Consider the following 121,896-nt stretch of genomic DNA (forward strand, 5'->3'; position numbering starts at 1 on the left):
AACGTATTAGGATGAACATCTATTTTGACACATTCATTCAGAGTGGTTACGGGGTTCATTTAGCGTGGTTGTCAGGTTAAAACAGAAACAACTCAAAAGGTTAACAGTTTAAGCATTCATTCCAAGGTTAGGGCTACGGTTTGGGGAAGGCTTAAAACCGAATAGTTAAGACCCGCCAGGTATCATCAGTATTCACAGTATTCTCAAGGTTTGATACAGCATTGTGAACCATTGGAGCGCAGTGGGATAAGCACTGTGCTCTGGCTCTGAGCCTGGTGAGTTGGTGCCTAGTGCTGGGTGATCTTTTGATGTGTTTTCTTTCTGTGTGTGAGCGCCGAGGAAGGCATATGTCAACCTTCTCAGGACCTTTTCAAATGTCCGAATCCGGCCTGATGTGACTATTACCGCTGGTGGTGGTAACCATAGCAACTGCCGCTGACTAGGGAGTGGAGGGTAGGTCAGGGGTTGAGTATTGTTCATTGGAAAATGAAATTCCCTTGCCTATCTCACACACACACACACACACACACACACACACACACACACACACACACACACACACACACACACACACACACACACACACACACACACACACACACACACACACACACACACACACACACACACACACAGAATATCCTCTCCTCACCCAGCTGAGATGGCAACTCTGAAGATTGGCGTCCAGCAGAAGCAGGAGAGACTTGTTCTTCCTTCCTTCCCCCGGCTTGCTGAGTGATTCTTTGCTTCTCTGACCCAGGCCTGAATCACTGCTTCGGCCCCTCTAAGTGGGAGTGCATGGGCCTTTCCAATCTGGACTGGCCAGAATCTTCCTGAGGCTGGGGGTCGTTGCTGTCACCAATGCCTCCTGGGACTACCTGGGAACTGTACTAAGTGGACTCTCCTGGTTAAAAATTATAATAATGAAAATGCCTGATTCACACTACTATGCTTACCCTGAACCACACTGTGCTGGCGCTGATATTTTATTTTCACATTGTCCTTCTCCGAGCAGTTTCAGCAAGTGTGGTGGTGATGTAACCAGGCCAGTAGTATGAAAAGGGCAGGACCTATAAGACGTCATTCAGGACTGAGCCTGCCAAAGTAAATGATAGCTATGTTTTCTGAAATGTTATAATTCAGTCAATATGTCAATGTCTGAAGTGGGTGCTTCCTGTCATCTTTACAACAACGAAAAACCCAACCGAACACCCACAGGTGGTCGCTTAACTTACCATCACCATGGCAACTGATCAGTGGAAATTGGAGGAGTTGAGTAGCGTTGGTCGGTGTGGAGAAGAAAAGGCCCTTTCACTTAGGTAGTGTATTGCCTGTCTTCCTGCATAGCCAGTGTTGTGTGTAGGCGGTTGGTTTCCTACTTAGCTAAGTGTTTTAGGGCCCTCTTTGACTCATCATTGAGGCACACAGTATCAGTGGTGTGTCTCTGTATGTATGGGAGGAAGCCACCACTGCCCAGGTGGTCATGTAGCCCTCTGGGCTGGTCCACACACAGACCAGGGTTTGGAGTGGGATGTGGGGGTGAACTGGGCACTGAGGCCAGCCATCTGCCTGTCAGGACTGCTCCATTACAGACCCCTAACACACACACACACACACACACACACACACACACACACACACACACACACACACACACACACACACACACACACACACACACACAGATGAGAACACGCATGAACACACACTCTCTGGCTCCAGTGTTCCCTTCCCCACCACAGATGGACAGTGTCAGTCATTAAAGGGAGCTACAGTATGTTAGTCACTCACGCCTGGGTCACAGTGATACATTAGTGTGAGACCAAATGAAATCACATTTTAATAAGTAAAATAAGTAACAATAACTAATAAATAGTATTAGCAGCGTATGTGATGAGTCAAAAAATGGTCAATGCATGTAATCCGGGAAGTCTATGACAGCCTATGACTTGGGTGGCTGGAGTCTTTGACAATTTTTAGGGCTTTCCTCTGACACCATCTGTTAAAGAGGTCCTGGATGACAGGGAGCTCGGCCCCAGTGATGTATTAGATAGTACGCACTACCCTCTGTAGTTCCTTGCGGTCGGATGCCAAGCAGTTTCTATACCTAGCGGTGATGCAGCCTGTCAAGATGCTCTCAATGGTGGAGCTGTAGAACATTTTGAGGATCTGAACGCCCATGCCAAATCTTTTCAGCCTCCTGAGGGGGAAGAGGCATTGTCGTGCAATCTTCACGACTGTGTTGGTGTGCGTGGACCATAATAGATCCTTAGTGATGTGGACACCAAGGAACTTGAAGCTCTCGACCTGCTCCACTACAGCCTCGACGATGTGAATGGGAGCATGCTCGGCCCTCCTTTTCCTGTAGTCCATGACCAGCTGTTTTGTCTTGCTGACGTTGAGGGAGAGGTTATTGTCTCTGACATCCTCCATATAGGCTGTCTCATCGTTGTTGGGGATCAGGCCTACCACTGTTATGTCGTCTACGGAGAGCGTGATCAAACAGTCGTCCAGAACAGCTGGTGCTCTCATGGTCCAGTGTTGCTTGTCTCGAAGTGAGTATAGAAGGCATTTAGCTCATCTGGTAGGCTCACGTCACTGGGCAGGTCGAGGCTCGCTTTCCCTTTGTAATCCGTGTAAGTTAGCAAACTGCCACATCCGAACAGCGTCAGAGCCGGCGTAGTAGGATTCAATCTTCGTCCTGTATCGACGCTTTGCCTGTATGATGGCTCATCGGAGGTCTGTTAGGTGAGAATGATCTGTTAATTGAATGATTAGAATATTCCGCCCTGAAACATATAATTGTATGGAAGTGATTAGAACGTATTAAATCATAATCAATAAATGTGTAGTCCTAGTCAGAATTAGGGTAAAGACAATATGTCTTTATGGTATTATAAACACAGACTGTCTGAGCTTGGTGCCGACCTGACTACAGATTAGGAGAGAACAGGGAGTACGTGTCAAGAACAAGGTCACTAATCTCTGGCGGCTGGGTAGCAGGACATGTGTGTGCGTCTGTTTGAATGCATGTGTGTGTGTGCGTATGGTTGTGTGAATGTGTGGGCGTGAGAAGTCAGTATAAAATGAATTGTTTTGTATTCCTGACTTTAGAACGTTCCGTGAATAAACCTTTTTGACTATTTCAACTGGGCCTCCGTCTGTTTCATTCGACCAGGATGTTACAAATCCTGGTTTGCAGACTGAGTAACATAATTAAATTGGGTTATGTACCTTGAGAACAAAATTCTCTTATCAAGGTCGTAGTGGGATTTCTTATAAGCATCTGGATTAGTGTCCCGCTCCGTGAAAGCGGCAACTATTGCCTTTTGCTCAGTGCGGATGTTACCTGTAATCCATGGCTTCCGGTTGGGATATGTACATACGGTCACTGACGTCGTCGTAGATGCACTTATTAATGAAGTCGGTGACTGATGTGGTAAACTCCTCAAAGCCATCGGATGAATTCCGGAACATATTCCAGTTTGTGCTAGCGAAACAGTCCTGTAGTTTAACATCCACTTCATCGGACCACTTCCATATTGACTGAGTCACTGGTACTTCCTGTTTGAGTTTTTGCTTGAAAGCAGGAATCAGGAGGATAGAGATATGGTCAGATTTGCCAAATGGATGGTAAGGGAGGGCTTTGTATGTGTTTCTGTGTGTGTAAAGGTGATCTAGAGTTGTTTTCTCTAGTTGCACAGGTGACATGCTGGTAGGTAAGATGTTAAGTTTCCCTGCACACTCTAGGGCCTACAGTATATCACGACAGTGTATCCTCATCTCACAGCCTATAGGCTACTACACTGCTACTGACAATAGAGGACAGTCAGCTCCTGTTTGATTGACAGGGTCTGTTTGAATAAAGCCTAAGGGGCAAAGTGAACATTTCAAAAAGTGATATTTACACAGAACACAAAAAATAAGAGACTGAATGTATGTTACATGTCTTGCCCACTCGCTATTTTCCCTTGCACTTTGTCCTCCCTCTGTCTCGCTCTCTTTCCATCTCCCTTTTTTCCTTCTCTTCCCTCGCATTGTATTTCTGTCAGTCTGTCTTTCCACCGGTGGTGATGGTGGCCCAGCCCTACCACATTAATCCTGTGGGAAGTGGAGTCTAGGCTCTTGTGGGATGGCTGGGAGTGGATTTGTAACAGAAACACCAGTAAGCCTCTCTTCTCCCTGTCTTAATGGCAGATTAGAGTGTTGGTCAGAGTTAAGATGACACACTGCATGGGGGGGCAGGCATCTTAACAGGCAGGTACAGGGTGGAGCAGCACAGAGCCCAGAGTGGACAATGTCCAGTTTTATGTTTAACCTTTATTTAACTAGGCAAGTCAGTTAAGATCAAATTCTTATTTACAATGACAGCCTACCCCGGCCAAACCTGGACAACGCTGGGCCAATTTTGCGACGCCCTATGGGACGGCCGGGTGTGATACAGCCTGGATTCGAACCAGGGACTGTAGTGACGCCTCTTGCACTGAGATGCAGTGCCTTAGACCTCTGCGCCAGTCGGGAGCCCTTAAAGGAGAGAGGAGGCGATACAGGAGAAGTACTGTAACAGCCATAACGTAATCAGTGTTAAATGTAGCATTTTACTGTAGAATTTTACTGTATTTTACTGTATACTGTATAAGCTGTTCAAAAATTAACCATGTTGTTGAACATTTTTAACTGGTGGAAGTTAAAGTAGTACTGTAGCCTTCAAGGCAATTAAATGTAATGAGAGTAATACATGTAAGAGCTGTAGCCTCTGTAGTATCAACAGCACAGTGTCCTTCTTTCTCTCCCTCTTCCTCTCCCTCTCTTTCCTTCTCTCTCTTAGGTTTTTATGTGACCACGTTTTCAAAAAAACTCTGTTAAATATCTGTTCTGAATTAATATTAATATTCATAGATGTCTGCAGAAACAATAGGGTGTCAGCTATGACATGACACCTTGAGTTTAAATAAAATGTTGGTTATTGAACTACAGTAAGTGAAGTGGATTTACACCCGGTAACAGAATTGCGGTAATGGAATTTCATCATGGGTCCCTAATCTGTACTACACAGAAATACATTATTATAGATATGAATGTCATTCTCTTTATGGTGATGTATCCTAAATAGGTACACAAAGGTAGAAATATGCAATATCCTCCTTTTCATAAATGGGTATTATTCCACACACTAGCTATTATTTTAATGAGCTTCGCCACCAAACAAGACCCAATTTGGTTGGTCCTGACCAGACCAAATCTGAAACAATCATAGACATCTATGTTTCACAAGTTTGGACATCAAAGCACAGCACAGTAGAGCTCAGTAGGTTACAGTAGAGCTCAGTAGGTTACAGTAGAGCACAGTAGAGCTCAGTAGGTTACAGTAGAGCTCAGTAGGTTACAGTAGAGCACAGTAGAGCTCAGTAGGTTACAGTAGGTTACAGTAGAGCACAGTAGAGCTCAGTAGGTTACAGTAGAGCACAGTAGAGCTCAGTAGGTTACAGTAGAGCACAGTAGAGCTCAGTAAGTTACAGTAGAGTACAGTAGCTCAGTAGGTTACAGTAGAGTACAGTAGAGCTCAGTAGGTTACAGTAGGTTACAGTAGAGCTCAGTAGGTTACAGTAGAGTACAGTAGAGCTCAGTAGGTTACAGTAGAGTACAGTAGAGCTCAGTAGGTTACAGTAGAGTACAGTAGAGCTCAGTAGGTTACAGTAGAGTACAGTAGAGTACAGTAGGTTACAGTAGCTCAGTAGGTTACAGTAGAGCTCAGTAGGTTACAGTAGAGTACAGTAGAGCTCAGTAGGTTACAGTAGAGTACAGTAGAGCTCAGTAGGTTACAGTAGAGTACAGTAGAGCTCAGTAGGTTACAGTAGAGCTCAGTAGGCTACAGTAGGTTACAGTAGAGCTCAGTAGGTCACAGTAGAGTACAGTAGAGCTCAGTTGGTTATAGTAGAGTACAGTAGAGCTCAGTAGGTTACAGTAGAGTACAGTAGAGTACAGTATGTTACAGTAGAGTACAGTAGAGCTCAGTAGGTTCCAGTAGAGTACAGTAGAGCTCAGTAGGTTACAGTAGAGTACAGTAGAGCTCAGTAGGTTACAGTAGAGTACAGTAGAGTACAGTAGGTTACAGTAGAGCTCAGTAGGTTACAGTAGAGTACAGTAGAGCTCAGTAGGTTACAGTAGAGCTCAGTAGGTTACAGTAGAGCTCAGTAGGTTACAGTAGAGTACAGTAGAGCTCAGTAGGTTACAGTAGAGCTCAGTAGGTTACAGTAGAGTACAGTAGAGCTCAGTAGGTTACAGTAGGTTACAGTAGAGCTCAGTAGGTTACAGTAGAGTACAGTAGAGCTCAGTAGGTTACAGTAGAGTACAATAGAGCTCAGTAGGTTACAGTAGAGCTCAGTAGGTTACAGTAGAGCTCAGTAGGTTACAGTAGAGTACAGTAGAGCTCAGTAGAATACAGTAGAGCTCAGTAGGTTACAGTAGAGTACAGTAGGTTACAGTAGAGTACAGTAGAGCTCAGTAGGTTACAGTAGAGTACAGTAGGTTACAGTAGAGTACAGTAGAGCTCAGTAGGTTACAGTAGAGTACAGTAGAGCTCAGTAGGTTACAGTAGAGTACAGTAGGTTACAGTAGAGTACAGTAGAGCTCAGTAGGTTACAGTAGAGTACAGTAGGTTACAGTAGAGTACAGTAGAGCTCAGTAGGTTACAGTAGAGTACAGTAGAGCTCAGTACAGTACATTACGTCTATGTTTGGGTCAAATGAAGGCCGGGCCATCTGTGGACGTTGAAATCAAGGCTAGGGTGGACTGACAAAATTTCAACTACTTTTCAACTTCCATGGATATCCGGTGTCGATCAGATCTCAGTGGGTGTGGATTCTGGTTACAGTAAATGGAAAGAGAGGTAGCTCCTGGGTAGGTGTCAGTAAGAGCCAGGGGAGGTGACATTAACTGAAGAGAAGAGAGAGAGCAAGAGCGAGAGGTTGTCCAGACTGTTTTAACACTCTCGCTTTGACCTCCAGACAACAGAAAAAGAAAGAAAACAGTTATGAACTGAACATAACAGTATGCCGGTGGAAGAGAGGACAGTAGCAGGTCACCCAACGGTGGTTTGTGAATACTATGAATTCCCCTTGTAGCCAATTCAATTGCAGAAATTTCGTTACCAATTTTCTGAAATTCTGTTACTGATTTGGTTCCTCTTGTCCTCTCTCCCTCTCCCTCTCTCTCTCTCTGTCTCTCTCTCTTTCTCTCACTCTTTCTCTCACTCTTACCAATGTGGTTCATCTTGTCCTCTCTCTCCCTCTCCCTCTCTGTCTGTCTCTCTTTCTCTCTCTGTTACCGATTTGGTTCCATTTGTCCTCTCTCTCCCTCTCCCTCGCTCTCTCGCTCTTACTAATTTGGTTCCTCTTGTCCTCTCTCTCGCTCTCTCTCTTGCTCTCTCTCTCTCTCTTACCAATTTGGTTACTCTTGTCCTCTCTCTCTCTCTCTGTGTTACCAATTTGGTTACTCTTGACCCCCCCCCCCCTCTCTCTCTGTCACACACACTCCCACATTTGCATCCCTTTTCAGACTACGGGGCAGGGGACATTTTCTGGTATATGTTTTCTAAGACCCCTTTTCCGTCTGTTTGACAAGAAAGCAACGCCTTTGCTTATTCCAAATGTATATATGCCTTCATTTCACAAAAATATAGACTCCTTGCTTTCATTTGACACTCAACTTGACATGCTCATGGAAATGGAAATTAATTCATTCCTTGTCACGCCAAACACATGTTGCCATGATGAAGGATAGAAAATAGAGTTGGCTGCAGCACACACCAAATGGAATCAGGCTAGTGTGAAGAGAACCTGTGCTCACATCACATCCAATGACCTACATGGAACACATTCCTTGTAGCTCGCGACATAATGGGTCCCAATGGGATCCAGTGGGCCCTGAGTGAGTCTACATGTCTGTCTGTGTCCAAAATAGTAGCCTATTCCCAAACACACTACTTTTGTTCAGAGCTCTGTTGCTTCACCAGCACCTGACGGGGCTCTCGCCAAAATAAGCGCATAGGGTGCAATTTGGGACACAGCCATGGAGTAAGAGGCAACCACCGTATGTATCACATGATGTGAGTAGTGTCATATATGTAGGGCACTGGGCATCTCTCCACCCATCATGTGTAGACTGACTTGTCTGTAAAGGTGTACAGTATGCCGTTTGACTGCTGATGCTCTTCCCCAGTGAACCTGTCTCCTGATGCGTGGGCCAGTCACATCTTCCTACATAGAGAGACTAGAGGAAGATCTGGACATAGCTGAACTGAACACAGACAGATGCATGTACACACACACACACCCATACAGAGAGACACACGCAAGCATGCACAGTGCACAGATACGCAACAAATACTCACGTGCACAAACACAAGACACGCATGCATGCACACACTAACAGATACACAGAGACGCACAAACAGGCACACACTCAATCACAATGCAGACCTTTTCACGCTATCTGGACAGCCTATTAGTGGGGACAAAAGCATGTTTCCCTATTCAGTTAAAAAAGACCGGTGGATTTGCACAAATCCTGCCCAATTTAGACATTTCAAACAAAGCTTTCCTCTCTTTTCTCTCGCTCCCTCTTTTCTCTCTTCCTCTTGTCCTCTCTCTCTCTCTCTCTCTCTCTCTGTCTCTCTGTCTCTCTGTCTCGCTGTCTCTCTGTCTCTCTGTCTCTCTGTCTTTCTGTCTCTCTGTCACACACACATTCAGACATTTGCATCTTCTTTCAGGCAATGGGGGTTCTCATCCACAAAAACCAGAGCTGGGAGAAAAGGGGATTTGAGAGAGGGAGGCAGAGAAACAGAACCAGAGGGATGGGGGAGAGGGGGAGGCGGGGGAGAGGGGGAGGCAGAGAAACAGAACCAGAGGGATGGGGGAGAGGGGGAGGCGGGGGAGAGGGGGAGGCAGAGGGGCGCGTTGCGCTGGTGGGGGGGGGATTCTTCCCTAGAAGCTTAAGGCTGTTCTGTTTGAAAAAGCTTTGATCCCACTCTGCAGCCACACACCCAAGGGTTAACACAGCCACACAGTCTCTGCTGCTATATTAAGGACCTCTCTCTCTCTCTCAACTTAAATTAGCAATTCAGATGGAGGCTATTTGGCGATGCTCGCCGGCTTCCTCCCCTCTGCTTTCCAGGCAGTTTGACAATATTTTTGTTAAGCCCCATTTCCCCCTTACACAACTGTAGCGGAGGGGATGGAGAGGGAAGGAGGGGGGGGGTGCAGTGGTGTGCAAGGGGGTGTGGGAAGGTCAAACAGGAGATAGAATGGCCTCTCAGCAGCTAGCTAATTCTTGGACGAAGCTCATCGGAATGAATAAGGACCTGATCTGTTTATTTATTTGTGTATAACAAAGCAGCGTGGCTTTCTCGCATCTATTTGGTTTCTGCCACCTGGAACAAGATGGAAAAAAATGCTATCCAGACAGTTTTGTTGTGAGAAATAGGATTGAGAAAATAATTGGGCCAAATAGGGCCAGCTACGTAGGTAAGTAAGGGGAAATACAGCTATAATATATTATACCGTAAAGTGTAAACAGTGACAAACACAGTCCTATTATTTCCAGTAGAGTAGAGCATCTGTATTATCCCCCGGGGACAATTAGCTTAAAAATACAGCACTTACAAACAGCATTTAGACATAAATAGTCAAATACAATATTGCACAGTACCTCTTGAAACAAAATGGCACTACTACTGATGCATTTCATAGGACTCTTACGTATTGTAGCCAACACCTCATATAATGTAGGCATGATGCCACCAAGATTGTGTGAACTATGTCAACACCATCAACTTTGCAATGACTTTCCTCCTGCAGCATGGTGGTGTGAGATTAATTTGCCTTATGTAGACTTTGGTCAGTTCCCATTTACTAACCAATTACACTTCATATTTCCTCAGGTGATTGGGTCAGGAAGAGAGGATGATGGTGATGGTAGTCAGCTAGGATTTTTTATGGATTCATCTTCAGTACCAGATCAGGCTTAATTAACATTGAGATTAAAGGTACTTCCAGGAGAAGAGCAAACTTAAACCTACGCACGCACGCACACACGCACACTTCCATCCAGACGACTGGACCGGCCCAGATTAAATATCCATTATTTCCTCTCTTCCTTCTATCTGCCGTACTCCCTCTCTCGCTCTGCCTTGTGAGATCTGTGAATATGACAACAACGGCTAATGAGCCTGGTGCTGTAATATCTCCCTCCATGTGTGGCCTCAGCCTGGCCCTCATATCAAACCCAGCGAGAGAGAAGATCTGTGCTCCGGTCATTGAGAACAGCCCATCTCATTTAAGTATAATTGGATTCTCTGTTTACACAATGGTATCCTAAACACATAGAGGAACTGAAATACCACACACACACACACACACACACACACACACACACACACACACACACACACACACACACACACACACACACACACACACACACACACACACACACACACACACACACACTCCATCCCTCACTCTCTCTGTCAATCATGTCCAACTGATTAGTAGCATTTGTTCGTCTAAATGTATTGTATCAACTCCTTGCCAAAATATAATGGTGCTCCTTTCATGCATGGTGGTGGGGACAGTCTGTAGCACATCGCTAAGTCAGCTCCCTGGCTATTAAATAAGTCCTTTTCATTAAACAAGCTTTTCATTAAACATTAATTCATTCGCTCATCCTCATTTGCATTTTTTCATCATAAAAGCATTGATTAAACATTCATTTGTTCACTTGTTCTCATTTGCATCTGTTCATATGTATTCTTAGAAGAGTTCAGATTTGAATAGGACAAAATGGAGAGAGGGTGAGGGGGAGAGAGAGGGGAGAGGAGTGAGGGAGAGAGGGAGAGAAGCAGGAGGGAGAGAGAGGGGGAGGGGGAGAGAGAGGGGAGAGGAGTGAGGGGGAGAGGGAGAGAAGCAGGAGGGAGAGAGAGGGGGAGGGAGAGAGAGAGGGGAGAGGAGAGAGGGGGAGACGGAGAGAAGCAGGAGGGAGAGAGAGGGGGAGGGAGAGAGAGAGATGGGGGAGAGGTGAGACAGAGAGAAGAAGAATAAATAAATAATAGGATAGTTATTATGATAGACTATAGAGGATAGTTATTATGATAGACTATAAAGTATAGTTATTATGATAGACTATAGAGTATAGTTATTATGATAGACTATAGAGGATAGTTATTATGATAGAATATAGAGGATAGTTATTATGATAGACTACAGAGGATAGTTATTAATATAGACTACAGAGGATAGTTATTATGATAGACTATAGAGGATAGTTATTATGATAGACTATAGAGGATAGTTATTATGATAGACTATAGAGGGTAGTTATTATGATAGACTATAGAGGATAGTTATTATGATAGACTATAGAGGGTAGTTATTACGATAGACTATAGAGGATAGTTATTACGATAGACTATAAAGTATAGTTATTATGATAGACTATAGAGGATAGTTATTAATATAGACTACAGAGGATAGTTATTATGATAGACTATAGAGGATAGTTATTATGATAGACTATAGAGGATAGTTATTATGATAGACTATAGAGGATAGTTATTATGATAGACTATAGAGGATAGTTATTATGATAGACTATAGAGGATAGTTATTAATATAGACTACAGAGGATAGTTATTATGATAGACTATAGAGGATAGTTATTATGATAGACTATAGATGATAGTTATTATGATAGACTATAGAGGATAGTTATTATGATAGACTGTAGAGGATAGTTATTATGATAGACTATAGGGGATAGTTATTATTATAGACTACAGAGGATAGTTATTATGATAGACTATCGAGGATAGTTATTATGATAGACTATAGAGGGTAGTTATTATGATAGACTATGGAGGATAGTTATTACGATAGACTATAAAGTATAGTTATTATGATAGACTATAGAGGATAGTTATTAATATAGACTACAGAGGATAGTTATTATGATAGACTATAGAGGATAGTTATTATGATAGACTATAGATGATAGTTATTATGATAGACTATAGAGGATAGTTATTATGATAGACTGTAGAGGATAGTTATTATGATAGACTATAGGGGATAGTTATTATTATATTCTACAGAGGATAGTTATTATGATAGACTATCGAGGATAGTTATTATGATAGACTATAGAGGGTAGTTATTATGATAGACTATAGAGGATAGTTATTACGATAGACTATAAAGTATAGTTATTATGATAGACTATAGAGGATAGTTATTAATATAGACTATAGAGGGTAGTTATTATGATAGACTATAGAGGATAGTTATTACGATAGACTATAAAGTATAGTTATTATGATAGACTATAGAGGATAGTTATTAATATAGACTACAGAGGATAGTTATTATGATAGACTATAGAGGATAGTTATTATGATAGACTATAGAGGGTAGTTATTATGATAGACTATAGAGGATAGTTATTACGATAGACTATAAAGTATAGTTATTATGATAGACTATAGAGGATAGTTATTAATATAGACTACAGAGGATAGTTATTATGATAGACTATAGAGGATAGTTATTATGATAGACTATAGATGATAGTTATTATGATAGACTATAGAGGATAGTTATTATGATAGACTGTAGAGGATAGTTATTATGATAGACTATAGGGGATAGTTATTATTATATTCTACAGAGGATAGTTATTATGATAGACTATCGAGGATAGTTATTATGATAGACTATAGAGGGTAGTTATTATGATAGACTATAGAGGATAGTTATTACGATAGACTATAAAGTATAGTTATTATGATAGACTATAGAGGATAGTTATTAATATAGACTATAGAGGGTAGTTATTATGATAGACTATAGAGGATAGTTATTACGATAGACTATAAAGTATAGTTATTATGATAGACTATAGAGGATAGTTATTAATATAGACTACAGAGGATAGTTATTATGATAGACTATAGAGGATAGTTATTACGATAGACTATAAAGTATAGTTATTATGATAGACTATAGAGGATAGTTATTAATATAGACTACAGAGGATAGTTATTATGATAGACTATAGAGGATAGTTATTAATATAGACTACAGAGGATAGTTATTATGATAGACTATAGAGGATAGTTATTACGATAGACTATAAAGTATAGTTATTATGATAGACTATAGAGGATAGTTATTAATATAGACTACAGAGGATAGTTATTATGATAGACTATAGAGGATAGTTATTAATATAGACTACAGAGGATAGTTATTATGATAGACTATAAAGTATAGTTATTATGATAGACTATAGAGGATAGTTATTAATATAGACTATAGAGGATAGTTATTACGATAGACTATAAAGTATAGTTATTATGATAGACTATAGAGGATAGTTATTAATATAGACTATAGAGGATAGTTATTATGATAGTGTCACGATCGTGTGGAGGAGAGACGGACCAAGGCGCAGCGGGATATGAATACATCTTCTTTTATTAGAACGACGAAGATGAAACACGAAACGAAACACTTATACAAACTATACAAAACAACAAACGACCGTGAAGCTATAAACGTAGTGCACACACACAGGCTACAAACGTTCAACATAGACAATTACCCACAAACACTAAAAAGCCTATGTCTACCTTAAATATGGCTCCCAATCAGAGACAACAATAACCAGCTGTCTCTGATTGAGAACCAAATCAGGCAACCATAGACTTTCCTAAACACCTACACTCAACCATAGACATACCTAGACACATACACTCAACACAAACCCATACACTACAACCAACACCCCCTATACCATATAATCACCCAAAACACACACATACCCCATGTCACACCCTGACCTAACTAAAATAATAAAGAAAACAAATAATACTAAGGCCAGGGCGTGACAGTACCCCCCCCAAAAGGTGCGGACTCCGGCCGCAAAACCTGACATATAAAGGGAGGGTCCGGGGTGGGCCCTAATATGGCGGCGGCTCGGGTGCGGGACGTGGCCCCCACTCCAGCATTGTCAATATCCGCTTCGGTGTCTCTGGTAGATCCTGGCTGACTGGCGGATTCAGCCGATCCCGGCTGACTGGCGACTCTGGCTGCTCATGGCTGGCGGGCGACTCTGGCTGCCCATGGCTGGCGGGCGACTCTGGCTGCCCATGGCTGGCGGGCGACTCTGGCTGCCCATGGCTGGCGGGCGACTCTGGCTGCCCATGGCTGGCGGGCGACTCTGGCTACCCATGGCTGGCGGGCGACTCTGGCTGCCCATGGCTGGCGGGCGACTCTGGCTGCCCATGGCTGGCGGGCGACTCTGGCTGCCCATGGCTGGCGGGCGACTCTGGACGCCCATGGCTGGCTGACGGCTCTGGACGCCCATGGCTGGCTGACGGCTCTGGACGCCCATGGCTGGCTGACGGCTCTGGACGCTCATGGCAGGCTGACGGCTCTGGACGCTCATGGCAGGCTGACGGCTCTGGACGCTCATGGCAGGCTGGCGGCTCTGGACGCTCATGGCAGGCTGGCGGCTCTGGACGCTCATGGCTGGCTGGCGGCTCTGGACGCTCATGGCTGGCTGGCGGCTCTGGACGCTCATGGCTGGCTGGCGGCTCTGGACGCTCATGGCTGGCTGGCGGCTCTGGCTGCCCATGGCTGGCGGGCGACTCTGGCTGCCCATGGCTGGCGGGCGACTCTGGCTGCCCATGGCTGGCGGGCGACTCTGGCTGCCCATGGCTGGCGGGCGACTCTGGCTGCCCATGGCTGGCGGGCGACTCTGGCTGCCCATGGCTGGCGGGCGACTCTGGCTACCCATGGCTGGCGGGCGACTCTGGCTGCCCATGGCTGGCGGGCGACTCTGGCTGCCCATGGCTGGCGGGCGACTCTGGCTGCCCATGGCTGGCGGGCGACTCTGGACGCCCATGGCTGGCTGACGGCTCTGGACGCCCATGGCTGGCTGACGGCTCTGGACGCCCATGGCTGGCTGACGGCTCTGGACGCTCATGGCAGGCTGACGGCTCTGGACGCTCATGGCAGGCTGACGGCTCTGGACGCTCATGGCAGGCTGGCGGCTCTGGACGCTCATGGCAGGCTGGCGGCTCTGGACGCTCATGGCTGGCTGGCGGCTCTGGACGCTCATGGCTGGCTGGCGGCTCTGGACGCTCATGGCTGGCTGGCGGCTCTGGACGCTCATGGCTGGCTGGCGGCTCTGGACGCTCATGGCTGGCTGGCGGCTCTGGACGCTCATGGCTGGCTGGCGGCTCTGGACGCTCATGGCTGGCTGGCGGCTCTGGACGCTCATGGCTCGCTGGCGGCTCTGGCAGATCCTGTCTGGTTGGCGGTTCTGGCAGATCCTGTCTGGTTGGCGGCTCTGGCAGATCCTGTCTGGTTGGCGGCTCTGGCAGATCCTGTCTGGTTGGCGGCTCTGGCAGATCCTGTCTGGTTGGCGGCTCTGGCAGATCCTGTCTGGTTGGCGGCTCTGGCAGATCCTGTCTGGTTGGCGGCTCTGGCAGATCCTGTCTGGTTGGCGGCTCTGGCAGATCCTGTCTGGTTGGCGGCTCTGGCAGATCCTGTCTGGTTGGCGGCTCTGGCAGATCCTGTCTGGTTGGCGGCTCTGGCAGATCCTGTCTGGTTGGCGGCTCTGGCAGATCCTGTCTGGTTGGCGGCTCTGGCAGATCCTGTCTGGTTGGCGGCTCTGGCAGATCCTGTCTGGTTGGCGGCTCTGGCAGATCCTGTCTGACGAATGGCTCTAGCAGCTCCTGACTGACGAACGGCTCTGACGGCTCGGGACAGACGGGCGGCTCTAATGGCTCGGGACAGACGGATGGCTCAGACGGCACTGGGCAGACGGATGGCTCAGACGGCGCTGGGGAGACGGATGGCTCAGACGGCGCTGGGGAGACGGATGGCTCAGATGGCGCTGGGGAGACGGATGGCTCAGATGGCGCTGGGGAGACGGATGGCTCAGATGGCGCTGGGGTGACGGATGGCTCAGATGGCACTGGGGAGACGGATGGCTCAGATGGCACTGGGGAGACGGATGGCTCAGATGGCACTGGGGAGACAGATGGCTCTGGCCGGATGAGGCGCACTGTAGGCCTGGTGCGTGGTGCCGGAACTGGTGGTACCGGGCTGGAGACACGCATCTCAAGGCTAGTGCGGGGAGAAGGAACAGGGCATACTGGACCCTGGATACGCACATTAGGCCTAGTGCGTGGTGCCGGCACTGGTGGTACCGGGCTGGGGACACGCACTTCAAGGCTAGTGCGGGGAGCAGCAACAGGATGCACAGGACTCTGGAGACGCACAGGAGACTTGGTGCGTGGCGTAGGCACCGGTGGTAATGGGCGGGAGACACGCACCATTGGACGAGGAGGAGGAGGAGGAACAGGGCTCTGGAGACACACTGGAAGCCTGGTGCGTGGTGTAGGCACTGGTGGAACTGGACTGGGGCGGGGAGGTGGCGCCGGAAATACCGGACCGTGCAGGCGTACTGACTCCCTTGAGCACCGAGCCTGCCCAACCTTACCTGGTTGAATGGTCCCCGTCGCCCGCCCAGTGCGGGGAGGTGGAAAAACCCGCACCGGGCTATGTAGGCGAACCGGGGACACCATGCGTAAGGCTGGTGCCATGTAAGCCGGCCCGAGGAGACGCACTGGAGACCAGACGCGTTGAGCCGGCTTCATGGCACCTGGCTCAATGCCCAATCTAGCCCTACCAGTGCGGGGAGGTGGAATAACCCGCACCGGGCTATGAACACGTACAGGAGACACCGTGCGCTCTACTGCGTAACACGGTGTCCGCCCGTACTCCCGCTCTCCACGGTTAGCCTGGGAAGTGGGCGCAGGTCTCCTACCTGCCCTCGGCCCACTATCTCTAAGCCCCCCCCCAATAAATTTTTGGGTTGTACTTGCGGGCTTCCAGCCTTGCCTCCGTGCTGCCTCCTCATATCGCCTCCTCTCGGCTTTCGCTGCCTCCAGCTCTTCACGAGGGAGGCGATATTCTCCCGGTTGTGCCCAAGGTCCTTTTCCATCCAAAATCTCCTCCCATGTCCATGAATCCTTTGTTCCTTGCTCCTGTTGCCACTGATCACGCTGCTTGATCCTTGTTTGGTGGGTAATTCTGTCACGATCGTGTGGAGAAGAGACGGACCAAGGCGCAGCGGGATATGAATACATCTTCTTTTATTAGAACGACGAAGATGAAACACGAAACGAAACACTTATACAAACTATACAAAACAACAAACGACCGTGAAGCTATAAACGTAGTGCACACACACAGGCTACAAACGTTCAACATAGACAATTACCCACAAACACCTAAAGCCTATGTCTACCTTAAATATGGCTCCCAATCAGAGACAACAATAACCAGCTGTCTCTGATTGAGAACCAAATCAGGCAACCATAGACTTTCCTAAACACCTACACTCAACCATAGACATACCTAGACACATACACTCAACACAAACCCATACACTACAACCAACACCCCCTATACCATATAATCACCCAAAACACACACATACCCCATGTCACACCCTGACCTAACTAAAATAATAAAGAAAACAAATAATACTAAGGCCAGGGCGTGACAGATAGACTATAGAGGATAGTTATTATGATAGACTATAGAGGATAGTTATTAATATAGACTACAGAGGATAGTTATTATGATAGACTACTAAAATAATAAAGAAAACAAATAATACTAAGGCCAGGGCGTGACAGATAGACTATAGAGGATAGTTATTATGATAGACTATAGAGGATAGTTATTATGATAGACTATAGAGGATAGTTATTACGATAGACTATAAAGTATAGTTATTATGATAGACTATAGAGGATAGTTATTATGATAGAATATAGAGGATATTTATTATGATAGACTATAGAGGATAGTTATTATGATAGACTATAGAGGATAGTTATTATGATAGAATATAGAGGATATTTATTATGATAGACTATAGAGGATAGTTATTATGATAGAATATAGAGGATATTTATTATGATAGACTATAAAGTATAGTTATTATGATAGACTATAGAGGATAGTTATTATGATAGACTATAGAGGATATCTATTATGATAGACTATAGAGGATATTTATTATGATAGACTATAGAGGATAGTAATTATTCCATTTCAGCAGAATGACCAGAAAATGAAAGTAGAAATTAAATTGCATGTTTCTCCACATCATTATGTAGACCCACTCACCATGAAAAGAATAGCATGTTGCACAATACTGTACCACAGTATTTCCCTTTGGATACCAGAGCATTTAACTGTAAATCTTTTGATACTTGATTAACTAAAGAAATATACAGGGAAAACAAAATAAACAAGGAACCTCGTGATATTTAAGATAAATAAAGCAATATGATGACAATAACGATTATATTATTCATTATACCAACATTAACTTTAAATCTGTTTCATTGGCCCTCTGTATGACTGTGCTATTTTATATACACTCATATAGAACTCAATGAAGAAAATAACAGGTTTGGTCTTCAGCAGAGCTCAGAGGTATGACTCCCTCTATGTGTGTATGAGTAAGTGTGTGTGCGCATCTGTGTGTGATGAATTGAATACTGATGGAGCGGTCGTCTCTAACCCTGGGAGTGTTACTTTCTTTTTCCTCCCCTCTCCCTGGGAGTGTAACGTTCTTTTCCCTCCCCTCTTCAGACACCATCAGGGGACACATCAATCTCTTTGACCGGGGAGAGAGGGATGACAGAGAGGGTGGGAAGAAGAGAGAGAGGTAGAGGAAGAGAGGGAAAGAGGGAGCAATGACAGCATAAATATCCCTCTGAAACCACAGTGGACATGGAGCAGGTATGACCACGGGTTCTTCACACATGACCGCAGCTTGAACGCACAAAGAGGCGTCAGTAAGGCTTAGTCGCAGAAGCCTGAGCCATCATAGCCACTGTCAATACAGTCGGTGTGGCATCCTCACACTCACATTCGGGCATGCAAGCAGACACGGATATGTACATCAATATTCAGCGAGTATGGTGCATTTGGTTTGGCTGAAGGTGTGTATGTTCAAGTGCATGTGTATACATGTTAGTCATACATACAATCATGACCTCCAACTGCAATGAAGCCCCCCATCCATCATGGAGAAACACTTATTTTTATAGCCACTGGTCAGTTCCCATTCAAATAGGCCAGAACAGTCATACAGGCAGGGTTGTTCCACCTCCAAAAGCACAAGGAAGAGGATTTCAACACTTACCATCTCAGATTGTTCTGAAATTGTTTCTGTTGTTAGAAACAGATAGGATTCCTGCAACATTACTTTGTTGAAATATAATTGAAGCTAATTGATTGCACCCAAATTGACAATTTTGATTTATAGGATTCATATAATATTCTAGGAAAATAGCACTTTTTCTAACAGTGAGTTAGACGTGAGGGATCCAAAGAAACTGTCAAAAGCCACCCACGAATCACCCAGACCTACGCCAATCCCACCCCTGATACAAATATATAGTATAGAAAAAGTTAGCATTTCAAACAGTGGCCAGGTAAACAAACCAAAAGCATGGGTTGCTGTCATACCTGGTCCATAGACTGCTTACAGGGTAAGGAAACCAATGTACTTTTGTAATTTGGGTAAACTATCCCTTTAACAATGTGGGGGGGGATTCTTTAAAAAAAACACCTAATAGCAGGAACAACACCATCATAGTAGTCAGAAACAGGTAATATCAGGATGCAGGATGGGACATTAACCAAACAATTTCAATGACTAAATGCTCTGAACAGGGGGGACATCACCAAATTCAATGATAATACATTACACAGGATAATTAAACAATACTCCGAGCCGCAGCTCAATTCTACTTGTCAAACATAGAGAACTGATACAATATACTCATTGTTTTTTTTACCAGGATTCCTCATGTCTTACTCATAGAGAAAGGTTTGCTCCATATCCAATGTTAGGTACTTTAAATACTGAATATTATATGAATCCTATTTAAAATGGCCAATTTGGGTGCAATAAATTAGCTTAATTTCTCAGAGATCAAATTATACTGTATTATCTTATCTCTTTCTAACTACAGAAATGATTTCAGAACAATCTTGTGAAATGACATGAACCAACCCTGCACATAATAACCACTGAACACACAATTTCAGCCACATAAACACACACCTCACACACACAGACTCCATACACTCTCCCAGCCAAGCAAACACACAACCCACAAAAGCTATGCTTTCTTTTAGACCTGCAGGTTCCAGAGCGCTAGAGAGGCCTGGAGGGGTCAAGGATCTGTAGAATATGGCGCAGACAGATATGGCAGCTCTACTTCTAGCTCCTAAGCAACTTTGTAGTATTTCGTTTTTTTCTGTGTGTTATTTCTTACATTATTAGCCTAGAATGTTTGTGTGTTATTACATACAGCTGGAAATAACTTTTGGATATCAGAGCGGCGGTAACTCACCAGCATTACGACCAGGAATACGGCTTTCCGGAATTGGATAGTTTGTTCGTACCCCCCAGGGCAATTTAACTTAATCCAGATGCTGCTCCAAAACACTGCCAGCGGAGAAGAGGTATTCGGAGTGGACTTCTAGTCTGTCTTAGGAGGTGTGCACACCATCCACCACTTCCGAGTATATTACTCGCTAATGTTCAGTCTCCCGATAATAAAGTAGATGAGCTCAGGGCGAGGATCTCCTTCCAGAGAGACATCATGGATTGAAACATACTCTGTTTCACGGAAGCGTGACTCTCTCGGGATATACTGTCCCCGTCCATACAGCCAGCTGGGTTCTCAGGACATTGCGCAGACAGGAATAAAGAACTCTCCGGGGAGAAAAAAAGGCGGGGGTGTATGTGTTACGATTAACTACTCATGGTGTAATTGTGATAACATACAGAAACTCAAGTCCTTTTGTTCACCCGACCTAGAATACCTAAACATCAAATATCGACCATATTACCTCCCAAGAGAATTCTCTTCGGTTATAGTCACAGCTGTGTATATTCCCCTCAAGCCGATACCACGACGTCCCTCAAAGAACTACACTGGACTTTATTCAAACTGGAAACCACATATCCTGAGCCCACATTTATTATAGCTGGGGATTTTAACAAAGCAAATTTGAGGTAAAACTTCGGTAGTGTTTTCCAACACATTGACTGTAGTACTCGCACTGGAAAAATCGGAAATCCAATCGGAATCCATGCTTCAAGACTGTTTTGATCACGCGGACTGGGATATGTTCCGGGTAGCCTCTGAGAATAACATAGACGAATACACAGATACGGTGGCTGAGTTCATCAGGAAGTGTATAGGAGATATTGTACCCACTGTGACTATTAAAACCTACCCAAACCAGAAACTGTGGATAGATGGCAGCATTGGCGCAAAACTGAAAGCACAAACCACCACATTTAACCATGGCAAGGTGACTGGGAATATGGCCAAATACAAACAGTGTAGTTATTCCCTCCGTAAGGCAATCAAACAGGCAAAACGACAGTACAGAGACAAAGTCACAATTCAATGGCTCAGCCATGACACGTATGTGGCAGAGTCTACAGACAATCACAGACTACAAAAGGAAAACCAACCACGTTGCGGACATGACGTCTTTATTCCAAAGAAGCTAAACACCTTCTTCGCCCACTTTGAGAATAACACAGTGCCACCAACGCGGCTCCCTACCAAGGACTGTGGGCTCTCCTTTTCCGTGGCCGACGTGAGTAAGACATTTAAGTGTGTTAACCCTCACAAGGCTGCCAGCCCAGACAACATTCCTTGCCACATCCTCAGAGTATGCGCAGACCAGCTGACTGGTGTATTTACAGATATATTCAATCTCTCCCTATCCCAGTCTGCTGTCCCCACTTGCTTGAAGATGTCCACCATTGTTCCTGTACCCAAGAAAGCAAAGGTAACTGAACTAAATGTCTATCACCCCGTAGCACTCACTTCTGTCATCATGAAGTGCTTTGAGAGAATAGTTAAGGATCATATCACCTCTACCTTACCTGACACCCTAGACCCACTTCAATTTGCTTACCGCCCCAATAGATCCACAGACAATGCAATCGCCATCGCACTGCACACTCCCCTATCTCATCTTGACAAGAGGAATACCTATGTAGAATGCTGTTTATTGACTATAGCTCAGCATTCAACACCATAGTACCCTCCAAGCTCATCATTAAGCTCGGGGCACTGGGTCTGAACCCCGCCCTGTGCAACTGGGTCCTGGACTTCCTGACAGGCTGCCCCCAGGTGGTCAAGGTAGGAAACACCACCTCCACTTCGCTGATCCTCAACACAAGGGCCCCACAAGGGTGCGTGCTCAGCCCCATCCTGTACTACCTGTTCACCCATGACTGCATAGCCACGCACACCTCCAACTCAATCATCAAGTTTGCAGACAACACAACAGTAGTAGGCCTGATTACCAACAATGACGAGACGGTATACAATGACAGTATACAATGACAATGACGAGACAGTATATCAATAAAACAAAGGAGCTGATCGTGGACTTCAGGAGACAGCAGACGGAGCACGCCCCCATCCACATCGACGGTACCGCAGTGGAGAAGGTGGAAAGCTTCAAGTTACTCTGCGTACACATCACTGACGATCTGAAATGGTCCACCCACACAGACAGTGTGGTGAAGAAGGCGCAACAGTGCCTCTTCAACCTCAGGAGGCTGAAGAAATTTGGCTTGGCCTCTAAAATTGAGAGCATCCTGTTGGGCTGTATCCCCACCTGGTACTGCAACTGCACTGCCCGCAACCGCAGGGCTCTCCAAAGGGTCGTGCGGTCTGCCCAGTGCATCACCAGGGCCAAACTACCTGCCCTCCAGGACACCTACAGCACCGGATGTCACAGGAAGGCCAAAAAGATTATCAAGGACATTACCGCACGAGCCACGGCCTGTTCAACCCGTTATCATCCAGAAGGCTAGGTCAGTACAGGTGCATCAAAGCTGGGACCGAGAGACTGTAAAACATATTCTATCTCAAGGCCACCAGACTGTTAAATAGCCATCACTAGCCGGCTACCACCCAGTTACGCAACCCTACACCTTAGAGGCTGCTGCCCTATATATATAGACATGGAATCACTGGCCACTTTAGTAATGGAACACTAGTCATTTTAATAATATTTAAATAATGTTTACATACTGCTTTACTCATCTCATATGTATATACTGTATTCTATTCTACTGTATTTTTGTCTAATATATCTAATATTTATGTATTTCTTAATTCCCTTCTTTTACTTTTAGATTTGTGTGTATTGTATCCCTACACCCGCAAGAACATCTGCTAAGTCTGTGTATGTGACCAATAACATTTGATTTGATCGAGTGCCCAAATCCCATAGTGGAGGAAGTGGTCCCATGAGGTCACAGGATTGGTGCCCTAGTACCACAGCAGGCCAGAATACAGGACATGAGGGCCAGCAGGGCCAGCTCGCTGCTCAGTACTCATTACACACATGCACACACACACACACTCACGGAAACACACACAGACACACACAGACACGCGCACACACACACACACTACCCACTACCCACAGTAAGCTAGACAACGAGCTACAGCTAGAGCAGCTGCAGCATATTACTCGGAATTCTGCTCTGTGGGATGTTATTAAAGATTACAGGATATAATCACAGCGGTATCATGCAGGATGCCAGGATCAGCAGCCACTACATCATCATGTACAGAATTTTGGACTTGGCCGCCGTGGAATATTAGTGCTGTCGCTACCGTCCTGTCCCGTCTGTGTTGAAACAGACACAGCTAAGAGATAAGAGTACTAGGAAAAGGGTTATAGGATTTAACTGGATTGGATATGGAAATGCAGTGGCTGGAGAAGCGTGTATACACACACATACACACACACATTCTCGCGCACTCATACACACACACACACACACACACACACACACAATATGTTAGCTGAGAGCCAAAGGAGACCAATCCCTCCCACACCACCAACACGCCGAGCAGTAGTCTCTGTCCCTTAGTCCAATAACATCACATCATACAATCTCCCTTCCCAGAATCGTGAACAGAACATCCTTCAACAACCGTCCGTCCCATATAAAACTAAGAACTCGTAATGAAAACGTGCCAGTGGGAGCATCTCTACCTCTATATGAGCTCAGTGACTGGTTATCAGGGCTATCATTATCTGAGCATGGCCATCGGCAGCTGCTCTGACTGCAGAGAGAGAGAGAGAGAGAGAGAGAGAGAGAGAGAGAGAGAGAGAGAGAGAGAGAGAGAGAGAGAGAGAGAGAGAGAGAGAGAGAGAGAGAGAGAGAGAGAGAGAGAGAGAGAGAGAGAGAGAGAGCGGAGGGAGCGGAGAGAGAGAGCGGAGGGAGCGGAGAGGTGCCCACTGGAATACTGATCAGGCTCATAATGGTACTCTCACTCAGCATCCTCCCCTGTGACTGTAGGTAAACTGACAAACAGGGTCATTTCCATGTAAAAGGACCCATGAGCACCAACAGGTGAAGTTCATAGGAGCATATCAAATTGGGTGTCAAATGAAAGTCAAGAGTAAAATAAATAATTATTATTCAGGCATATATACATTTTTCAAACATTTTTCGTCCTAAAAATGTGGAATAAGCTAAGACTTTGATTTCTGGTCAAACAAATGGAAAAGGGGTCTTAGACAACATCTACCAGAAAAGTCTTAAAAGGTATCAGAAATACATCAAAACACAATAATGTTGAAGTAGAGACCCCTGCCAACTGATATCAACACATATACTGAACAAAAATATAAATGCAACATGCAACCATTTCAAAGATTTTACTGAGTTACAGTTCATATGAGGAAATCAGTCTATTGAAATAAATTAATTAGGCCCTAATCTATGGATTTCACATGACAGGGAATACAGATATGCAACTGTTGGTCACAGATACCTTAAAAAAAATGGGTCTCACAAAGGGCCTCAGGATCTCGTCAAGGTATTTCTGTGCATTCAAATTGGCATCGATAAAATGCAATTGTGTTTGATGTGCATAGCTTATGCCTACCCACACCATAACCTCACCGCCACCATTGTTCACTCTTTCACAACATTGACATCAGCAAACCGCTCGCCCACACAACGACATACAAGTGAAGTGGACTGCGGGTGTGAGGCAAGTTGGACGTACTGCCAAATTCTCTATGGTAACATTTAACATTTCATTCTCTGGTGGACATTCCTGCAGTCAGCATGCCAATTGCACGCTCCTTCAAATCTTGAGACATATGTGGCATTGTGTTGTGTGACAAAACTACACATTTTAGAGTGGCCTTTTATTGTCCCCAGCAAAATGTGCACCTGCGTAATAATCATGCTGTTTAATCAGCTTATTGATGTGCCACACATAAAACATGGGACCGACACTTTACATGTAACATTTAAAGTGTTGGTCCCATGTTTCATGAGCTGAAATAAAACATCCCAGAAATGTTCCATTCGCACAAAAAGTGTATTTCTCTCAAATTTTGTGCACAAATTTGTTTATATCCCTGTTATTGAGCATTTCTCCTTTGCCAAGATAATCCATCCACCTGACAGGTGTGGTATATCAAGAAGCCATTACCAAAAACTTACATACACTACCATTCAAATGTTTGGGGTCACTTAGAAATGTCCTTGTTTTTGAAAGAAAAGCAAAAAATGTTGTCCATTAAAATAACATCAAATTGATTAGAAATACAGTGTAGACATGGTTAATGTTGTAAATTACTATTGTAGCTGGAAACTGCTGATTTTTAGAGTGTCTAGTTTGAGAAACAGACACCTCACAAGTCCTCAACTGGCAGCTTCATTAAATAGTACCTGCAAAACACCAGTCTCAACGTCAACAGTGAAGAGGCGACTCCAGGATGCTGGCCTTCTAGGCAGAGTTTCTCTGTCCAGTGTCTGTGTTCTTTTGCCCATCTTAATCTTTTCTTTTTATTGGCCTGTCTGAAATATGGCTTTTTCTTTGCAAGTCTACCTAGAAGGCCAGGATCCCGGAGTCGCCTCTTCACTGTTGACGTTGAGACTGGTGTTTTGCAGGTACTATTTAATGAAGCTGCCTGTTGAGAACTTGTGAGGCGTCTGTTTCTCAAACTAGACACTCTAATGTACTTGACCTCTTGCTCAGTTGTGCACCGGGGCCTCCCACTCCTCTTTCTATTCTGGTTAGAGCCAGTTTGCGCTGTTCTGTGGAGGGAGTAGTACACAGCGTTGTACGAGATCTTCAGCATCTTGGCAATTTCTCGCATGGAATAGCCTTCATTTCTCAGAACAAGAATAGACTGACGAGTTTCAGAAGAAAGTTATTTGTTTCTGGCCATTTTGAGCCTGTAATTGAACCCACAAATACTGATGCTCCAGATACTCAACTAGTCTAAAGAAGGCCCGTTTTATTGCTTCTTTAATCAGAACAACATTTTTCAGCTGTGCTAACACAATTGCAAAAGTGTTATCTAATGATCAATTAGCCTTTTAAAATTATAAACTTGGATTAGCTAACACAATGTGCCATTGGAACACAGGAGTGATGGTTGCACGCCTATGTAGATATTCCATAAAAAATCATCCGTTTCCAGCTGCAATATTCATTTACAACATTAATAATGTCTACACTGTATTTCTGATCAATGTGATGGTGATTAAAGGACAAAAAATTGGCTTTTCTTTCAAAAACAAGGAAATTCCTAAGTGACCCCAAACTTTTGAACGGTAGTGTATTTTTAAGATATTTTCTCATTTCTCACCCTCATAAGGGAGGATAATGAAAGTTCACAGAAGTAACAAGTAATGATAGACCTACCAATCAGTTATAGTGTTTTAACTAATATAACGTTTGTTTATGAGTTATTAAGTGATTCAAACGTGTAATTCTGTTACCAAATCGATTGAATTGTCTACAATGAGAAACCATAGTAGTCATAAACCACAGTTGGGTCACCTGCTACTGTCCTCCCTTCCACTGGGATACAGTTATGTTGAGCTCATAAGTCATATTTTTCTCTTTCTGTCATCTGGTGGTGAAAGCAAAACTGTGAAAACAGTATGGACAACCGCTCTCTCTCACTCTCCCTCTTTCTCTCTCTGCCGCTCTCTCACTCTCACTCTCACTCAATTCAATTATATTTAAGGGCTTTATTTGCATGGGAAACGTATGTTTACATTGCCAAAGCAAGTGAAATAGATAAACAAAAGTGAAATAAACAATAAAAAATGAACAGTAAACATTACACTTCCAGAAGTTCCAAAATAATAAAGACATTTAAAATGTCATATTATGTTTATATACAGTGTTGTAATGATGTGAAAATAGTTAAAGTACGAAAGGGAAAATAAAAAAACAAATATAGGTTGTGTTTACAATGGCGTATTTTCACTGGTTGCCCTTTTCTAGTGGCAACAGGTCACAAATCTTACTGCTGTGATTGCACACTGTGGTATTTCCCCCAATCGACATGGGAGTTCATCAACATACGATTTGTTTTCGAATTCTTTGTGGGTCTATGTAATCTGAGGGAAATATGTGTCTCTAATATGGTCATACAATGGGCAGGAGGTTAGGAAGTGCAGCTCAGTTTCCACCTAATTCTGTGGGCAGTGTGCACATAGCTTGTCTTCTCTTGAGAGCCAGGTCTGCCTACGGCGGCCTTTCTCAATAGCAAGGCTATGCTCACTGAGTCTGTACATAGTCAAAGATTTCCTTAATTTTGGGTCAGTCACAGTGGTATACTCTGTTTAAGGCCAAATAACATTCTAGTTTGCTCTGTTTTTTGGTAAATTCTTTCCAATGTGTCAAGTAATTCTATTTTTGTTTTCCCATGATTTGGTTGGGTCTAATTGTATTGCTGTCCTGGGGCTCTGTGGGGTCTGTTTGTGTTTGTGAACAGAGCCCCAGAACCAGCTTGCTTAGGGGCTCTTCTTTAATTTATTTATCTGTAGGTGATGGCTTTGTTATGGAAGGTTTGGCAATTGCTTCCTTTTAGGTGGTTGTAGAATTGAATGGCTCTTTTCTGGATTTTTAAAATTAGTGGGTATAGGCCTAATTCTGTTCTGCATGCATTATTTGGTGTTTTACGCTGTACACTGAGAATATTCTTTGCAGAATTCTGCATACAGAGTCTCAATTTGGTGTTTGTCCCATTTTCTGAATTCTTGGTTGGTGAGCGGACCCCTGATCTCTCAACCATAAAGGGCAATGGGTTCTATAACTGATTAAAGTATTTTAGCCAGATCCTAATTGGTATGTCGAATTTTATGTTCCTTTTGATGGCATAGAAAACCTTTCTTGCCTTGTCTCTCAGATCGTTCAAAGCTTTGTGGAAGTTACCTGTGGCGGGGATGTTTAGGCCGAGGTATGTATAGTTTTTTGTGTGCTCTAGCAGTGGTTCCCAAACTTTTTATAGTCCTGTACCCCTTCAAACATTCAACCTCCAGCTGCATACCCCCTCTAGCACCAGGGTCAGTACACTCTAAATGTTGTTTTTGCCATCATTGTAAGCCTGCCACACACACTATACAATACATTTATTAAACATAAGAATGAGGCTCGTGGGAAGTGACAAAGAGCTCTTATAGGGCCAGGGCACAAATAATAATATAATATTAATCAATAGTTTTGCTCTTTATTTAACCATCTTACATACAAAACCTTATTTGTTCATCGAAAATTCTGAATAACTCACCACAGGTTAATGAGAAGGGTGTGCTTGAAAGGATGCACATAACTCTGCAATGTTGGGTTGTATTGGAGAGAGTCTCAGTCTTAAATCATTTCCCACACACAGTCTGTGTCTGTATTTAGTTTTCATGCTAGTGAGGGCCGAGAATCCACTCTCACATAGGTACGTGATTGCAAAGGGCATCAGTGTCTTAACAGAGCGATTTGCCAAGGCAGGATACTCTGAGCGCAGCCCAATCGAGAAATCTGGCAGTGGCTTCTGATTAAATAACATTTTCACAGAACCGCTTGATGCAATTTCGATGAGGCTCTCTTGTTCAGATATCGGTAAGTGGACTGAAGCAGGGCATGAAAGGGATAACGAATCCAGTTGTTTGTGTCATCCGTTTCGGGAAAGTACCTGCGTAATTGCGCACCCAACTCACTCAGGTGCTTCGCTATATCACATTTGACATTGTCCGTAAGCTTGAGCTCATTTGCACCCAACAAAATCATACAATGATGGAACAACCTGTGTGTTGTCCTTGTTAGTGCAGACAGAGAAGAGCTCCAACATAGCCTCAATTTTGTCCCGCACATTGAATATAGTTGCATAGAGTCCCTGTAATCCTAGATTCAGATCAGCAAGAGCCTCTCGGTGGATGCTGCAGTATACCCAAGTGCCGTCGGGAGCAACTGCTTGTACGCGCGTTACCACTCCACTATATCTCCCTGTCATGGCTTTTGCGCCATCAGTACAGAGTCCAACACATCTTCACCATCAAAGTCCATTTGATGTCACAAAGCTGTCCAGGACTTTTAAAATATCCTCGCCTGTTGTCCTGGTTTCCAGTGGTTTGCAGAAGAGAATGTCTTCCTTAATTGGCGCCCCATAAATGTAACAGACATATACCAGGAGCTGTGCCAGGCCCGCCACGTCTGTTGACTCATTCAGCTGTAACGCATATAATTCACTGGCTTGTATGTGAAGCAGTAATTGTTTCAAAACATCTCCTGCCATGTCACTGATGCATCGTGAAACCATGTTGTTTGATGAAGTCTTTTTGGCCTTTTCCTCCAGCATTGTCCCAGCCATATCTGAGGCAGCAGGAAGAATTAAGTCCTCCACAATAGTATGGGGCTTGCCTGTCCTAGCCACTCGGTAGCTCACCATATAAGATGCTTCTAGCCCCTTCTTATTAATGGTATCTGTTGCTTTTATAAATGTCTTACTACTCGAAAGTCGTCTTAATTCTCGCTCAAAAAACTCCTGTGGCTTATTTTTCAAATTGGCATGTTTTGTTTCTAAATGTCTGCGCAAGAGTAAAGGTTTCATCGAGTTGTGAGATAGTACTTTTGCACATATAACACACTGTGGATGAGGAAAGGCACTACTCCCAATATAAGTGAACCCCAAATCAATGTAGTTCTCATCATATTTGCGCCTCTTCGATGATCCAACATCCCTGTCTGTTGTTCGGTGTTTTCCCGGGTAAGGGGGCAGTAGCTCTTCGGCTGCATCAGATTCACAACTGTCAGTGTCCATGCTAGCTGGGCTAACAACAAATGTAGAATTACTGATGCTAGCATTGGATGTGCAGGTGTAGTACTGCTGGTAGTAGAGCTGGTATGTGTCTCTGCTTACTTTTTTGAACCATTTATGAATTTTTGAGCAAATGGAATGAGCATCAGCTACGTTTGGCTAGAGAGTAACGGTTAATGTGATTGGATGTTAATTATTCGACTAGGCTACCTGTATTTGACATTGTGTTGTTATTTCGCTGAACACTCGATGGTTTACTTTTATTTTTGGCAGTGTAACGAGGCTACTCAGGCGAGTAGCCTCCCAACCAACACCAGACATCCATGGATGTTGAAAAGCAGCTGGCCGGACCAAATCTGAACCAATTAAAGTAATCTATGTTTCACATGTTTGGACAGCACAGTACAGTAGAGTAGTAGAGTTCAGTACAGTACAGTACACTAGAGTACAGTATAATGTACTGTAATGTACTGAACATATCTACTTTACTCTACGGTACTGAACTCTACTTTGCTGTGATGTCCAAACTTGTGGAACATAGACGTCTATGATCCTTTCAGATATGGTCTGGCCCGGACCAATTAACTTTGGTCTTGTTTGGGGGCGGAGCTCATTATAAAAATAGCCAGTGTATAGAATAATACCCAAATTTGCAAAAGAAGGATATTGCATATTTATACCTTTGTGTAGATATTCAGGATACATCACCATGAAAATAATCATATTAATATCCATAATTACACATTTCTATGACCCATGATGTAATTCCGTTACCATAATTCCATTACCGGATGTAAATCCACTTCACCTATTTTAGTTCAACAACGAAAACATTGAGTTTTAAACCCAAGGTGTCATGTCATAGCTGACACCCCATTGTTACTGTAGACATCTTTGAATCTTAATTCGGAGCAGATATTTAACAGAGTTTTGGGAAAACGTGGTCGCATAAAAAAACGGAGAGATGTTACCGTAATTCTTTCACCAAACTTTGCATCTGCACAGTTCTTCCAGTAAATGTGTTTTTGTGGAATTGTTTGTGTAAATTGTTCAAAGTAGTCCTTGTGTATAGAGTTGTATGGCTTGTTAAACTTTGAAATCAATGGTTTGTGTTTGGCATACAATTTAAAGTGAAAAAATCTGAGTCTTAGCATAATGCTGTTTTGTGGAATTGCCCACAGTCAACCTAGTTTTGTTAGCTAGTTTACTCCTAAAATAAGCAATAATAAGCAATGATTATAAGCAATAAGCAATAATCCAATAATAATCCAAACAAAACATTGTCTACAGAGAAAAGTTCTTGCCTTAGAAATAACCTTCAACACTGTGTCCTTAGACGTCAATGGTCTAGTCCACAAAATGACACATTTAATAATCAATAACACTTACAAGTGTTTGAGAAAGTTTTCACTTAAAAATTAGGCTTTCTTAAAGTGTGAACCGTTTCCTAGTCACAAACATTTCTGACCACACACGCACACAGGTCTATACACATCTCAAGAAACCATGGAACCTCTTGTGTGTGTGTGCGTGCACGCGTGCATGTTGGGAAAACAGCAGGACTAAGAGAGAGAGCGAATGCGGGAGAGAGAGAAAGAGAGAGAGTCACAGCAGGAAAGAGAGATGGAGAGAGCATCCAGAGAGCATCCACAGTTCTTCTAGCCTGGATTCACATTCAGCAAGCTTTTTGCTGGGTTACGTAACTGGTTGCGTCTGACTCAAGCTCGGAAATGTCTAATTAGATTTCTCTTTTCCACTCGGAGCAAGGTCATTCCTTTAGTCATTTCCTAACAACCTTCAACTCAAATCATGGCAGGAGGGCTGAAGCAGCGTGTGTGAGGAGGAGGTCAGTAATAATTTGTATAGGTTGTAAGCCACATGTTTTCTATGACCTGCTCGCTTTGAACACTCCTGTACACCAGAAGACTGTTAGACCTTTGAGCTAAAGCGTAGGTTTTCGGGTCTTAGGCAAGTTATTTTTTTTTATCACACGATTAACCACCTTCATACATTTCGTCATCCTAGGCTAGCTACTTCGGAATAAACTATAAGCCTACAGTGCCTTCAGAAAGTATTCATACCACTTGACTTATTCCACATTTTATTGTGTTACAGTCTGAATTTAAAATAGATTAAATATTATTTATTTTTACCCATCTACACATAATACCCCAGAATGACAAAGTGAATGTTGTTGTTGAAATTTTACATAAGTATTCACATCCCTGAGTCAATACATGTTCGAATCACCTTTGGCAGCAATTACAGCGTTGAGTCGTTCTGGGTAAGCCTCTAAGAGCTTTGCACACCTGGATTGTACAATATTTGCACATTATTCTTTAAAAAAAATTTCAAGCTCTATCAAGTTGTTGATCGTTGCTAGAAAGCCATTTTCAACTCTTGCCGATTTAAATCAAAACTGTAACTAGGCCACTCAGGAACATTCAATATCATCTTGGTAAGCAACTCCAGTGTATATTTGGCCTTGTGTTTGAGATTATTGTCTTGCTGAAAGCTGAATTTGTCTCCCAGTTTCTGGTGGAAAGAAAACGGAATCAGGTTTTCCTTTAGGATTTTGCCTGTGCTTAGCTCTAATCTGTTTCTTTTCGTCCTAAAACAAACCTCCCTAAATCTTGCCGATGACAAGCATACCCATAACATGATGCAGCCACCACCATGCTTGAAAATATGAAGAGTGGTACTCAGTGACGTGTTGTGTTGAATTTGCCCCAAACATAACGTGTTGTATTCAGGAGATAAAGTTAATTTCTTTGCCACATTTTTTGCAGTTTTACTTTAGTGCCTTATGCACAGGATGCATGTTTTGTCATATTTGTATTCTGTAAAGGCTTCCTTCTTTTCTGTCATTTAGGTTACTATTGTGGAGTAACTACAATGTTGTTGATCCATCCTCAGTTTTCTCCTATCACAGCCATTAAACTAACTTTTTTAAAGTCACCATTGGCCTCATGGTGAAATCCCCTGAGTGGTTTCCTTCCTCTCTGGCAACTGAGTTAGGAAGGAAGCCTGTATCTTTGTAGTGACTGAGTGTATTGATACACCATCCAAAGTGTAATTAATAAGTTCACCATGCTCAAACGGATATTCAATGTCTGCTTTAAAAACAAAACAATCTACCGATAGCTGCCCTTCTTTGCGAAGCATTGGAGAACCTCCCTGGTCTTTGTGGTTGAATCTGTGTTTGAAATTCACTGCTCGACATAGGGAACTTACAGATAATTGTATGTGTGGGGTACAGAGATGAGGTAGGCAATCAAAAAACATGTTCAACACTATTATTGCACACAGAGCAACGTATGTGACTTGTTAAAGCACATCTCCTGAAGTTATTTAAGCTTGCCATAAAGGGGTTGAATACTTATTGACTCAAAACATTTCAGCTTTTCATTTTTAATGAATTTGCAAAAATCTCTAAAAACATAACTCCACTTTGAAATGATTGGGTATTGTGAGAAGGCCAATGACCCCGAAAAAGAATCATCATTTAATCAATTTTAAATTCAGGCTGTAACACATAAAAGTCAAGGGGAGGGGTGTGAATACTTTCTGAAGTTACCTCTATTCTTTTTTTTGCCTCGATGCACCACCACCACCAATACAAATATACTTACTGCTTCACCATCGACAGTAACAGACACATATTGTCATAAATTATGTATGAGAATTAGAAATATTTCTTTCCTGATGACGTGGGCACCTGTCTTATACAAAACATAGTCGGTACTATATGATAATTACACTCTCCAACGTGCATTTCAATTTCAAAGTGAATACATTCCCTCCTCCACAGAGTCACTTGATCAAACATGTTGGATGTGGCCACGGATCAGTGACCACGCTGCCATGCTGATGCCATGCTGTAGTCAGACTCCTGGGGGAGAACTGGGCTTCCCTCCCCATCACTTCATCACAGCCATTGATTGAATGTGAACTTGGACCATCTGGTCACCGTTAATTGCACACATGCTGTACAGTATGCAGCTAGCCAATCGGGTGGTTTGGGCAGTGAGAACTAAGAAGATAGATAAGAGACAAGTGGGGGAGCAAGAGCAAAACAAATGCCGTTTTCTGACTGTCTTTCTTCAGTTCATGATCTTGGGTTGGATGGGCGATGGTCTGTCCTTAGCCACTCAAACGGTTAATGGGTTTTCAGTGATTTGCCCTCAAATCACAGCCTGGAATCCAAGATGAACAGGGATATTATTCCATTTGGATTTCAGGCTAAACATATCCAACACACACCAAAAAAAGCTACTTCTAATTCAAACTGAGAAGTAGAAGTTTTAGCAGACACGTACAGTACCTCTAGATTTTTGCTTCTTGTTCAATTTCAACTGAAAGCGCCTTATTTCCTGAAACCTACATCTTTATTCACAGGGTTCAGTTTGGAGGATGCAGCGATGGAGGAGGATTTGAGAGTTTGTGAATAATAATAAGTGGCTAAAGGGGAGATTTAGCCAAACCACATTAATCTCGCTGGGCTGGCTAGGCTGTGTGTGTGACATCGCTTTCCCTCTCTCGCTCTCTGTCTCTTTCCTCTCTCGCTCTTCAATCTCTATCCTCTCTCACTCGTAATTTCTGTCCTCTTTAGCGCCCTGTCTATTTTCCTCCTATTTTCCTCTCTCTGTCTATTTGCCTCCTCTTTTCCCCTCTGTCTGTCTCTTGCCTCCTCTTTTCCCCTCTGTCTGTCTCTTGCCTCCTCTTTTCCCCTCTGTCTGTCTCTTGCCTCCTCTTTCCCCTCTTTGTCTCTTTCCTCCTCTTTGTCTCTTCCCTCCTCTTTTCCCCTCAGTCTGTTTCTTTCCTCCTCTTTCCCCCTCTTTGTCTCTCTCCTCCTCTGTTTCCGCCCGGAGAAGCTCCTCATGGAAACAGCAGGCCTGCCCCCTCTGACTTTAATATGACATGGTTGACATGAAAGGAACACAGGGCAACAGAGAGTACAGCGAGAAACAGAAACAGAGAACATTTGCCCAGTCATCTCGCAGCCTTGATAGGTGTCATGTCATGTTGGTGAGAGCATGATGTAGCCGCTCTGACATCCATAGTGGCTGAGGCGAACTGAAACCACAACAAAAATGTGTTACTACTCTAGTGCATTCTCCTCTCTCTTGGTGCGTCACTGAAAGCACACCAACACAACAGTAACACATTAGGGCATTATTATGGCCATTTGCCACAGTAGAGAAAAGATGCAAGGTCGGGTCCTCCAGAGAAACAATTAGCCGTGGAACTTCAGAGGAGAACAATCGTTGATTAGCATCTGTTTACGGCACACAGGCAGACAGGATTGGAGGAGAGGAGAGCAGGGAGCTGTAGGGCTTGTCACACTAGCTGCAGCCTATGGATTTGCTTCCATAATGAAGCAATGCAGAATTGTTTAACGCACCCCTCCTTCTAATCGACGCGCACACACCTCCTTTTTTCCCTTCACTGCAATAACCTCATTTGGACCATTGGACTAATTGCAGACTCAGTTTGCATACCATAGTCCCAACCTGCCATATGCTCTCTACCCCCGACAGTAAGTCAAGTGTCACAACGTGAACTGTCAGATGTAGCTGCTGGGCCAAAACTAAGATCACCCCCCCCCCCCCCCCCCTATTTTAACACTCGTATCTGTTAAACTGTTCACCTCATCTGCCTCCTGCAGAGAGCTCTAACACTAACAGTCTAGTTATGATTTGTGGTATATGAAGGACTAGTAGTAACTAGGCTGTACACAGTATACTGCATTATCAATACTATCACTACCACTAGTGATAACAGAAAACACAATTGTCCTCCTCGCCCTGCAGAAACCTATAACCCCAAACGTCTATTGTCTATCTGAAGGTGTAACAGTATTATCATCGCCACTACCATCATTACTATCCGATGGACCACTGATAACCACAACAGCACCAGACAATAATGTAAGCTGAAGAATATGAGTCACAGGGCTGTACGTCTCTTTTGTATAGGAGGATATACAGCATGAATAGCTAGAATCTTTTTGAGCGCCATACATGAAGCGAGCCATTGAACACTCTTTGGTTCGACATAGCTGCTGTAGCACCATTTCTTGTTACAGTGTAGTGTACGTTATGAAAATGATACGAATAAAGAAAGGGGCTTTTCATGAACTGTATGTGGAGTCTAAAGTAGAGTACAGTAATTAGGGCCATAGGCCCCTGGGCAAAGTCTAAGTCACCCAGATTTTAGAGAGGGCATGGGGAGAGAGTCCTGTATTTGGTGTTCCATATCAAAGAGCGTTTCAAGCATTTTGTTTGAGGGAGAGGCACGAGACACATTTTTCAATCCTCTATATTCAATATTCTCTTTTGATTGGAAACGTCTGGGGTCTCCCTGCCCAGAACAAAGACTGTGGTTCTCCACTGCTCCGCACGGTATTTGATTCGTTCCAACTCCTTGAGGCAATCTTCCAGCTCGTTTTAGTAAGAGCAATGGGTATAGTAACCGTGGTGATTCTCACAGAAAAATGGTTCAGACAGCAATTCCCAAACACTCAACCCCAGGTACACACTCTCCATGCTCCCTTTAATGCGTAGCGTAGAACTAGAAGAAAATTTGACATAGAACAGAAGCCTTACGAGAGACATGGGGCTCGTGTCCCGAAGCTACCTCTCTCTGGGCGCCTTGCCTGACTCCGAGGCCTGTGTGTTAAGCATGGCAGAACTGTCTCTCGCTGGAGCAAAATGCTCCACATCAGATCAGACACATCTAATTGTCCCCCTTGGGTAAGGCTATTCATTATATCAGCTAGTGTTGTGGCCTCCTCCACCACGTCCAGTCAAGGAGGGTTAGAGATACAGACAAGATGCCAGACAGACCAGGCATGCACACACACAAACACACACACACACACACACACACACACAGTTGGTGGTGCCTCAGTAAACCACCACTGAACACTAACCCTCCAACCACCAACACACGGCCCCTTATGAGAAAAGACTGGCAAATCTAGGAGGCATTCTTCACATCCTTCTGATGAGAGAGTTCTCCCATTTAGCCTGGCATATACTCTAAGTAGCTGGCTAACTGCAAGCAATGATGTTCTTATGCTAAATGGGAAAACACTTGTATACTGTAAAAAGTGCTTCCCCAACTTAAATGACCAAAGAGCACCACATAATCTGCAATAAAAAACCTTTCAAAGAAAGAGAGTCAGTGGTAAAGGAAGTCATTTGGAAGTGAATTGGTTGTGTATATTTGGACTGCTTATGATTAGCTTACATTGGCTTTGTGTGAGTGTGTGTATGTATGTGTGTGTCTGTGTGTACGTGCTCCAGCTCTCGGGGCTCAATCCCTTTGTAAGAGCACAATAAACACATCAGCCTGCCTTGCCCTTAGAGAAATAACTCCCTTCCAAAACGTGTGTCTTTATTCCAGCTCTACAATAGACCCCGACGGGATTAACTATTGTGTGTTGCTGTCTAGGGATGGAACAGCACAGGAAGCACAACTCTGCATAAACAGAAACAACACCTGGTGTCAGGTGGCAGAAATGCCACCTTGACTTGGCAAGATGCCCACCGAGGAGCAGTGATACACCACAGCAGGAGGAGGATAATCAACCGCAGGAGGAAGATAATCAACCGCAGGACTCCAGACGATTACAGAGACCCTCTGGAGATAACGGAGACAAACAGCCGGAGGAAGAGAAATAGAAATGTTACCGTAGAACAACAAGCGGATGAGTGAGAGGATGTTGTTTGTAATGTGTCCAAATGATGCCCAGCCGCCAGTAGACTGCTGTCCTGTCGCGCTGAGGCAGGGGGCGTTAGAAAAGGGCACAGTGAGGATACCGCATCCAGCGGTCCCACACCGGCAGAATAAATGTGACACATTACAACCAACTGACAAACGAGTGTAACATCAGCCAGTGACAGTGTCATAACACCATGTTGACGGTCGGAGCCTGCGAGAAGAGGACCCTGTGAACCAGGCTATGCCGGTCACGTCTATCCAGGGGACGGCGTCCAGTCGTCCCATGCCAGACAGCATCTCTGAGGCAGTCTGTCACACATATACACATTGGGGGTTTAGGGGCCTCTGTCTGAGCAAGGGACGGGAGAGTGGAAGATAGGGGAGGCCACAGGATAGAGACACACTGAGTCACTCTCCTCCAGCCTCCAAACACAGAGAGAGTGAGATAAAGAGAGAGAGAGGGGGGGGGGGGGATTATGGAACAGAGAGTCACTCATCCCCATGCTACGTCCTCATACCATCACATCATGCCCACTTCCTTGTACTGACCGTACTGTAATCATCACCCCTCCCCTTCCGCTGCAGACGCCACCCACTGCAATAAGCACTAGCCAGCTACACACGCACACGCACACTTATAGCACTAGTAGAGAGGAGTAGCTCCTATATATCAGACTAGTAGAAGCAGCTTAACTATAATGGAGAGAGCAGCCAGAAGCTTTAGCATAACACTCATCCACAGTTACAGATGTAGGATCTTAATTTGAGCCAGTTTGCTACAGCACGAAAATAATCCTGCGGCAATAGGAATTATTATATGGATTATGATTAATGGACATTTTTTGTAGGGGTTGATACATTTTTCGTTAGGGCAAATCAAGTCTGACATTTAAAATGGAAATGACAAACTTTAGAAGCTTTTAAAAACCTAGGATACATTACATGTTTGCATTTCCTGGTCTGCAGGAAAATTCTTATTAACAAAGAAATGTGTGATAAATTAGGATCCTACATATGTATAGGATATGGGATATAATGCTGCTCAGATGAAGAGCAGTCTTTCAATAAATCTCAAATGTGGTTAAAATCATTTGCAAATCTAGTATTTTTAGATTGTGTGTCACACCACGTACTGTATGCTCTCTGAATCCCCTTGGAGTAGGTTTTACAGGATGTTTTACAGGTTGTTTTACAGTTTGTAAACACCCTTGGTGTAGGCCACAGTTTTACAGGTTGTAGACACCCTCGGTGTAGGCCACAGTTTTACAGGTTGTAGACACCCTTGGTGTAGGCCACAGTTTTACAGGTTGTAGACACCCTTGGTGTAGGCCACAGTTTTACAGGTTGTAGACACCCTCGGTGTAGGCCACAGTTTTACAGGTTGTAGACACCCTTGGTGTAGGCCACAGTTTTACAGGTTGTAGACACCCTTGGTGTAGGCCACAGTTTTACAGGTTGTAGACACCCTCGGTGTAGGTTTTACAGGTTGTTTTACAGGTTGTAGACACCCTTGGTGTAGGCCACAGTTTTACAGGTTGTAGACACCCTCGGTGTAGGTTTTACAGGTTGTTTTACAGATTGTAGACACCCTCGGTGTAGGCCACAGTTTTACAGGTTGTAGACACCCTCGGTGTTGGACACATTTTACAGGGTCTTGATTTAGTACGAAAAAAATTGATGAGCGATTAACCGAAATGTATGTCTTTCTTCTGTTTTTTTTAAACAATTCATTGACAGAAGTCGGTTCAATAATTTGAATTCCATGTTGTTCTATTTATTTTCCAGTGAGCTCAATGCCACACATTGCACAGTTCTCTAGAGATAAATCAGGTCCAGTCTGAACTGTGCGATGTTGTAGTTTCCAACAGGCCAATATTCTACCTAGTTTAGTGCAGAAAACGTGGTAATTAACTACAATGACCATAATCTATTGTGCGCCTGCTTGTCCGTCTGTGTTTCTTTTATGCCTGCTACGTTCGTTTAGTGTGGGGAAGACACTGAGAGAGAGAGAGAGAGAGAGAGAGAGAGAGAGAGAGAGAGAGAGAGAGAGAGAGAGAGAGGGAAGAGATAGAAGAATGCTCGATCGAGAGGTATAGAGAGCAGAACAGTTGCTTTGTGAGGTATGTCATGATCTAAGTGATTGATAGTTGGTATTCAGCAGTCATAAAAGTATGCCTTTGTTTACTTCAGCATAGGCAGCACCTCTATGGAGATGAGATGATGACTTGGAATGAAATAATAAAGTCATCAAATAGAACAAATGTAATATACACAACAACTGAAATATTTTATTAAAGTAAAGTCAATACATTATGGTTAATAATTGATAAGCAGTACTGGGCAGTCACTACAATCATGGGACTTTTATATTTAAAAGTGTTGTTACAGCATTCAACCCGCATAATGCATAGTGCATTTAAAATTTCAAACCGTGATTATCTTTTAATAGTCAAACCGAAACCGAACCAACCTCAAAGAGCACGAATGGCTCAGCAATAACAAAAAATGAAAACAATTGAAAGCCATTTGTTGAGTATTAGATTTTGTTTGGCCATGTGTGGAGCAGCCTGCATGTGAGGACAACTGTCGGTGCCAGAAATGTCAAAAGCCGTGTGCTGCAGCAGAGTAAAAAATTATAAAACACTTTGAAATCTAACGTGCCTGGAGTATATAGTAGTGACTGTCTGATGCTGCTACGCAGGCTTATCCAACACAGATAAAAAGGCTTTCACAAGCAATTACTAAATTAGTAGAGAAATGTATTTCAACCCAGTGAACTAACACAGAAACACACTGAACTACTAATCTGGGAGCAGAAGGGCTAAAATACCCCTGGAATTGAAAGTTGAATGGCTTAATTGATGTCAGGGCCCTCAAGTGTATACGAATGAGGAAGCGCAGCTCTGGAGGAATTACTGTTCAAATGGAGGATGTCAGTCAGAAAAGCAAACCTAAAGATTGCCTCGTAGTGTGTGGTGGCTTCATGCACACCTGGGTTCTAATCACTGGCAGGCTTATCATTAGGCAGAAGAGGCAATGGCCTCAGGCCTCACCTCATCAAGGGGCCTCATGAGCTGGGCATAAAAATATATATTGAAATATATATATATAAAAAAAATCTTTCAATAATTTCCCGCTTGAGCCCCCCCCATGCTTTGCTAGAGGCATACATTTTTTTATAAAGAAATCTCCATCAAAATCTGTCTGCTTAAACTAGAGATATGTTATCTCTATTTTGCATGGGCTGTGTCTCAATCGTCCGCATCCTCCGATGTCGGCTTTTCACATCTGTGGCGGAGAGTGGCAGAGCTACAGTGGTGTTTGTCAGACCAGGAGACATCTCAAAAATCTGTCTTCTCTTGCAAACGTCTGTAGCGTCCGAATGGTTTGGCCTACAAATGAATATGACCCATCTATGGAAAGATGAGACTCTTGCGAACACGATGGTGGTATCCATTTTGCGACGTGTCTGAAGGTAACCCAGTACCGGGCCGAAGTGAATAGGGCTTTTCAATGCCAAAGATATACTGGTAATTTGTTTTCTATTTTTTATTTTGAGCTTTCTTATATTTCTCAGATATAGGACAAACACTTCAGAACATACTTCTTATTTATTAACATTTTTACTATTTGTTTTTCCATGTATGAATCTGTTATTCAATGCGTTGGGCTAATAGCAGTAAGGCCAAACTCAATGTTTCATCAAATATATATTTTTTCTACAGGGGTCCTAAAATTCAAAATCAAATATCTAAATGTTCCTTCGTGTGACCATATTAAAACAATTCCATATGTTAGCTTAGTAGTAGTCTCACGTTGCCATATCTCCAAATCACGTAGCCTCCCTTGGAGGTCTGGAGAATTCTGTATTGCAAAACGGTTTGAATGGTCCGGCTGAGATTTCGATTGGATGTTACATTTCAAGAACCCTCTCCCTACATGCCCGTTGGTGCTACGTGTTATGTTCGTCACTGTTTTCAGACCGGGAAGGACCCATTTTGCAGAGTTGTTCCGAATGCTACTTTGCAACATTAATCAGCAAATGTCCCAGCCATCCTCACCATAGACTGTAAAAACAATCGTCATTTACTGTTGCACCTATGACACTAATCTAGTGACCACTATTGGAGCTCTGCTCAAGCAAGGCATTTGATTGGTTTGACATGTAGTGAGGCGTCAGTGATTTACACCGGGTCTCCACTTCTATTTAGCAATTTTTCTGCCATGAACTTCCACAGGCTGACCCGTATTAGAGAAGCCTGGTTCTTGACGAGGCTAGCTTAGTAGCCCTTAGACTCTAGGCGGACACATTACACATTTATTTTGTAAAAAGAAAGGTGCTGCTGACAATACTGCCATCGTCGTTGAGGCAGAAGCGATGTACGTGTAGCACATGTATCTGATGCTGTCTGGCAATAAAGAGTATGGCATGTCATACAAGTTTTGGGCCAGACAGCATCAGGTGCATGAGCTACATGTAGTAAGACAGAGGGTTGCTGTTTCGCTCGCTCTGATGCTTTCTCCGGTGAGATCGTTTCAGCCACTTGCGAATTGAAGGAAAATTGGCGGGTGCACATTGCACTGTTCGGATGCTGGAATAATTTTGGATGAACATGCAGAGAGGTAGCCTACTTTTTGAAGTGATTTGTTTGACAAGCTGATGAAAATGTCATGCTTGGTTGTATTCATGGCACATTAAAATGTAATACATTTTTACTATAAAACCCACATAGGAGGGGCGGGGAGGGCCTCAGACAGGCCTCAGCCTGGGGCCTCCAAATAACTAAGTCCGTCCCTGGTTCTAATATACTTTGAGCGTTGCGCTAGCCTGCCTGGTGTGCCATATGGGTGGAGCTAGCCGTTTTGGGACTGCTCTATTGGTACATTAAGCCAGGCAAGCGCAGTCAACCATAGAGAAATGATTTTGAATAGTATTTGAAACCAAGTGTGCCTACATGTAGAATAGAGTAACTTTGATGTGATATGCCGACGGCGCTCTCTGGGCTACTGTCTGTCTGAGCTTACATTGGCAACCATTCATAATGTATTACAGAGCTTGACGCAGAAGAAGGTTATTGTAGGCATTTGTATCATGTCCCTCATTTGGCTTGCTTTACTGTACAAGCTCTGAGTGGGGGCAGGGCGAGGGTGAAACAAGAGTGTCTGCTTGTACCAGATTGTCTAGTCCTAGAAACTTCTCAAAAGCCCATTCGAGTGTACCGTCACGTTACCACACCTAGAGAGCGTCGAACAGATGTCTCTTTTTATTACCCGATGTGTGGCAGAATGCTGTGAACGAGTATAAAGGTTAGTGCTATGTTCTGGCTATTTTGGCCATCTTTGTCTTACGAGGTTCTAAAAGGTAGCAAATTGAGAATACTGTATGTTCTTAATTGACCAACCTGAATAAATAAAGGTTAAATCAATACAAGGGAAAAAGAAAGGAACTCTGTTCCATCACCTGAAAGATGCAAGGATATACATAAATTGCAAAAGAAATACACATATCTGTAGAAAACCACACACTATTCTGCCGGTGTTCAAACGCCACATTTCCCATAGTAAGAAACCATGTTTGAAACCACTTATGGTGGTCTCTGTGAAACGAAAAACACGAACCCCCCTCACTTTCCATCCTCCAGACCCCCCACCCCACGGACGTCCCCCTACATTAAATCCTCCGGACCCCCCAACCCCTGGACGCCCCATCACTTTCATCCTCCAGATCCTCCCACCCCCTGGACGCCCCATCACTTTCCATCCTCCAGATCCTCCCAGCCCCTGGACGCCCCATCACTTTCCATCCTCCCAGCCCCTGGACGCCCCATCACTTTCCATCCTCCCAGCCCCTGGACGCCCCATCACTTTCCATCCTCCCAGCCCCTGGACGCCCCATCACTTTCCATCCTCCCAGCCCCTGGACGCCCCATCACTTTCCATCCTCCCAGCCCCTGGACACCCCATCACTTTCCATCCTCCAGATCCTCCCAGCCCCTGGACACCCCATCACTTTCCATCCTCCAGATCCTCCCAGCCCCTGGACGCCCCATCACTTTCCATCCTCCAGATCCTCCCAGCCCCTGGACACCCCATCACTTTCCATCCTCCCAGCCCCTGGGCAAAGTAACAATAATATCCAGAAGGCCCCAAGGGGGGAATCTTTTTTTCTTCCTTGTCACTATGCATGAACTGAGGGCCTGAGTGCGTCAACAACCGTCTCAGACACGAGGAGGAGGAGAGAGAGAGAGAGAGAGAAAAGTACATCCCTTTAAAACCTCCATGCACCAAAAAAGGAGGAAACCTTAATTAGAAAAGGATGAGAAGCTCGCTGGGGCATGGAGTACTCTTTGATTCACTCCAGATACATATCAATTAAGGTATTTTTAGACTCCAAGTTGCACGCTCCTGAACGTGACGCTCTCTCTCTCTGTCGAGTTCGCTAATTGACTGTGTGCCGATTCATTCTCGTAAATAAATGGTCGTGTGTTTCGCGGTTGAGAAGGAGTATAAACAACAGCAGGAGGTCATGGCAGAAACATTGAAAAGCTACAGGGGAAAACTGCGCTCTTTGAAGTCTTTGCGTCTTCCGTTGTGTTCCAGGTTGTCTTTATTGCAGTCGCAGAAGCAGATACCATCTTCTATATCATATTAATGTGGCTGCCAAGATATTGAACACTTCTCTAGGCGTTGTGAGATCTGACATTTTGGGCGGCACGACAGCGATGAAGACAACCTAGAATGTGTCCTTTAATTTGGTGTGTCATTAATAACCTTGTCATATAGCATCCAGGTGTCCCCATAGGAGTCCATAGACGCAGTCCAGTCTCAGAAAGCATGACAATCTCAAGTACACACCTGATGTCTCCCCTGAATTCTCTGTCCTGTCAGGGCATTGATCAACAACCCAACAGGACACTGCTGCAGTGCTGCTTATAAAATATACAGACAGATCTGCTCATCGGTGTGAAAGGTCTTTGTTGAAAATTCATTATAACCACACAACCTTGCTCCAGGGACCGTACACACAGACACAAATAGACCATAGTCCTTTTTATTCCCGTTGCGTGCTTTTCTCACCTGGCTGGCTGGCGAGTCCCCGGGGTAGGTGACAGAGGTCAGGGGAAGCGTGATGAGGGTTCTGGGGCTGACATACACACACACGCACACACACTCACACAGAGGAGAGGGGCCCGAGGGCAAACCACCCCACCACCATTATCATCATCATCACATCTTCTTCTGAAGGTACCCAGGGGTGGTAACCATAGTGACAAACAGAATAAGGGGGCAACTTACTCACTAGTTAGAGTGTGGTGCAGACAGTGTCACTCTTACACTATGCCTTGTACAGGTCTCTGTAGCAATACATTTGTTAAGGCAGTGTAAAATAACTAACTTCTTTACATGCGTGTTCAGTCTCAGTTCATTGTGGATAAACATCAGGATTGCGTTCAGTAGGGCACACCGTAGCATAACATTTTGTATACGAAACGCGAAAAGATGTGTTCTTATTGGACAGCTCAGGTAGTAACCTAGTTTGTCGGAGGGCTCGTTGATCATCGGTTATCACTGGTCATCAGTCACAATGTCATCTAGAAACACAGATATGACTCAGCTCTCAGCCGGCTAAATGTGAAACGCCTCTAAGGAAGTGCGTGTCCATGTGTGCTTATGATGACTCCATACCGCAGGCTGGAGTGTGTGTGCTGGGCTTAGCCAACATGTCTCAGCCATGTGTGCCCAGTGCACATGGGCAACAATTCCACCTTGCATTGGGTGTGTGTATGTAGTGTGAGTCCATATTGTCCACGTCAATATTGTATGTAGAAATGATGTGAGTGTGTGTGCATACAGTATGTGTGTGTGTGAGTACACACCATCACACCTCAACGAGCCGTGATCACACAAACACACACTTCCTGCCTGCCCTGTCAGAGAGAGCAGCAAATCTCAGGCGACAGAAGGGCCACGGAATGAAATAAACCCATGAAACATTGAGGAGAAAGGCTCCCTGGAGAAGAGAAGGAAGTTCTTCATATATATACTAGATCTCCAGGTCTTATCAAATGTGACATGTCAGCCTCTGCTATTTCAATGGCTGGTCCATTCTACACGCCTGGCCTAATCATACATTAATGGGGCTGGAACGGGGCTGGGCTGTGGCTGGGGATGCATCACTGGGGACTTATAAGGAGGGGTAAAGGCATGGCTCAATTGATTTCAAGTGGCTGCCAACGTCTTATCAGCCTGTGGCTAAGCGGACCACTAAACACCCTCCGTCAGAAGGCTATTGTTGCTGAGGCATGAAGATATCGCTGAAGTATAAATCGCACTACGACAGTTTATTGTGATGCTTTTTCTTACCGCAGAACCACATCAAATGTGCAGTGAATTCTAAAATTGGAGGGGGCAAAAAAGAAGCGTATCAATAACAGTCAAAATACGGTTGGGAGGGGGGGACATCTGGAACATAAATTGCAAATCCTCATTTTATTCGGTGGTCTCAAAGGGTATCCGCGTAACATCAAAGAACATCCCCCACAAATCAAAGCAAGCCAAACACTCAAAGGATTCTCCTCCTCCAATCACAAAAGGCCTCACTGAGGGGATTCTCTTCTCTCTTTTTCTGCACTCACAGATGAGCTCATATACTCCCGGACCCAGAGAGAAGGAGAGAGGGGGGGCAGGGAGGGCGAGGGGGGATGGGAGAAAGATGGAGAGGGGAGGAAGAGAGAGAGAGAGGTGGGGTAGAAAGAGATGCAGAGGGTGGGAGAGAGGAAGGAGGTAGGAGAGAGGTAGTGAGAGGAGGGGGAGAGATGGAGAAATGGAGAGCAAGAGATGGAGAGAGAGACAGATGGAAAGAGAAGGAGCAAGGAAGAGAGAGAGAGGGGGGCAGAGAGAGATGGAGAAAGGGAGGGAAAGAGATAGAGTGATAGGAAAAGAGATGGAGAGTGGGATGGGACAAATAGGGAGGAGGAGAGAGACGGAGATGGAGAGAGGGTTAGCACCTCTAGGCTTGAGATGAGCATTTAACCTCCTTTAAAGGATGGATCAGCATTCTCAACTAATGAGACCTGACATTGGTATTTGAAAACCCCAACAGCAGCCAACACACACTCACATCCTCATCCTCCCACACTGACACAAAAAGAATCTAAAAATGCTGTCAAGATGAGAATGATTACAAGTGTTGGGAGAATGCTGTTGAAGGCAGCCCTCCCCTGCTGTCAATATTAGAAAACACTCTCAGTCATAACAGACAACTAGCCACAGTAAGGTTTTCTTAAGGGGAAGTTATTCAAGAAAAATGTTATCAAATACTGAGAGTAGCCAGTGGAGGACCTCAGATGAAAACAGAGCCCCAAAGTAAAGAGGATTGTAGCCTTACGGCAGTGCATTTACAGATAATCCTCGGGATGAGAGAGAGAGAGAGAGAGAGAGAGAGAGAGAGAGAGAGAGAGAGAGAGAGAGAGAGAGAGAGAGAAACCTCAGAATTCTGTGCACCACAGAACAGAGTGAAGGAAAAAAGACCATCAGAGACGCTTATCTGTGAAAGGGTCAGAGGAATAAAGAGGTTTTAACCTAATTTCTGACATCAACCACAACTCTCACTGGGCCCGTCCACAGAGAGAAAGAGAACTGGGGTGGGGGAAATTAATCCAGTTTTTCACATAAAAACAGCAGCAGCAGCTGTATGTAATAAATCCATGTTGGTCAAGGCTGCACATCCAAAGCTATAGCCTACAATGACAATAGAGCAGGGTTTCTCCCCCCATTATTTTTCACTACAGGTACAGTAGGCTATACACAAAATGGGTCTGGGTGAGCCCTGTAAGAAGGTAGATGTCACACAACTAGATTATTGGGGTTCAATTCCCACAAAAATGTAGGCACAGATGTAGGATCATAATTTGATCACCCTGTTGCAGGATAACTTTCCTGCAATGCAAAACATTTCAGACTCGATACTCCCTTCCGGAAAATGTTTCAATCGCTACAAAAATTGAAATGAATTATAATCCACATAATAATTCACATTTCTTGTTCCTGCAGAATTATCTTCATGCTGTAGCAAACTGTCTCAAATTAAGATCCTAGATCTGTATACTACAGCCGTCACCTCAAATTGAATCCAAGGCTACAGTGCCCTCTGCTGGGCCCAAAATGCCATCTCCACACTCCAGCACTGAATGATGATGATGATGGTTTGCAGGTTTGGGTTGGATGGCACCTGCCTGTATCTGCTGGGTCTTTGATACCTGCTGATGTAAAAAGTCAAGTAAGTAAGTAAGTAGCCTTGGCTTGGATGATGTAAAAAGGGCTTTATAAATATATTTGATTGATTAATACTGGGATATGTTTCAGAGGGAGCAACATTCTGACTGTGGCAGATGTGATATGTACGGACTTATCTCTATATGACAGAGAAGCATGTCTGTTAAACAGATTCTTATTAGAGGCTACGTTAAGAACTAGTGAAGGTGATCTTGTAATAGACATCTTGAGGTTTGGATGCAAAAAGACCCTTTAAAATATATGTAAACAGACCATCAATTACCATAAATATATGTTTTCTTGGTAAGCTGTGAGTGCTATTATATGATACAATATCCGGTTCTTGTTGCTTTTACAACTTGTCTCGGTCCTATCATCAACTGATTTCAGCCAGTGGATTGACTGCATTGTTCGAATGGAATGTTGGCATATTGGCAGTTAATTCGATTTGTTTTTTGAATCATTCCTCTAAAACTGGCTGGCAAGCTAGCTAACAAACATACAGTGCAGATAAATTATTAAAATTCATTGTTTTACACAATATTTTATCACAGAAGTTGCAAACCATGGTTGACAACTCCCTGACCAAAATTACTGACCTTTTATCCCATCATAAGAAGGTTCATGTCCATTCTAGTACTGGAATTCCTATAGTCTGAGTCGATAAGGAATTTCCCTCGGCCACAAATTGGGGAAAACAAACATTCTTTCCCAGTCACCCCCATTGTCAGAGCCAACTTCGGCGTAGATTTTTTATTATACAGATACAACAAAACACACCGTATAGCTGCTTTGTTGTTCAATGTACATGTAACGTTAACCAGATAAAAAAAATACAGACCTATGGATCACAATGCTCCCACATAGGGAAATAGAGCCTTCTGAAGAGCCCTGTGGCTTCAGGCTATTTGGCATGGGAGAGTGGGAAATGTGGGGACCCGGTGTCCAAGTAGGCTACACGTAGCTGTGTGTGGAAAACATTTCATCACTGGTAAGACATTTAACTTGTTTAGTATAGTCCATTTTGTTTGTGTTATTGGTCTTGCCTAGCGTAATGTTCTGGTCGGTAGCTAGTTAGCACCCACTCACCTGGCTGCTAGCACCGTCATGAAAAGGGGCATGAGGGAAGCCTTACAATATTACGTTTTTTAAAGTAGTGAGAACGCTCTGGAGCAGGCAATGTTGAAAAGTAATCTTTACACAAGTTGTACATTCATTAAATGTAGTTTTGTAATTGACTAAAACAAGGAGACAACAGGAAATTGTGTTTGTTTCACAGCAAAAACCTTTTCAATGGGGTAACCACAAGTTGTTTTCCTATTCGTTCTATCTAATACCGATTGGGGACTATATCAGCAGAGCTTGAAGATTAAATTGACTTTTTATGAATATTCAAGAAAATAAATACATTTTTTCGAAATAGAACTTCATTAATTTGCCATTATCATGACAGCAAACAGGGCAATTCTGTATGAAAATATAAGAAAACAATTGTATTATACGATAGTTAATACCTTAAGACCTAAAGGTCTTGACTTTTTCCAAATGTTGTTACGTTACAGACGTTTTCTAAAAATGATGATTAAATAAATAAAAGGGAGGGCTTTCTGGGTGGGAAACAACCCATGGATGGGAAACAACCCATGGATGAGTTTCCGTGTGGGTCCTGCTTTTTGTTACAAATCCATAGGCTTATCAACACTAAAGATAACAATCATATCATTAACGTAACATTCCTTTTAGAAAAACAACGGCAACGCTAGCTATTCTCTCTTGGAATTGGAAAGGACTAAATTGTCCTATCAAACATTCCAGCTGTCTTGATATCCTAGCATGAAACCATATTGACACAGCAATGCTCCAAGAAACACACCCGCTACAAAAGGACGCACATAGAACAGAGAACCATTTGTACAAACTGGCTGTTTTTTCATCATATAAGAAACTCAAAATCACCATCTTGGGTAAAAGCGAATAATAAAAAGGCAGAATCACTTTCCTTAACTGTAGCCATAATGGAAATAAAATTGCCTTTATTCATATGTATGCTCCAAATACATATGATCCTACGTTTTTTTGGTTCACTGAACAGCATATTGTCAGAATTAACTGAATTCTAACTGGTTGTTGGGACAGACATGAAAACCATTTCGGACATGCAGGACAAATCTAATAAGACAAACTACAATCCGCACGCGACCAAAGGCTCTACAACATATATGTCAGAGTCAAGGCCCGCGGGCCACATCCGGCCCGCGAGAAGGTTTTTTACGGCCCCTGGGATGATCTTGATTTATTATTAGAACCGGCCCGCAGACCGCAGCAAGCCGGCAGCCCGCAGATCTTTTACACGCACCAATACTACATTTCCCACAATGCAACGGTGACGCACCGAGCAGTAGGCTGCTGTGTAAATGAGATGGAGCTGCCTTGGGAAAAACTCGTGGGTTTGACAACCGACGGAGCACCTGCGATGTGTGGACACAGGAGCGGACTGGTGGCGAAGATACGGGAAAAGATGCAAGAGGAAAACGCGACAGGTGAGCTGACAGCTTATCATTGTATCATACACCAGGAAGCGTTGTGCGGTAAAGCCTTGAAAATGGAGCATGTAATGAGCATCATCACGCGCACAGTTAACTTTATCAGAGCCAAAGGTTTGAATCACCGCCAGTTCAAGGCATTTCTGACGGAGTTAGAAACGGAGCATGGTGATTTGCCTTATCACACAGAGGTGCGATGGCTAAGCCAGGGAAAGGTGCTTCAAAGATGTTTCGAGCTTCGTGAGGAGATTTGTCTGTTCTTGGACAGCAAAGGGAAAGACACAACACAACTCCGAGACGAAATGTTTCTGTGTGAAATGGCTTTTCTGTGTGACATTACGAGTCATCTGAATGCAATGAACTTGCAGCTGCAGGGTCGGGATCATGTCATCTCTGATATGTACAGTACAGTGAAGGCATTTAAAACCAAACTGACTCTGTGGGAGACGCAGATGCGGAAAGAAAATTTGAGCCACTTTCCCAGCTGCCAGACCATGAAAGAGAAGCTCTCTACCAGTGCGTTCCCGAGCGCACAGTTGGCTGATAAAATAGGTATGCTTGCCGCTGACTTTCGACGCCGATTTGCTGACTTTGAAGCACAAAAAAGCAGATGTCTGATTACAACCTCATTGATGCCTGGTGAGCACATACTCCAAAAGCAAGAGAGTACACTTTCTACTCAAATAGGCATAAAACATTCTCTCGAAATGTAATTTATATTATCTACACCTGTATCTTCTACAATTAAGAAAATAGAAACATATGAGCTCGTCTGATCACCACGCTTACTACTGCCAACTGCACATTTCAGATTCCCCTAAAAAGAGTCACTACAAAATCCTACATTCTGGGATCAATTTGAAATTAAACTAAATGAATTAATGATGATCAATAGAAGTGTAGTCGATGACCCCAGGATTCTATGGAATGCTGTAAAAATAATGCAACTGCATTAGCATACGGGTTGAATAAATCCCAATTAAAAGAAGGTGTCAGAATGTAAAATGTTAACTGCATTAGAGCGTTCTCAACAAACAATCTTTTCAGAGCAGGTAGCTACAGCGCATTCGGAAAGATTCAGACCCCTTGACTTTTTCCACATTTTGTTACATTACAGCCTTATTTTAAATCCCTCAATCTACACACAATACCCCATAAAGACAAAGCAAAAAAAGGTTATATTTTGTGCACATTTAAAAAAAATAAAAACCTGAAATATTACATTTACATAAGTATTCAGACCCTTTACTCAGCACTTTGTTGAAGCACCTTTGGAAGCGATTACAGCCTTGAGTCTTCTTGGGTATGACGCTACAAGCTTGGCCCACCTGTATTGGGGGAGTTTCTCCCATTCTTCTGTGCAGATCCTCGCAAGCTATCAGGTTGGATGGGGAGCGTTGCTGCAAAGCTATTTTCAGGTTTCGATCGGGTTCAAGAGCGGGCTCAAAGACTCCAGCATTGTCTTGGCTGTGTGCTTAGGGTCATTGTCCTGTTGGAAGATGAACCTTCACCCCAGTCTGAGGTCCTGAGCGCTCTGGAGCAGGTTTCCATCAAGGATCACTCTGTACTTTGCTCCCTTCATCATTCCCTCTATTCTGACAAGTCTCCCAGTCCCGGCCGCCTAATAACATCCCCACAGCACAATGCTGCTACCACCATGCTTCACCGTAGGGATGGTGCCAGGTTTCCTCCAGACGTGATGCTTGGCATTCAGATCAAAGAGTTCAATATTGGTTTCATCAGACCAGAGAATCTTGTTTCTCATGATCAGTCCTTTAGGTGGCTTTTGGCAAACTCCAAGCAGGCTGTCATGTGCCTTTTACTGAAGAGGGGCTTCCGTCTGGCAACTCTACCATAAAGGCCTGATTGGTGGAGTGCTGCAGAGATGGTTGTCCTTCTGGAAGGTTCTCCCATCCCCACAGAGGAACTCTGGAACTCTGTCAGAGTGACCATTGGATTCTTGGTTACCTCCCTGACCAAGGCCATTCTCCTCCGATTGCTCAGCTTGGCAGCCAGCTCTAGAGTGTTGGTGGTTCCAAACTTCTTTCATTTAAGAATGTTGGAGGCCACTGTGTTCTTGGGGACCTTCAATGCGGCAGACAGTTTTTGGTAACCTTCCCCAGATCTGTGCCTCGACACAATCCTGTCTCGGAGCTCTATGGACAATTCCATCGACCTCATGGCTTGGTTTTTGCTCTGACATGCACTGTCAACTGTGGGACCTTATATAGACAGGTGTGTGCCTTTTCAATCAATTGAATATACCACAAGTGGACTCCAATCAAGTTGTTGAAATATCTTAAGGATGATCAATGGAAACAGGATGCAGCTGAGCTCAATTTCAAGTCTCATAGCAAAGGGGTTGAACACTTATGTAAATAAGGTATTTCTGTTTTCTGAAAACCTTTTTTCGCTTTGTCATTATGGGGTATTTTGTGTAGATTGATGAGGAACTAATTAATTGAATCCATTTTAGAATAAGGCTGTAACTAAACCATTGTTGAAAAAGTCAAGGGGTCTGAATACTTTCAGAATGCACTGTATATACAGTACCAGTCAAAAGTTTGGACACACCAACTCATTCAAGAGTATTTCATAATTTTACTGTTTTCTACATTGTAGAATAATAGTGAAGACATCAAAACTATGAAATAACACATATGGAATCATGTAGTAACAAATTATTTTGATGACTCTATCAGTGATTTATTTACAATTCAAGGCACACTTAACCAGCATGGCTACCACAGCATTCTGCATTAATACGCCATCCTATCTGGTTTGCGCTTAGTGGGACTATCATATGTTTTTCAACAGGACAATGACCCAAAACACACCTTCAGTCTGTGTAAGGGCTATTTGATCAAGAAGGAGAGTGATGGAGTGCTGCATCAGATGACCTGGTCTCCACAATCACCCGACCTCAACCCAGTTGAGATGGTTTGGGATGAGTTGGACCGCAGAGTGAAGGAAAAGCATCCAACAAGTGCTCAACATATGTGGGAACTTCTTCAAGACTGTTGGAAATGCATTCCAGGTGCATGAAGCTGGTTGAGAAAATGCCAAGAGTGTGCAAAGCTGTCATAAAGGCAAAGGGTGGCTACTTTGAAGAGTCTAAATTATAAAATATATTTTGATTACTACATGATTCCATATGTGTTGTTTCATAGTTTTGATGTCTTCACTATTATTCTACAATGTAGAAAATAATAAAAATATAGAAAAACCCTTGAAAGGTAGGTGTCCAAACTTTTGACTGGTACTGCATCTGTGACCAATAGATGAATAGACCAATAGACCAATAGATGACCAACAGATGAATATCTGTAATCCTAGTCATGTGTAATCCATTGTAGCCTAATGAATTGATTGAAATTGACTGATTTACTTATATGAATTGTAACTCAGAAATCTTTGTTGCATGCTGCGTTTATATTCTTGTTCCGTGTAGGCGGTCTTGCATCCCTGTGTACTGTAAAAGCGGCAGCTGGGCTGGTAAAAGCATAACAGTTGTAAAAGGTTTCAACTTCAGAAAATGAGAATCGATCTGGATACAGTACAGGAAGACACTACTGTTTCTATGAACGATGTGTCTAGACCGGCCACTCCCCAGTAAACGCATCTTCAAAACTCTTTTTTTAATTGTTATATTCCTTTAGCCCATTATTGACATTGGCTATTATTTGCAGGTTTGATTGTTACATAGCGCAGCTGTAGGGTTGAGAGTATTTACAAAAAAAATTAACATTTTGAAGGACAGATGGAAAATATATTTTTTTCTTCCATTGGTCAAAGCAAGAAAGAAACATCAAAGCCCGACAAAGGTTCAAAAGAGAACATGGACAGAACATAACATACTGGTTGGGAGGTGGACGAAGAGGGATTGTCTGATTCCTAGCCTAAAGCTTCCTGTGTATACAGGGATAACAACGTCCCTCCTTTCAGGGGGCGACTGTTCCAGAGTCTGTTTACAGGAGGAACAGACAGGAGGAGAGTTTAGTCTCGGTCAGACAGGAGCTCAGAGCGCCGTCACTCCCAGCATCCCTGCAGACAGCTCCTTCCCCCCCATGAGGTCCTGCAGGGTGGGGGTTATGGGTGTTGCATCTCTTTGCGGGGCCTGCAGGAGATCCTCCACAACCACGCACCCGGGCTTGGAGCGATGCCGCTTGAACGCCTGCTTCTCTGCCCTGCTCCTGGGCGGGGGCAGGCCGTCACAGAGGCGAGTGCAGGAGGTGGCGGCAAGGCCGCATAAGGAGGGCTCGTCCGACTGGGAGGAGCTCTCTGAACTGCCCCCGGAAGGGGGGTCCATGAAGGCGTGGTGGCTGAGACGCCCCATGCGGGGTGTAGGGTCTGTGGTGCCACCAGGGGAGCCGCCGTTACATACGGGTGCTCCGTGAGCAAGCAGAGGAGCGCAGAGTACAGTGCATTTCAAGGTTTCCACGGTCTTCATCTTACTCCGTTTCTTCTGCAGAGGGAGAAGGGTTGGGGACAGAGGGCGGAAAGATTGAGGAGCGGAAGATTTGACTTGTCGAGGTTGGTGATGAGAGATCATGTTCATAAGACAGTTATACTCTGAGAGTATGAGAGAGAGACGTTCCTTGAGATAGGGACACTATTCCATCCATACCTTTTTATTAGCTGGTAGAAAACTCAGTGGTTCAACAGAGCGCGGTGACTCTGGACCTGCGAGCACAAGGAGGAAACCAAGTAAATAACTTTTTGTTTTTTTACTGTTGAAACAATATTATCAATCAGCAAAACAAAAACTATCATAAATATAAATGACAAAGATCAAGATCCAAAGTGAAGTTATATTTATATTCATCAGCAACAAAGAAATCACAAGGGAGTACACTACACATAACATAGTCATAGGTAAACTTGCCTTCAGTGGTGGGTAACTGGAAGGAGCCCGAGTGCAGGAGAGGATATGACATTCCTCTCTTCAAGCTCATGTCTTCATATTCCCAGAAACGCCTGAGAGGAACAGATGTGTTCGTTCGATTAGGACAAGACTTAAACACAATATCCGGATGACACAATGTGCGTCTCAACAATATTGTGCAGGCGAGTGTGTGGTGTCCCTTGGATGGGATAACTCCCATTCAAGGGTACCTTTGTAAGGACTTCATAACACGTTCGTAAGCAGTACATAAGCACAACCAATGGTGTTCCACCCCTAGTGTAGATACCTCTCTGGGCAGCAGTAGCTATAGCTCTTGGGTATAGGAGGCTCTGGGTCTGTGGAGGGAGGCTCAATGGCAGACATGCGACTGTGCTGGACACACAGCAGCAACCCCAGGAACAAACACAACACCAGGCACAGCAGGAGGTAACTCTGCCTTTCAGACACCTACAACATAGGCAGAGCAAAACTAACACACAGTGCAGCCATGTGGTGTGGGTTGGTAAAGACTTATACAAAGAAAGATATATACAATTCATTCACTGCTGCATTCCAGGTTTGGGACCAATTCCATGTCAATTCAGGAGGCCAAACTTCCTTGTTCAAAAGCAATGAATAGGACTTGTTTACTTACCGAATTGACTGACATGAAATTGACCCCAACCCTGCTGCATTCAATAGGCTAGGTAGGTATGCAGTATCTACCTGGCTCTGCAGCTGACTGACTCCGACAGACAGGTTGAGAACCAGCTGTGTGATGTCCTCCAGCTGGCCCTGCAACGACTGGATGGACTCCGTCTGTCTCTGGTCCTATAGGGATCCAGGAAACTAATGAGCTGGCCAATCACAAACACTCCCACAAGCCACATTCCCATACATTGCCAATCACAGCTTGATTTTTGATTGATTAACATCCAACCAGAGCCTTTCACACGACAGCCTTGACATTCTCATTATTCAAAAGGCCAAAACGGTGCGAGATTCCATCTTAAGATGGGCTACGTAGTATGTAACACTCTACACAAACACATTGAAGGTGGCCCTCCACTCCCCACCTGCTCCTCTGCTATCCTGGATGTGTTCTGCAGTTTGATGATGGTTTTGTTGAAAGCCCTCTGCATCTCTTCCATCTGCCTTCGGTACCTTCAATTCAAAGACAAACATCACCATCTAAACCTTCAACGGACTGACTGTGTTCAAATGGAATTGAAAGCACTGGTCATTTCAACAGCATTTCACTGTTTGACATTGGACATTTTAACGAAGGCTGACTGGATGATGTACAATGCTTACCTCTGACTGAGCTGCTCCAGGTAGCGTCCGCTCAGCGACATGTTCATCTCCAGGGCCTTGATGCGGTTGTTGAGCCTCATGAACACAGACTCCTTCTGGCTGGTGGAGCCGTGCATCGGGTTCCCGTTCGCCTGTTCCATGGGTTTGTGGAGCTCTGCGTAGAAGTCTGAGGAGGAAGGAGAGGGGGAGGGTGGGGGAAGCAGCAGCTGCCCGTTGCCATAGGGCGACGAGGTGAAGAGGATGTCCTCCCCAAGCTCTGCTTCCCCCTTGGTTTCCGTTGCGACAGCCTGGCCACGTGAGGGGGGTTCTGTCATAACCACGACGGGGACAGAGCGGGACTCCCCAGGAGTAGTGTTGCCACTGCCAGCAGCACTCTCTGGTTCAGCTGTGGGGGCGGGAGGCTGCTGCTGCTCTGTGGGGGTGGAGACAGTGGGGAGGGGATGGGGATCGGCCACATGTGGGGGGTGGATGACCGGGATGTCTTGTTTGGCAGGCTGGACGTCCAGACAGGGCCTCTCTACAGGGGCTCTCCAACTCTGCTCTAGTGGGCCACTGGGGCTGGAGGTGGTGACAGTGGGAAAAGGCTGCCTGTTCTCCTCCTGCTGCACCTCCCGGTTCTTCTCTGCCCCAGTGGCGGGCTGCTTCTGCCCGGGCAGGTCTCTCGAGGAGGCCTGGTGTGGAGGCTCCACGGTAGGGGTGGGCCTAGTGGCAGAGCTGGCGGTGTCGGTGGAACTGGGTCTGGGCAGGGTGGAGGTCTGGCTGGGCTCCAGGTGGGGCAGCTCAGTGCTGGGCTCTCTCTCTCCCACTGCCTCCGTCTCAACCCATGGAAGGTGTGGTGGGGCTTCAGTGGGACTTGCTCCCCTCTCCCCGAGGGCAGAGCTGGCTTCTCTCTCCTGAGGCTGTTCCCCAAGAGTGTGGGGCTGCTGTGGGGTCTGAGTGGCCGTGGGGGAGATGGTGAGCTGCTGTGACGGGGTGGTGGTGGTTCCTGGGTCTGGGGGTGCCTCTGGCTCCCTCTCCTGGCTGGTGCAGGTCCTTTGAACGGAACACTGGTGGAGGAGGTACTCCTGGAAGGAGGCGGAGCAGGAGCAAGAATAGGAGGAAGACAGGCCACAGTAGTCTTGCTGTCGGAGGCCAGGGCAATGGTGCACCTCTCTGTCCCTCCCTTCCTCTTCCGTCTCCTCCTCTTCCTCCTCCTCCAGCATGGTAACTATGAACTGGACCTCCTCCTCCTCTATAGGAGTCACAACCGTCTCCTCCCCAGTTAGATTCTCTAGTTTGGGTTCCTCTGTGACAGGGGGTTCTGGAGTAGGGGGCTCTGGTGTGGGATCCTCTGTGGTAGTGACAGGGTGTTCTGGTACCTCAGACTGTTCCACGCCTACAGTGTCAGGCCTGGAACAGAGAGACGGGGACATGAGCTACTACAGCGGCAAAATAACATTATTATGCACATCCAAGCACAGTACATGCTAGGCAGAAACTCGACGGAGTCTTACTAATGATAAAGTTACCTCAAATTTATCCTGGTAAATGTCATTGCTTCAAAAAAAATAAAAAAAAACGTTTTAAATGACAAGATGTGTGAGATCATTGTAAATGTAGATAAAGTAAAAGACTAGGCTAAGAAGTGAATGGTTGGCTGGTACTTACACAGGGCTGACGGTGGAGGTGGTGTCGGGGTCAGATGATTTACTGGCAGTCATGTTCACTGCCTGGCCTGAGAAGTTCCCTTCCCCTGGTCCTCCTCCCAGCACGTTGACTTTAATGTTGTTCACCATGTTCAGAATGACATCTGGAACAACAGGGCAGCCCGTTAGTGAATACTTATCCCAGTCACTGAATCCATCTCCACATTGGCTTCGCAAAAGGATAGCGACTCAAGTATGACACAGCACATTCTTTCAATATTGATATGCAGTTTGATACCATATTTGTGTGACTGGTGTAACAGAATATTTAGCTGGCTGTACGTGTTGGTAACTCACCCTTGGCTGATCCTATGAGGTCATTTGACGCCTCGTCCTCTACAGGAACATATCCAGGATAATCTGAGGGTCACACAGCAGAGCGATAACACTACACTTACCAACATCAGTCACCCAAACAGTTCAAAGGTGAGAGGTAACATGTACATATAAAACCTGCAGTAGAGTAGCTTCAGGACTTCAGACGTAAACATTATATTACATCAGGTCTCCTCATGAAAGTGAAAATGTTGTTGTGTACATGTAACAACATATAAAATGACCATTGGTCAATGTGTCATATCTTATACAGCATTCACTGTCCTGGTGATTGTGATTTGACAGGTATTCAAGGTACTGTAGAAGAGGCTCTCCTCTCACCGAGGTGGTCATCCTGGTCGCCATCCTGGTCTTCCGGTCTGTCCAGGGGGTCAGCGATCTCCTCGTACTCCTCCACCATACTCGTTCCAAACACCCTTTAACAGAGCGGAGAGAAACCGCTCTAAGCCATCTCACATAGTTGTGTTTTTGAATGAGATTGAGGATTGCCAAAGAATGGCCTACATTGACTGGTGGCCATATTGGTGAAGAGCTGTTATACCTTCTAGGAGCCACTAGAGGGAAGACAAAGATACGCCAGTAGCCCAGTAATAACACACCAAGTAGGTCGAATAATAGTTAAGGTTATTATAAGAATCCTAAAGGAAAAGGTTTCAACTAGGATATCTACTATCCAACTGGGACTTGAAAATACTACAAATCCCACAGTAGTTACTATGACTGTGATATGTGGTTGTCTCACCTAGCTACTTTAAGATGAATGCACTAACTGTAAGTCGTTCTGAATAAAATGTAGTCATTATCAAGGCTGTATGCGTGGTTGAGTCTTTGGTCCCTTACAATAATGACCCCCTATGGTCCCTAGTGATTGGTTTTGGTACGTTATTTTCCAGTTTCCTTAAAAAAAAAGAAGATATAAACTGACTAACAGAAATGGAATAATGTGTCCCTGAACAAAGGGGGGGGTCAAAATAAAAACTAACAGTCAGTATCTGGTGTGGCCACCAGCTGCATTAAGTACTGCAGTGCATCTCCTCATGGACTGGATCAGATTTGCCAGTTCTTGCTGTGAGATGTTACCCCACTCTTCCACCAAGGCGCTTCCACCAATTAATGAACATACACCTGTGGAACGGTCGTTAAGACACTAACAGCTTACAGACGGTAGGCAATTAAGGTCACAGTTATGAAAACTTAGAACACTAAAGAGGCTTTTCTCCTGACTCTGAAAAACACCAAAAGAAAGTTTCCCAGGGTCCCTGCTCATCTGCGTGAACGTGCATTAGGCATGCTGCAAGGAGTCATGAGGACTGCAGATGTGGCCAGGGCAATAAATTGCAATGTCCGTACTGTGAGACGCCTAAGACAGCGCTACAGGGAGACAGGACGGGCAGCTGATTGTCCTCACAGTGGTAGACCTTGTGTAACAAGCTACCTTGCTACCTTGTGTAGCAAGTTCCCCGGACATTTCTGGGGAGAATGGCCCTAGCCCTCACCCTCCGATCCAACAGGTCCCAGACGTGCTCAATGGGATTGAGATCCAGGCTCTTCGCTGGCCTTGGCAGAACACTGACATTCCTGTCTTCCAGGAAATCACTCACAGAATGAGCAGTATGGCTGGTGGCATTGTCATGCTGGAGGGTCATGTCCACCTCCAAATCGATCCCGCACCAGAGTACAGGCCTCGGTGTAACGTTCATTCCTTCGACGATAAACGCGAATCCGACCATCACCCCTGGTGACTCGTCAGTGAAGAGCATTTTTTGCCAGTCCTGTCTGGTCCAGCGACGGTGGGTTTGTGCCCATAGGCAATGTTGGCAACGTTGAGGACCTGCCTTACAACAGGCCTACAAGCCCTCAGTCCAGCATATTGTGGACAGTCTGAGCACTGATGGAGGGATTGTGCGTTCCTGGTGTAACTCGGGCAGTTGTTGTTGCCATCCTGTACCTGTCCCGAAGGTGTGATGTTCGGATGTACCGATCCTATGCAGGTATTGTTGACTAGCAGTCCCAGATGCAACAGTCCCCTCGGCTCAGCCTTACCAACTGGTTTAGGAGGGGCGACTAGGGACACATTTTTACCACTCCTACTCTATTACATAACCCCCCCACACACACTATCTTCAGTTTGCTGGTAATCCATTGGCAAACATTACTGTACAATACCTGTGGATTCGGTAAATTTATGCTTTTTACAGCTCGCTATATGTTTTCTTTATATTATCTGCAATTTTCCCAATTACCTTCTAAAATGTTCCATTAATTCAGTGTTTTTCTATTCATTGCCTACCTTACGAGACTGAGAGGGCAGAAGTGTTCAGATCCATGGTGAGAGACCAGCTCCACCTGCGATGAAACACAGACATCATTTATATCCAGGAAACAGGCATCAGCGCATGGTGGGATTTGGCCGGTTGCCAAATTCTCATTGAAATCGTGGGACAAATAGAAATCGTGGGACAAATAGAAGTACGTTGTTAACGTTGATGCTTTTCTGGGTGACCAGCGACAAGCTAGCACACTTTGAAGCTGTGATCAAGCATCCTTGCCCTAAAGAATGGGTTTCTCTACAGTAAAAATGATATGGAATTCTCATGAGTGACATGACTAGATGAATGATAATAATTACAAATATATTTTGATTGGCTTGGTCCAGATTGTATAGATTCTGTGCTACCTGGCCTGCAGTAAGCTAGGGCTGATCAGTTAGCAAGCATCTCCTACTGTTAGCATTGTGACTAAACACCAAAGCCCTTCCATTCCCTCCACTCCTATCTACATGCTCCTCCACAGACCGACCACCTCTAAGAGAGAAATGGGCTAACCTTTATGTACTTGGTGAACATCTGAAGCAGGAGAAACAAGAGAAGAGAAACAAATAATTACAAGAAGAAACATGCACACATGCATTTAAAACAGGACCGAGTGTATGAACGCTGGTTCCTGCTCTAGTCCTGAGACTGTGAGATAATGTAAGATAATGTCTAGATGCTTTTTATAGTGGAGATCAAGTTTATAAATTGCCTGGCTGGGCCGATGAGACAGTGGATTGCGCAGTCAGATGGAACAGATTAAGAAGGCATTTTAACGTCATAGATTTGGCCGGTGGTAACTTGTGGAATAGACACCGGCTGGAAAGCCGCTGTATAATTGTAAACTATTACTCTAGAATGAAAGGACCAGCATACATACACAGGCCTGCAGGATTTGAGTAAAGTGGGGGATACTCTAGTATTGATTATCTTTTCTTTTAATTTAAATAAGAAGTCCCATTCAGAGTACCTCTTTCCCCACCAAAAACCTGAAAGAGTAGAGTGGGAGTAGAGAAGGAACAGGAGGACGCCATACACACCTTGACATATTTGGTATACAGATGCTCATCCAGAGGGAAACTCTGAACAGTGCGCTCGTCCCGAGCATGAAAAGTTCCCCGCTTCACCCACTTGTTGGTTGGGTACCTGACGGAGCATCATCCAACATCATTCAACCTACTGATCTATCCTTAGTGCAGTAGTAGTGACTGTTTCTGTTTGTAGCATTTAGGATGTTCAGTATCAAAATGACAGATTAAAAGATATCAAAACGAGACATTCCTATTGGGGTCGTGTTCATTAGGCACCAAAAATAAGAAAACTGACAAATACAGGGAGAATATCTGATAATAAAAAAAAAACAGCACTCATTTTCGTTTCTAAACGGTTTAAAATGTAATTGTTTTGTTGTTGAAACGGAGGAGAGGAGCCTCCGGTAGCGTGGTAAAAAAAATGGAGGAACATATTCTGCTGTTCTATCGCTTGTGCAATGATGTCCGAGGGGGGGGAAGTGTTGGTTATATAGCAGTAACTTCTTTGTTGTTGTAATATCCCAAACGGACGTGGCAGTTTCACCAATTTAAGGACACCAGCTTTAATGAACATGATGCAGGTCAAACCTGTCACTGATGGAGACCAGGAAGTCTTTGGGTGTGGAAGAGAAGAGCTCAAAGTTAGCGATGTCCAACTGCTTCACCTGGATGGGATCACACAGCTCGATGATGAACCTGAAGAAGAAAGAAAGAAAGAAAGAAAGAAAGAAAAAAAGAAAGAAAGAAAGAAGAAAAAAAAAAGAGAGAAAAGATGAAAAAAAGAGAGAGAGAAAGAATGAGAGAACGAAAAGAGAGAAATAAAGAGAGAGAGAGGATGTTGAGGGATGAGGATACAGTAGGTGGTGAGTGGAGTAGTGGATGTTGTTCTACCTGTGGTTATACAGGGAAAAAGCAACAGGGAGGTTTTACAGGAAGTATAAGGATAAGGACAGAAAACATTTTTGAGAGACAGAAACACATGAACTCTTAAGAGCAGCAACACACAGGGATCTAGACACTCACCAGATCTTGTTGCTGCAGGGATTTAACATGTAATGATCCATGCTCTCCATTAATATGGCTGAAGTGCTCTGAGAAACAAAGATCCTTCCATCAAAATCTGCAAAGCTAGACATAAAAATCTATATATTAGATAGGTTTGGAGGGTGACAGTTTGAAATAGATACCTTAGCCTCTGGGTTAGAACCCAGGATCTTTGCCCCACACTCCACCGATGCATAGTTGTTGAAGTTCTTCTGCACCTTCTTTACAGCGTGGGAGCCGCCGTTGGTGGAGGTATGAGTGGCCTGAGCTATGAAGAGAGATAGACTTTTAAATCAAAACCAGTAATTGATTTGAGTGACTGAGACGGGCCAGGAACACCATCTATCTTACTCTTCTCTGTCTCCACCTCCATCATTTTCTTCTTCCACTCGTCAAAGGTGGGGTTGTCCTCCGGATCCTTGGTTGCCACGCTGGGATCTGTCTCTGTGGCGATGTGTGAGATCAAACCCTAAGAATAGCAGTCAACAGACAAGCATCAGACCTGGGTCAAATACATACTGTCTGTGTGTCAAATACTTTAATTTGAGTTCGGGATGATTCAACTCGGAGGTTGTTACTTTTGGAACTATCAGCATCAGAAAACGTTATTGCCGTGCAACAAAATGTTGGTGTTTCTCTACCGGTTCTTTGAGCATGTGGGAGGCGTTGGCCACCTGAGCCAGCCCCACTGAGGCCTGACCTGCCTGGGCCGGAGGGGGGTCTATGTCAGTTTTGGTGCCCTTTCCCAGGGCATTGGATGTGTTCTCCAGGACAACAGGAAGACTACAAAGGGGGACAATAGAAAGAGAGCCTACATTCAAAAAATGAGTTCGAACCTGAGCACCACTTAACCTGCTGATTTAAGCCTAGCCATTAGCTCTCTGGGTTCAGTCCTCTAGTAAGGCTACTAACCACAGGAGCACCTCCGTTACACTGACCTGGTGAGGGTGCCGTCAAAGGGGTTGGTTTCTCCAGCTTCACAGTCGGCTATGGCCAGATCAGCATCACTGGATTCTGACAAAGGGACATCAGACACAATTTCCTCTGGTACACTAGAGGATGAGCTAGGGGTGCTGGAGGGGTCTTCGGGGATGGGGTTGAGGTTGAGGTTGAGGGCAGGGGCAGATGGTGGAGGGGAGAGGTCAGAGGCGGGGGTTGGATTCTGCTCTTGGGTGACAACGGCCTCTGGAGGTGGCTGCTCAGCCTCTGGCCAGACCTCTGGCCGTGCTGCCTCTTGCTCCTTCTCTGCTACAGAATCCTCCAGGTCCAACGTCTGGGAAACATCATCACGGCACTAAAACACCGAACTTAGTATTGATGGCCCACGACAACCACCCACCAGCCTGAGCCATACGTGCTGTATAACCTTTAACGCTAAAAAGATTTCAGGAACAATCAAAATGTCTGATCAATAGGTCACTAAAGAGAGAGAGAGAGACGTCTGCTTCACATCTAGTAAGCAAGCCAGGGTGGAGTAGTTTTTCAGGCCTAGTCGTTAGGATTCATCATTGCAGTACCGTGTGGAGCAGTAGGTTGTAACAGCTAAATGGGGGATCTAAATAAACCAAACGAATACCTTGACATGCTCCTTGTCCTCCACCTCTGTGCCTGGAGTCTCCGCCTCCTCCCCTGCTAGGCCCTGCTGCTGTGTCTCCACCTCCTCTCCCTCTGGCAGCACATCCTCTTCAGATAGGTACTGGGCATACTGGGACCCCCAGCCCTCCTCTACCTGAACAACACCCTAACAGACGGGACAGGAAGGAAACTTTCGTTGCTGTTTGATCCAACATTAAAAGAAACGTGTGTCAACAGAAAAGTTGCTTATATTAGTTATGTAGAAAGAAAATTAAAACATCTTATGGTCCAACAGGTGGTGCAGGTTATGTACCCTGTGATGGGACTTGTCGCCTGGGTCTTCCTCTCCACTGCTGTCCTGAGCAGCTGCAGGCATGCTCTGAGCCTCTGGGGGATGCTCTGCGCAGCCAACATATTTAGTTGGGTGCCTGGGGAAAACACAGGAGAAGACATCAGTGTTATTGTTTTGGGCAAGGGGAGTAGAGTTAGGAGAGACGAGAGTAATGGGAAAAGTGGAATTGGAATTTCAGCTTACTTCCCGAATCGACTTCATTTAGATTAAATTGACCCCCGAATCCTGTTAAGATGTGGCAATATCCTGTAACCTAGCGTCACTATGTTTACTATACCAACAAGGACAAGCCGTAATCAGAAGGAAAACAACTTGATTTCAAAGAATCCATGAATGAGTCATGAGCAATCAGAGGGGGCTGCTTCCCAGCAGTCAGAGCTGAGAGAGGTGATATGGGAACGACCAGGTGGCTGACACTACGAGAGAGACACATTTGATCTTATCACTGTGGGGGGCTGGCCAGGCTGGAGGTCAAAGTCAAAACCTAAAGCCATGTGGCTGCACAGAGAAAATGAAAACTGCATGCCGTCTGTTGACAGTCTGACGGTGTGACAGGGAAATGGACAAGTCAATGTCACAGCTGTCCTGTTCATCCTGGCATGGGACAACAGAGATCTGCGGTCAGTCATAACAAGGCTTTAAATAGTTCCACTAACAACAATGTCTAATTCCTACTAGGGACAAAGGTCCTTGTCTTGAGCTCCAGTGTCAAAATACTTCAACACAAACTTGGCCTTGTCAACAGCAAGTCTATTGTCTAGTAGTGAGGTTTATAGGGTAAGTTATCTACTCTGCTTGGCCACTGGAGTCTGGTAAGACACAAATACTGTAAGCTGTACAGTGTTTGTTTACCTTTTAATTCATAGCCAACAGTCTTAATGTCACCCCTGAGAAGCCATGCTGATTTTAAGGCACTAGACAATGAATAAGTATCAGAGTGTGTGGCCATTTTAACAACAGAATGAATTGTGGAAGGACATGTACTCCCGAGCATCTGCTGACCAACTGGCAAGTGTCTTCACTGACATTTTCAACCTGTCCCTGGCCGAGTCTGTAATACCAACATGTTTCATGCAGACCACCATAGTCTCTGTGTCCAAGAACACTAAGGTAACCTGCCTAAATGACTACCGACCCATAGGACTCACGTCTGTAGCCATGAAGTGCTTTGAAAAGCTGGTCATGGCTAACATCAACACCATCATCCTAGAAACCCTAGACGCACTCCAATTTGCATACCACCCCAACAGATCCACAGATGATGCAATCTCTATTGCACTCCACACTGCCCTTTCCCATCTGGACAAAAGGAACACCTACGTGAGAATGCTGTTCATTGACTACAACTCAGCGTACAACACCATAATGCCCTCAAAGCTCATCAATAAGCTACGCTGGGAATAAACACCTCCCTCTGCAACTGGATCCTAGACTTACTGATGGGCCGCCCCCAGGTGGTAAGGGTAGGTAACAACACATCCGCCACGCTAATCCTGAACACAGGGGCCCCTAAGGGGTGCATGCTTTGTCCTCTCCTGTACTCCCTGTTCACCCATGACCGCATTGCCAAGCACGACTCCAACACCATCATTAAGTTTGCCGACCACACAACGGTGGTAGGCCTGATCACCGACAAAGATGAGACAGCCTATAAGGAGATCAGAGACCTGGCAGTGTGGTGCCATGACAATAACCTCTTCCTCAACGTGATCAAGATAGAGGATATGATCGTGGACTACAGGAGAAAGAGGGCCGAGCATGCCCCCATTCTCATCGATGGAGCTGTAGTGGAGCAGGTTGAGAGCTTCAAGTTCCTTGGTGTCCACATCACCAACAAACTATCATGGTCCAAACACACCAAGACAGTCGTGAAGAGGGCACGACAAAGCCTATTCCCCCTCAGGAGACTGAAAAGATTTGGCATGGGTCCTCAGATCCTTAAAAAGTTATACAGCTGCACCATCGAGAGCATCCTGACTGGCTGAGTCACCGCCTGGTATGGCAACTGCTCGGACTGCGACCGCAAGGCGCTACAGAAGGCTACAGAACCCCCCCCCCACCACACACTTTTTTCTACGCTGCTGCTACTCGCTGTTTATTATCTATGCATAGTCACTTTACCACTACCTACATGTACATATTACCTCAATTACCTCGACTAACCTGTTCCCCCACACATTGACTCGGTTCCGGCACCCCCAGTATATAGCCTTGTTATTGTTATTTTGTTGCTCTTTTATAAAAAAAAATGTACATTCATTTATTTAGTAAATATTGTATTATCTTAAACTGCATTGTTGGTTAAGGGCTTGTAAGTAAGCATTTCACGGTAAGGTTTACACCTGTTGTATTCGGCGCATGTGACAAATAGATTTTGATTTAGGCAGTAGAAAGAAACTAGACAGTAAAGCAAAAGTAGGCCTACTTGCCAAATATAGTAAAATGTCATCAAAACCATTAGCCAAGACTACATCCCTACACGTCTGAGGAATTTCAATGATGAGTCAAGTTCAAATAAGCTAAACTATTATCTGTCACATCACCTATGCTTCACGGAGTCGTGTCTGAACGAGGACATGGTTAATATAAATCTAGCTGGTTTTTCTATGCATCCGCATGACAGAACAACAGTGTCTTGACAACTCAAGGGCGGGGGTGTGTCTCTCTTTGTTAACAACAGATCGTAGGCGATCCCTAATATTAAGGAAGTCTCGAGGTTCTGCTCGCCAGATTGAGAATAGCTCATGATAAGCTGTAGACCATACTACACTGAACAAAAATATAAACGCAACACGTAAAGTGTTGGTCCCATATTTCATGAGCTGAAATAGAAGATCCTAGAAATTTTCCATACGCATAAAAAGCTTATTTCTCTCAAATGCTGTGTACAAATTTGTTTACAGTCCTGGTAGTGAGCATTTCTCCTTTGCCAAGATATGCCTCAGCTGTCAGGTGGATGGATTATCAAGAAGTTGATTAAATAAACGGCATGATCATTACACAGGTGCACCTTGTGCTGGGGGACAATAAAATACCACTCTAAAATGTGCAGTTTTGTCACACAACACAATGCCACAGATGTCTCAAGTTGAGGGAGTGTGCAATTGGCATGCTGACTGCAGGAATATCAACCAGAGCTGTTGCCAGATATTTGAATGTTAATTTCTCTACCATAAGCCGCCAACATCGTTTTAGAGAGTTTGGCAGTACGTCCAACCGGCCTCACAACCGCAGACCACGTGTAACCATGCCAGCATAGGACCTCCACATCTGGCTTTTTCACCTGCTGCATCGTCTGAGCCCAGCCACCCCGGACAGCTGATTAAAACTGTGGGCTTGCACAACCAAATCATTTTGGCACAAACTGTCAGAAACCGTCTCTGGGAAGCTCATCTGCGTGCTCGTCGTCCTCACCAAGGTCTTGACCTGACTGCAGTTCGGCGTCGTAACAGACTTCAGTGGGCAAATGCTCAACTTCGATGGCCTCTTGCACGCTGGAGAAGTGTGCTCTTCACAGATGAATCCTGGTTTCAACTGTACCGGTGGTAACTTGAATGCACAGAGATACTGTGACGAGATCCTGTCGGGCCATTCATTCGCCGCCAACACCTCACGTTTCAGCATGATAATGCACAGCCCCATGTCGCAAGGATCTGTACACAATTCCTGGAAGATGAAAATGTTGCAGTTCTTCCATGGCCTGCATACTCACCACACGTCACCCATTGAGCATGTTTGGGATGCTCTAGATCAACATGTACAACTGCATGTTCCAGTTCCCGCCAATATCCAGCAACTTTGCACAGCCATTGAAGACGATTGGGACACAATCCACAGGCCACAATCAACGGCCTGAATAACTATATGCAAAGGAGATGTGTAGAGCTGTGAGGCAAATGGTGGTGACACCAAATACTGACTGGTTCTGATCCATGCCCCTTACTATTTTTAAAGGTATCTGTGACCAACAGATGCATATCTGTATTCCCAGTTATGTGAAATCCATAGATTAGGGCCTAATGAATTCATTTCAATTGACGGATTTCCTTATATGAACTGTAACTCAGTAAAATCTTTGAAATTGTTGCATGTTGCATTTATATATTTTGGTTCAGTGTATTTACCAGCATATTTTGTGTAGCTATCCATTTACCAACACAAACCGATGCTGGTACTAAGACCGCACTCAATGAGAAATATAGGGCCATAAGCCAACAAGAAAATGTTCATCCAGAGGCAGTGGTCGGTAATTTTTATGCAGAAAAACTGAAATCCTTTTTAACTCATATCTACCAGCAAGTCACCTGTGCAACTAGAAAAAAATGTATAATAACTCCACACACAGAGACGCATAGAAAGCTCACCCTTCATTTGGCAAATCTGACCAGAATTTTATCCTCCTGATTCCTGCTTACAAGCAAAAACTCAAACAGGAAGTACCAGCGACACGCTCAATTCAGAAGTGGTCCGAGAAAGCGGATGCTAAACTACAGGACTCTTTTGCTAGCACAGACTGGAATACGAAGCATGTCACAAATAAAATTGAATTTGATTTTGCTACACATTCCATCATTTGTTTAACCAGAGGCTCATAAACAATAACTAGTAATGCTGCATACTCCAAGAATGTTCAAATTTCACCTTTACGGTAAAAAAATATATAAATTGCTGAGGTGTAGTCACAAGCTCAAGTAAACAGTACAAATATGATAAAAATATGAAATATTTTGTATTTCTTATTCAACAAAACTGTATGAATGAGGCTTGAAATGACTTATGCTTTCTAAATAAAGGTTAATCAAATTATAAAATGGCTAACTATAATATTTCACCTTCCTCACAACTGTAAAATACATATTTTTATGTTCAGTGTTACAGAAAATGTGCGTACTTTTAACAGGTCCCTCTTGATCAAAACGTCTGCGGCCATCACTGTGAACGTCTCACACAGCTCTAGCTTGGCTACCTGAACGCGTTAGGAACTTGCCTTTCATGTCTATGACAAACAGAAAGTACTTTTTTTTGTTTAAAATCAATTAATTAATTATTTTAGATTATTGGCTATAAATTGATCTCTGAACAGGGCTTGAAATTATCTTTTGTGGCCACTTATCCTTTAGACAAGTAGGACAGATTTTTTACTTGTCCGCGTGCTCAAGTCACTTATCCCCAAACTCTGGCCCTTCCTTGGACACTGTGCTAACTAACCTCCAAATGAGCTTCAACGCCATACAACACTCTTTCCGTGGCCTCCAACTGCTCTTAAACGCTAGTAAAACCAAATGCATGCTTTTCAACCGTTCGCTGCCCGCACCCGCCCGCCCGACTAGCATCACCACCCTGGACGGTTCCGACCTAGAATATGTGGACAACTATAAATACCTAGGTGTCTGGTTAGACGGTAAACTCTCCTTCCAGACTCATATTAAACATCTCCAATCCAAAATCAAATCTAGAATCGGCTTTCTATTTCGCAACAAAGCCTCCTTCACTCACGCCGCAAAACTTACCCTAGTAAAACTGACTATCCTACCGATCCTCGACTTCGGCGATGTCATCTACAAAATAGCTTCCAATACTCTACTCAGCAAACTGGATGCAGTCTATCACAGTGCCATCCATTTTGTTACCAAATCACCTTATACCACCCACCACTGCGACCTGTATGTTCTAGTCGGCTGGCCCTCGCTACATATTCGTCGCCAGACCCACTGGCTCCAGGTCATCTATAAGTCTATGCTAGGTAAAGCTCCGCCTTATCTCAGTTCACTGGTCACGATAACAACACCCACCCGTAGCACACGTTACAGCAGGTATATCTCACTGATCATCCCCAAAGCCAACATTTGGCCGCCTTTCCTTACAGTTCTCTGCTGCCAGTGACTGGAACGAATTGCAAAAAGTTGGAGACTTTTATTTCCCTCACCAACTTTAAACATCAGCTATCTGAGCAGCTAACCGATCGCTGCAGCTGTACATAGTCCACCTGTAAATAGCCCACCCAATCTACCTACCTCATCCCCATACGGTTTTTATTTTATTTACTTTTCTGCTCTTTTGCACACCAGTATCTCTACTTGCACATCATCATCTGCTCATTTATCACTCCAGTGTTAATCTGCTAAATTGTAATTATTCTCTCCTATGGCCTATTTATTGCCTACCTCCTCATGCATTTTGCACACACTTTTTTTCTACTGTGTCATAGACTTGTTTGTGTTATTGGCTTGTTTATTGTTTACTCCATGTGTAACTCTGTGTTGTTGTCTGTGTCACACTGCTTTGCTTTATTTTGGCCAGGTCGCAGTTGTAAATGAGAACTTGTTCTCAACTAGCCTACCTGGTTAAATAAAGGTGAAATAAATATACTTTTAAAATTTTATTTTTTAAAGGTCTAACACCACAGGCCAAAAAGGTGACTGAAAATTGTGTTGTATGATGCAAGGAACCACTTCACAAAATAACACTCATTATCGTCACTGGTATTGACGACGGAAGACTGCTGGTCTCTGATCCCATGTATCACACAGTATATTCTGCCGTTGAGGCCTTGAGAAAGGCACTTAACCCTCCATAAAGTAAAATACTGCACTGACAGGCTACTGTATAAAACACGTGGTCCGTCAACCCTCCATCTGGAGAGCTACTGGGTGTGCAGGCTTTTGATCCAACCCTGCTCAAACGCACCAGAGTCAGCTTATCAAGGTCCTGTTGAGCCACTGATATTTTACAATGTGGTGTGTTCAGGCATGAATGGAGCAAAAGCCTGCACACCCAGTAGCTCTCCTGGAAACTCATGGAGGATGGTTGGCCACCCTGCAACATTACTTGTCAATCAGGCTATTCTAAGATTTTTAAAAAAAAACTTTGTCAGAATTACATGGCCAGTATTGAATAGCGGAGAATCCTAGCCAATTTTGAGCACTTGAGAGAAGGTTTTATAACCAGAGTATGCAGCATTGGTTTCAACTGAGCACCCGTATCAACTGTGGTTATACACGAGTGCCGGTGGAAAGTTTTTAGGACATTGGACACAATAATGACATTAATACAAGCTAATAGCTAAATAGTTAACTAACAACAACAAGATAGCCAATTCAAAACATAGTGTAGTTTGGCAGGTTATCTAGTTAGTATAATGTATATCATTATTTTATCTACCTCTCTCCCCTCTGGCAAGGCCCACTGCCACACACAGGTGATGCATACACCATGACTTTTCCAGGATTTTCCTTGCTGACCAAAAATTATGCATTGATCTCAAAAACGCATCTCGCAACTGCATGATTGAAAGACCGCTTGTGCTTGTCAATGCAGGCCGACAATAATTATACTCTGATGCTTTCTGCAGAAATTGGGAGGACACTAATCCAATTCTGATCGGTGTAGCCTAACTATTTCATATTGTGATTTTTGCACGATTTTTTACTTGCCCCAGGCAAGCAAGCAAGCGTTAATGTCGAGCCCTGTCTAAATGTACTACAGAGATGAAACCACTCTCTCCTGCTGAGCTACAATGTAGGAATTCCAGGCATATGCGTTAGTTAGTGGCTGTGACGTAAGGTTCAGCCAGGAGTTGATGGACAGTCAGAAGACCGAATGAAATGGCAGGAGGGACATATCAGCTTCAAGTGGTGTCACATTTCACATCCTGCTTCACACAGGCAAAAGAGACAGCCCTGATTCTCACAGACACAGGAGTATATCACTCAATGCAAGCCATTTCAATCTATGTTCTCCACAAATCGATTTATAAGCTAGAATGTCTGTCGGAACCGACTTGTTGACCATGTAACGTACGTAGCGAACGACAGAGCAGCGGAATAATTTAGTGTGAGAAACCAGGCTAGGTTCTTTGACCTTTCCTCGAAAGGTCTTCAGGCTATTTAAATATTTGACTGAGTATGAATGTAGCATTGATGTGTAGTTAAAGTAAACTAGGTGCATTCTTCTCCATAAGCACCTCTGGATGGACCATGTCATCTGTTGTGTCAAAGGATTTACAGCCAGGGGTCAAGACCTAATCTCAGCGAGCCTGCTAGCTGACTGACTAACGTTACGTGGGCTGTAATCCCCTCAAGAGTTGAAGAGTCAAATCCATGACTGTCTTTCACAGAACACACGCCCTCAGGCTCAATACTGGCTGTGTAACAACCCAGCAAAGCAATGGCATACAATGCAGTGCCAGTTTTTTGACTTGATCTATTTTTAAGCTGTCCTATTCAGTATTATATAGGAGTGTTGTTTATTCAACTAATAGTTCCATGTTTGTTGCAATGGTGATGGATGGTGAGGCAGGATGAGGGCGGCATTTGATGGATTGTTGACATACCTTGAATTTGATAGCTAACTAGCTAACGACAACGAAAACAAAACAATAACACGGAAAAATGAACAGTTGAATTGAGATAGTTAGGTATAGTAACTGGCAAACTGCATTTGACATCTCAGACGAGTCGACTGAACTAGCTACAGTAGCTAGCTACTGTATAGTATAGAGCTACGTTAACTTACCACTTGGCTAGACAGCGAGTTGCTAGCTACCACTAAAAAACTAGCTAGCAGCAAGCTAGTTAACGTTATGCTTGTTGTAGTTTATTATTTTAGCATCTCTTCGAACGACTTTTGAATAACGTTACTAAGTGATACAAAACATCTTTCTTGATATGAAAGTGAAAGAAAGTACTGTAACGCTTTACTTACCAACACGGTAAAAACACAAGTAGGCACACTGTCACAACTCGCCACAGTCTCTTTTTCATCATCATCCCGCAGGGACCAACATTCTCGCCGTTTACCTACAAATGTATCAATACTGTCGTTATTCAACAGTTGTATGTTTTAAGTCAACGTAGTAGCTATCTAACTTCTGAATTGACAAGCTACAGATCCGGCATCTAAAATTGCTAGCTAGCTAGTTTCCTAAAAGTGTACTGTGCTGTTGACTGTCAAATCCAGTGGTTGTGTGTACTGTCTGGAGACCTTGCGCACCGCCAACCTGCCCCAGCTGTCATCGTGTCCCCCGCTCTGTCCAATGAAAACGCAGTAAAGTCAAAGACAGTACAGTATGAAGATAAGCACAAACTGCTTCTCTAATAGAAATCTACGATATAGCTTTTAGTCGATGTCATGGCGACGTTGGCTAGCTAAACTCATGAGCAGACACGTCCAACTGTCATATCGCGCCGAACTGCGCATGTGCAAGCCGTCACCTCAAAAGCAGCTTTCGATATAAAGTTGTTTTTGACGAAAATGAAAAAGTGTCAGTTTGTCACTTTCACGAGGTTGTAATAATAACATGTTCCGCTACTTAAGATATTGGCTCGAATCCAGGTTGTGCCTTTAGATTTCGAGAAAATTAACAACTAAGAAAGTTTAGTAAGATGGCACAGACAGACATGGCATCTCTGCATCTAGCCCGCAACCGCAAGGCTCTCCAGAGGGTGTTGCAGTCTGCCCAACGCATCAACGAGGGCACGCTGCCTGCGCTCCAGAACACAGGAAGGCCAACAATATCATCAAGGATATCAACCAACCGAGCCAACTATCAAGCTATCATCCAGAAGGCAGGTCAGTACAGGTGCATCAAAGCTGGGACCGAGAGACTGAGAAACAGCTTCTAACTCAAGGCCATCGGACTGTTAAATAGCCATCACTAGCCGGCGACCACCCAGTTACTCAACCCCGCGACTTTAGAGGCTGCTGCCCTATATACATAGACATGGAATCACTGGTCACTTTGGAACACTAGTGCCTTTAATAAGTGTTTACGTACTGCTTTACTCATTTCATATGTATATACTGTATTCTATTCTACTGTATTTTAGTCAATGCCACTCCGACATTGCTTGTCCTAATATTTATATATTTCTTAATTCCATAATTTTACTTTTAGATTGTGTGTATTGTTGTGAATTGTTAGATATTACTGCACTGTTGGAGCTAGGAACACAAGCATTTCACTATAGCCGCAATAACATCTGCTAAATATGTGTGTGACCAATACAATTTGATTTGATTTTAATGTTTCACTTCTCTCATTGACTTCTCTAACCCCAAACCCTGGCCTGGTCTGCTTCACAAGCGTTCCCAGAAGTCTCGCGATGTTGCGTCTCTGGGTTTAGAAACTCTGTGGTAAAGTTGAAATGTTTTCAAAAAGTGAGGTAGCTCTCAAATTCCCAACTATCACACAAATAAGTGTAAAATATTAAATTAAATAAGAAAATATTTTGTTGTTGATGACTGGATATGTGAATGGACTTTTACAGTAAATTGGCAAATGACTCATTGAGTTGGAGCTTTCAAAAACAAATGAGTTGGAGCTTTCAACTAAACCCCCTAAAAATGTCTGAGTTGCTTTCTTTTCTCATTGTCTGTTAGAAAGTATCCCACTTAAGACAATAACCAAATTCTTGTGTGCATATTAATATAATAATGTAATTACAATGACGTAAGACCAAAGTCTTCTCTGTGTAGAAATGTACTTCATGACCAGTGGCGATTTTAGCATGTAAATCTTGGTGGGGCTAACAAAAAAATTATAATCTTAGATTAATGCCAGCAAAGCCACGACACAACACTAAACAATACATTAATTGCACTATAACGGTGACAAACTGTGCCCACAACCTGTTAGGGCCTACATAAAGCTCTCCCAACAGCAGAGCTTTATTTTCAGCACCATGTAGTGTGAATCCTTACCACTGCTACACCTGGCTATCAACAGAGTCTTCTCTGGGAGCGAAACAGTTAATTTAGCCTAATTTACTGCCATTAAAAAAACATAGCTGATATGGCTGACTTGCTTTAACAAATGTGGTTTCTACTGTATATTGAGATGTACAACTATGACATAAGGGGATGACGAGTGCATAAGAGGCGCGTAATTTGGATTAAGACATTAATGAGCGAACTAGGACGGACGTAGTCAATATAACTATTTGTTCAGCACTTTTGAAATGTACAGCAACAGAATTCAGAACATGGGCCATTCTTACAGTATTCTCCCTGCACACCAAGTCAGAGCCATAGGATAAATAAAGGGGATATAAGCAGATAATGAAAGCTCTTACAATATTCAATGATTACATTTCTATAAAACAGGCTATAGGATACATGTGCACCACCAAGTCAGAACAGTAGGCTAAATTATGAAGGGGAAAGTGACCAAATTATTAGGGTGAGGCAGATGGGCTACTAAACGCTTACTACACAACATACACTTAGTATTACTTTCTTAGCTACAGTATGCATATCTCCCTGGCATTTTCCATCATTTATACAAAACATTTTTGGACTCACCTTGTTGTGCTGTGCTCACTTGAACAGGAAGGTGGCGACTTGGAATTCCGAGTTGATTGACCATTCAAAATGATTTTCCCAGTTGGAGCTAGTTTTATCTGAGTTCCCAGTTGTCTTGAACTCAATGAAGTCTGAGATTTCCCAGTTCCGAGTTTCCAGTTGTTTTGAACATGGCAGAAGTCATGCTGGATTGACAGCATGGCCAATGTATTCAATCTTTTCTGGCCCATGGCGTTAACCACCTTTTCGTGATATCCAATTGGTAGTTACGATCTTGTCACACCCCTACAGACTCGGCGAAGATCGAGAGCCACACTGCTTCTTGACACACTGCTCGCTTAACCCGGAAGCCAGCCGCACAAATGTGTTGGAGGAAACACTGTCGAACTGACGGCCGTGAGGTCAGCTTGCAATTGCCCAGCCCACCACAAGGAGACGCTAGAGCGCGATGAGACAAGGACATCCCGGCCGGCCAAACCCTCCCCTAACCCGGACGATCCTGGGACAATTGTGCACCGCCTCATGGGTCTCCCGGTCACAGCCGGCTGTGAGACAGCCTGCGATCGAACCCGGGGCTACAGTGGCGCCTTAGCACTCATTGTTGAATTTGAGATTTCCAACTTGTTGTGTAATGTTTATGTCCAATGGCCGATGAGCACCGATACATTTTATCTATAATTTCTCTTCATATGACAAGGATTGCAAAGGATTTGCCAGTAGATTGCCGACTTGATGCATGACGATGACTCCTCATCTAGCTTGCTAGCTAATATTTTGAAAGTATGATGCCGGTGACATGATCAGTCCAATCAAAGCTATGATATAGCGTGATTTGACGTCATTTTGCGGTGACAGTGTCCCCATGAGAGACAGTACACTGAGCCAATCACGGCGCAACTAGAGAACATTACCAAACCCTATGTTTCGTATTTTCCGGTGGCTGCCCCACCACCACAGAAAGCACCGAGCTAGGCTGAAACACCTGCATTTGGAGCTGCCTGACTCAAGAAAGAAAACAAGCAAAAGTGATGCAATGCAACCACTGATGTATATAAACCCTGGATTGCTATGTATTGACGCTATGTATTGGCCTGTTTGAGGCTTTGAAGCCACCGGTCGGCCATATTGGCAATGCACGGAAGGAGCAGTCCTCCATAGGAATTAATGGAATTCCACAGCATTTCAATATTTTTGTTGTAGTGGGGACAGTAACAGTAGAACTTACATTTATATATATATATATATATAAATGTATGTTTAGCTAACATACTGTATAGTTTAGAAGTATGCATTAATGTATCTGTAATAGAATAAAGAGCTAAAACAAATGTTTACATTAAATGCATTTCTATAGCTTCCAAAATAAAATAAAAATTATACCGGTGGGGGAGTGCCAAGATGGAAGCGCAGTGGCTTCAAAACAGCCCCCTGTGAGTCATCTAGTGTATATATAAATCTTTGAATGTAACTCATTGTTGGTGAGGTGTTAATTGGCCCCATAATAAATTGAATAGTTTCGTTCCAAAATCCTTTATCAGAAAGTGGTTATGGGTACCTTCATGTGTGTTTAAAATATGACTGTTCTCAGATTTTTTTATCAATAGATTTTAGATGTGTATTCAAATGGGTTATGTTGCTAAATACTATATGTTCATTGTTTAGCTGGAATGGAATGTTTGTATCCTGTATATTTGACTTATGTGGTTCTCATCTAGCTATCTTAAGATGAATTCACTTACAGTAACTAAGTCGCTCTAGATAAGAGCATCTCTTAAATGACTAAACTATTAAATGTACATTTTTACATACAGATCTCATTATTGTATTGATTCATTTGTACACTTTTTTTATTTAAAAAACGTAGTTATAACATTGGACTGTAAAACTTAGTAGTATACTCGGAGTGAGGCAGATATACAGTATAGCATTTTACAACAAAACATGTCTCTCTGAAATAAAACCATCAAGTGATACTTTTTCCTAAGTATGTCATTGAACACCTCATGCCATGATTAGATGGTGACAAAACGTACCAATATAAGTTCTTTAAACAATAAAAGGTCATTTACCAACATTGCTGAAAATGGATGTATAGCTTTTTGGAATGAAACTTTAAATTGTAGGCCTGCAGTTAGTTATGGCTATCCAGCAGCATCTTCTTGAGGAATACGGATACTGTTCCTGAGTGGATCATCATGCACCACACCACAATATAATCCCTTGATTCATTTTAGTTGAGTGGATTTGTGATTCATTTAAGAACGAACCCGCCGTCTTAGTGTGCAGTGCAGTCAAGGTCCTTGAAAGAACTGACCTTGTATGTTCAGCTACTGTTTTTAGTTATAGAGGGGCTAATGGGTTGGCATGCAGAGGTGAGTCAGGGAAATATATTTTGAAGAGAAACACTATGAACAAATGAAAAGTGAGAGGGGAAGAGTTTATTTTAGAGATACAGACACACAAATAAAATGACCACTGTTGTTGCAATTCAATTCCACAATTACTCATTATGTCTATCTATACCCTCCCACAGGCAAGATATTTTCATAACATTTGTTCATGTTCTGCTTGATATTGTATTATTTCCTTTCATGCCATTGAAGTGGTCTAATTTCCAGATAAAGAAGTAGAGTGAGATGCTACTAGAGACACGGAGAGTGCTAGATTGTAACAAGGTCATTATAGTCAACAGTTCTCATTAATACCTATGTTTGTATGTGTATACACACACACACACACACACACACACACAGCAGAAAACAGTTTCAAAAGAGGACAGGACCACATACATACACAATAACATACTGACAGAGAACACTTTAGACAAATCCACCTTAAGCTCTGGCACAGTGGCTGACTGGACTCAGGACTGGGGAAGGAGAGGAGAAAAGGTTTTACACATGGAGAGTTCTGAAGTGGCCTGTGATCTCTCATGAACATGGGGGAGGCTTCAACCCAACCTGAGGAAAAGGCTAAATGGAACATGTCACTATGTTCTCAGTCATACAGGGATATGTATATTCCCATAATTCTGGTAGGCGAAGTAATATCGGTGAACTTTTCTGTCTGTCTTTGTGTTGGGAACACCCTCCCTCCATCTTTCCAGCCAGCCTCTGAGTTTGAGCTTAGAAAAAGGTGTGAGGAAGATGACCACTTGACCAGCGATACAGCAGATACAGGCATACCAGACTCCATTGACAGGGTTAAGTGCATTTATTGCGGCGGGTTGTGTGTGAAATAATATACTGTTGGTACTGGTCCTCAGCCGTGTTATATGTGTATCGGCTGCTGCGGCTACTACAACACAGGAACAAATCACACAACGATCCAACATCAAATTACTCTCAAGGGTCTTGATTTATTAACAGCTTGGACCAAGAAAACAAATACAACTTAAACAGCAACAAACGTGCAGACAGACAATACATGCACACAGGGTTGACACAGACACACCTACACTCTCTCTCTCACACACACACACACACCCTTTCGTCTCTAAGAGAAGAACACCTAGGCAAAAACATACAGAAAGCGGGTGTTGTACAATGTGTTATATATAATACTAAAACGAACTTGGCCTATATATAGGCCAATTTTTCCGCCTCCCACATACACACAAGTACGTGCAGTAAAAGCAGCCTATGTGCCATGCTGCATTTGGAATGGGTAGGGCAGTGCCACTGCTGAGCATAGATATGTAGAGAAGCAGCAGCTGGGGTGGAGGGGTTCTACGCAGGTTGTGTTCTAGGTAAGGGAGATGGAAGTTCTAGGGTCTGGAACCCAGTCGGAACTGAAGCTGCTAAGCAAACCTGGACCACAGGCGAGCACAAGCGTACATAGAGATATATACACCACAAGACAAGCACCATACTGTACATAGATACATGGACATTGATCGTCACCTGGCCTGAGGTCAGAGGGTTCAATGTCTGCACTGGGGGGGGGGGGGGTGAAGACCAAGGAGAGCTAGATAGCAGAGGGGCTTGGGGAGGATAGGGGAAGGATGAGCGCTGGAGGATGGGCTAGGGGATGAACACTTGTCCCATTAGAGATCGCAAGCTCCTTTGACTGCTTATGATGGTGGGATATTTCTTGTTGGAGAAGGAGGGGGTCGCCTACTGGTGGAGAGGAAGGGAGGGTGGGAGGGCAGTAGTGTTTAGAAGCCAAAGGATGACAGAAAGGGAGAGAGAGTGAGAGGGAAGAATGAGAGGGGGAAGGAAGAGTGAGAGGGGGGAGAGAAGAGAGGGAAGAGTGAGAGAGGGAAGAGAAGCAGATAGTTTAAGACGGGTTAAAAACAGGTTAAAAACAGGCAATCACATTACTTTTTACTTCAATTTTTTTTTGGAAAAATAATAATAATGGAATTCAAGTAATTTAACTGACGTCGGTCAATTCGTTGTTTAACAACCAGGAAAATTTAGCATTTTTGTTAATCACTCAGCACTAAGAGAAACACTTGAGCTTGTGGACTCTTCCTTGTTTCAGTAACCACAAACCACTGGAATGTGTTTGACTTGAATTAATAACCCTCCAAATATTCCGCTTAAGATAATGGAACGTCTATACATGATGTAGGGAACCGAGTCAGGTTAGCTATATGGTCAGGAAAAACTCAGGGTTACCCCTGGTTATGGAGACACTGAACACGTTGGTACCCATGTCCATATATATCAGACCTTTTAATCAAAAGGCCAAAGCAACTTAGTGAGTACACACATTTTTCGTATGTGATCCCTGTGGGAATTGAACCCACGATCTTAGCATGATCACGCTCTTACCAACTGAGCTTCACAGGAGCATATAGGCCTAAAGTAGGATGCCCTGGCCTCACCTGGGGATGCTGGGAGGGGCCCGGTTGGGGCGGCTGGGGACCTGGGGGCTGTCAGCACTGTTGGTGAAGGGCCCCAGGGGTCCTGGACGGTTAGGAGGGTGTGGAGCCCCTCGCCCTCCTCCGGGACTAGGGCGTTGGCCTGATGACATCCTCCTGGAACCAGTGGGGCTGGTTGGAGGAGACCTGGGGGGGAGGGGGCCATCAGTACCCTTTCATACATGACATATTCTTGACATCACATAGATAAGACTAAACTATTTTTGATTTCATTCAACAGTCTCCATTCAACAGACCAATAGTTGACTCCATTACATTACACTTAGATATCTAGGGAAGTCATTATCCATGGACTACCAGGATGCCTACCTGTTTCCCCCTCCACTGCGCCAGTCGTTCACGGGCGGGGGCATTGGGGTGGAGATGGTGGTGGTGGAGATGTCTCCTATGATGGCCAGGGCCTCCTTCAGGGACTGGTGGGTCCTGAGGACCTCGTCCCTCCTCTGGACCTGCTCCTGGGACTCATCCATCAGGGCACCCTGGTCCCCGGCCGAGTACAGCTGGGCCAGCAGCTCCGCGTTGATGAAGTCCTTCACCTGGTGGTGGGGGAGAGAGTTGATGGATGGACTCATTCAAATTATTTTATAAAAGCTCTTTTTACCATGGTTGTCACACAGCGTTATACAGTAACCAGGCCTGTTTGAGTTAGCTTGCCTGGCACAACGGAACCAATAGAATCATGTGAAAAGTTGCACAACAGCCAGGCTCAAGCGAACGCTGAAAGTATTTGAAAAACGCCAACTACTATTTGAACCCATGCCCGATACCATTGGGTCAGCGTGGAGCAGAGGTCCCTTACATTACTGATCATGAGGTGCATGATGGTCTTGGGCATGAGGTCTCGGATGCACTTGTTGACGATGGCCATGTAGGAGTCGACCAGGTTGCGGATGGTTTCCACTTTCCGCTCCAGCTGAGGGTCCATGGAGAAGTTGTCCTGGGACGAGGACGATGAGCCGCCTCCCTCACTTTCCACCTATAGGAAGACAGCTTTAAGTTAACACGCCTGTATTTAGTGATACAGATCTTGTGGCTTGCATCTTTAGATGTAGAAAAGTCACGTGCATATCAAATGGCAAATAATAATTGTATTTGTAAAGCGCTTATCATTACACATGGAAATCACAAAGCTCTGTACGTCAGCAACAACCTTAAGGAAGGCTTTTAAAAAAGGGCTAAAAACTTTTAGCAAAAATGAGTCACTATAACAGTAGCATATATGCATGTCAGTCTCTCGTGGTTCAAAGTGGGAGAGAGATTGACGTCATCACTAATTGTTTTTGTAAGTGTTGACAAGCTGAATGTACCGAGGTGTCTGTATAAACTACTGGCACACAGCTCAGACACCCATGCATACCCCACAAGACATGCTACCAGAGGTCTCTTCACAATATCCAAGTCCAGAACAGACTGTGGGAGGCGCACAGTACTACATAGAGCCATGACTACATGGAACTCTATTCCACATCAGGTAACTGATGCAAGCAGTAGAATCAGATTATATATATATTTTAAAAAATTAAACAGGAAAAAATACACCTTATGGAACAGCAGAGACTATAGAGACACACAAAAAAGGTACAGACACGCATGGTTGTTGTACGGTGGTATTATAATAATAATAAATCATATTTTCTATTGTATACTTTGTATTGTAAGTATGTAGCGGTGAAATAATGTTATATGATGTACTGTTCATGGGGAACAGTATGGGGACCCTTAATAAATACAAATATCAAATAGCATATCAACAAGGTGTAGCCTACATCTATTGTAACTCACTACATCTTTACAGTTACATCAAACTTCACTGAGAAAGAGAGTTGGGAAGTGATAGGATGGATGACATAACAGAAGTGCAACATGGGAAGTGAGTGAAGGGTAGTCATGGGTAATAGGGAACAGGATAAACAGGGCAGATGAGGTGGACAATAAGTTGCAGTGACACCACGGTAAGTGGTCACAGTGGTGGGCACCAGGGTTGGGGGAAATTTCATTTCAATTCAGCCAATTCGGTTTACTTCCTGAACTGAAATGGAATTGACCCCAACCTTGGTGACCAGTGCAGCTGTCACTCACATTAGAAGACCTTTCGGGGTAGACTCCAGCGCGCAAGAGAGAAGCCCTCCAACTGTCCACCTCGTCCTGAGTGTCACAGGCCAGCTCCAGGAAACGATTGTCCTTGTACACATTCCTGTCAGACCACAACACAGGGGAGGGGAAGAGGAAGTTAGTTACGCTTCCGGGTCATTTTAGGGGAACGTGGCAGGCTCATCCATTTAAATAAAAGGAAGAAAACGAGCCCACCAGACTATCTGGTTTCTGTCTCCTTCTAAAGTATGTATCGTTCTTATTAAAACTAGTGGTACTAAAGTAGGAATATTTTAAGTAGAAGTGGTGCTATAATAGTACAAGTAATGTTAAGATGTGTCTGTCTGGTTTCCGACCTTTGTTCTGTGTTGAAGATGGCAAAGGCATGCTTGCTGGACATGAACCCTTTCTCCACGTCGCGCACCTTCAAGTTGTCCAGAGGGAGCATGTATTTCTTTTCCTTCTCCTGAGATACAAACAGAAAGGGAGGTACCATATCAGCAGGTTTTACAATATAAACAAGCAACTGCAAAGAACCATGTTAGGGAAATGTTTACTTCGTTTCTGATTACTATCTGATCTCTGCGTGTCATATTATGTTTATTTCTCAGCTTGATTTTTAAAATCAACAGGTTGGCTTAGTCGGGCGATGATCCAGGGAGAAAGGGAGAGAAGGGGAATGTGGAAAGAAGAGTAGGGAGAAGGAGGAGAAGTTGGGGGAGCACAGGGGAGAGGGTGGGGGAGCACAGAGGTGGAGATGGAGTGGAGTGGGAGGAAGAATGAGAGTGGGAGGCAGAGCGGGGCAGGGAGGGGGAGACGACATGTGGAAGTCATTAGTGTGCGGGTCGTTCTCCACGGTACGTTTGAAAAGGGAGGGAGAGCTGGGGCTGGAGGAAACGTTCTGGCTACGATAAAGAGGAGAAATACAGATGTGGAAAAACACAGGGGACTCCGGGAATGCGCTGTGGTGTGCATTTGAATGCATGGACGTCGGATCAAGCAGAGGGCTGCGGGTCAGGATAACACTGAGCATGACATGGTTTTAATCGTGAGCACAAAGAGTTGAGAGTAAAAATTTTAATTCTCCATCACACACACTCCATCAACCCTCACCATCTCAATTCTTCTCTCTCTCCATTATCCCTCCCCCTCTTATTTCTTCAATATTTCTACTTTCCTTTCCAGAGGCCCACTTCCTGCCTGATTTTCCGGGGAGTGAGGAAGAAAGAGAGCGAGAAATTAAATGACAGCCTGGCGTTAAGACTCGACATCTGGTACTGCTTAACAGCACAGAGAGATGGAGTGCAAGAGAAGGAGGGAATAACTTCCAGAGTGGAGTTAAGAAAGAGAGGGAGACCTGAAGAAGAAACAAAGCGAAGGATTTCGAAAAGTGGTTCAACAGAGGTGTCCATATGTGACCCCCTGCAGAGCGATGGTCGGGTCTCACTAGGATGGTAGGGTCTCACTAGGATGGTAGGGACTCACTAGGTATGAAACGAGAAAAGAACCATTGCAGACTTCTCTCGGTTGTATTCACCAAGGGGTCACTCCAACCCATATATGGTCACACGTGTCCCTCCCTCTTCCTCCATCTCTCCCTCTTTTTCCTTCCCTCTCTCTTTTTTGCAATATCCCCTCCCTGAGTGCTCAACCAGTCTGTCCCGGTCGGTCGTCTGAGTGAATGTGCCACGTCAAGCCTGGATACTCTGCAATGCCGGCATGACCCAAACGGACAGTGAGGGGAGCGACACCCAGAAACACAACAGACAAACAACAGAGAGGGGGAGAAGAGGCGACACGGACGGGTGAAAAGAAAATAGGTTTTGAGGTTTGAGGGGGGGGGATCCCTACTTCTTGATGCCAAAATGGAGGAAGGAAGGAAGACAAAGATCAGTAAACGTTACTGCCTACGGAATGGCAGAGAGTCAATGTCTTTGGGGCCTAAGACATTCTGTCCGGCTCCGTCCTCCCAGTGTTCAGACTACCTGTTCATTGTCTTACTGGTGTACAGTAGTCTGCACATTGGTTAGACTGGGCAGGGAAGCACTTCTCTTCAGGGAAACACTGGCTTTCAAGGAGGTTTCATAGTGGGTTTGATTATCTACACTCCACCACTGACCATCTTCCACTGCCGTTTGCTCATCTCTTTGCTTTGTCTTCTACTTCTGTGTCGGGTATCGGTTCCTATTTTGTACTTTTTGAATATTCTGACTGCATTTAAGACTTACTTTACATCGTGGAATAAATGTATATCATTGGTTTCCAAAAAAAAAGAAGAGAAAAAAAAGACCTATATAAAGTTTAAAAGTCAGTCAGGTCTCAGACCAATGTGTTCTAACGTCCTTGAAACAGTCTGCTTACTAAATGTACGGTATAACAGCAATAGAAGTGTGTAGGCTCCTGGATCTTTACACAAAGAATCCAGCCCCGACTCTGATGCAGTAGATGGGAGAGGGAGGAGCAGCAGAGGCTCCATAGACTCAAACAGTCATGCAAAGTGGTCAATCCATCCATCAAGTCCTGCTTCGAATACAAAACACATCCTTCCAGTATTTCATTGGCGTTAGGTTGGGAGGTAACAGTAACAATGTCGCCTAAAGATACAGTCAAAGTCAGAGCTAGAATATGATACTATTATCATTTAAGTCTGTGGTCAAACTATTGTGTGGCAGATGGTCTTCTGTCCAGTGTGTAGAAGCAGCTAAAATATTATTTCACTGATGATATAATAAACCAACTAGAGGAGAGGTCTAGTGGTTTGGTGGGGCTAGTGGATGATGGTGTTAAAAGGATGTATAAGGTTTATGTATGTAAGGTTATGTTACAGTAAATTACTGTATTGGGAGTTGTGTACTGTATAGGGAATAATATTTGATTGGGTAGGGATGCTACTGTAGGATTAACATGATTACTGTAATATTAGGGCGACTGTGGAATTGTATTGGTGATAGATGGTCTGGATAATGAAGGGCTACTGGGTTCAGAAACAGAGAGGGAGGAATACTGCCATTTAATAGGTTATTTCTCCTCGCTGAATCATTGGAGACTGATGTTTGGATTACAAATGTGTGATTTTCCTGCCAAGAATGTGTGCAGTTTCAGAGAAACTGCCAACTGCACCAAGAAAGAGAAGGGGGGGGGGGGGGGGGGGGAGAGAGAGAGAGAATAAATATACAGTAAGATGCTCAAGGAAATATGGAAAAATGCTTGGTTGAATGCAGTGGTGGGATTAGTTATACATTACATATTACAAAAGTAGTGTGTTACTTTACAATATTACTTTGTGTGGAAAGTAAAGCATTACTTTATCATGTACTTTCATGAAACAAATCTAAAAATCTCCCCGTTTGTTTGACTGTCAGAGGGAGCATGGCGAGCCGCGAGCTCACTACCAAAAATAGCTACTTACTAACTTGGGTTTTAGCTCTATTTTCTCCTTTCATCTGTGGCGCTGCTTTCCTGTTGCTAGTCTACAAGTGCTGCTTAATTAGCCATATATAAATGTAAGCCAAAACATCTGTACAGATTTCTAATCGTTTCATTCAAAATCTCTCTCGAGCAGCCAGTTCTGGTTATAGCCCGCACTTAAAAAGGGACCCATAGAGATGTACAGAGGGCACATTTACCACTAGATGTGAAAGCCCTCTATGGGCTTTGCTATCACAGAAGCGATCAATGGCAAAGATCAGAGGTGCGTACTCTATACATTTCTATGAACTGCAGCTGTTATGACATTTCTCCAAACAGCCTTTCTCCGCTCGCTCAAGAACTAAACGAGGAAACAAGTCGGGATTGGATCATGGAAACACGCGTCCGGTAGAGATATGATTCTGAAAGTCACGCACGCGTTGTTTGACAAAGTACCTAATATTACCCATCCGTTACTCATTAAAGTAATCAGATTACACAACGGGTTACTTTTGTAACACATTACCCCTAACACTGGTTGAATGTCAGAGATTCGTAAAACAACTGCTTTAAAGTCAACGCGACATGAGAATGTCTACGATCCATCGAGTTACCGTTTTGAATTACTCCTCATCAAATATTGTGTCATAAAGCCGATGTGTGTATTTGCATGTGTGTGAGCAGTGGTTTTCTTTGGGATGGTTCCAATTGTGCAAAAGAAAACCAAATGCCTTAACTCCCAGCAGAGTGAGACGAGAGGTGGAGAGACAGAAAGAAGAGGGGTGAAACAACAAAAAAACAGACAAAGAGATCGAGACAAAGAGAGAGAGCGATTTCTGTTCAGTGAATTTAGCTGTGTATCGACCACGTACTGTATATAGAGACGATTTAAACCATGTGGACTGCTTGTTACCCGTGTGATGTCATCTGCTGACCAGTGCACGGATTGGCTGACTCCGGGAGTTGCCGTGTGTCTGCCTGTCTACACTTGCTGTGCAGAACATCCTGGAACCTGTACAGCAGGCACAGACAGGCAGACAGACACCAGCCCGTCAAGCTATGAATGACACCACATCCAGCCAATCAACGAGCACCCTGCATCGCAAGGGGAAGAGCCACGTCACTGAAGAGCCAACGTGGAACCACCGTTGAGTTGTGATTTAGTGGGTAGTCAGAAGGTATGGTTTATATTATGTCCTCTACAAAGATATCGAACAAAATACTTATCACTTGGGAATTGGCCAGAGATTCAAAGCGCATATGTATATTTTACCATTTGTTGACCTGCCCACCCTTCTGCCAGACATTAAACAGAAAGGAGGGCTGTATCAGGGGAAATGGCGTTCCAATCCACCATCACCTGAAGTCTAGCCATAAACTACATCAGACTTACTGTGACTGACTGTACTAACTCACCCTGAAGAGGGTGAACTAACTCACTCACCTCATCATCCTTGAACCAGGACAGACTCTCAGCGGTCAGGACAAACCAGTACTCCTTAGCCCCGCCTTTAATTATGCTGATGTTGTTGATGGTCAGCCAGCCCTTACGGATTACCTGTAGAGAGAGAGCAGGGGGCAGAGGTTAGAGGTCAGGGGATGAAAGATGGGGTCATAGTTGTGGTGTGATTGCCAGGAAGTATGAGAGGTTTAAAAAAGGTACTGAAGAGTTGTCATGACCACACAGAAGCATCATCTACTGTACCTCATCCTACTTCAATCATAGTCAGTCAAACCTGGCCAGCTAGTCTACTGCATGTACCCAAACCGATGTGCACAAAAGTGACGTATGAATAATAAAATGCAATGAGAAAGTGTGTTGTGTGAGAACTCCAAGTGAATTGATATTATCAGTGTATATCTTTGTGAATAAACCGCAGGTTGGCATTTATTGTCATGAATCTTGCCCTGGAAGCAGCTCTGTAGAGTGGTCACTAGCTGGCACAGCCACAAATCTGATTTTAAACCTAACCCTAACCACACTGCTAACCCTAAATTATGACCAAAAAGCAAAAAAAATGTTTTATTAATTTTTACGATATAGCCAGCTGGCCCATCTAGCGGAAATCGCTAATTTCTGCCTCGAGGGCAAGATTCATGACAATAAACATCAACCTGCAAATAAACCAAACCATAATTTGTGACTGAGTTCAGTTCGGTGATAGTGCCCTGTTGTGGCTGCAGACTATGTTGAAAGTTACAAACAGAGGTCTGTGTCACAGTGTTAAGAGGTGACCATCGTGTTATTAGTGCTTCATAACATCCCTCAAACAAACAATATTAGCATTATAACACTATAGCATTAGAGCTACATCAGTGTTTGTGTTAGGTGTGTTAACTAGCCTGCACACACAAGCCAGTGGCAATCAAAGGATTGAGTGATTATTAAGTTAGGTGTCTCAGATGGCCTAGAACCACTAAGGGGGTTACCCAAAAAGCATATTTCTAAAGTCTTATTTTTGTTCAGTCCTGATACAAATCAAAGATTTTTTCAACACCATTTATAGTGGGAGGCTGACTGACAGGTAACCCCCTGTGGTCAGAGGGATGAGGGAGTGTCGTAATGTAAACTGTTGCTCTTACAATCAGGCCTGAGGCGGGAGGAGAGGAGGCCTGAAACAGGAAGGAAGTGGGCCGTTAAAACACCTAGGGCACCACGTCGGGATACAATCTCATGAATGGAACCTACCACACCGGGCTCAAATACATCATAGTAAATACTTTAATACTTAAGGTGTGCTTAATTTAGCTTGGAGCTTATGCTTTTGGGACTATTCTATTGGTCCCATTGTATAGCAAACTAAATCAATGCAGATCGAGCATTTTAAAGTACTTCGACATGTATTTGACTGATCCATAACCTGTGTAAAGTAGCTAACTAACAGCCATAGCAGTTGAGTGGGTTCAAGTTAGCACTTTACACTTGTACCCATACATGGGTTGAAAATGGCAGATTTGGGCACTGATAAGCGCATAAATTGGAACACAGTAACATGCTATAAATGATGCCAGAGCTCAAAGCTCAGCGCTGTATGGGTTTTGATCCAACACCAACGGAACCTGCCAACTCCCACTCCTAAGGACACATCCAACTTACTGATGTTGACTCTGTGGGGTTTTAGAAAGTAACTTGACATTGTTGGTATCTGCCTATCAGCTTTTCTGGAATGAAAACAAAGTAATGTTCCCTAGTTATTTAACTTTAACTGAGATTGTTCCTATGCCACTATAAGTAGCCCTTTACACTCGTACCTCTATACGGGTTGAAAATGGCAGGTTTGTGCACTGACAAGCGCATAAATTGGAATGCAGTGGGTGTACAGTAACATGCTATACATGACGACGAAGCTCAGGCCTCACAGTGCTGTGTGGGTTTTGACCGAAATCCGTTCTGATCTTCAGCACCACAAGCGATAAGAAGTTGCCCCCATCCCTCCTGCTAATTGGGCAACTTTTGCAGACTCTTTGTTGTCTTGAGTGAAGAAATGCTGTTAATGAAGACGACTATGTGTTTTGAAAGATGAGACGCCGTACGAGCAAGCCAAACACCGGCGAGTCCAAATGTGCACTTCACATTTTCATATCATAAAACTCAAGTCATACACAGTGTCAACGTTTATGACCACTAGCTCTGATGTACAAACACAACGTGACATGGCGTCATACCCTGGGTTGTTCGGGAACAGAACGTCTGTCTATTGTGAAGAAAATTCACTGCGGAACACGGACCTGAATGCACCCATGACTTTCTATGCACACCAAAATTACAATCTGTTTCTCTGAATTGCCCTGTGAATGCCTAACACTGTAATATCATATTTTATAACTTAGCTAGTCATGTTGGCAATGGAAAAAGCTTTCAAATGATGCACACCTGACCAAGATTGCCATGTATAATGGGCCTTTTTAGGGATTGCGAAAACAACTACAGTAATTGTGTGATGGCAGGGATGCAGAGCTGTGTTCAAAACAAAACAAGTGTGCTTCCTTAACGGCACAGCTAGGAGAGCTGCAAAAAGCACATTCTAGTTAAAGAAGCTTCTTTGAGTCATAAAAGTGTATTGAAATGACTTAGGAACGGTGTCCACCTTCGAGACACCAGTTAGTTCTTTCACTCAAACCCTTGTCATTTTTCCCCAGTTACTGAATTTATCCAGAGTATTTTTACGTTTCGTTATCAACAAATGCGGCTAAATGTAAAATGCACATAAAATCAACAGTGTAATGTTTGGATTCAGTCTTGTGAACTATTGTGCCCTCAACTTTGGTCAAATCATTTCCCCAGAATCTCCAAACTGTTCCCTTTCATTCGCTACCATGCTTATGCTTTTCAAATCTATTTTGTAAGAATCATTTCGATTTATCCCTATTCATATAGGCCAATTCCCAGGAGTGTAAAGGGTTAAGCTTGAGAGTGGAAAAAGCTATAAACAGTCAACTCAGGGTGGCCACAAGAGGGAGCCACACTCTGGGCAGTAGAGTAAATACAGACAGCAGGCAAAGCCCAACCCTAACCCCAACGAGTGATACTCACCAACCAGGCCAGACGCCCAAAACAGGGCAGCTCAGATTCTCACTATGGGTTTGGGATGAAATGCATGGGGGCACCTTGATGACATAGAAGGGGTTTAAACATAGTGACAAAAGGTAAATAAAACTTAAAAACATCAATTTGTTTTGCACACACACCCAACATAATAATAAAAGTGTCACCATCCAACTGAAAAAGACAAAGGCAAAAGGTCCCCCAAAATCAACATGAAATGTAAAAAAGCATGCAACAAAGGCAATAATGTATGTAGAATATACAGTAGTATACATACTGTGTGCTGTGTACAAATTAATGACATAAAGAAACCAGGAAGCATACGAGTCGCTGTCCCTATGGCCCTGTTTCCCCCTATATGGCCTGCAGCCCCACTGTTGGAGTGTGGGCACCCTTGGCCTTTTGTTCTGGAGCGCGTGGGTGCGTACGTGCGTGGGTGCGTGCGTGCAGTATTTCAGATCCTCCTCTATATCTCACCTGGCTGACCTGGCTTGCAGCACTACTCTGCTTGTTACTCTGCTTGCTGCTCTGCTGTGCACTATGGAAGAGAGAAAGCAGAGAGACAGAAACAGACAGCGATAGGAAAGTAAGCACAGAGAGAAACAGACAAGGGACGGAGAGGTCTGTACGGTATTATCTGCAGGTATTCAGCATATATTTTCACGCCCCCCATCTCCACTTTGTAATAACATTAGCAGGCCAATAAAGGCAGGCCTGGTCAGTCATTTACTTAGCAAAGCCTATGAAGTCCTCATGGTTAGTGTTGATGTACGAGAGCTGGACATCGATCAGCAGCAACACCTGCAATTGGAAACAGAAAGATTTGGTCAAAAATACATGGAAGCTTCATTTACAGTGTAGTATTACTAGCCCCTGGGTCAATAAGTCCACTGTTTACATAACCATGTGTGCATTTGTACTGTGTGTAATACCCAAAATGTATTATTTGTACTGTGTGAAATACCCAAAATGTCCCCACAAGGATAGTAAAACAAGGAAAATTCTCCCTCGTGGGGACATTTCCACGTCCTCATGAGGACAAAGGCTATTTTAAGCTTAGGGGTTAGATTTAGGGTTATAATTAGGGTAAGGGTTATGTTTAGGGTTAGATAAACTAGGATTTGAATGGAAATGAATTTTAGAAGAACATAACGTGTGTGTAGGTTGTTACCTGGTCCTTTGCCCTGCTCTCTCTGTCTCGGATGTGTGAGGTCACAATTCTCTCGGTTTCCTCACGCAGTCTGGGGAAGCAATCCAACTGAAAACACAGGCACACATCGCATCCTATCACGGTACATCGTAGGAAATTATATCATTTAAAAACGCACCACGTTTTTTAATTCTAAAAAGGATACCAGAATGAGGATTGATTGACTAAAAAGGTTACCTTGTTGGTACACTGACGCACGGTGTTGATCAGCTCCTGAATGACCATGTCCACACACTTGATACACGGCTCCTTGATTTTCACTATCTGCTTCTTCACGATGGCCTCAAATGCCATGTCTGGAGTGAACAGGCCAGTCCTGCGGAGAGAGAGAGAGAGAGGGAGAAAGAGGAATAGAGAACAGTCAGGAAAGGAGGAAGAAGAGGATAGTTGAAGGTGGTAGGAGAGAGGTAAACAGTAAAACACCCACCTGATACCGTGGATGTTCTTGATGGCGTAGCTGATCTCCCGCCGCATCTCCTTGTCATCACACTCCATCTGGCAGCGAGAGCGAGAGCGAGAAAGGGAGAGCGATTGAGAATGAGAGTGTTTTCTAGCCAAGCACCAAATGAAACAAGATGTGCATCAGTCAGCTAGCTAACCTTAACCAGCTCGAAGGGGAATCGCTCGTGGAAGATGCGGTTGATCTTGGCTCCACCAGAGAGCTCTACAGTATCCACCTGGTCCCCAGAGCCCTCGATACGCTTCTCAAAGTCCACTGAGAACTGCTGCACCATCCTAAACACACACAAAATGTCAGCTGATTTGCTGAATTGAGAAGAAATTGACCCCAACCCTGATTGTGAAACTTATTTTTTTCTGAAGGACTCACTGCAGCAGTTGCTTGGTCTTCCGTCCCGGGTCATCAGGGCGGTATCCTCGGTACTCCTCGGCCTCCTTGTCCAGAGACAGCAGCTGGGTCTGCAGCTTGCTACGGAACGCCGGCAGTGTGTCACGGATGTGGTTGGTCAGTTGCTATGGCAACACAACACAAAATGTACCCTAAATATAACGTTGCTAAACAAGCCTATTATACTGGCTTTGGGATGCATAGCAAGGATGTAATAACCTGTAGGAGAGACCCAGTTACTGTTAACTGGTCAGTCTACAGTCAGTCTGTTAGCCTACCTGGTTGAGGACTTTCTGCAGGCACGGGGTTCCCATCTTTTCGGCCATATGTCTGTAGGCCGGGTGAGTCAGGAAGAACTTCCTCTCAGCAGCCATAGCCATCTTGATGTCCTTCTTCCCATCAATGTCCTTCTGACTGCGGTTCACCACTCCAATATAACCTGGTAACACACACAAATGGACAGGGTGAAACCACTCCAATGTAACCTGGCAACACACACAAATGGACAGGGTGAAACCACTCCAATGTAACCTGGTAACACACACAAATGGACAGGGTGAAACCACTCCAATGTAACCTGGCAACACACACAAATGGACAGGGTGAAACCACTCCAATGTAACCTGGCAACACACACAAATGGACAGGGTGAAACCACTCCAATGTAACCTGGCAACACACACAAATGGACAGGGTGAAACCACTCCAATGTAACCTGGCAACACACACAAATGGACAGGGTGAAACCACTCCAATGTAACCTGGCAACACACAAATGGACAGGGTGAAACCACTCCAATGTAACCTGGCAACAAACACAAATGGACAGGGTGAAACCACTCCAATGTAACCTGGCAACAAACACAAATGGACAGGGTGAAACCACTCCAATTTAACCTGGCAACACACACAAATGGACAGGGTGAAACCACTCCAATGTAACCTGGCAACACACACAAATGGACAGGGTGAAACCACTCCAATTTAACCTGGCAACACACACAAATGGACAGGGTGAAACCACTCCAATGTAACCTGGCAACACACACAAATGGACAGGGTGAAACCACTCCAATGTAACCTGGCAACACACACAAATGGACAGGGTGAAACCACTCCAATGTAACCTGGCAACACACACAAATGGACATGGTGAAACCACTCCAATGTAACCTGGCAACACACACAAATGGACAGGGTGAAACCACTCCAATGTAACCTGGCAACACACACAAATGGACAGGGTGAAACCACTCCAATGTAACCTGGCAACACACACAAATGGACAGGGTGAAACCACTCCAATATGGTTGGAGTCAGGGGGAATGAGGGAAAAAACATGACTGGGATGGAACCAAAATGAAAAGTACTTGCGGGAGGATAGAACAGAAAAGCTGATACCAAAGATAACCAAATTAGATTGGTTGGACATAATAATGGATAAAGAAAGACAAAGAAAGAGAGATATTGGTAGAAAGAGAGAAAGAGTGACCAAGAGACGGATGTCCCACCTCTCCTCAGGGGCAGCAGCTTGTTCTCCAGGACCTCCCTGGCATCTGTTCCCTCATCCATCAGGTCCAGCTTGGTGATCACTCCTATGGTCCTCTGGCCTGGAGTTCAAAGGGTAAGGGACAATAGGCAGGGGCAGGCCAGTCACAACACAAAGGCTACGTTCCAGGCTGACGTGATTGCAGACGCCTGCGAGATCTCACAACGCCTGGGCAGGTGTTTCAAATATTAGGTAACCATATCATATGACAGAGCAATAATGATCAACATCTTACCCTGGGGGTCGACGTCTTTGGCCAGTTTGAGGGCGTCTGAGTTGGCCAGGTCAGAGTTGGCCGGGGTGACAGCCAGGATGAGACAGCTCTCCCTGCAGATGAACTGCATGATCATGTCTCTAATCTGCTGCTCGATGTCCACTGGCTGGTCCCCCACTGGCACCTTGGTGATGCCTGGCAGGTCGATCAGGGTCAGGTTCAGCACTGCAGGCAGAGGAGAGAGGACACATGTCATAGTGAATATTACCTAACACACAGGAGGGTGAGGATAACAGCCCACAATGAACAATACACAATTGTTCAGCAGTGCAGGAGGTAGAGGACAGAGATAAGAGAGTAGTTAAGGGGTTGTGCATGTCTACCATGTGGGGAGTAGACGCGCAGGTTGATGGGGACGGGAGAGATGCCCTTATTGGCCCCAGTAATGCGGTCAGTCTCTGCCTCAATCTCCTGGCGAACCTCGTCGAAATCTGTGAACTTCTTCCCTTTGCAGTGTAAGAACTCTGCCCATTCTGTGAAGAAAACGCGCATAAATACAAAGATTAGATTCCAAATGTGTGTGTGGGTGTGGGTGTGGGTGTGTGTGTTACCTGCATTGGCGCTGATAAGCTGCAGGACAAGGGGCCTGCGGGTGACGATCCCAGAGCCTCGGGGCAGGAAGTCCCTGCAGACAGATAGCCAATCAGAGAGGAGGTGGGGTTGAATTTAACCTTGCCTTCCAGGAGCGAATGAGACAATAAGATGGTGTCTGGCTATGTGAGACTATGTTGACGGTGACAGAGATGGTGTTGCACTGTAGGAGACTGAGGCCTTGTGAACCTAGGGTGAACCACCAACAGCCACTGACTGCTATGGTGTACAATGACTCACACATACGGAACACACACAACCACATAATGTAGAATTAAAATCACAGCACACAACCAAATGGAGTCTCTTCTTACTAACAGAAGATATTATGAACGGGGAAAAAATGTTGATCTGAAAATGTCATCAGGCTCTTTGGTCCAAGAGTTTACCCTCAGAGCCCCCTGAGTACACCTCGATCCCCTTAATGCTGCTGATCAAATTAAATAGTCCTTAAAGTCATCAATTCTGACCTAAAGCACAAGAAGTCAACATGAACAGCTGCACAGTGGCAAGTAGCAGAGCACTCCGTTAACGAACGATGACTTCGGTACATACCAGTCTGCACCCAGGCGAGAGAGTGCATGTGTAGGTGTGTGTGTGTCTATTTTACCAGGCAGGTCAGTTAAGAACAAACTCTTATTAACAATGATGGCCTGGCAAGTGTGTGTTGACCTGATAGCCAGCAAGGTGAGACAAGGTCTCACCAACACCCCACATGCTTAACCACTCTTGTGTAAGGGGAAGCTGGTTTGATGAAGATGATGTGTGTTCCTGTGGGCCAAATACACCAGATATTGTTGTTGTTTGGGGGGAGAGATATGCTCATTTTGGAAGTGGGCTGCTCATTCGAAGGCAACATGGAGTCGAGAAGCTGCCAAGAAGCTGCTTAAGTACCAGCCCCTCGTGGCAGGCTTGGACAGCCTCGGGCGGAGGTGCTAGCTGGTGGCGCTGATATTCAGCAGTCTCAGTCACGCACACAGGCTTGCAGTGTGTGGCCTCCAGATTGCTGGCCTGACAAAAACTAGGTCAAAGCAACTGGCTAGGTACTGCTCTGTTTCAGCTGTCGTGGGCAGCCTAGCTGTTTGGAGAAGGAGGTGCTTCCTGTACCCTGGACTGCCATGCATACAGCGACCTTTGAACTGTTTGGATCCTTTTTTTGTCAATTTGATTGGTGGATTCAAATAAAGTATTTAAAGTGTGTGTGTGTCTACATGCATGTTTAGGCCCCTTGTCATCGAGTTGGCTAGATGAATGAACACATATTGATATTGAGACCTCTATCTATGGGCTAGCAGAAAATACGAGTCAGACACCTGCTGTCCATTCGGCAAGTCGTGTGGGTGGGGGAGCCAACCCTGGACAGCAGGACTATTACTCAGCTGGATCCCAGGTCTCAGGGGTGGCTGGCTGGACCTTGACTGATGCTGCTGCCAACAACCCTGCACTTCATCTATCTAGACCTGGGTCATATTCTCTAGGCACAAAACGGAAGAAAACAGACTGAAATAGAGAGGGACTGTGAACCTTGTTCAATAAGAAACTCTCCTTTTTGTTACCATTGCAAAATGTTTTGCTACATTGTGCACTAATTAATATGACCCTGGAGATTAGTAGGAAACCTTCTATACCTAACCTCAATTGCCAGTCTTTACCATTCACATATCTGTAAATATTTGAAGGTATATGCAATCTTTCTGAACCTATACCCTCCTGTCCATATCTAATGGTATCTGTTTTATGTACCAACCACATTGCCATAATGTACCACTTAATCCCACAGTGCAGACAATCTAATGGAAGCTCTTCTTTATGATTGACAGTAGAACGGATTTGATCATATTGTAATGAAACAGGCAGGGAGCAGGCCGAGGTCCGGCGCGTTATCGACTGTGCCGCAAAAGCATGCTCGAGCGACAGAGTAGATTTCCGCCCTTATAAACCCAGGGTCGTTACACTACTCCCTCCTTTCAAAGAGCGCGTCCTCGCGCTAGCTTGCGACTCTACGTCTTACAGGAACGCGCTGACCCGTCAAGCACACGCACTGTCGTGGGTGCAAGGTCCGATCCCACTTCTGACACCAACGTAATGAAACAGGCAGGGAGCAGGTCTCGAACCCTCGACCCCGAGGTCCGACGCGCTATCGACTGTGCCGCAAAAGCATGCTCGAGCGGCAGAGTAGATTTCCGCGCTTATAAACCCAGGGTCGTTACCCTATTAATGTAATAAGAGTGTTGCCTGGTGTTAATTTATATATCCACCAGTCCTTACAAGTCATTTCCTTACCTATTTTACTGGGGGGCATTTTACATTTCAATGAGTTTAAGCAAATGGTTCAAAACAAATGCTGAGATTTCAGGGACTGAAACAGGCTAAATGGGGCTGGCTGATTGGGCTGGAGTCTCGAGTGGGTTGCGGTAACCCAAATACCGGCTCCCTTGTCATAAAGCCGGCTATAAAATAGTAATGCGGTTAAAAATAAGATGGAGACGTGCTCCTGGCTCAAAGAAGATCGGGACGCCACAGACGTTTCGAGAAACGAAACGTGACGGGGATGGACACGACATCCCCGACCCCATGCTTAACACGAGATAGTATTATGTATTGCCCTATAGTGATGAATTTGGCGTGTTGTGCTTGGATGCTGCTCCTTTACCTGCCAACGAAGTTCTCCAACACGGAGCTCTTGCCAGCGCTCTGTCCGCCGACTACCGCGATCTGTGGCAGGTCAAGATTGCAGCTCTGACCGATGCCGCTGAAAGCGTCCTGAAGCTTGTTGACCAACGGGATCAAGTCCTCCATTCCCCGGTTACCCATGGTGCTAGCGGGCGTGAGAGGCTCAAGCTGAGAGAGAAGGAAGTGGGCGGTTATATCTTTAATCCAGTGCTACCGTGCTTGTTGATGTTGTTGTCATCCAGACGCGCAGTGCCCCAAGCAAAGCAAGGGTTGATTCGACTGAGAGAGAGAGGGAAAGAGAGGCAGTCAGAGTAGGATTGCGCAGTTGCTTGCCACCAACACCGCGCACACACACCATTTTCTTCAAGGGCATTTGGGTAATGAAGTCCTTGATAAAACCCCGCTCTAAAAGCACATAATATAAAACCGTGCATGGAATTGTAGACAGTCTAATTCCATAGGTTTGGAATGACCTACCCACACCAAATGATTCGCGTTGCATCGAACATGATGTGTTTTGCTTACAGGCAACACCTTTACAATAAATAAATCACAGCATTCATTCTATTCTTTATCTATAGCCATTTCTCATTTACCCTTTCTCAAGGATTCCTTGGCGTTTGAAGAACAGGCAGATCCAATCCAAAATCCGTATCCATACGCAATTATAGCCTACAAGCAACGCCACCTGCTGTAACTGAGCATCGGCTTAATGTGAATGTCATGTGGTATATAATTATGTTTAGGTAGCGTTGATATGCTCGGATGGACTTCAAAGCCTCATTCCGAGCGAACACAAATTCGCCTCTATAACGGATTAATCATATTTCTTTTACGCAACCGCGATAATTGCGATGCTCGCCGCGCCTGGTGATAAGATTGACATATGAGGTGCCCAATGACAGCAATGGAGTAGTGGTCGCGGCACACATACGCGGCGCGGTAGGCCTATAGGCAGAGCGCACACAGGTTAGGCTAAACAAACCCGCCCCCTGTTTACTTCGTGCCAGTTTTGCCGTCGTGACTCACGGCTGCGAATCCCCTCACTGAGCATGATTGGTTGGATGCACTTCATCAATCCCCTGCAGTGAGACAAAAAATTACATTTCGAATATTTGAGGCTGAAGGACACTGACACATTCATGTCCAACAGCCCCCCTTTCCATCACGGCCTCTTCTATCGTGTGTGCATAGATCATGTTTTTTTGTTAGATGGCAAAGCATTGTGTTCCATAGCAGGTGGCCAGTATAGTGGTCACCACAGTCAGTTTGTAGGCTAGGTCTAGGCTACTGTAGGCCATAGGGATGTCTGGAGAAGGAAGTCATGCAGAGAGGACAAGGCCCAGCCTGCCTATTTTAACCTCACCAGGCCAACATCTGTGTTAGATAAAAGCCATTTTGTTTCTTCCATTCGTTATAACAATAGCTATACCCTACATTTGACATGCTCATTAAACATCAGCATTAGAATAGGTTGCTAAATGTGATTTGGCATTAGGCCTACCAAATAAAGGTGAAATAAATAAAATAAAAAAATAAAAATTGTCTTTACCTTGGTGGGTGCAGACATGCTACGGGATGACCGAAGCAAACCAAATTGTAGTTGTCACATGCTTTGTAAACAGGTGTAGACTAACAGTGAAATGCTTACTTACGGATCCTTTTCCAACAATGCAGAGTTAAAGATAAAAATATATATATAAATAGTAACACAAGGAATAAATACACAGTGAATAATGAATAACGAGTAAAAAATAACATGGCTATATACATGGAGTACCAGTACCGAGTCGATGTGCAGGGCTACCAGGTAATTGAGGTAGCTATGTAGATATACAGTACCAGTCAAGGTAGTTACCTGGAGTGCATTTCAATTAACTGGTGTGCCTTGTTAAAAGTACATTTCTGGAATTTCTTTCCTTCTTAATGCACTTGAGCCAATCAGTTGCGTTGTGACAAGGTAGGGGTGGTATACACAAGATAGCCCTAATTGGTAAAAGACCAAGTCCATATTATGGCAAGAACAGCTCAAAAAAGCAAAGAGAAACGACAGTCCATCATTAATTTAAGACATGAAGGTCAGTCAATGCGGAAAATTTCAATAACTTTGAAAGTTTATTCAAGTGCAGTCAAAAAAAAACATCAAGAGCTATGATGAAACTGGCTCTCATGAGGACTGCCACAGGAAAGGAAGACCAAGAGTTACTTTTGCTGCAGAGGATAAGTTCATTAGAGTTACCTGCACATCAGATTACAGCCCAAATAAATGTTTCACAGAGTTCAAGTAACAGACACATCTCAACATCAACTGTTCAGAGGAGACTGTGTGAATCAGGCCTTCATGGTCGAATTGCTGCAAAGAAAGCACTACTAAAAGACACCAATAAGAAGAAGAGACTTGTTTGGGCCAAGAAACACGAGCAATGGACATTAGACCAGTGGAAATCTTTCCTTTGGTCTGATGAGCCCAAATTTGAGATCTTTGGTTCCAACCGCTGAGTCTTTGTGAGATGCAGAGTAGGTGAATGGATGATCTCTGCATGATTGGTTCCCACCTGGAAGCCTGGAGGAGGAGATGTGATGGTGTGGGAGTGCTTTGCTGGTGACACTGTCAGTGATTTATTTAGAATTTCAAGGAACACTTAATCAGCATGGCTACCACAGCATTCTGCAGCGATATGCCATCCCATCTGGTTTGCGCTTAGTGGGACAATCTTTTGTTTTTCAACAGGACAATGACCCAACACACCTGCAGGCTGTGTAAGGGCTATTTGACCAAGAAGGAGTGTGATGGAGTGCTGTATCAGATGACATGGCCTCCATAATCACCTGACCTCAACCCAATTGAGATGGTATGGATGAGTTGGACCGCAGAGTGAAGGAAAAGCAGCCAACAAGTGCTCAGCATATGTGGGAACTCCTTCAAGACTGTTGGAAAAGCATTCCAGGTGAAGCTGGTTGAGAGAATGGCAAGAGTGTGCAAAGCTATCATCAAGGCTAACACCATACCCAAACCGGGTGCGCGCGTGCGTCCGCATACGCCATCGTGTGCAAATTGATTTTGTCCCCCCACACCAAACGCGATCACAACACGCAGGTCGAAATATCAAAACAAACTCTGAACCAATTATATTAATTTGGGGACAGGTTAAACATTTATGGCAATTTAGCTAGCTGGGTTTCAGTTCGGTCGTCGTGGGTATCTGCTTCTATAAATCAATGAGGAGATGGGAGAGGCAGGACCTGCACTGTGTTCAGCGTCACAATTAAAACTGACTTCTATTTTAGAGCTTGGCAACGCAGACGCTCATTGGCGCACATGAGCAGTGTGGGTGCAATGATTGAATGACAAGTATTTGTACATTTATTTTGCAACGCTCACGCATGTGACACGAGCGGTGTGGTCAGCATGCAAGGGTGGCTAGTTTGAAGAATCTAAAATCTAAAAAAGATTTTGATTTGTTTAAAAGATTTTGGGTTACTACATGATTTCATGTGTTATTTCATAGTTTTGATGTCTTCACTATTATTCTACAATGTAGAAAATAGTAAAACTGAAGAAAAACCCTTGGATGAGTAGGTGTGTCCAAACTTTTGACTGGTACTGTATATCATGTATATATATATTTACCCCCCCCCCCCCCAAAAAAAAAATATATATATGGGGGATTGGAAATGATGCAGACAATTACAATGATAGAAACCACAGTCTATCTGCAATATTAATGCTGATCTACACCGCATGATCCAGAACGGGGTCAATAGCGACCGCGGATCACAGTTTTAGTTATTTTGGCGGGAATTTGGTCGGGATTCGACTGCTGGTATCATATGAACACACATAAGACATGGAAAATGTGTCGAATTTCAGGAAATTAGCTTTAAAACGACAATTCTCTCTCTCTGCCATCAAGAGGTGTGAACAGTTTGGGGTCACATGGGTTGCAAGGTGGGGATTTGTTACTTGGCCGTGAAATTACCATCCGGACCTTTGCCACCTAGGAAATGGGACTGACTGGACCTTCTCAAATAGCATTTGAGTACCTCTGCTCTAAATGGTATAGGTGCTACTGCTGCTGATGTTCAGTGTTGTTGGTGTCATAAATCACTTAATGTGTCCACAAGAAAACAATGGGAGGTTTTAAATTCAGTAGCTTAATTTGAATTCATCCGCTGAATTTAAATGGACTTTAACCCTACCCTACTGCTACTTTTTTTTCTCAAAATCAGATGAAAATGGTGCTTACCTCTGCAGTTTACTAGATCTGCGGGGACTAATATACAGATCAATATTATGTACAGTTATGGATTGTCTTCGTCTTCTTTACGTCTCCTTCCATCTGGTCAGGTCTCTCCAGACTACTTGGAGGGAGGAGAGTTATAATTCCCTTACCTCTTTCTTCATCCCCTCCCTCCCCCCTCCCTCCCCTCTCTCCTTCCTCCTACCCTCTCCTCCCTCCCCCTCTCCCCTCCCTACCCTCTCTCCTCTCTCCCCTCCCTCCCCTCTCCCCTCCCTCCCCCCTCTCCCCTCCCTCCCCTCTCTCCTTCCTCCTACCCTCTCCTCCCTCCCCCCTCCCCTCCCTCCCCTCTCTCTTCCCTCCCCCTCTATCCTCCCCTCCCTCCTACCCTCTCTCCTCCCTCCCCTCTAGCCTCCCTCCCCTCTCCCCTCCCTTCTACCCTCTCTCCTCCCTCCCCTCTCCCCTCCCTGCCCTCTCACCTCCCTCCTACCCTCTCTCCTCCCCTCCCTCCTACCCTCTCCCCTCTCCCCTCCCCTCCTCCCCTACCTCCTACCCTCTCTCCTCCCTCCCCTCTCCCCTCCCTCCCCTCTCTCCTCCCTCCCATCTCCCCTCCCTCCCCTCTCTCCTTCCTCCTACCCTCTCCCCTCCCTCCCTTCTCTCCTTCCTCCTACCCTCTCCCCTCCCTCCCCTCTCCCCCCTCACTGTTTTGATGGCAGACTCTCTAATTCTTAGATTAGCTTCACCAGAGTTCACTGTTGTTAAGCTGTCATTGATGAGGAAAACAGTTGTCCCTTACATAACATGCACATAACACCTTCCCCATGTGTACACACACACACACACACACACACACACACACACACACACACACACACACACACACACACACACACACACACACACACACACACACACACACACACACACACACACACACACACACACACACACACACACACACACAAAATGAATACACACACAAAACCAGGACATAGACACATACATACATACGTACAGTGGTTGTGTGGCTAGTGGAATGTGTTTGGTTGCATGACAGAGTCAAAGTATTTATTGTGGCTTTTAAATATACAGTATTATGGTCATTGGTATTCCGAGGACCTATACTTATAGAACAACGTGCCTGAAGGTTGCTTTGTGAAGAGGGTATTACTGGAATTATGAGCTGGAATTCCATGATTTGACCCTATATATTTACATTACGTGATCGGAGATAGACAGACGGACAGACAGACATACAGATGGACAGGGAAAGAGAGTGAGGGAGTGAGACGACAAATGGGGATATATTTGCATATTATATTACAGACGGACAGACAGACATACAGATGGACAGGGAAAGAGAGTGAGGGAGTGAGACGACAAATGGGGATATATTTGCATATTATATTACAGCATGGTAGTGTAGTCCTTTACAGTAGCAAATGTCAGATACGAAAATAACATATCTGAATCAACATCAGACTGTTTTCATTGGATCAGAGAGAGAAGGAGAGAGAGACATTTGGTACTGTGTGCATCTTGGTCTCTCTACCCTTTAAATTAGTGTTTATGGCTGGCTGCATTGGGCTGGCAGTCAGTGACTGGACAACACTTCCAGGAAGAGTAGCAGTAGGAGGGCGATAGTGTGTGATCAGCCATCATCACACCTGGCAGACAGTCATAACAGACAGAAGGCAGACACTCTTTACAAACATCCCATCCCACCATCGAAATCTACCACCTGAAGGCTCAATTGGGACTCAACAAAACACCCCCGGTATCCACCCCAGTACCCAGTACCAGTACTACTGTACCAACCTTGAAGGATACCTTTACCAGAAACATGAATCAAAAGTAATCAGTCATTTCTGTTTTCACCAATCTTATACTATGGTATAGTGTATGTACTCACATGCATGTAACGCTCCATGTAGCAAAGTAAACACTGAGGTTACTGAAGAATGTCTGTGTATGTCTCACTCTGTATATCAGAGACCAATCAAGCAGCGCCACAATGTAAATTAACCTTTTATTTTTTTTATATCACCTTTATTTAACCAGGTAGGCCAGTTGAGAACAAGTTCTCATTTACAACTGCGACCTGGCCAAGATAAAGCAGAGCAGTGTGACACAGACAACAACAGAGTTACACATGGAATAACATGGAATAAACAATAAACAAGACAATAACACAATAAACAAGTCAATGACACAGTAGAAAAAAAGAAAGTCTATATACAGTGTGTCCAAAAGGCACACACTCTACATTTTGTTTCATACCAGTGAATGGGTCGTTCCACGAAATGAGTGACTTTTGCGTCCGTTTGACATTTTTAAGTAGAAGCTGTGCACCAGTATTGAATTTTAAAAACGTGTTATATTAAATGAAGTGCCCTTTAATATAGACCACATATAGAATTCCAATCTGATTTTGAATATGAAAAAAGGCTTGCTAAAGTGCCAAAACTCTGCATTTTGGCATGTGCCAACATCTAGATAATACTTTTTTTCATGTGATTAGTGATTAATTTACGTCTGTCCCTCCTTTTAAGCTCAACCCTGTTATGTGAACTGAACTCTTGTTTTAATATGGTGAAACTATTCCTTTGAAATCTTTGTTTCAAAAGACACATTGAACATTTAATAGTCTAATCATTGAGTAAAAGCAGGTGGGCCGGTTCTACTCTTTTCGGACACTTTCTGGTGTTTTGTGGTGGAAAACTGAGCATGCCGAGCATAACACGTCAACCCTGTTACCCATAGATAGACAGACTAGACATGTTTAAAAATTTCATTTTTTTTGTGAAGCTTGTATTCAATTGCCACTTCCTGTTGCACACAACAAGCTTCTATTCCCCCTGTCACAAGGGAATTTATGGCTGATTTAAGAAGAAATCGTCAACCCTGTTACGGTCAACCCCGTTACTTTATTTGGCACTTAATAGGCACTTACTATAGATTTTTATTTTATTTAACCTCTTGAGATGGGAAAACATGTCTATATTAAGTTGAACATGCTGCTGGGTTTTTCGCAGTCAACAGTTTCCGTGTGCATTAAGAATGATTCATCACCGGAAGGACATCCAGCCAAATTGACACTGTGGAACGCTTTCGACAACTTATAGAGTCCACACCCAGACACATTTAGGCTTTTCTGAGGGCAAAAGGGGGTGCAACTCAATATTAGGAAGGTGTTCCTAATGTTTTGTACACTCAGTGTATATTGTACATAGCCCAGTTGTTGCACGTATTGAAATTGTACTAATGTGTCTTCTGTTGCAATAAAATTCAGTAGGGCCTTTTAAGTTAAAATCAATGAGCGCATGACTGATTGGAATTTAGAAATGTTTTTGTCTCAGTCAAGAAGGTTTTGAAGCTGCTACATGTTTTCAGAGTAGAGGGGAGGCCATTCCATTTCTTAGCTGCTTTGAATGAGAAGGGCTTCCCCATGAAGGTGCTGGTGCTGCCGGTGCCCATGGCGAGCACAGGGGCAACCCTCTACTACCAGCGCCGACACAGCCGCACCCTGCTCCTCTACGACCTGGTTTTCGAGAGCCTGGCGGCAAGTCTGGAGCTCCGACATGCCGGCTTTCATGGCCAGCACCCCTACTCTTGGGGCGGCTACACAGACATCAACCTGGCGGTGGACGAGCAGGGCCATTGGGCCATCTACAGCCCCAGTAAGGCCAAGGGAGCCATCGTGGCGTCCCAGCTGGACCATGAGAGCCTGGAGGTGAAGAGGAGTTGGGAGACCAACATCAGGAAGAACGCAGTGGCTAACACCTTCGTGATCAGCGGTCGGGTCTACACAGTGGCCCCAGACACCACCGTCAACCACGTGTTCGGCAGGGCCACCGGCCAGGGCCGAGGCATGGCGGTGCCCTTCAAGATCCACTACCGTTACAACAGCATGGTGGACTACAACCACGCCCAGAGGAAGCTCTACGCCTGGGACAACTTCCACATGATCACCTACGACGTCAGGTTGGGGAAACCCAGCGGAAACAGCCAATAAGAGGAGGCTGGGCAAAGATGATGGATTGGTGTGGAGTGCTGTTACTAAAATATTATCAACCAATATCATTACTAACAGCTTTCTAATAAGTTCATAGTGAGGCCTTTGTTTGTGTGCGTTACTCTGTCTAGTAGAATGTACTAATGTAAACAACATGAATCTTACAATAAAATACGTCACTACGGTGGAACTCTTTGTGCTACTCCATGTAAACAATCTAAGATATTGCTCTTCCTGTATTATATATTATGTCTTTAACTTATTTTAATAAAAAAGTGCACTGTATTGTCCATGTTAATTTTCTACTAAAGTTGTATCTTCACTCTTCACCATTACTTTGTCATTTTATCTCGAAGTAAAATGTAAATGATAGAGATCCCTAAAAAGATTATCAGTCTGCATTTGTTTTGTTCAATAAATTACAGTGGGACAATTTGCTCAGAATATCATTCATGACTACACGATACAAACATGTGAGGATATAACTGCAGGTTGTAAACATCCAAAGAAAAAGTTACATGTTTTTTTGTCCCTTGTGTATTTCCATTTCCTGTATTTCCATTTGCCGAATCAATTTCATGAATTCCAAAGCCTTGAGATACACATTAAACTACAGAATAAGCCACAGTACATGAAGTGCAGAGCATTTCAGACAATAGACGTTGCAGGTTTGTTTTTAACCTATCATGTGGTGCCATCTGCTGGCCATTAGTTGACGTGTCTAGTATCAGATCAAGGAGTTGTACAACATTACAGCTATGTAACCTTGAATCTGCACTGAGACATATTCAGTGTGGATTCCAGGTTAACAGTTACACTACATGGCCAAAAGTATGTAGACACGTGCTCGTCAAACATCTCATTACAAAAACATGGGCTTTAATATGGAGTTGGTCCACCCTTTGATGCTTCCACTCTTCTGGGAAGGCTTTCGACTAGATGTTGGAATATTGCTGTGTGGTCTTGCTTCCATTCAGCCACAAGATCATTAGTGAGGTTGGGCACTGATGTTAGGCGATTAGGTCTGGCTCGCAGTCGGCGTTCCAATTCATCCCAAAGGTGTTCGATGGGGTTGAGGTCAGGGCTCTGTGCAGGCCAGTCAAGTTCTTCTACACCGATCTCGACAAACCATTGATGTATGGACATCGCTTTGTGCACGGGGGCATTGTCATGCTGAAACAGGAAAGGGCCTTCCTCAAACTGTTGCCACAAAGTTGGAAGCACAGAATCGTCCAGAATGCCACTGTATTCTGTAGCGTTAAGATTTCCCTTCACTGGAACTAAGGGGCCTAGTCCAAACCATGAAAAACAGCCCCAAACCATTATTCCTCCTCCACCAAACTTTACAGTTGGCACTATGCATTCGTGCAGGTAGCGTTCTCCTGGCATCTGCCAAACCCAGATTCATCTCGATTGCCAGATGGTGAAGCGTGATTCATCCCTCCAGAGAGCGCGTTTCCACTGCTCCAGAGTCCAATGGCGGAGAGCTTTAGACGACTCCAGCCGACGCTTGGCATTGCGCATGGTAATCTTAAGCTGTGTGTGGCTGCTCGGCCATGGAAACCCATTTCATGAAGCTCCCGACGAACAGTTCTTGTGCTGACGTTGCAACCGATGACAGACAATTTTATTTCATTCTCACAGGCTCACCCACAGGATTTCACTTCCTGTCCAACGATAAGATAAAGAAATAAACTATGCGGTTTGATACTTCCCTTCATTTGATTCTTTTTTAGTGTGAAGGTGATGGATTGGCAACGTCTTTATTGACTGTCATTACAAAACAGTGTATGTCAGTGCTTCCCAGTAGAACATGTGACACACAAAACAATATCATAAATTCTGATCCACCCATCAACATTTTTTCTTTTCAAACTATAATAGCTCTGGGAGCTTTGACAAGTAAATATAATGAAATATATATATTCCCATCCGTAGAGTCAGTGCATAAATGCAACAGTGCATTTTACAACTATTAGGCTTGGCCTTTTCATCAACTGTTACTGTATGCCACTTGGCAATTGGTAGAATAGAATGAAATTCTGTAAATGCGTTGCATACCCCTCAAAAAGATATACAGAGAAATGTTTCCCAACTTGTGTTAACAATTGCGTTTTTCTATTCAATTCTAGCTCATTTTAAAACAGAATACAACCATTCTCTTGGCCACTTGTGCTTTTGCTAAGACAGTCAAAAATACCCTCTTCCCACAAACGAATGCAATATCAGACACTTTCTTGAATTGATGGGACTTTGGCAAACAACACAGCTCTGCCCAACACTGTCCATTAACTTAATGCAGCTTAATGCAGCTTGTTGTGGTTAGTCCCAACGAGTTCACAATGCATATGCTGCACGTAATTGCGCATAGGCTACTCATCTACATAGTGCAAAGTGTGCAGATGGACCCCTGAGGGACATTATGCAGGACTGGAGAGGAACCATCTGTCGTGTACTAATATGACATCACCACGTCAGTAAGAATGCTGGGTTCTTGATGCACCGACAGTCGTGGAGTAAACCAGGCTATCCTAGGACAAAGGTAAGTCAAATCACATCACAATGTTATTTGTCACACGTGCCGAATACAACCAGCGTAGACTTTACTGTGAAATGCTTACTTACGACCCCTTTCCCAAAAATGCAGAGTAAAAAAAATAATGTTTTAAGAAAAGAAAGAGAATAAAAAATGAAATAGTAACAGAATAAAATACTGGGGCATCTGTCTAAGGCACTGCATCTTAGTGCTAGAGACGTCACTACAGACTCTGGTTCGTTTCCAGGCTGTATCACAACCGGCCGTGATTGGGAGTCCCATAGGGCGGCACAGTATTGGCCCAGCGTCGTCCGGGTTAGGGTTTGGCCAGGGTAGGAGGTCATTATAAATAACAATTTGTTCTTAACTGACTTGCCTAGTTAAATAAAGGTTAAATAAAAAATACATAACAATAACGAGGCTATATACAAAAAGTACAGGTACCAAGTCAATGTGCAGGGGTACAAAGTAGTTGAGGTAATTTAGGTAATATGTACTTGTAGGTAGGGGTAAAAGTGACTAGGCAATCAGGATAGATAATAAACAGTGTAGCAGCAGCATGTTTGAAGAGTGTGAAAGTGTGTCTATGTGTGTGAGCGTATGGGGTAGAGTCCAGTGAGTGTGCATAGAGCCAGTGCCATAATGTCAATAAAAAAGGGGGTCAATGCAAATAGTCCGGGTAGCCATTTGATTAACTGTTCAGCAGTCTTATGGCTTGTGGGTAGAAGCTGTTCAGGAGCCTTCTGGTGCCAGACGTGGTGCTCCGGTACCACCTGCCGTGCGGTAGCAGAGAAAACAGTATATGACTTGGATGGCTGGAGTCTTTGAAAATGTTTAAGGCCTTCCTTTGACACCGCCTGGTATCAAACTGCCTCAGAAGCTAACAGACTTTGTCGTTAAATAATTTCCCCACTGTTAGAGTTAAAGAAAACAAGCGTTATCTGAAAAATGGCAAGTACAATGGACTAATATAAATACTCTGAATGTTTGAGTTATTCTGTGAAAAAGATAAGGTGCAGAATGTTTTGTAGCAGAATAAATAAAAGGAATACCGTTTCTTTTTGCATATGGTAGAAAAAAGTAAGCTGATAAAGAAAAGTTGTTTATTGTTAACACAAAGGTTGCTGTACAAGTGTTGTTGTGTATGTCAGGTTGACATTGAAGTTTATATCCAAGTAAAGGGGGGGATGATGTGTACTGATATGACGTCAGTAAAGAATGCTGGGTTCTTGACCGACAGTCATGGGGTAAAGACATGTTGAAGTTTACCTCTGGGTCCATTTGATTCAATTCAGTATAATATCCAAATTTAGCACAAGTGGTAAATGTAGGCTGGAACACCATCTGTTCAGTTGAATCAAGTATTATGCCTAGGCTAGTATCAAAACAAAATGTCATACAATAATTCATCCAATCAGAAGCTCAAAGGCCTATAAAAGCGGTGGAAGGGCTTTGAAAGAAAAGGGATGCCATGCGTGGGGCGAACAATTCACTGAACGGAGAGTGTAACCGAAGCAATACGAGTTTGTGGTTTAAAACAATTGTTGTAAGAGCATCATTTTATTATTATCTAAAGATTAGAGCACAACAGTGTAGGATAGTCTATAAAAATCCAGATGACATAAATCCAACCCAGATGATAAAATATGAGTCTACTCACCTAAAACCAGGTTGAGCATCATCTCTTGCTCTGCAACCTAACATAGAAGGTGTAAAAGAAACTCCTGAAACTACAATAGATCCTCTACTTACTGGTCTTGATGGGAAGAAAAAAAAACTGTCAGGGGAGGTTCTCTTCTGCACTGTTCAACCAATCCAGTAAATGTGGAGGAGGGGTTCAAATGGAGTGTCCTCTTGTTAACGTCCAATAGCGGAAGTCGCATCACAGGCTCTCTTTTGTCATCCGGTTGTTGGGGACTTAGCAGAGGCTACTTGCTCTGTGATGGTTTCATCCCGGAGTAGACAGTACAAGGTGCCGATGAACCAGGGCACAAAGTGTCCGGTGATCTCCACCAGCTTCACTAGGGTCCGGATGCTGCACCAGGACGAGTCCTCACAGACGCACACCCCTAGCCGTTTGGAGGGCCACAGGTCAATGGATAAAAACAACCTCAGGATGATAACAAGAATGCACTGATTGAAAGACACAGAGTAAACCTCCGTCTGCGCCCCGGCTGCAGAAGAGGGGAGAGGGGACATAGGAACAACTGGAGCCTCTGAGGCAGGATGGGCACTTAGACGTCCACTAACGGCTCGCTGTGATAAACTCGAATTACAAATCAAATTGCATTTGTCACATGCGCCGAATACAACAGGTGTAGTAGACCTTATGGAATTGGCTGGATGTCCTTTGGGTGGTGGACCATTCTTGATACACACGGGAAGCTGCATGAAAAACTCAGCAGCGTTGCAGTTCTTAACACAAACTGGTGCGTCTGGCACCTACTGCCATACCCCGTTCAAAGGCGCTGAAATCTTTTGTCTTGCCCATTCACCCTCTGAATGGCACACATACACAATCCACGTCTCAATTGTCTCAAGGCTTATAAATTCTTCTTTAACCCATTTCCTCCCTTCATCTACACTGATTGAAGTGGATTTAACAAGTGACATCAATAAGGGAGCATCGCTTTCACCTGGATTCACCTGATCAGTCTGTCATGGAAAGAGTTCTTAATGTTTTGTATACTCAGTGTAGGTCAGTTGGTTGTGTCAGGCTAACGAGGTCGAGACGTCAGAGAAAAAACTGCTTTACTTACTGCTCAAATGATTTGTTGTCTGAGCCCACTCAATGAAAACGCTGACTCTGAAATGTCAATGGGTGCAAGATCTCTGTGGCCTTACTTGAGGCCAGCTACATGCCACTTTTACTTTCCTCCTGGTTCTTAGCTACATGATGAAATCAAACATTTGAATGGAACTTTAGGCTGCTTAACATACGTTTTATTAAAGTGTATTAAACATTGAAATAACAATTTCTTACCCTGATCTAAAAGCAATAGTGGTCAAATAATGAAACACAGGAGCCAGGTGGACAGAGGCTGTCATTCCTCTGCTAGGCCCCTACTCTCTCTCTCTCGCTGTTTCTGTCCCTCTATCTATCACCCCCCACCCTTCTCTCTGTAGCTGGGGTATCCTGTTCTCCCACCTCTGTGACTACACTGCTGTCTGCACCACAGAGCTGGGCCGAGCCGCCAAACTCAGCTGTGAATTTAGCAGGAGCAACATAGAGATGATCGCACTGTCCATCGACAGTCTGGAGGACCATCGTGTCTGGACCAAGGTTTCGGTTGCTTCCCAAATGGCCCCCTATTCCCTTTATAGGGCACTACTTTTGACCAGGGCCCATAGAATAGGGTGCCGCTTGGGCTAAAGCCATAGTTTTGAGTGCCTATACCATTGACCAGTGCGTTTAGTAATAGAGGGGCTGTGCTGTGATCCTGTAAGACATCCTAGCCTACAACAATGAGGAAGGAGTCTGGCTGTGCGTTCCTCTTCCCCATCATAGCAGACAGTCACAGGAAGCTGGCAGTGGCCCTGTGCGTGCTGGACCATGATGAGAAGTACAAGGACGGCATTCCCCTTACTGCCACTGTGTGAGTGTCAAAACACACGCATGCATGAACGCACACCTACAGGCACGCACACCTACAGGCACACACACACACTCTCTCTCAGACAGCCTTTCTCTCTCTCCACTGTTTCTCAGTTTCCGGTATGACTCATTGGCCCACCATGAGATCATCCTGCTCTTTCTTGTGCTCTATTTCCCATAAACGTTACTTATTCATGCTGATGCAAGCAGCCCATCTTCACTGGTTAATAAGAGTTAGCTACCCCTCCCACCCAGGCCCCACCACCCCGTCTCGCAAAAACACACTACCTCAGCCCCTTGCTGGATACGATGACGTAATCTTATATGTATCAGTGAGGGTGATATCACCACATGATGATTACTAATGAACACAGCTCACTAGCTCATATTTGCTACACTCCCCATCTCTGTCAAACGCACACTTTCTCTCTCTAACTGTTTGCCATATGAGTAAACCCATCCCCTACCTGCCTAATTCCTTCCCACCAAAGTGTGACATGTTTGTGTGTCAAGAAATATTTTCATTGGCCCAGACAAAAGGTTGAAGCTGTCCCTGCTCTACCCTCCCACAATAGCACGGAACTTTGATGAGATCCTGAGAGTGGTTGACGGCCTGCAGCTCACAGCACAGAACCAATTGGCCACCCCTGCTGACTGGCAGGTCAGCCAGTCCCTCTCGAACTCCATAGCCTGAAAGTAGCCAAGTCTCACTATATAGAGTAGCATTTGCAGCTTTCTCCAGGAACTATTATTAGTCAAATATAAATGGCAGCTTGAGTGACCCTATAGACAATCAGTTAACATCAGCATTCATCACTGCAACTATTTGTATTGCTCTCCAAATACTTGGAACCCACTGTCAGAGCGATAGCAGTTGGCATTCAGTACAACATCAATTGGCATGGCACGGATGGTGCATTCGGAAAGTATTCATACCCCTTCCCTTTTTCCACATTTTGTTACGATACAGCCTTATTCTAAAATGTATTAAATATATATTTTTACTCAACAATCTATACACAATACCCGATAATGACAAAGAGAAAACAGGTTTTTAGAAATGTTTGCAAATGTACAGTACCAGTCAGAAGTTTGGACACACCTACTCAATCAAGGGTTTTTATTTTTCTACGTTGTAGAATTGTAACGGCTGATTTCCTCGGCAGACGGGCAGCTCAGATGGCGCTGGGCAGACGGGCAGCTCAGACGGCGCTGGGCAGACGGGCAGCTCAGACGGCGCTGGGCAGACGGGCAGCTCAGACGGCGCTGGGCAGACGGGAGACTCTGGCGGCTCAGGACAGACGGGAGACTCTGGCGGCTCAGGACAGACGGGAGACTCTGGCGGCTCAGGACAGACGGGAGACTCTGGCTGCGCTGGAGAAAAGGGAGACTCTGGCAGCGCTGGACAGGCGGGAGCAACTGTAGAGAGAAAACGGAGAGACAGCCTGGTGCGGGGGGCTGCCACCGGAGGACTGGTACGTGGAGGTGGCACCGGATATACCGGACCGTGAAGGAGTACAGGTGCTCTTGAGCACCGAGCCTGCCCAACCTTACCTGGTTGAATGCTCCCCGTAGCCCGGCCAGTGCGGCGAGGTGGAATAGCCCACACTGGGCTGTGCTGGCGAACCGGGGACACCATGCGTAAGGCTGGTGCCATGTACGCCGGCCCGAGGAGACGCACTGGAGACCAGATGCGTTGAGCCGGCTTCATGGCACCTGGCTCGATGCCCAACCTAGCCCGGCCGATACGAGGAGCTGGAATGTATCGCACCGGGCTAAGCACACGTACTGGTGACACCGTGCGCTCCACCGCATAACACGGTGCCTGACCAGTACGACGCCCTCTCTCTCCACGGTAAGCACGGGGAGTTGGCTCAGGTCTCCTACCTGGCTTAGCCACACACCCTGTGTGCCTCCCCCCAATAACCTTTTGGGGCTGACTCTCGGGCTTCCAACCGCGTCGCCGTGCTGCCTCCTCATACCAGCGCCTCTCTGCCTTCGCTACCTCCAACTCTGCCCTGGGACGGCGATATTCCCCTGGCTGAGTCCAGGGTCCCTTGCCGTCCAGAACCTCCTCCCAAGTCCATGAATCCTGTGTCTTCTGCCGCTGCTGCTGCTGTCCTTTACCACTCTGCTTGGTCCTTGGTTGGTGGGTGTTTCTGTAACGGCTGATTTCCTCCTCTTCGTCTGAAGAGGAGGTGTAGCAGGGTTCGGACCATAGCGCAGAGTGGTAAGTGTCCATGTTTTAATATAATTTACTAAACACGACAAAATATACAAAATAACAAAGTAACCTAACCGAAACAGTCCCATGTGGCACGAACACAGACACAGGAAACAAACACCCACAAACCAACAGTGAAAACAGGCAACCTAAATATGATTCCCAATCAGAGACAATGCAAAACACCTGTCTCTGATTGAGAACCATATCAGGCCAATTGACAAACCTAAACATAGAAACACATAACATAGACTGCCCACCCCAAATCACGCCCTGACCATACTAACTAAAGACAAAACAAAGGAAAATAAAGGTCAGAACGTGACAAGAATAATAGTGAAGACACCAAAACTATGAATTAACACATATGGAATCATGTAGTAACCAAAACAAATATTAAACAAATACAAATATATTTAATATTTATCCGACCTCAGGATAAGACCCAGATGCAGAGAGTTCGAATCACAGATGTTTATTAACAAAACAGGGGGCATGCAGACGACAGGTCAAGGGCAGGCAGAGGTCGGTAATCCAGGGTAGTGTCAGACAGGTACAGAACGGTAGGCAAGCTCAGGGTCAGGGCAGGCAGTGGTCAAAACCGGAAAAACTAGAAAAACAGGGGCAAGAGAGAAACAGAAGTACGGGAAAACCACGCTGGTAGGCTTGATGAGACAAGACGAACTGGCAACAGACAAACAGGAAACACAGGTATAAATGCACAGGGGATAAATGGGGAAAATGGGCGACACCTGGAGGGGGGTGGAGACAAGCACAAGACAGGTGAAACAGATCAGGGTGTGACAATACTTGAGATTCTTCAAAGTAGTCACCCTTTGCCTTGATGACAGCTTTAAAAGATTCATGAGGAATGCTTTTCCAACAATCTTGATGGAGTTCCCACATACTGTATGCTGAGCACTTGTTGGCTGCTTTTCCTTCACTCTGTGGTCCAACTCATCCCAAACTATCTCAATTGGGTTGAGGTCAGGTGATTGTGGAGGCCAGGTTATCTGATGCAGCACTCCATCCCTCTCTGTCTTGATCAAATAGCCCTTACACAGCCTGGAGGTGTGTTGGGTCATTGTCCTATTGAAATACAAATGATAGTCCCACTAAGCGCAAACCAGATGGGATGGAGTATTGCTGCAGAATGCTGTGGTAGCCATGCTGGTTAAGTGTGCCTTGAATTCTAAATAAATCACTGACAGTGTCAACAGCAAAGCCCCCCCCCACACCTCCTCCACCATGCTTCACAGTGGGAGCCACACATGCGGCGATCATCCGTTCACCTACTCTGCATCTCCCAAAGATATGGTGGTTGGAACTAAAAATCTTACATTTAGACTCATCCGACCAAAGGACAGATTTCCACCAGTCTAAATAAAATAAAATCTAATGTTATTTGTCACATGCGTTGAATACAACAAGTATAGACCATATCGTGAAATGCTTACTTACAAGCCCTTAAACAACAGTGCAGTTCAAGAAAGAGTGAAGAAAATATTTACCAGATAAACTAAAGTAAAAAATTATAAAAAGTAACACAATAAAATAACAATAAAGCGGCTATGTACAGGGGGGTACTGGTACATTCGAGGTAATTTGCACATGTAGGTAGGGGTGAAATGACTATGCATATATAATAAACCGCGAGTAGCAGCAGTGTACAAAACAAATGGAGGGGTGTCAATGTAAATAGTCCATTTGATTAATTGTTCAGCAGTCTTATGGGTTGGATGTATAAGCTGTTAAGGAGCCTTTTGGTCCTAGACTTGGCGCTCCGGTACCGCTTGCCGTGCGGTAGCAGAGAGAACAGTCTATGACGTGGGTGACTGGAGTCTCTGACAATTTTTGGGGCTTTCCTATGACACTGCCTAGTATAGAGGTCCCGGATGGCAGGAAGCTTGGCCCCAGGGATGTGCCGGGCCATACGCACTACCCTCTGTAGTGCCTTACGGTCAGATGCCGAACAGTTGCCATATCAGGTGGTGATGTAACCGGTCAGGATGTTCTTGATGGTGCAGCTGTAGAACTTTTTGAGGATCTGGAGATGCATGCCAAATCTTTTCAGTCTCCTGAGGGGGAAAAGGTGCTGTCGTGCCCTGTTAACGACTGTCTTGGTGTGTTTGGACCATGATAGTTTGGTGGTGATGTGAACACCAAGGAACTTGAAACTCTTGACCCGCTCCACTACAGCCCTGTTGATGTTAATGGGGGCCTGTTCGGCCCGCCTTTTCCTGTAGTCCACAATCAGCTCCTTTGTCTTGCTCACATTGAGGGAGAGGTTGTTGTCCTGGCACCACACTGCCAGGTCTCTGACCTCCTCCCTATAGGCTGTCTCATAGGCTGAAGGCTGTCTCAATGGCGGTGATCAGGCCAACCACTGTTGTGTCGTCATCAAACTTAATGATGGTGTTAGAGTCGTGATTGGCCACGCAGTCGTAGGTGAACAGGGAGTACAGGAGGTAACTAAGTACACACCCCTGAGGGGCCCCAAGGTTGAGGATCAGCGTGGCAGAAGTGTTGTTGCCTTACTTATCACCTGGGGGCGACCCGTCAGGAAGTCCAGGATCCAGTTGCAGAGTCAGGTGTTCAGTACCAGAGTCCTTAGGTTAGTGATGAGCTTCGTGGGCACTATGGTGTTGAATGCTGAGCTGTAAACAATGAACAGCATTCTCACATACAGTTGAAGTCGGAAGTTTACATATACCTTTGCCATAAAACATTTAAACTCAGTTTTTCACAATTCCTGAGATTTAATCCTAGTAAAAATTCCCTGTCTTAGGTCAGTTAGGATCACCAATTTATTTTAAGAATGTGAAATTATTTTAAGAATGTGAGATTTCTTTCATCATATTCCCAGTGGATCAGAAGTTTACATACACTCAATTAGTATTTGGTAGCATTGCTTTTAAATTGTTTAACTTGGGTCAAACGTTTCGGGTAGCCTTCCACAAGCTTCCAACAATAAGTTGGGTGAATTTTGGCCCATTCCTCCTGACAGAGCTGGAGTAACTGAGTCAGGTTTGTAGGCCTCCTTGCTCGCACACGCTTTTTCAGTTCTGCCCACAAATTTTCTATAGGATTGAGGTCAGGGCTTTGTGATGGCCACTCCAATACTTTGACTTTGTTGTCCTTAAGCCATTTTGCCACAACTTTGGAAGTATGCTTGGGGTCATTGTCCATTTGGAAGACCCATTTGCGACCAAGCTGCAACTTCCTGACTGATGTCTTGAGATGTTGCTTCAATATATCCACATCATTTTCCTGCCTCATGATGCCATCTATTTTGTGAAGTGCACCAGGCCCTCCTGCAGCAAAGCACCCCCAGAACATAATGCTGCCACCCCCGTGCTTCACAGTTGGGATGGTGTTCTTCGGCTTGCAAGCCTCCCCCTTTTTCCTCCAAACATAATGATGGTCATTATGGCCAAACAGTTCTATTTTTGTTTGATCAGACCAGAGGACATTTCTCCAAAAGTACGATCTTTGTCCCCACATGCAGTTGCAAACCGTAGTCTGGCTTTTTTATGGCAGTTTTGGAGCAGTGGCTTCTTCCTTGTTGAGCAGCCTTTCAGGTTATGTCGATATAGGACTCGTTTTACTGTGGATATAGATACTTTTGTACCTGTTTCCTCAAGCATCTTCACAAGGTCCTTTGCTGTTGTTCTGGGATTGATTTGCACTTTTCGCACCAAAGTACGTTAATCTCTAGGAGACAGATCGCTTCTCCTTCCTGAGCGGTATGACAGCTGCGTGGTCCCACAGTGTTTATACTTGCGTACTATTGTTTGTACAGATAAATGTGGTACCTTCAGTTGAAACCTCCACAAGTCTGGTTCATCCTTGGGAGCAATTTCCAAACGCCTGAAGGTACCACGTTCATCTGTTATTGAGACACTTGTTTGTGGTCATTAGCCAGTCGTTTTAAAGAAGTGGCCTGTTAACTCAGCTGTGTGGGATTTGAGCATTCCTCTGTCTCACGAGTACAACACCGGCGGAGAGGAGATGACTCTTTGATTCTGTACAGCAGTTTTTACCAACCCTGGTCTTCGAATACCCCCAACAGCATACATTTTCGTTGTAGCCCTGGACAAACACAGTTCATTCAACTTATTGAGGGCTTGATGATTAGTTGACAAGTTGAATCAGGTGTGCTTATCCGAGGCTACAACAAAAATGTGTGCTGTTGGGGGTACTCGATGTTGGGAAATACTGCTGTACAGCACTGGCAACAGGAACACACATTCCTCTATGGCCACCTGGACCGTTCGGCCAGCAGGGGACAGGACAGGTTAGAGACGTTATGGGGGAAACAAAAAGAGGAAATCAGAGAGAGAAAGTGTGTGTGTTAAAAAAAAGAAACATCCCTTTTTCAAGACCCTGTCTTTCAAAGATAATTCTTAAAAATCCAAATAACTTCACAGATCTTCATTATAAAGGGTTGAAAACACTGTTTCCCATGCTTGTTCAATGAACCATAAACAATTAATGAACATGCACCTGTGGAACGGTCGTTAAGACACTAACAGCTTACAGACGGTAGGCAATTAAGGTCACAGTTATGAAAACTTAGGACACTAAAGAGGCCTTTTTACTACCTCTGAAAAACACCAAAAGACGATGCCCTGGGTCCCTGCTCATCTGCGTGAACATGCATTAGGCATGCTGCAAGGAGGCATGAGGACTGCAGATGTGGCCAGGGCAATAAATTGCAATGTCCGTACTGTGATACGCCTAAGACAGCACTACAGGGAGACAGGACGGACAGCTGATCGTCCTTGCAGTGGCAGACCATGTGTAACAACACCTGCACAGGATCGGTACATCCGAACATCACACCTGTGGGACAGGTACAGGATGGCAACAACAACTGCCCGAGTTACACCAGGAACGCACATTAACCTCCATCAGTGCTCAGACTGTCCACAATAGGCTGAGAGAGGCTGGACTGAGGGCTTGTAGGCCTGTTGTAAGGCAGGTCCTCACCAGACATCACCGGCAACAACGTTGCCTATGGGCACAAACCCACCGTCGCTGGACCAGACAGGACAGGCAAAAAGTGCTCTTCACTGATGCGTTGCTGTTTTGTTTCACCAGGGGTGATGGTCGGATTCGCGTTTATCGTCGAAGGAATGAGCATTACACCGAGGCCTGTACTCGACTTAGAGGTGGAGGGTCCGTAATGGTCTGGGGTGGTGTGTCACAGCATCATCGGACTGAGCTTGTTGTCATTGCAGGCAATCTCAACGCTGTGCATTACAGGGAAGACATCCTCCTCCCTCATGTGGTACCCTTCTTGCAGGCTCATCCTGACATGACCCTCCAGCATGACAATGCCATCAGCCATACTGCCCGTTCTGTGTGTGATTTCCTGCAAGACAGGAATGTCAGTGTTCTGCCATGGCCAGCGAAGAGCCCCAATCTCAATCCCATTGACCACATCTGGGATGTGTTGGATTGGAGGGTGAGGGCTAGGGCCATTCCCCCCAGAAATGTCTGGGAACTTGCAGGTGCCTTGGTGGAAGAGTGGGGTAACATCTCACAGCAAGAACTGGCAAATCTGGTGCAGTCCATGAGGAGGAGATGCACTGCAGTACTTAATACAGCGGGTGGCCACACCAGATACTGACTGTTACTTTTTATTTTGACCCCCCCTTTGTTCAGGGACACATTATTCTTCTTCTGTTAGTCACATGTCTGTGGAACTTGTTCAGTTTATGTCTCAATGTCTCAATTTGTTCAGGGACACATTATTCTTCTTCTGTTAGTCACATGTCTGTGGAACTTGTTCAGTTTATGTCTCAATGTCTCAATCTTGTTACGTTAATACAAATATTTACACATGTTAGGTTTGATGAAAATAAACGCAGTTGACAGTGAGAGGACGTTTCTTTTTTTGCTGAATTTATTTAGACCCGAGGACAACCTGAGTTTATATGTACAGTGCATTCAGAAAGTATTCAGAACCCTTCCCTTTTTCCACATTTTGTTACGTTACAGCCTTATTCTAAAGTTAATTACATTATTTTTTTCCCTCATCAATCTACACACAATACCCCATAATGACAAAGCAAAAAAAAAATTGGGGACAAATGTATTGAAAATAAGTAGTCAGATATTCAGACCCTTTGCCCTGAGACTTGAAATTGAGCTCAGGTGCATCCTGTTTCCATTGATCGTCCTTGAGATGTTTCTACAACTTGATTGGAGTCCACCTGTGGTTAATTCAACTGTGGAGATGGGAGAACCTTCCAGAAGGACAACCATCTCTGCAGCTGTCACGGATCCCTCCGGAACTTTCATCACGCACACCTGTCCCCTGTTCCCACTGATTAGTATTTGGATATTTGTGCCCTTTGTTCACCATGGTGCTGTCCATTATTGTTACAATGTTCGTTGGTTCTTGTAAGTACCTGTGCTATGTTGTTTTGACTTTCGTGCCATTGTGGATTGCGTAGATGATTACAGGTCTCGCCCCGTGTGATAATCAATGTGCGCTTGTGTTATTTATTAGAGATACTCCTCACTCTTTTGTTTGGGTTT

The 121,896-nt window shown here is 44.4% G+C and overlaps 2 protein-coding genes across 11 annotated transcripts; both read right to left on the minus strand.

Moving 5' to 3' along the window:
* Positions 1-54,238: 54,238 nt before the first annotated feature.
* LOC139559508 (SUN domain-containing ossification factor-like) lies at positions 54,239-74,565 on the minus strand. 4 transcript variants are annotated; one of them, XM_071375576.1, is made up of 23 exons: positions 74,353-74,565; positions 74,065-74,159; positions 65,323-65,437; positions 65,011-65,175; positions 64,373-64,728; positions 64,076-64,217; positions 63,786-63,903; positions 63,578-63,702; positions 63,414-63,481; positions 62,979-63,086; positions 62,400-62,505; positions 61,873-61,893; positions 61,338-61,393; positions 59,369-59,463; positions 59,009-59,071; positions 58,674-58,815; positions 57,027-58,415; positions 56,789-56,876; positions 56,439-56,543; positions 56,020-56,180; positions 55,713-55,804; positions 55,455-55,510; positions 54,239-55,292 (listed from the first exon to the last, which is right to left on the minus strand). In XM_071375576.1, the coding sequence occupies exons 2-23, from the start codon at positions 74,127-74,129 to the stop codon at positions 54,846-54,848; spliced, it is 4,083 nt and encodes a 1,360-aa protein (XP_071231677.1). In that variant the 5' UTR covers positions 74,130-74,159; positions 74,353-74,565; the 3' UTR covers positions 54,239-54,845. The 4 variants fall into 4 exon arrangements, with proteins under 4 accessions (XP_071231677.1, XP_071231676.1, XP_071231678.1 ...); XM_071375575.1 differs by having other exon boundaries at positions 74,344-74,565; XM_071375577.1 differs by having other exon boundaries at positions 64,373-64,707; positions 74,065-74,563.
* A 5,430-nt stretch (positions 74,566-79,995) lies between these two features.
* Positions 79,996-99,473, minus strand: LOC139560633 (dynamin-3-like). Of its 7 annotated transcripts, none has more exons than XM_071377583.1 (21): positions 99,336-99,473; positions 98,720-98,907; positions 95,799-96,100; positions 95,437-95,640; positions 95,164-95,262; positions 93,931-94,091; positions 93,635-93,777; positions 93,405-93,540; positions 93,233-93,300; positions 92,983-93,121; positions 92,767-92,853; positions 92,326-92,396; positions 92,073-92,133; positions 89,633-89,662; positions 88,494-88,607; positions 83,998-84,107; positions 83,630-83,744; positions 82,350-82,526; positions 81,860-82,086; positions 81,494-81,676; positions 79,996-80,780 (listed from the first exon to the last, which is right to left on the minus strand). In XM_071377583.1, the coding sequence occupies exons 2-21, from the start codon at positions 98,878-98,880 to the stop codon at positions 80,735-80,737; spliced, it is 2,634 nt and encodes an 877-aa protein (XP_071233684.1). In that variant the 5' UTR covers positions 98,881-98,907; positions 99,336-99,473; the 3' UTR covers positions 79,996-80,734. The 7 variants fall into 7 exon arrangements, with proteins under 7 accessions (XP_071233684.1, XP_071233687.1, XP_071233689.1 ...); XM_071377586.1 differs by lacking the exon at positions 99,336-99,473 and having other exon boundaries at positions 95,799-95,948; positions 96,027-96,100; positions 98,720-99,012; XM_071377589.1 differs by lacking the exon at positions 99,336-99,473 and having other exon boundaries at positions 80,597-80,777; positions 95,799-95,948; positions 96,027-96,100; positions 98,720-99,012.
* Between the last annotated feature and the right edge of the window lie 22,423 nt (positions 99,474-121,896).

Source organism: Salvelinus alpinus, chromosome 30 (genome assembly GCF_045679555.1).
Source record: "Salvelinus alpinus chromosome 30, SLU_Salpinus.1, whole genome shotgun sequence".
NCBI lineage: Eukaryota > Metazoa > Chordata > Actinopteri > Salmoniformes > Salmonidae > Salvelinus > Salvelinus alpinus.

Bases quoted from the DNA above. Each gene is read 5' to 3' on its own strand.
- LOC139559508 (XM_071375576.1), bottom strand. From the start codon at position 74,129: ATGATGATGAAAAAGAGACTGTGGCGAGTTGTGACAGTGTGCCTACTT. The intron at 59,464-61,337 runs GTAGGCAATGAA...GCTCTGTTAAAG, and splicing joins TGCCCTCTCAGTCTCGTAAG to GGTGTTTGGAACGAGTATGG. The intron at 55,511-55,712 runs GCAAGTTTACCT...TTGTGCTCGCAG, and splicing joins CCAGTTACCCACCACTGAAG to GTCCAGAGTCACCGCGCTCT.
- LOC139560633 (XM_071377583.1), bottom strand. From the start codon at position 98,880: ATGGGTAACCGGGGAATGGAGGACTTGATCCCGTTGGTCAACAAGCTT. The intron at 96,101-98,719 runs GTAAAGGAGCAG...ATCTGTCTGCAG, and splicing joins TTGGAGAACTTCGTTGGCAG to GGACTTCCTGCCCCGAGGCT. The intron at 81,677-81,859 runs GTAGGCATCCTG...CCTCCCCCCCAG, and splicing joins CGCAGTGGAGGGGGAAACAG to GTCTCCTCCAACCAGCCCCA.